General features: G+C 47.9%; 1 protein-coding gene across 2 annotated transcripts; it reads right to left on the minus strand.

Moving 5' to 3' along the window:
* Positions 1 to 8,166: 8,166 nt before the first annotated feature.
* On the minus strand, positions 8,167 to 109,797 carry RCAN2 (regulator of calcineurin 2). Of its 2 annotated transcripts, none has more exons than XM_060257683.1 (4): positions 109,576 to 109,797; positions 22,253 to 22,426; positions 21,154 to 21,330; positions 8,167 to 8,346 (listed from the first exon to the last, which is right to left on the minus strand). In XM_060257683.1, the coding sequence occupies exons 1-4, from the start codon at positions 109,795 to 109,797 to the stop codon at positions 8,197 to 8,199; spliced, it is 723 nt and encodes a 240-aa protein (XP_060113666.1). In that variant the 3' UTR covers positions 8,167 to 8,196. The 2 variants fall into 2 exon arrangements, with proteins under 2 accessions (XP_060113666.1, XP_060113672.1); XM_060257689.1 differs by lacking the exon at positions 109,576 to 109,797 and adding an exon at positions 67,835 to 67,925.
* Between the last annotated feature and the right edge of the window lie 7,625 nt (positions 109,798 to 117,422).

The following is a 117,422-nucleotide window of genomic DNA, read 5'->3' on the forward strand; positions in this document are numbered from 1 at the left end:
TTTCAAGGACAACTCCTGTGATAGCTGCGGCTAACCCAAGGCCATTCCAGCAGCTGTAAGTGGAGGAGTGGGGAATCAAAGCCGGTTCTCCCAGATCAGAGTCCTCACACTTAACCACTACACCAAACTGGCTTTACCATTTTGTTCCTCCCATTTCCCACCTGTTCACCCCTCAAGCCCACCATGTTTATGGGACCATATGAACCAGGTTTCATCTACAGAACTGAAGATGCAAAACTGCGAGAACACACCCTTCTTGGAGTGGCTCGTCTGTTATTCTGCTTCCATGTCAAAAGGTCTACTGAGAACATCTGGGCAAAGCACGCCAGATGCTTAAAAAGCACAATATAAATTCTAAGTAAGATAACACAGTGCTCTGGCAGATTAAGAAAAACCCTGTTGTTTGTCTTCACCTTCTATTGCAGTTATGGCTGCTACCCGCAGCGAGAGCTGGTGTCATGTATTGAGTAATATACAAATCTGAAAGTGCCTGGTTCAAATCTCACCTCCATCCAGGGGTCATTTTGGAGGAAAGAAGTGCCAGAGCTCATTAACACAACTCATTTGCATATGCCACACATCTCCTGACATCACCGGAAGGTGGCCTAAATGATATCAGCTCAGCATCTACCTTAAAACGCCTCTTGAATTAGAATCGTTATAATAAAATCTTATTCTCGTCATACTTTTAAATTTACTTTCTCCTATGTGGCCGCAGTGGCATGATGAAGTTTTCCATCCGTCTGCTTTAGATGTTTCGGTTATTTTCCCAATTTTTTGTAGGGGGGAAATATTAGAAAGTTTGCCTAAGTTCAGCAAAATTCTCACAGGGGTTTGAACAATGGAGCCCAGAAGCAATTATTTGAGGGGGGCGGGCATGAAAGAAAGAGCACAATAAAATTTAGAGGTTCTGGAGCTCTGCTCCTGGGAGCTCCTGCCCGAAATAAGGCCTGCCTCCATCACAAATTCGTTACCTGGGCTCAGCCTCAGCTCCTCACCTGCATAATGGGAATCATAATAATGACCTCCCTTATAGGGTTGGTGCAAAGATTTAGAGGAAGGACTCTGAATACTCTGGAGCAGGGGTGGCCAAACGTGCTTAACTTAAGAGCCACATAGAATAAATGTCAGATGTCTGAGAGCCACATGACATGGCCAACAGATGTTTGAGAGCTGCAAGACAGGGAGGGAGGAAAGCAAATAGGAGGGAGAGGTGGAAAGAAAGCAACTTTTAACTTTCAGCGCCTTCTCCAAGCTGCCAGCTAGCTTGGCTTGGAGAAGTGATTTAAAGAGACAAATACCTTCTCTAAGCTGGCCAACAGGGCAGTGGGGGCTTCAAGAGCCACACAATATGTGTGGAAGAGCCACATGTGGCTCCTGAGCCACAGTTTGGCCACCCCTGCTCTGGAGTGCTAGGCAAATGCCAAGGATTACTCATCTTCACTGGTGGCATTTTGCCCAGACTCCATAAGCACCAAGGAAACTCTCAGTAGTGATACTCTTATTTTCCTCGGCCTAGGGGCCAGCTTAAGGAATACCATCTACAGTAGAAAAGGAGACTCATGTACTGTGTCCATCATGTTGTTTTTGCTGTAGTTGTCTACGTCCCTTTTGTGTGCCTTAATTGCAGTGGCCCTTGGCCTTCTACAATAAACACTATGGCCGTTTTCACACTAGCGTTTGCTCCAGCGTAGCGCCCCATTTACCTCCGGATCTTCTCTTGGATTTCGCACATGTTGCTCCGGCGCTGCGCTTTGCTCCGGCGCTTCAGGGATTTTACGCCGGAGTATGTTTTTCAGCAAGTTGCCGGAGTTTCCGAAAACCTCCGGATCCACTCCGGATCCACTCAGCGGAGTTTCCTGTGCGAAATCCATCCACGCCGGATCGACTGCTTTGGGGGCGTCACCCTCTCCCTTTCCGTCCTCCCACCCCATCCACCCGCTTGGCCAATCATCAGCCTTTCGCGGCGCTTCCCCAAAGCGCCGGCACGGCCATTTTTTTTTAAAAACTTCACAGTTTTGCGTAATAGCGATATTTCGAAATTAACAAATAGAAAAAAAAAACCCTCCTGGAATAGCCTCAATTGGCACTTCAATTGGTTTCGTTAGATTTTTTTTTTATTATTGACTTTAGTTGCGTTATTCCGCTATTGCGTTATCTCGATAATGCGAAAACGACCATTGCTGGGGGGGGGGGGAATGTAGTGCCGGTGCGGGCCAAAGCGTCCATGTGTGTGTGTTTTAAGAAGGGAATGCCTCCCTCAGCTGTGCCACCAGGATTTCTGGACCTGCACAAAATCGCCATGTATAAAATGGGAAGTTGGAGTCCTGCATTCTTCTCCCTGGCTACATTCCGCTCGGTTAGAAAGTAGACGCGAGCGAGCTCCTCACACGCGCCACAGAAGGGGAAGGAGAGAATGGAGCGGGGGGGGGGGAGCTCTGGCAGCAGGAATCAGTCGGGTCCCCGTTGCAAGCGCCAGCCGGGGAGGGGAAAGAGAGCGGAGGAAATTTGGGGGGGGGGATCTAGTGCTTCAGAATTTGGGGGGGGGGGAATCTAGTGCTAGGATTCTCCACTGTGAATGCTTCCGTTAATACATAAAGGGCTGTGGAGGATTCTACAGCTGCAGCCAATCCATAAGCAGCAGCAGCACACGTGATGCGGTTTGTCCACGAAAAGAAGGGGAGGCAGCAGCTCGATGTTACGTTAGTACGTTAGTACGTCATTACGCAACCAGACTTGCGCTTAAAAAAAAAATGATTGACAGGGCATCGAACTCAAGCCGATGCCAGTGCGAAAACGATTTGAGCCGGGGCTTCAGGGGGGGGCGACTCCGCAAAGAGTCACTAATGGGAAAACGAGAAAAATGATCCAGAGATAATTGCGCCGCGGAAAAAGGGGAGCAAACGCTAAGTGCGAAAACGGCCTATGCTTAAGTGCTTAAGAGCACGACTGTCTTTCTTGTGGTTTCAGCCTTCCTTTCGGTTCAGTTGTCCTATAATGACAATTAGGTCAATTCAGAGCCTTTCTCTTTCCCTGTGGCCTAAATTCCAGTCCTAATCGGCTCAAATATCTTTTACCACCTTGACAGAATGAAGCACAAACTTTGCTGAATGTGAAAAGAGCATTGCCCGCGTACCTTATTTTGCTCGTCTCTTCATATATAACTTGTCTCCCCTGCACCCCGATAGTTTACCATAGCCACGCAATCCAACTTCTTGGATATGCGCGCAACCAGGGTAGTGGCAACTTGCATTAATAAGTTTTAAACTTTTGGCTGGGGTGGGGGAGAGACATATTTAAAGAGATATTAAACTTCATCCAGATAGATGTGTCAGGAAAGACAGGAGTTCACATCTCATCAGGAATGGTTTACATGTCGCCCGTTTGATCCAGATCTCCCTGTCAGCATGATGCTTAAGGACAGGGGTGGAGTTCTAGCAGGAGCTCCTTTGCACATTAGGCCACACGCCCCTGATGTAGCCAATCCTCCAAGAGCTAACAAAAAAGAGCCTTGTAAGCTCTTGGGGAATTGGCTACATCAGATGGGTTTGGCCTAACATACAAAGGAGTTCCTGCTAGAATTCCACCCTTGCTTAAGAAAACAGTGGGATAGTAATACCTTCGATATGGATTGTAGTCCCTCGCAAGGAATTATCATAGCATTTCATTTGATGCATGTTAGCTTGGACCAATTCACAACCGGCCACTTGTTTGAGGTCTCTCTTCAGCTCAAACCTGCAGTTGACACCTATAAGCCAGGTATAACATTACCGAGGGATAATGAAATATAACAACGTAAGATGCTCACGAGTAGTTCCCTATTCAGTCCACTGGAACGCTGCAGCGGGGTCATCTTTGGTTGATTCCGCACTCACCCTGCTCCGGGGCAGGCTTCCGTTTCTGTGCGGAACAAGCTAGCGATTTCGCACCAGTTGCTCCACGTCGCCATTTTGTGCAGGGCAAACCCGTGCAAAATGGCGGCACAGAGCAACTGGTGCGAAATCGCCAGCTCGCCCCGCACAGAAACGGAAGCCTGCCCCAGAGCAACTTGAGTGCAGAATCAGCCTTTGACTCACCAGATTTGGCCTGCAGCATCCCAGTTTCTTTAAATGCCATTTTCAAAATCCACAAAAAGCTAAAAGCAGGCCTAATCCATGGACAGAATCTTATCGCGCGCGCAGCATGATGACATCATCATGGGCCATTGTTTCTGGCGCTGAGGGGATGGGAGATTTCTTCCGACCACTCAGCGCCCAGAAACAATGGCAATTTCAGTTTTGGGCGCTCTCTGAGTTTGGAGAACGCCCAGAACTGAAAGCGCTGCGTTGTTTCTGGGCGCTGAGGGGGCTGGAAGAGTCGGTGTCCCAGGCAACTGCCGAATGTTGCCTAGTGGGCGCGCCGGTTCTGCTCTGAGGTGAGCCGAGGGAACTCTCCGATCACTAAATTGGCACCATCCGTTCCGCCGTTTAAAGAAAACAGCATTCTTTTGGTCCCCCACTTTCCTACCAGACACTACCTGGGGGTTTCTCAGTGAGAAATTAACGATTACCAAAATGGATTGTGAATCCCTTCCTTTGTTTCAGGGGCTGCCTTCCGTTTATTCCCGACACAACCGAACTCATCCAGTGCCCTTGAACTATAGTTGCCAGCTTTGGGTTGGGAAATTCAAGGAGATTTGGCCGGCGGGGGGGCGGGAGGGTGCACCCTGGGAAATGGTTTGCAGGCTAGATCATTCAGCTCCAAGCAAATATACACAAGAGGTGTAGGAATGTTGGCGTGTCTAATTGGTTTGATTGCTTGCTGGTAGGGTTGCCAAGTCCAATTAAAGAAAAATCTGGGGACTTTGGGGGCGGAGCCAGGAGACTTTGGGGGTGGAGCCAGGAGACACTGGGGGTGGAGCCAGGAACAAGGGTGTGACAAGCATAATTGAACTCCAAGGGAGTTCTGGCCATCACATTTAAAGGGGCAGCACACCTTTTCAAATGCCTTTCTTCCATAGGAAATAATTAAGGATAGGGGCACCATCTTTTGGGGCTCATAGAATTGGACCCTCTGGTCCAATCGTTTTGAAACTTGGGGGGTATTTTGGGGAGAGGCACTAGATGCTATACTAAAAATCTGGTGCCTCTACCTCAAAAAATAGCCCCCCCAGGGCCCCCAATACCCACGGATCAATTCCCTATTATTCCCTATGGGAATCATTCTCCATAGGGAATAATAGAGTGCCCAGTAGACATTTCCCTCCCCCCCCACACACTTTCTAAAGGGAGGGAGGGCTTCCATACCAGGGAATCCCCCTCCCTCTCTCACACACACACAAATACTTACTTGGTCTTCTTCCGGAGAACTGTGCCTGCTAAGAAAACGAAAGCAAAGAAGGGAGGGGCCGTTCTCCGAAGCCCTTCCTGTTTCCTCCTTCCTGCCCAGCCTTAAAGGGACAGGGATTTTACAAACTGCTCAGGAGCTCTACAACAGGAGCTCTATAGGTATGTTCTCCCCCCCCACCCCCTCCCCACCCCGCTTCTCAATTTTTGAAGACCGGGAGATTAAGCTGGGAACCCAGAAGTCTCCCGCTAAAGCGGGGGGATTGGGAACCCTACTTGCTGGGGTATAGGCAACGAAAGCAACTAGTCCCACAGTGGCCGAATCCTTCTAAAACAGGCCCTCCTGTTCTATCTCCTTCTAAGACTACATCAATTTATGTTAAATGGCCTAACCTGCTTGTTTTTGTATCTACTGTGAGCATAAGGATTCTGCAACATGTCTTAGAAATGGGGAAACGGTGGAACAAGAAGAAAAATGGAGATATTGCTGACGGGAAGTCTAGAACTGGGCCCTGCTGTTTTCATTCTGGTCCCAAAGAGTGAGGTCGATCCCACCATCCTCCAAGCCTCCCTCTACCCAAGGAGTGTCAAACATGTAGCCCGAGGGCCGTATCAGGCCCCCAGAGGACTCCTATCAGGCCCCAAAGCAGAGCTCACTTTGCCAGGCTCTCTCAATCACACAGTAGAGCTTCTGAGCCAAGCCTCTCTTCCTTCTATTGGCTGAGGCTCCTCCCCCTCCTGGTCACCTGGGAAAGGAAGGAAAGAGCCAGAGCTTCCTTTTCCCAGTTCCCTCAATCCCATGGGAGAAATACAAAGAAAGCATCTTTAAGACGAATGAGTGCTGGTGTTCTAAGCATGTTTTACGGTTTTCTTTTTAAAAAAATCTTTTAATTGTGTTTGTATGTGTCTTTTGTAAAGTTTATATCTCCGCTGCCTAATCTTAAATAGAAACACACCTGGCCCAGCCTGACAAGGTCTCATTTCTGTCAGATCTGGCCCTCATAACAAATGAGTTTGACACCCCTGCTCCACCCTAAGGAGTTTCCTTCTTACTCTTCTTCCAATGGAAGAGCTGTTTGAGTTGGACAAAGACTCCTTCGGCTGGAGAAAAGCTTCACACTTTGTCCCGGTCTTATTGCAAAGGGGCAGCCGTGTTAGTCCGGGGTAGCAACAGAAAACAAAAACCCAGCGGCACCTTAAAAGACTAACAGCATTTATTTCAGTGTGAGCTACGACCCACGAAAGCTGAAAAGACAGTGCTAGTCTTCAAGGTGTGTGCGTGGTGTCACAGCTGACTTACGCCAACACATAAGGTGGTCTTTCAAGGCAAGCGATTAAGCAGACGTAGCCTGGCACTGCTGTCCTCTGCAAAGTCTTCCTTGGGTCTCTCATCCAAGCACCAAAGCGGCTTAGTCTGCCTATATAGTCTACCATTCCACATACCAAAGGCTTTAAGATACCACTGGATTTTTGTCTTACTGTAAGATTATTGAGGCAAGAATTGTTGGAGACTCACATTTAGTTTGTCAACTTGCTCTTAATGTTATCAAAGACCAGCTCCTACACTGGTTTATATACCCGTAAGCTCCTTTCCCTTCTCTTGGCTCTGACATTAACGCTTGGGCCCTGTGTCTTTCCATTCCATGTTGTCTAAGCCAGGACCTTTTTTGTAGAAAAAGCCCAGGAGGGACTCATTTGCATATCAGGCCACCCCCTCAAGACATCACCATTGTTTCACACAGAGCTTTTTTGTGAAAACAAAAACCCCAGTAGGAACTCATTTGCATATTAAGCCACACACCCCATGACATCACCATTGTTTGACACAGGGCTTTTTTGTTTGAAAAAACCCAGTAGGAACTCATTTGCATATTAAGCCACACCCCATGACATCGCCATTGTTTCACACAGGGCGTTTTTGTAGGGGGGAAACCCAGTAAGAACTCATTTGCGTATTAAGCCACACTCCATGACATCACCATTGTTTCACGCACAGCTTATTTGTAGAAAAAGCCCAGTAGGAACTCATTTCCATATCAGGCCACACCTGCTGATGCCAAACCAGCCGGAACTGAGTTACTGTGCATTCCTGCTCAAAAAACCCTGGTCGCAGCTATTTTAAGTAAGCTGAAGCGATGGATGCTAGACCTAAAACAATGAAGAAAACAATAGGAATATAAAATCCTGAAGGATGGCCGGTTCAACAAGCCAAAGCATCTGCCATGGATTGTGTTCACCAGCGTAGCCAGTAACACTTTGGCAGACAGGCACAGGCAAGACTGAACCTCAGTGGGAAACATAAAGACTGTGCCATTTTTAAAACAGTGCAAGGTACGATCCAGTGGAGATCTACACACGTACTTAACTACTTCTATGGGATAGCAAAAGGGCTTTTTTTGTAGCAGGAGCTCCTTTGCATATTAGACCACACCCCCAATGTAGCCAGTCCTCCAAGAGCTTACAGTAGGCCCTGTACTAACAGCCCTGTAAACTCTTGGAGGATTGGCTACATCAGAGGGTGTGGCCTAATATGCAAAGGAGCTCCTGCTACAATAGAAGCCCTGTACCCCATTGAGGCCCCTCTCTTCCCCAAACTTCGCTTCCTCAGGCTCCACCCCCCCCCCCCCCCAATATCCAGGTATTTCCCAATCCAGAGCTGCCAACCCTAACCATGGCGGTGACAAAGAATATTTTTTCTAACTCCTTTCGCTAAGTTGGACCTTACAGCCGCAGGACAGAACACTCCGCTAAGCTCAGACAAGCCGCGACTTCCCTGGCAAGGACTTGCTCTTTCACAAAAAAACAAAGCCCATGGAAAAAAACATGACGGGACGAAAGCAGAGGGGAGAACAGAGGCTTCTGCGGGAGACCATTAGTTGGACACCGAAGGAGGCAGGCCTGGACGCCGAGTCTGAATAATTTTGGGCTTTGGCGAATTCTTTGGGTCTTCCTCTGAGTCGCTGTCGCAGATCTGCACCACGACGCTCGGGGTGGACTCTGTGCCTGCGTGCAACTCATATTTCTCACCTGCAAGAAAAGACAAGCGTTTAGAACAGGGGTGTCAAACATGCGGTTTGCGGGCCGAATTAGACCCTTGGCGGGCTCCTATCAGGCCCCTGAGCAACTGGCTGTCATCTGCTTCCTTCTCCCTCTCTCTTGCTTCCTTCTGCATAACAGCTTGCTTTGCCAGGCTTGCTCAATTGCACAGGAGCTACAGAGCAAAGCCTCTCTTTTCTCCATTGGCTGAGGCTCCTGCCTCGTAAAGGAATGGGGGGGAGGAGAGCTTGCTTTGCCAGGCTTGCTCAATTGCACAGGAGCTACAGAGCGAAACCTCTATTTTCTTCATTGGCTGAGGCTCCTCCCTTGGGGAGGAAGGGAGGAGGGAGAGCTTGCTTTGCCAGGCTCTCTCAATCACACAGCAGAGCTACTGAGCCAAGCCTCTCTTCCTTCTATTAGCTGAGACTCCTCCCCCTATCAGTACATTTTAGACACTTTTGGGCATCATCCACACATTTTGGGACTGTGTGCTATTGATGCACTCCAGGAATTAGTCACGACTGGATTGGGAAAACCTAGTTGTTCAGAGGCAATATCCAGCAATGTGTAGATGTGAAACTTGGTGCTGTGGTGCGAAATTGGTGTCAAAGAGACACACACACGGTCAGTGTGTGGGGGTAAGCCAAGTAGGTGGCCACCTAGGGCGCCACCTGGCCTAGGGTGCACCACTAGGCACCCCCTCTCCCCACATGCAGCTAATGTGCTCTTTGGAGCCTGCCTCCCCCAATGGAAAGCAGGTTTAATGAAGCGCAGACGCTGCCCAGCCGGTTTTGTGTTTCCTTGGCCTGTTTCAGACCCAGGAAACATGAAAGCGGATAGCACCTGTGCAGTGCATTCCTCAGATCCCGGCAGGGCTAAATTAACCAATTGTAAAAGCTGAAGAAGACCCAATTACAGTTTCCGAAACCTGGCTCCTGTTGAAGTTGCCTGCTGCCACTCAGCCTTCCTACTCTGCTTTAATAGAGCCATGGGGTGGCAGCCATAGCTCAGTGGCAGAGCATCTTTCTTGCATGCACGAGGTCTTGTCCCTGGCACCTCAAACTAAAAAGATCAAGTAGAAATGGTCATGTGAAGGTCTCATCCCTGGCACCTCCAGCTTAAAGGATCAAGTAGTACTCTCACAATTTTTATTGCTTAATCTTACTTTAAAAAAAAAAAAATTCAAATAAAAACCTGTAAATTAAAAGTGTAAATAATTTCAAGTTTCTTCATTTCTTCTACAATTCTCTGTTTAAAAAAAAAAACAAATCGGGGGGGGCACACTAGCTGTCAGCTCACCTAGGGCACCAAAAACCCTAGCATCAGCCTTCAATACAGCTCCCTGCTCATGAAGACTGGCCTGTCCAGAGGTGTGCAAGTTACCTTATTTTAACTTTGTTTGCATTATTTATTTGTTTATTCATTCGATTTTTAGCCCGCCCTTCCCCTAGAACAGGCTCAGGGCGGGTTACATCATAAAAACAGTCAACAGTAAAAACAGTAAAGGAAAAAGATCCCCTGTGCAAGCACCAGTCATTTATGACTCTGGGGTGATGTTGCTTTCACAACATTTTCACGGCAGACTTTTTACGGGGTAGTTTCCCCAGTCATCTACACCCCCCCACCCCCCGCAGCAAGCTGGGGACTCATTTTACCGACCTCGGAAGGATGGAAGGCTGAGTCAACCTCGAGCCGGCTACCTGAAAACCCAGCTTCCGCCGAGGATTGAACTCAGGTCATGAGCAGAGCTTAGGACTGCAGTACTGCAGCTTTAACACTGCGCCAAAAGACCAATTTAAAAAAATATAAAATCAAAGATTACAAAGACTAAGATGGCAGAATTCTGTCTCACAGATGTGACCTATTGTCCAGGTCCAGCAGATCTTGTAGTGCTGGGATGGAAGGAGGGATGGAATGAGGGGGGGAGGCCGGCAACAAGCGACGCCCACTGCCTGGCTAAAGAGCTCTGTTTTACAGGCCCTGTGGAATTGAACCAGATCCCGCAGGGCCCGGATCTCCATTTATGATGGAATATGCAAGGTCTGTAGTGCAGCCTTGTGAAGAAGATCTGAAGATCACCCTACAGGGTGACAGGTGAAGGGTTTGGTCGTTAGCATAGCTAGATTAGCTAGATTAGCTAGATAGCTAGATCTAGCATAGCTAGATTAGCTAGAATTGCCCACAATTTCAAATTATGGAACTAAGTTGGAGCCCAGTCGCACCAACAATGTTTTCTTCACAATGTAAGCTTCTGTGTGCTAGAAGAACACTTCATCAGACAATGGGATGGGATGGGAGGGGATGGAAAGCAGTCTTACGCATAGAGGAAGTGGGCAGTTAATTAGTATGCAAAATAGTGGAAATCTTTTTAGCAGATTAAGAGAATCACAAGTTGGAGGTCTGGTGATTGCTAGTTTGTGTTGACTGGGCAGAAGCAACAGCAAAGGCAATAAACGTTGGGATAGGAGAATGATGTCTATGTCATAAGGTATCCTAAGTGTGAAGTTAACGAGGCAGTGGGTTTCTCAACTCAAACTGGAAACCGAGCACCTTGTGCCAATTTCCTGTTTCCCTCTCTAGTCTCCTTCCTGCACTCGGGTTCCAAAAGCCTGTCCTGAAGTTATTTAATGCAACTTACTAGAGCCAGTAGCATTATCTGACTTCTGTGGAAACAAAAAGCTTTAGAAGAGCGTTTGCTCCGGCTAGGTGTTTCACTGTCCTGTCTGCAGTTACTGAAAGTAGGTAAAATAAAATCCCCTACTCAGAAACACCATGTTGTCTGGTCCTTTTAAAAGCCAGGGATTGAACCTGGGGTCTTCTTACAAGGAAAGCAGAGACTCTTCCATTAAGCCACAACCCTGAATAAATAATTCTTGCACCCACAACAGAACGAAGAATCAAGGCTGCCTTTCATACGCTACGCATGGCTTTCTATACAAAGTCTCCGCGCAAAGAAAAAGGAAAGGTCCGAAGCGATTCTCAGCCTGGAAGGTAATGGAACAACTTGATTTTGCATACTCGCAGACAAGAGCTATACATCTGATTTTATCCTAGAAGAAATATTTTTTATCACAGCGGCTACAATGCAAATGGACAATTTCACAATTCTGTTTTGAGGGTTCTTCTCTGAGCTGGAAGCTGTCAAGCACTAATGGCCTGGCTGACAGGATAACATGTAAAGGGGGAAATCACTGCTTGGCCGAATGGCGCGGAGAAATTATAAGGGTCTGCTTTGCTTATTTTCCCTGCAGGCTCCAGTTAATTTTGCAGCTACGGGCTGACGTCAGTGCTGTCAACCAGCTCCCGGGTCCACGTTGGTTATTGTCATCTACATGCAGCTCCGCTGCAATACACAGAGAGAGAGAGAGACAGAGACAGAGACAGAGATGCTGAGAGAGCCTTTTCCGCCCATTTTGGACATAAGAGAAGCCATGTTGGATCAGGCCAATGGCCCATCCAGTCCAACACTCTGTGTCACATAAGAACATAAGAGAAGTCATGTTGGATCAGGCCAGTGGCCCATCCAGTCCAAAACTCTATGTCACATAAGAACATAAGAGAAGCCATGTTGGATCAGGCCAATGGCCCATCCAGTCCAACACTCTGTGTCACATAAGAACATAAGAGAAGCCATGTTGGATCAGGCCAGTGGCCCATCCAGTCCAACACTCTGTGTCACATAAGAACATAAGAGAAGCCATGTTGGATCAGGCCAGTGGCCCATCCAGTCCAACACTCTATGTCACATAAGAACATAAGAGAAGTCATGTTGGATCAGGCCAGTGGCCCATCCAGTCCAACACTCTGTGTCATAAGAACATAAGAGAAGCCATGTTGGATCAGGCCAATGGCCTATCCAGTCCAACACTCTGTGTCACATAAGAACATAAGAGAAGTCATGTTGGATCAGGCCAGTGGCCCATCCAGTCCAACACTCTGTGTCACATAAGAACATAAGAGAAGCCATGTTGGATCAGGCCAATGGCCCATCCAGTCCAACACTCTGTGTCACATAAGAACATAAAAGAAGCCATGTTGGATCAGGCCAATGGCCCATCCAGTCCAACACTCTGTGTCACATAAGAACATAAGAGAAGCCATGTTGGATCAGGCCAATGGCCCATCCAGTCCAACACTCTATGTCACATAAGAGAAGCCATGTTGGATCAGGCCAATGGCCCATCCAGTCCAACACTCTATGTTACACAGTGGCCAAAAGAACCAGGTCCCATTAGAGATCCATCAGTGGGGCCAGGACACTAGAAGCCCTCCCACTGTTCCCTCCCTCACCCCAAGCACCAAGAATACAGAGCATCACTCCCCCAGAGAGTTCCAACAATACACTGTGGCTAGTAGCCACCGATGGACCTCTGCTCCATATGTTTCTCCAATTCCCTCTTGAAGCTGTCTATGCTTGTAGCCGCCACTAACTCCTGTGGCAGTGAATTCCACGTGTTAATCACCCTTTGGGTGAAGAAGTACTTCCTTTTATCCGTTCTAACCCGACTGCTCAGCAATTTCATCGAGTGCCCACAAGTTCTTGTACTGTGAGAAAGGGAGAAAAGTACTTTTTTCTCTACCTTCTCTATCCTAGTGGTCCCCAACCTTTTTGGCCCCGGGGACCGGCCCCAGGGCCGGCCTGCTGACCATGGCCCCAGGGCCGGTAGGGTGGGAGCACCCAATTCGGCCTCCCCCTCGTGGCGTTTCCTCCTCCCTCCTTCACCGCCGCCATCCATGCAGCCTCACCACTTCCTCCTCTTGTTTTCCTCCCTCATCACCACCATGTGCAGCCTCCCCCTCCCGCCGTTTTCCTCCTTCCTCCGCTGCTAGTGCAGCCTCATCGCCTGCCCCCTCCATTTTCCTCCTACCTCCTTCACCACCACCATCGGCGCAGCCTCATCACCTCCACCTCCCCCCATTTTCACCATTTTAAGGTTGGGGAAGGGGCCTTCCCTTCCCCGGTCTTAAAATGGTGAAAACAGGGAAAGAGGAGGTGCCATTGGGGGGCGGTACTGGTCCCCAGCCCAGGGTTTGGGGACCTCTGCTCTATCCCATGAATAATCTTGTAAACCTCTATCATGTCACCCCTCAGTCGACGTTTCTCCAAGCTCAAGAGCCCCAAGCTCTTTAACCTTTCTTCATAGGGAAAGGGTTCCAACCCTTGAATCATTCTAGTTGCCCTTTTCTGGACTTTCCCCAAGGCTCATTGTCAAAAGACACCTGATTTTGATAGTCATATATGAACATATGAAGCTGCCTTCTACTGAATCAGCCCCTCAGTCCATCAAAGTCAGTATTGTCTTCTCAGACTGGCAGAGGCTCTCCAGGGTCTCAAGCTGAGGTTTTTCACGCCTACTTGCCTGGATCCTTTTTAGTTGGCGATGCCGGGGATTGAACCTGGGACCTTCTGCTTGCCAAGCAGATGCTCTACCACTGAGCCACCATCCCTCCCATATATATATATATGAACATATGAAGCTGCCTTCTACTGAATCAGACCCTGGGTCCATCAAAGTCAGTCTTGTCTACTCAGACTGGCAGAGGCTCTCCAGGGTCTCAAGCTGAGGTTTTTCACACCTATTTGCCTGGACCCTTTTTAGTTGGAGATGCCGGGGATTGAACCTGGGACCTTCTGCTTGCCAAGCAGATGCTCTACCACTGAGCCACCGTCCCTCCCATATATATATATGAACATATGAAACTGCCTTCTACTGAATCAGCCCCTCGGTCCATCAAAGTCAGTCTTGTCTACTCAGACTGGCAGAGGCTCTCCAGGGTCTCAAGCTGAGGTTTTTCACGCCTACTTGCCTGGACCCTTTTTAGTTGGAGATGCCGGGGATTGAACCTGGGACCTTCTGCTTCCCAAGCAGATGCTCTACCACTGAGCCACCGTCCCTCCCCTGAGATAATCTGCTTTCCGCTTGAAATGCGGCTGTGGTCCAGGCTGATCTGATCTTGGAAGCTAAGGAAGGTCAGCCCTGGTTAGTCCTTGGTGGGAAACCACCAAAGAAGCCCAGAGTTGCCACACAAAGGCAGACAATGGCAAACCACCTCTGACCGATTCCCCACTAGTCTTACCTCGCTCACCTTCCTCTTATCCGCGGGGCTTCCGTCGGATTTCACACTATCTGCCCCAGCGCTGCAACTAGCTTCACCTTTCTCGTGCAGGGAAAGAGAAAGAGGTTTTCAGAGGATCTCGTTTGCCGCGCGAAAGAGCCGGAGCAAGTTGCAGCCCCCGGGTAGATAGTGTGAAATCCGACAGAAGCCCCGCAGAGAAGAGGAGAGTGAGAGAAGAGGTAAGGCTAGTGGGAAATCAGTCTTTGGGTGTTTTTACACTGACCGTTTGTGACTCTATCACCGCATTGGAAACTCACCTTTTACATTACCTAACGTTCTCACAACGGTTTTGCATCGTTGCTGCCCGAAGCATCTGCATTCGTTTCGGTGAGACGAGTTTCGGCGCTGCCGCTGCAACGTTTTTCTCGACACTAGTTGTGATCCGGTCTTTTCTCTACAGGCGTTTCAAACTTGTATTGTAGAAGTTGCCATGCGTTTTAAAAGACTCCTCCAAAAGCCACCACAAGGGGCAGTAATTTGCATGAGAACTGACAGCACTTGACATTTTTGCATATCATTGCTTGCCTCATCTTGTAATTTAAATTTGTATTGTTCTTGCAATGTTGGCATGATTTCCAAGCAATTGTATACATTTAACTAAGCACTGGTATTCCGGCTGCCCTCTGATCAGAGACACCCCCCCCCCCCCCCCAAAATTGAAATGCTTTCAGCAGGAAATATAGAAGTTTGGCTACGCAAAATGAGCAAAGCAAATCTACCAATGTAAAAGGAAAATAATTAAAGCGGAACAGTGGCAGGCGATTTGAAGACTCTAAAACTCTGGATCAAACTGAATGTAAAAACACCCTTAGAGTCTTCAAATCGCCTGCCACTGTTCCGCTTTAATTATTTTCTTTTTACATTTAAGCGTTTCAATTTGGGGGGGGTGTCTCTGATCAGATGGCAGCCGGAATACCAGTGCTTAGTTAAATGTATACGATTGCTTGGAAACTGTGTCAACACTGCAAAAACAATACGAATTTAAATGACTAGATGAGGCAAGCAGTGATATGTAAAAATGTAAAGTGCTGTTGGTTCTCATGCAGATTACTGCACCTCGTGGCTTTCGGAGGAGTCTTTTAAAATGCATGAAAACTTCTACAATACAAGTTTGAAACGCCTGTAGAGAAATGACCGGATCAAAACTAATGTCAAGAAAAACGTTGCAGCAGCAGCTCCGAAACTCATCTCACCGAAACAAATGTAGATGCTTCAGGCAGCAATGATGCAAAACAGTTGTGAGAACGCTGGGTAATATAAAAGGTGAGTTTCCAATGTGGTGATAGAGTCACAAACTGTCAGTGTAAAAACACCCCATGATGCACTTGTTACTGTTTTGCTCTCAATGGACAGTTTTTAGGTCCTATTGAATATATCTTATCCTATTGAAATATCAACTGCCATTGGAGCCACGGGCAATTTCTCATTTGTTAGCAGACACTGAACCTGAAATAACTGTCTCAGGAGCAAAGCACTCAGCAATCATAATCTCACTGAAATGTTAATAATAATTTCTAACTAGTTAACCAAGGAGAGACCCACCGCAATTTAAAATCTATAAGACTTCCGGTTCTCACTCCTTAATGGCGAATTTCAACTAGTAAGGTTTTACCATTTATCAGTTTTGCAAAGTTTTATTTTTTTATCCCCTATTATAAAGTTAGTTCAGCCAGCTCTGAATCAACCAAGAACACTTTATTGCAAGAACAGTCACAAACAGCACAGGCTCTTCACTCATTACACACACTCAGTTGACCCCCTAGCAAGCAACAGTTGCTCCTACTAGCTCACTCCAGACTCCTTTATTTGCATCTCTTTGTTAAAAGTTGTTATGTGCCTAGCATCGTGACGGGCCACTTCTTCCAGGCTTCAGGATCCTGATTTGCAAGGAGTGCCTGTCTCAAGCTCAGGCAACCATAACCCAGTGTGATGCAGACAACAGCCCCTGAAAGCGGTCCTGTTCACTGGGAGCAGGTCTCAGGAGAAAGCGTAGGCTGCCCCAGCTCATGTTCCATGTATGTTCAGAAGCATAAAATGTGAAAAACAGCCAGTGCTGAGGAGAGGACATTAATACTTGTAATGGCTGGCAGTCATAAAACACGCACAGTCATAAAACACGCACAGGCATAAAACACACATTCTTACAAGGTGTAACACAGCACTTTTTTGCTGTTTTCGAAAAGAATCTGGAAATTGTGCAACAGCCATTGCAATGCGGTTGCAGGGCAGCGCAACAGGCTCTCAAGGACAATCTCCTCTTATCCGATGAAGCGCCAACCTGGCCACAAGACCGTTTCCTGGGGCCTGAAAAATCAGCAAGCCAGGCACAACAGCGGTATTTCTGCCGCCCGGTCACAGCTGTGAATCATGATCAAGCATTTCCTGGGCTTGGAGCCATTTCTTCCGCTAATGGACTTTCCCCTTTCATGGAGAGCGTTCCACCGAGAACGTAGGTCACTTTGTTCTTTGGGGGAGGGGGTGGGAGAGAAAAAGATCTTTTGTAACCATTGGAGATGGGAACACAGCATAGAACCCATAACCGGACATGAATTCTGAAAGGGTAGAACCACTGTAGGCTCTGTACAGCCTAATGAATCCTGGGACACCATTTCAGATTCAGTTACAGGGCTTTCTTTGTAGCGGGAACTCCTTTGCATATTAGGCCACACATCCCTGATACAGCCAATCCTCCAAGAGCTTACAGGGTCTACTGTAAGCTCCAGGAGGATTGGCTGCATCAAGGGGGTGTGGCCTAATATGCAAAGGAGCTCCAGGAGGATTGGCTGCATCAAGGGGGTGTGGCCTAATATGCAAAGGAACTCCTGCTAGAATTGCACCCCTGATTAAGAGCCCTGTAAGCTCTTGGAGGATTGGCTACATCGGGGGGGGGGCGGGGTGTGTGGCTTAATATGCAAAGGAGTTCCTGCTACAAAAAAAGCCCTGGAAGCTAAGAATGTCGGCCCCTGTTAGTCCAGTAACGCCTTAGAGACAAACAGGCTTTCCAGGGTATGAGCTTTCGAGAGTAAAGAATTCCCTTTGTCACTTTGACTTTCAAAAGCTCATAGGCTGAAAAGTCTTGTTGGTCTCTAAGGTGCTACTGGACTCTCACCAAATTGTTGTTGGAGGAGGGGCTGTGGACTCATTGGCAGAGCATCTTCTTGGCATGCAGAAAGCCCCAGGTTCGATCCTAGCATCTCCAGTTAAGAGGAACATGCAGTGGGTGATGGGACCCTGGAGAGCCGCTGATGGTCTGAGTAGACAATGCTGACTTTGATGGACAAGGGCAGGGGAGGGACGGTGGCTCAGTGGTAGAGCATCTGCTTGGGAAGCAGAAGGTCCCAGGTTCAATCCCCGGCATCTCCAAAAAGGGTCCAGGCAAATAGGTGTGAAAAACCTCAGCTTGAGACCCTGGAGAGCCGCTGCCAGTCTGAGAAGACAATACTGACTTTGATGGACCCAGGGTCTGATTCAGTATAAGGCAGCTTCATATGTTCATATATGCTTAATACCAGAGCCACATAGAATAAACACCAGATGTTTGAGAGCTGGGAGGGAGGGAGGAAGGAAGGAAGGAAGGAAGGAAGGAAGGAAGGAAGGAAGGAAGGAAGGGAGGAAGGGAGGAAGGAAGGGAGGAAGGGAGGAAGGGAGGAAGGGAGGAAGGGAGGAAGGGAGGAAGGAAGGAAGGAAGGAAGGAAGGAAGGAAGGAAGGAAGGAAGGAAGGAAGGAAGGAAGGAAGGAAGGAAGGAAGGAAGGAAGGAAAATGGATGGGGAGGGAGGGATGGAAAGAAAGAAAATTCAACTTTAAATGCATTCTCCGAGCTGCGAACTGGCTTGGCTTGGAGAAGTGATTTAAAGAGACAGATGTTTTCTCCAAGCTGGCCGACAGGGTGACAGAGGCTTCAAGAGCCACACACCACGGGTGAAAGAGCCACACGTGGCTTCTGAGCCACAGTCTGGCCACCCCTGGCCAAGAGTCTTGATTCAATATAAGGCAGCTTCATCTGTTTGACTGCAGACCAACGCAGCTACCTGCTGAAACCCACATACTTTTTGTAGGGCTCAGTGGATTTATTCAAGAGGCTGTGATTTATTTGTGGATTTATTTCTGAGGCTGTGCCACAAGTACACACCTTGCAAAAATAAATTCCAAAACATTAGCAGCCGGAGCGGGGGGGAAGGGGAGGAGAAAGAGGCAATAATTATAGCTCCAGTTTATGAAATGTAAATGAATGCACTGCGTAAAACAGGCATTTACCAGCTCCGGGAGGGACATTTGAAAGGACGTGATGGGAAAACAGCCTTTCTGCCCTTGTTCTGGAAATAAAAACGCGAAGGAGAGCAGGCTTGCGCCGTTCAGCTGCAGCTCATTTGAAAACTGTCATCTGCACTTAACTAAAATTGATCTCACCCATGTATGCTAAAAATAGCACTTGGGCGGGGGGGAGGAGCGGGGAGGCGGAAAAGCTCCTCCCAACGATGCCTTGCTGTCCTATCTCTGCCCGCCGGCTCCTCCAAAGGAGGGAGAACACGACCTTTGTGAAACGCTTTCCCAGAGAGCAGAATAACTAAGAACGTTTCACGTTTCAGCAGCTCCAAAGCAGGAATGGGTTTATGAGCCAGATAACGGGTCTAAATGTCTCCTTCTGTAATGCCGCAGCAGCAGTGCTTATATGTGTGTGTGTGTGTTTGGGGGGGGGGGCATTTATGCAGCACTGGCAGTCAAGAAGAAGAAGAAGAAGACTGCATTTTTATACCCCGCCCTTCTCTCTGAATCAGAGACTGAGACCAATTTCCCACTAGACCTTTAACACTGGTTTAACCCTGTCCCCAAGCTGACATTTTACACTAGAATCAGAAAAACCTATGACTCCGTAACTCTCTGATTTTAGCGTATAATGTCAGCTTTGGGACTGGGCTAAACCAGGATTAAAAGTCTAGTGCGAAACTGGTCTCAGAGCGGCTAACAATCTCCTTTATAACCTTCCGCCATAGTGATTGTTTCGCAGGATTACCCTCCCGAAATTTCAGACTTAATTATTTTGCAACTAGAACACTGTATTATTTCCAGGGCTTCTTTTGGAGAAAAAGCTCAGCAGGAGCTCATTTGCATATTAGGCCACACACCCCCGACACCACCATTGCTTAACACAGGACTTTTTGGAGAAAAAGCCCAGCAGGAACTCATTTGCATATGAGGGCACACCCTGATACCAAGCCAGCCGGAACTATGTTCCTGCTAAGAAAAAGCCCTGTATATTTCACATCTGCACAAGATACAATTGCTTAAAAAATCTGGGAACAGGGAAGGGAAGGAATTGGCAGTACTCTATAAAAGCTGCTAAGACAAGGGGGGGAAAATGCCACGTAAATGATCTATTTATTCATTTAACTTATTCAGAACATTTATTAGCTGCCTTTTTTCCTTATGGAGCTTAAGTCGGCTTACGACATAGATAAAACACATAAAATACATTAGAATGCAAAATCACAACTCGGGATGGCTGGTAGACATAACCAAGCACAGTCCTAAATCAAACCAGCTTTCAACTGCTTCTTAAGGATCAAAAGTGAGGGAGCCAGGCACATCTCCCAGGGGAGAGAGTTCCATCATCATGGGCCCACCACTGCAAAGGCCCTCTCTCGTGTACCCACCAACAGCCAATAAGTTTGTCCAGGGGTTGTTTTGTAGAAAAACAGGTGGCGGAGCTCATTAGCATAACTCACTAGCATATGCTGCCCCCTCCCCCAGCCAAAAGCAACCCGATGCAAGAAAAGAGAGCTCCAGGTGAGTGAGGTCTGCTTGGGATGGCTAGAGATCCAGCCAGCCCAAGCAGGCCTCACTTGCCTGGGGCTCTCCTGAGCCGTCCTCCCCACATCAAAAGGTCAGCCAGCCACCTGCCACCCCAAATCACATCAGAAGTGGAGAAAGGGTGGCGTGGGCTTCTCCAGGGGTTAATGAAGGCTGCTGGGGGTGTGGCAAAGCTCCTGGTGGCTGGCTGGCTGCCCGCTCTCCTAATCCAGGGAGAGCCAGTTTGGTGTAGTGGTTAAGTGTGCACAGGACTTTTTTGTAGAAAAGCCCAGCATACACTCATTTGCCTATTAGGCCACACCCTCTGACACCAAGTCAGCCAGAACTGTGTTCCTGTGCGTTCCTGCTCAAAAAAAAGCCCTGAGTGTGTGGACTCCTATCTGGGAGAACCGGGTTTGATTCCCCACTCCTCCACTTGCAGCTGCTGGAATGGCCTTGGGTCAGCCATAGCTCTCGCAGGAGTTGTCCTTGAAAGGGGAGTTGCTGTGAGAGCTCTCTCACCCACCTCACAGGGTGTCTGTGGGGGAGGAAGATAAAGGAGATTGTGAGCCACTCTGAGACTCGGAGTGGAGGGCGGGATATAAATCCAATATCCTCTTCTTCTTCTTCTTATGCAGCTGCACTTACTATTCAATGGACAAGGTAGGTGGGGGGGAGGAGGGGGAACCCTCAGAAAGGTTCAGGAGCTCTGCTCCTGTGAGCTCCTGCTGAATCTGAGGCATGAGTTTGTCCAAGAATGTCACCTCAAGATCCACACTATGTGACTGAAGGGAAGAATTGGGGGGGGGGGGGGGTTAATACACAGAACCAATCCAGGACAAATCCCTTTGAAAGGCATGCTTTTCAAAGCTACAAGCAATCATGCACCTCACCTGGCCCCAGTTTTGAAACGGCACAAAGGAGGTCGTAGTTGATGACCGGCGTCGCATCGCTGACCGGCTGCCAGCCGACGGGAGGGGAGGCAGGAGGCGAGATGAGAAACTGTTTTGCCGGCTGGGGGGGCGCCAAATGCCGCTTGTCCCCGTCGGTCTCGGAGGCCTGGACCTTTTTAGAAGAATGAGAAAACCCAATTTGGGAAACTTGTTTCAACGAAGAGAAGACCCGAAGTGCTAAAGGCAGAGTATCTATTTGCAAATAAATATCAGGAAGGACAAATCTGTCATGTACATGATTGCATCTATATGGGGGCGACCAAACTTGCTTAACGTAAGAGTCACCCAGAATAATAAACGTCAGATGTTTGAGAGCTGCAAGATATGAATGTCAGATGTTTGAGAGAAGGGAGAGAGGGAGGGAGGAAGGGAGGAAATAGATGGGGAGAGAGAGGTGGAAAGAAAGCAACTTCAACTTTAAATGCATTATCCAAGCCACCAGCTGGATTGGCTTGGAGAAGTGATGTAAAGAGAAAAAGGCCTTCTCCAAGCAGGCCGATGGGATGGTGGGGGGCTTCAAGAGCCACACAATAGGTGTGAAAGGGCCACGTGCGGCTCCGAGCTGCGATGTGGTCACCCCTATCATATACTGCTGGGTCACACCCACTGCAGCTCACAAGTGTGTTCCATTTAGCACAGGGCCCAGGGCCGAAGTTTATATCTCTGCTACCTGATCTTAAATAGGTACACACATGGCCTGGCCTGACAAGATCTCATTTATGTCAGATCCGGCCCTCATAACAAAATGAGTTTGGCACCCCTGAGTTAAAGCATCACCCCACACTGGCTTCCTCTTCAGGTTGGCTTTTCTGAACATAAACACACCCAAAGGGAAGAAGAGGTGGGGGGGAAGATGTTTCAGGGCTTGATAGAAAAATAAGAAGTTTCCATCATGTCCTGAAACAACTCTACCCCGTGCTCTAAATTTCTGCTTTGTGTTGTGATGTTCTGGCCAGTCCTAATTATATGCTGCTTTGGGGGTACCCCCTCCCTGGAAGGTCCAACCGTTTTTCTCAAAGTAAAAACATTCTTACCTGCGCAAAGTACAGTTTTAACTTCTTCCCCCGAAACTGCGTTTCGTGAAGTTCTATTCTGGCTCGAGCAGCTGATTTGGGGTTGCCGAAGTTTATCCGTACCCGCCGGAAACTCTTAAAGAGCTGAAACGTCACGCAGTCGTCATAAGCGCGGAATAAGCCCTCAAATTTGTCCTGCAAACATAAAATGATTCTGGTCACCTTTGAAGCCTGTGCCGTTTTTGTCCAAGATGAGTTCCTGCCCTTTTCTTTGTGGAGTTAAAAGGGGAGATATGGAGCCTGCAGTGGCACAGTATTAAAAATGAATGGGTAGAAATATGGCACAGAAAAGGCACTGAGTTTGATTCCACTTTCACCGTTTTGGGTGCTAGGATTGCTGTACCACACAGAACAGATGCTGTTCTAATATGGATTGTGTGCAACAAGTAGCAAATTGAGACCACACTGGTGTTTGCTATCTACAAAAATGATGCCCGGCCCTTTACTCTAAAACAGGGGTGGCCAACGGTAGCTCTCCAGATGTTTTTGGCCTACAACTCCCATCAGCCCCAGCCATTGACCATGCTGGCTGGGGCTGATGGGAGTTGTAGGCAAAAAAACATCTGGAGAGCTGCTGTTGGCCACCCCTGCTCTAAAAGACCATGGAACTCAGTTGTGCATTCCCAAGAACACCAGTAAGATGTAGGCTGATTCAGAACACAAGAGGACAGCCCAACCCTGTTGTTGTATATAAGTGCCTAGATGTCCTTTTTTAAAAGATGACAATCGACGTTTTTGAAGACTGTCCTCAGAAATTTCCAGGTTCTGATTCTCTCCAGTAAAAACAGCTCCAGTGGCTGTGGAATTTTGTTTCCTGAGCTGCCAAAGGGCACCTAGAGCTACCTCCAGCTGGAAGAACATCCGTGCCTTGACCCGTCAAACTTCTTCCAGCTAGTCACTAATCCTCAGGAAAAGCCTGGTAGAGTGAGAATACCACAGGAGGTGGCGGCGACTGCAAGCATAGCCAGCTTCACGAGGGGACTGGATCAACATACGGAGCAGAGGTCCATCAGTGGCTATTAGCCACAGCGTATTGTTAGAACTCTCTGTCTGGGGCTCTGTATTCTTGGTGCTTGGTGGGGTGGCAACAGTGGGAGGGCTTCTAGTGTCCTGGTCCCGCTGGTGGACTTCCTGATGGCACCTGGGTTTTTTGGCCACTGTGTGACACAGCGTTTAGCTGGATGGGCCATTGGCCTGATCCAACATGGCTTCTCTTGTGTTCTTAGCGAGGATAACTTCACCAGCTGTTTCTGCTGTTGACTGAAACCAAGGCATAGAAGTAGCTAATAACACTTAAAGGTTGTTTTATAGATAATTCCACAGCTGAGGTAGGTGTTGTTTTTTTAAATAGATGGCGGTGTTGTTCCATACAGAAATCTAAACACCAAAACCAAGAAGTGCTTTTTATAAAGATCAACTAAATTACATGAAATGAGCGTTCTGGTTTTAACTTACTTTAATGACGCGTTTATGTGCTGGTTTTAATGGCTTTTAAAATGAGATTGTAATGGCATATTTTAATTCACTAGCTGCCTTGATGGCCACTGAGAGGGCAGAAAGGAGTAGTAAAAATCTTGTTAATAATAATTCCTCTTCCTCAGCATTGTCTGTGGACCGCTTTGCTGAATTCAGTTTTACTAGGCATCTTTGCTGTTAAAGTAAGTCAAATCTTTTTTTAATCATACTTCGTAATCTGCTTCCCGAGTGACTAGTGCTTATTCATATTCGCAGGGCTTTTTTCATATTAGGCCACACCCTGAGTCCGCTTTCGGAGAGGGTGGGATAGAAATTTAAAGTAATAAATAGAAAAGGCCCACCAGGAACTCATTTGCATATTAGGCCGCACCCACCATAGTTTCACATAGGGTTTTTGTAGAAAAAGCCCAGCAGGAATTCATTTGCATATTAGGCCACACCCCTGACATCACCATTGTTTCACACAGTGTTTTTTTTTTTAGAAATAGCCCAGCAGGAACTCATATATTAGGCCACACCCTCTGACATCACCATTGTCTCACACAGGTTTTTTGTAGAAAAAGCCCAGCAGGAACTCATTTGCATATTAGGTCACACACCCTGACACCAAGCAGCCGGAACCGCATTCCTTTTTTTAAAAAAAAATATAACAAGCTTTATTTTGGTTTAGAATATCCCAAAAACAGTTTTACATAAAGTATCAATTCAGGAAGACAAGTATACATAAAAGAATAAGCAAAAAACCATCAGTACATTTACTGTGGGTATTTTAAGGTTACAAATCTTAAAGTTGCTATTTTCAATGCTTAAAATTAGAAGTATAGCATCTTACTATATATCATTCTCCTTGGAAGAATATCTAGATCAGACAGATAGCTTACTATAGGGCACCAAACAGCAATGAAAAAAATTTCATAGTTTTCTGTTATAGCGGTTTGTGATTGTACAGAAATCTTTGACATAACAAAATATTCCCAAATACGTTGTTGCCATTCCAGAATTGCTGGTGGGGATTTGTTTATCTGGTGTGCAGCTAATGTGGTACGTGCCGCTGAAATTAGAATATGTATTCTTTCGGTATTAACTTTATCTCTTGTAGGGTCTCTCCACTGCCCGAGAAGGAAGACTTCAGGTTGTAAAGGTGAGTGAGTATCTGTAATGATAGCTATGTTATTGATTGTTTCCAATAAGTTTGTATGTGTTTGCACGACCACCAGGAATGAAAATAGTCACCCTTTTCTCCGCATTGTTTTATACAGTTTGGACTTATCTCCCTGTTGATATGGTGACGCACATTAGAGGGTAAGTACCATCTCATAATCAATTTCTAAGACTGTAGTCTAACCCGGAAGGCTTTTAGAAATGTATGACGGGGAAGACCAGATATCTTTCCAGTCTCTGGCAGTAAAGTTTCTGTTGCAGTCCAATTGCCATTGAAGTTGATATTTCAATGGGGGTTTCTGCCCTACGTTAGTTAAGGCATTATATAGTCTAGATATAAGTTTGGAGTCTTTGGTAGGTAAATCATGCAGAACTTTTTCAAATTCTGTTAAGGGTCTGAATAAGGCTTTCTGTATTTGGGCTGTTGAAAAAAAAACCTTCTTATTTGAAAGTAGTCAAGCCAAGACATTTCATAACTAATTTTTTGTTCCAGTTTGCCCTTCTCCAATAGTTTCCCTTTATGAAAGAAATCTACTATTTGGGTGAGCCCTGGATTATAACTCAAAGTCAGTATCTCTGCAGTATCTTTGGGGGGACCATTCCTGGTTCATATATGAGGATAGGAGTGAAAGATTTGGGGCAAAGTTCTCCCTATATTTATTCCAGATCTTTGGGGCCGTATGCAAATAAATGTGTTTGGCTTTTTTTTTTGTATTACAGGCTTTCCTATTCCATAAAAAGTCCAATAAGTTTAAAGGTGCAGTAGCTTGTTGTTTCATCTGAACTCATGGTAGGTCTGGTGAAATTAAGGCTTTTAATAGAGAGGCTAGATTAGCTGCCTCATAGTTAAGAGGGAGACTGGGTACACCTAGGCGTTGGATGTTGTTCTGATAAGAGTTCTATGGTTGATGTGTAGGGTTCCCAAATCCCCCGCTAGGCCTGGAGACTCCCGATTTGGAGCCTCCTCCCCCCGCTGGCCATAAAAGGGAAAGCGGGGGGAGGGGAGGGGGGAGAACGGCAGCCCTTCCCACCCAGCCCCGATCGCAGCAGCCAGAGCTCTTCCGTTTTCTCAGGCTGCTTCCCGCCCCCAGTCAGCTGGCCGGTGAAGGGAGGGGAGCCCAGCCACGCCCCCAAAGGACCATGTGCCTTTGCACCCCCGGAGGTGAGTGAGTTCTGTCCCCTGCATCAGATTTCCCAGAAACGGGGGGGGGGGAGGGGGAGGGGGGGGAGAGGGATATGTCTTCTCATAGGGTATAATGGGGAATTGATCTGGAGGTTTCGGGGGCTCTGGGGGAGCTGTTTTTTGAGGTAGAGGCACCAAATTTTCAATATAGTATCTAGTGCCTCTCCCCAAAGTATCCCCCAAATTTCAAAACGATTGGACCAGGGGGTCTAATTCTATGAGCCCCAAAAGAAGGTGCCCTTATCCTTCATTATTTCCTATGGAAGGAAGACATTTAAAAAGGTGTGCTGTCCCTTTAAATGTGATGGCCAGTACTCTCTTGGAGTTCGGTTATGCTTGTCACACTCTTGTTCCTGGCTCCGCCCCAATGTCTCCTGGCTCCACCCCCAAAGTCCCCAGATATTTCTTGAATTGGACTTGGCAACCCTATTGATGTGTGGTCTCTTTTTGGTCCATAAGAATTGGGTAAGTTCTTTTTTGCCATGCTTCTGTATATTTCCTAGGAATTTCAAGCGGTATGGTTCGAAATAGGTAGAGATATTTTGGGAGAATGAAATGTTTTGTGAGCTCAAACCTATCAGTCCATGTAAGTGCCATGGCATTCCAATTTTTTTATAGAGTTCCTGATTTTCTTCTATAGGGTTAAAAAGTTTACATTAAATAGCTGTGTGAAGTCTGCCGGGACAGTCACTCCTAGGTACTTCCATTTTTTCGATATCCAATTGTAGGGGAAAGATTTTTTGATAGTGCATATTTTTGATTTAGGCAAGTTAATTGGGTAGATACCCGATTTAGTTTGGCTAAAAGATAGTCCCGAGATCACGCTGAACTATTGTAATACAGATTGTGTCTCAGTTAAGGAATCTGTTGGGTCAGTTAAGCAAATGACAATGTCGTCGGCACATAACATAATTTTATGTGTAATTTAAGAACATAAGAACATAAGAGAAGCCATGTTGGATCAGGCCAACGGCCCATCAAGTCCAACACTCTGTGTCACACAGTGGCAAAAATGTTATATACACACATACACTGTGGCTAATAGCCACTGATGGACCTCTGCTCCATATTTTTATCTAAACCCCTCTTGAAGGTGGCTATGCTTGTGGCCGCCACCGCCTCCTGTGGCAGTGAATTCCACATGTTAATCACCCTTCCGGTGAAGAAGTACTTCCTTTTATCCGTTTTAACCTGTCTGCTCAGCAATTTCATCGAATGCCCACGAGTTCTTGTATTGTGAGAAAGGGAGAAAAGTACTTCTTTCTCTACTTTCTCCATTCCATGCATTATCTTGTAAACCTCTATCATGTCACCCCGCAGTTGACGTTTCTCCAAGCTAAAGAGTCCCAAGCGTTTCAACCTTTCTTCATAGGGAAAGTGCTCCAGCCCTTTAATCATTCTAGTTGCCCTTCTCTGCACCTTCTCTAATGCTATAATATCCTTTTTGAGGTGCGGCGACCAGAACTGTTCTATAGTTATTCCATGAATCGACGGGTTTATACAAATCACCTCAGCCAAAGGCTCGATGGCTACAGCAAAGGGAACCGGGGACAGCCGTGGTATTGATTCTGATGAATAGCCATTAATCAGTAGTTTGGCCGATGGGTTATTGTATAAAGCATGGATAGCATTTTTAAATTTAGTGCCAAACCCCATATTATTTATTACCATTTTCAGATATGGGACCTCTACATTATCAAATGCATTGGTGGCATCTAAAGAAATAAGCAGGACCTCCTGATGGTTATTTATTTATTTATTATTTATTTATTACTTTAAATTTCTATCCCGCCCTCTCCGCAAGCGGACTCAGGGCAGATAACAACATTCATTTTTACAGATTAAAACCAATGGAAGATAATTACAATTTAAAATTTTTAAAAACATTTCATTTCTTGGTGCTGTATCACTACAATATAATATAAACGGTGATCACATAGTACTCTATAATGATGCAGGGTGGCAGCTCTCTCCTGGTTAGATCTCAAAGGCCTGTCAAAACAGTTCGGTCTTACAGGCCCTGTGGAAAGTAGAGAGATCCTGCAGGGCCCTTATGGCCTCCGGGAGAGCATTCCACAGTTCTGGTGCTGCCACTGAGAAGGCCCTAGCTCGCGTCAGCTGCAACCTAGCCTCCTTTGGTCCAGGGATGGACAATAGATTTTTTGTCCCTGAATGCAGTATTGCAATGAGCTATAAGTTTTAAAAGCCGCCGTGTATTGTCAGCAATATTTCTCATATATAAAGCCAGTTTGGTCTGGCTTTATATAGTCCGGGAGAATGGTTTTTAGCCTGTTAGCCAATATCTTAGTGAAAATTTTGTTATCAACATTCAGCAATGATATCGGTCTATAGGAGGTGGGGTCTTGGCGATCTTTATTCAGTTTTGGGATTGTTATGATGTTCGCTTCTGACCAGGTTTGAGGCCTGGAACCAGATTCTAAAATGTGGTTACATAAGGTTGTCAAGGGGCCAGCCAGTTCAGTTTTAAAAATTTTATAGTATTCAGGGGGAAGGCCGTCTCGGCCAGGTGCAGTGTTAGGTATTAGTTGTTGTATAGTTTCAATTACCTCTGAAGCTGTGATAGCCTTCTCCGTCAGTTGTTTGTGAGAGTCAATCAGCCGGGGCAGCAAGCCCTTTATTGGGAAAAATCCCTGCATTTTAGAAAAGTCAGGCCCTGTAGTGGTATCTAATTTGGTGAAAAAATCAGCCACGACTTTAACAATGTTTTGCGTTTCTACCTGTTTCGAACCATAAGCGTCCCTAAGTGAGTCGATATGAGATGCTTGCCTCTTTTGTTTTACCCGCCACGCCAAAAATTTTATCGCTCCAGGCGATCTTTTCCAATATCTTTGCTTAACATACATCAGTGGTTTATGGATTGCTTCAGTCTCCCTATCCTGTAAAATTTTCCGTTCTGCTTCTGATTTCTTATATATGCATGGGCTGCCAGTTGCTTTGTGTAAAGATTCTAATTTTTTTTTTTTTTTTTCTCCTGTGTTTCAATTATTAATTGTCATCTTTCTTGTTTAGGTGGATTGTGCAAGAAGAAACAATGCCTCTGATTACTGCCTTAGAGGCTTCCCAAATTGTATTTATTGGGACCTCCTGTGTATCATTTTCTTTAATGTAATTTTGTATGCCTAAGGCAATCTGGTCTTTTATAGCCTCATCCAATAATTTTTTTTTCTCAAAATTCCATCCCCGTGTTGTGTTTGGTTTTGTGAATGGTTTCAGAGCACATAAAATTGGTGTATGGTCTGACCATACTTTTATGCCAATTTGTACATCCAGTAAATATTGCATTAAAGCTTGAGATAAGAGAACATAATCAATACGGGTATAAACATCATGTCTTGCTGAATAAAATGTATAATCTCTTTCATCTGGGTGTGAGTGATGCCATGCATTGTATAGCCCCAAACTCTCTAATACGGAGGCTAGACCTGTGTCTGTATTATTAAATTTTCTGCAGTATGGCTGCACATGGGTTCTGTCTAAGAACTTATCAGAAATAAAATTAAAGTCTCCGCCAAGGATTACGTTCTCGGACTGCATAGATTGTAATTGTTGCAAAGACTGTTTCAAAAAGTCGAATTGATTCAAATTTGGGGCACGTTGCCAATGTTAAGAGGAGCCCGTCTAAGCTGCCTTTTACAAACAAAAACCTGCCTTGAGGATCGATTAAAGAGTCTCGGACTTCAAACGTGAGGTGTTTGGCTATTAAGATGGCGACCCCTCTTGATTTTGAATTTCCAGGAGCTATAAGTTGCATTGGAAACCAGGAGGAGTTTAACACTTTGGATTTTAGATGAGTCTCCTGGAGAAACAAAATATCTGGTTTGTCCTTCATTATTTGCTTTAATATGCACTTTTGTTTGATTTTGTTCCTCAAACCGTGCACGTTGTATGTCATAATTTTAAGTGAGTTCATCATGTAAACTAAGTGATGATTCAAGATTGATCACTTACTTCCAAAGCTAGTTAAATTCACTAAATAAAATACCTTACTCGTAGTTCTATATCAACTTTGTAAACTTCAACTTCCAAATATCTATCTATTTTCTATTATTTATCCTAATATCCTGATATCCTATTTTACTCTAATCTACAAATATATCTATACCTAATCTAACAGGCGAAATTAAACATAGAAAAAACACAATTCCTAATACTATATTGGAGATTCGAAAAGGAGAACATAACACCCCCCCGCCCCTTTATACTCATATAACATATTTTCAGGTGTTGGATCCAGCAATTTTCATATTCTTCTTTCAGGAGTCTGCATCAGGTGAAAAGAATCAGAGTTTAAGTCTTTAAGTCCAGGACTGGAATTTTGCTCTGCTTCAAGTGGATAACATTATTCTAAATAACTGGCAATCTGTTAAGGCTTCAATGTCCAAATTATCTCATTATTTCGCTTATAAAAGCTGCCAAAACTATAATAGCCCAGAATTGGATATCTAATCTTAATTTGTCTACAGATAATTGGATCCTTAAAATTTGGGATTTCATCACGATTTGGGATTCATCACCCAGAAGCAACATCATCACGCTGGGACATGCCGCACTGCCGACGCTCTAGGATTCATGGATTTTAAAACTCTATGGTACCATAGAGTTTTACTGTGAACCGTAAAGCGTCCACAGGATGACGTGCCCAGTGCAATGACATCACTTCCAAGTGACATCATCGCACTGTGCGTGCAAAGTGCTCACAAGAGAAGAGTCCCCCACCAGAGCAGCAGAGGGACTTGGCAACCCTATACACACCCTTCCCCCTCATGACTACAGCCTCTTCCCAGCTCTTTTTTTCTTTTCCAGAGAGAACCCACTTCCCTCTCTAGCTAGCCCTTTATTGTTTCCGCTAGGGTTCCCAATCCCCCCGCTTTAGCGGGAGACTTCTGGGTTCCCAGCTTAATCTCCCGGTCTTCAAAAATTGAGAAGCGGGGGGGTGGGGGTGGGGGGGTGGAGGGGGGGAGAACATACCTATAGAGCTCCTGTTGTAGAGCTCCTGAGCAGTTTGTAAAATCCCTGTCCCTTTAAGGCTGGGCAGGAAGGAGGAAACAGGAAGGGCTTCGGAGAACGGCCCCTCCCTTCTTTGCTTTCGTTTTCTCAGCAGGCAGTTCTCCGGAAGAAGACCAAGTAAGTATTTGTGTGTGTGTGAGAGAGGGAGGGGGATTTCCTGGTATGGAGGCCCTCCCTCCCTTTAGAAAGTGTGTGGCGGGGAGGGAAATGTCTACTGGGCACTCTATAATAGGGTCCTTTTCTTATATTTTCACCACTTCCTGAGAGAACCAGACAGACTGATATCAATCCCTGGTAGGGGGTGAGTCAACGGACTACCTGGGAGAGTCGGGGTGCCAAGGGAACGCCTCTAACGCCGGTTTGAAACGCTGAGTCTGAAACGCTGAAACGCCGAGTCTAGCCGGGGTGAGATCTGCTCCGGCTCCAGCCCGACCGTAACCATAGTCGAGGCAGCGTGCGGTGTTTGATAAACCAACTGCGGCGGCGGTCCGGGCGTTGGACTGGAGGTGGAATTGGCACTGACGCCGAGGCTGACGCTGTGCCCGGCGGCCGCGAGGCACGCCCCAACGCCGAACGCCCCAACATCGAACGCCGAACAACTGAGTTGGACTGGGGGCGGTGCCTGCCAGCTGGAAATTGCGGCGGCGGCGGAGTGGACTACGGCCCGACCGACCGGGACAGCGATACGAACGCCCGGGCCGAGCGTGGAATTGACGCCGCGGTCCGGCAGTCGACGGAGGCCGGAGCCGCTGGTTTGCGTTGGAAGAGGGCTGAGACTAGAGCCGAGGGTGGAATCAGCGACGCGGTCAACTGATGCAGGTGAACTGGGTGGTCTGCGACGGGATGTATAGGCTGAATGGGGCCAACTACGAACTGGTCGCCCCTATAGACAAAGCGGGAGGGGACCCCATTGCGTGGCGAGGGGAGTACGTGGGGGGTTTTTACTCACTGCGGACCCACCAGCCTATGCAGGAAACATCGGGTAGTCCCCTTACCACAAGATCTGGTATTCAGAGCCTACGACCAACAAAACCACCCAGGACATCTATAGAACATCTAAAGAACATCTATATAACAACTCTGCTGCTAAAGTTTTAGACTGGAACTCTGGCGTTGCATTGCACTTTAGCCCACATTGGCCTGCCATTGCACTTTAACCTACATTGACTGCTAAACATCTTTGCAGCAATACCCACAGTACTCTGTTGCTACCTCACTATCTTTATGAGAGGATTTTGCACTGCACTTTACAACTGCACCTCGTAACCTACTGATAAATTGGATTGTTATTAATTGACACATTAGAGTAATTTATTGTATATTTGGATTGAGTTGTATGAATTTCTTAGCTGGACCGAATTGTATGAATTTTTAGCTGGTTAATTTAAAATAGTGGGAGGGATTAAATTAATTTGCTACAGGAGTCAATTTACCAAATATATATAAGAAACTGAGGGAGGGAAGATTCTCAAATTCGTGGGTCAATTAGATTATCAGGACCTAGTGGGTCGAGCTAGTGGAATATCCTTGATTCCAATCTGATAGTGGTGAACTTAGCAGTTGCCACCAGCGAGAGATGGCAGGCTCAGGGATCCCAGTGCTCCTGGGGAGGGGGAGATACAGCGGTGGGAGCAGATATTATAAGGGAAGAGGACAGAGACAAGACAGTGCTCGGTCCTCTTCCAGTCTGCGTCCCATCCCAAGGGAGACAGGTAGCAGGGCCAGACGGAATAACCCACCTCCGTCATTGGTGTTGTGCAACGCCAGGTCCATTAATAATAAGACCTCAATTCTTCGAGAATTTCTTCTCGAACAAAATATGGACCTGGCTTGCGTGACTGAAACCTGGACCCGGGAGGGTGAGACAGTGGCCCTCGCGCAAACAACTCCTCCAGGTTACTCAGTCCTACATCAATCACGGACTAGTGGGCGGGGGGGAGGGGTGGCATTGTTTGTACGGGAGGCTTACTCCTTCAGGGCACTCCCGGCCCCAAAGATTGAAGGTATTGAGTGTGCCGGCCTGGCGTGGGAGGCTGGAGAGGGGTTGGCAGTCTGGCTGGTGTACCGTACGCCTAACGCACCAGCCAGCGCCTTACCATCCCTACTGGAGGCGGCGACGGGCTGGGCGTTGGAGCACCCAAGGTTGATAATCCTGGGTGACTTCAACGTCCATGCTGATGACCCGTCCTCCAGTCAGGCGATGGACCTAGTGTCTTCCATGGCGACACTGGGACTCTCTCAACTTGTTGTAACCCCCACTCACCAGGCTGGTCACATGTTAGACCTGATCTTTGCGGCCGGGGTTGTTGTGAGCGATATAACCGCCAAGGCGGTGCCATGGTCGGATCACTTTGCCCTCAAGGCCCGTGTAGACTTGCCTCCCCAAACCTGTTTAGGCGAGGAGCCTATTATGGCTCGCCCGCGGAGCCAGATGGACCCGGAACGGTTCCAAATGGCTCTGCGGGATCCCTGGCCCTCTGGCACCTCTCTCGATGGCCTGGTTGAGTCCTGGAATAATCGGCTCTCCAGAGCCATCGAGGAGATTGCACCTCGGCGCCCTCTGCGGCCTCGGACTAAGCCGGCTCCGTGGTATACCCCGGAACTGCGCCGGCTGAAGCAAGGCCTTAGACGGCTAGAGAGGCAATGGCGGCGTACCCGCGACGAAGCGACTAGAACATCTTATAGGAAGTTTATGAAGACCTATGAGATGGCAATCAAGGCCACAAAGAAAACATACTTTGCGACCAAGATTGCATCTGCAAATTCGCGCCCAGCTCAATTGTTTAGAATAATTCGGAACCTTACTTCACTGCCACAGGGCAACCCAAAAGCTAAGGAATTGGAGATAGGCTGCGAGGCTTTTGCGAAGTTTTTTGCAGATAAGGTCCAATCGCTCCGCCACGACTGCCCCGCCAATTTAGACGCAGTAAGTGAACTTGAGGCCCAATGCGTGTCTTCGGATGTAACCTTGGACTGCTTCGACCCGCTCAGCTTGGAGGAAGTTGACAGAATTCTTGGCACTGCACGATCCACAACTTGTGATCTGGACCCATGTCCCTCCTGGTTAATTAAGGCCTGCCAGGAGGAATTGAAATGTCCTATACGGGACATTATAAATCGATCTCTTTCGGAGGGTGTTTTCCCAACATCCCTGAAAGAGGCAGTGGTCCGCCCTCTCTTGAAAAAAGCTACATCAGACCCGGCCGTATTGGCACATTACCGGCCGGTCTCAAATTTGCCCTTTTTGGGCAAAATTATAGAGAGGGCTGTGGCGTTGCAGTTACAGGATTTTCTGGAAGACGCTTCCACCTTGGACCCATGCCAGTCCGGCTTTCGCCCGGGCCATGGGACGGAAACAGTCTTGGTCGCCCTCATAGATGACCTCCGGCGGCAACTGGATCGGGGCGGCTCGGCGGTATTGCTGCTGCTCGACCTGTCGGCGGCGCTCGACATGGTCGACCACCGGCTGCTGACCCGCCGCCTCGCCGACGCAGGAATTCGGGGGCTAGCCTTACAATGGCTCTCCTCCTTCCTTGAAAATCGGGGACAAAGGGTGGCAATTGGGGGGAAGCTGTCTCAGAGACACCCGCTTCATTGTGGGGTGCCTCAGGGGGCAGTTCTCTCCCCGACATTGTTTAACATCTTTATGCGCCCCCTTGCCCAGCTTGCCCGGAGGTATGGGCTTGGTTGTCATCAGTACGCTGATGATACCCAGCTCTATCTATTGATGGAAGGCCGGACTGGTGATGTCCCTACAAATTTGGACCGGGCGTTACAGGCCGTGGCTGACTGGCTCAGGCTGAGCGGGCTGAAGTTGAATCCAACGAAGACTGAGGTCCTTTGCGTGGGTCGGGACGGACCGGGGGGGGAGATTACTCTGCCAGCTTTTGACGGTGCGCCACTGACACCAGTGCGCAAGGTCAAGAGCCTGGGGGTACTACTGGAATCCTCGCTATCGATGGAGGCCCAGATAGCTACCACCTCAAGATCCGCCTTCTTCTATCTTAAGAGGGCGAGGCAGTTGGCTCCCTTCCTGGAACGCGACGACCTAGCAACTGTGATCCACGCAACGGTCACCTCAAGACTAGACTACTGCAATGCCCTCTACATGGGGCTGCCCTTGTGCCGAACGCGAAGACTTCAGGTAGTGCAGAACGCAGCGGCCAGGCTGTTGATGGGACTACCTAGGTGGGAACATGTGCGGCCGGTGCTGCGGGATCTGCATTGGCTACCGGTCGTCTACCGCGTTCGGTATAAGGTGCTGGTTATTACCTTTAAAGCCCTATATGGCCGAGGACCTGCCTACCTCAGGGACCGCCTCTCCCCATATATCCCCAGGAGAGCGTTAAGATCTAGCTCCCAAAACCTCCTACAAATCCCTGGGCCAAGAGAGGCTAGAATGAAGATAACTCGGGAGCAAGCCTTCTCATTAGTGGCCCCGCGCTGGTGGAATCAACTCCCAGAGGGGGTGCGAGCCCTGCGGGACCTGAACCAGTTCCGCAGGGCTTGCAAAACCTCTCTTTTCCAACTCGCATTTGAATTAGGACCAGACTAACTTGATAAAATCATTCTACTCTAGCCATCTTATGTTGTAACTGAAGCTGTTAATATGTAATTGTGACACCAGAAATTATAGCACCTATTTTTATGTATTTTAATCTATATATGTAATTGTATTGTACTTATAATGTTTATCTGCTTTTAATTGAATCATGACGTAGTCATGTCTGTGAGCCGCCCTGAGCCCGCCTTTTGGTGGGGGAGGGCGGGATATAAAAATAAAATTTATTATTATTATTATTATTATTATTCCCTATGGATAATGATTCCCATAGGGAATAATAGGGAATTGATCCGTGGGTATTGGGGGCCCTGGGGGGGCTATTTTTTGAGGTAGAGGCACCAGATTTTTAGTATAGCATCTAGTGCCTCTCCCCAAAATACCCCCCAAGTTTCAAAACGATTGGACCAGAGGGTCCAATTCTATGAGCCCCAAAAGATGGTGCCCCTATCCTTAATTATTTCCTATGGAAGAAAGGCATTTGAAAAGGTGTGCTGCCCCTTTAAATGTGATGGCCAGAACTCCCTTGGAGTTCAATTATGCTTGCCACACCCTTGTTCCTGGCTCCACCCCCAGTGTCTCCTGGCTCCACCCCCAAAGTCTCCTGGCTCCGCCCCCAAAGTCCCCAGATTTTTCTTTAATTGGACTTGGCAACCCTAGTTTCCGCCCAGGTCCCACCTCCCTCTGGGCAAGTTTTCCCTTCAAAGCTGCTGCCTACCCAATCAGAAGGACAGAAGGGATCCTGGGAAATTTAGGCCCTGTCGCTAATATGATACAGGCTTCCCTGGAGCCTATAGGCCTCACTGGGCCTTGGATCATGACGGGGTGAAAGGAGAAACTGCAGGGGCAATGGGGGCCATGAGGAGTCAAAAAGGGGCAGAGGAAATTGAGAACTGGGAACAGCAGGGGTGGGTGGGTGAGAAGGCAGGTCGGAAGTGTAGAGGGGGGGAAGAATGAATGGGAAGCAGGGAGGGAAACTGGAAACTAAACAAGGGGAGGAGGTGGGGAGGGAAAGAAATCCCCTCTTTCCCAAATCCTCTTGGAGTAATCTAAATTGAACATGGGTAACTCTGCCACCATATGCCGTATTGTTGCCAGCCTCCAGGAAGGGTCTGGAGACCTGCTTTCACAACTGATCTCCAGCTGGCAGAGATCTTCTCGCCTGGAGACAATGGCTGCTTGGAAGGCAGGACTCTGTGACATTGTACCCTGCTGAGGCCCCCTCCTTCCTCAAAAGCCTGCCCTCTCCCACACACCCCCTCCCCGCAAAGTCTCCAGGTATTTTCCAACTCAGACCTGGCAATAGGCTTCTCAAGCTCCTGCTGGGTGAGGGGTTCCCCCAGTTTTGGGGCCCACAACCCACAGGCGTGGAGCAGGCCGCTGGGGGAATCCCTGCCCCCAAAGAGCCCTGTCATGTGCAGCGCTGTGCGGCACAATGACATCAGCCGGAAGTGACGTATCGCCCTGGGGAACGTAGCGCGGGGACAATCTAGGACGGGGTGGCCAAACTTGCTTAATGTAAGAGCCACATAGAATACACAGCAGATGCTTGAGAGCCACAAAAATGAACATCAGATGTTTGAGAGCCTCGAAACAAGGAAGGAAGGAAGGAAGGAAGGAAGGAAGGAAGGAAGGAAGGAAGGAAGGAAGGAAGGAAGGAAGGAAGGAAGGAAGGAAGGAAGGAGACAGACTGCAAATTTATACCTCGGCTTACAATTTCCTATATTTTCTCCCTCCACAACAGACACCCTGTGAGGTGGGTGGGGCTGAGAGGGCTCTCACAGCAGCTGCCCTTTCAAGGACAACTCCTGTGATAGCTATGGCTGACCCCAGACCATTCCAGCAGCTGTAAGTGGAGGAGTGGGGAATCAAACCCGGAAGAAAGGAAGGAAGGAAGCAAGGAAGGAAGGTAGATAGATAGGGGAGCTGGAAAGAAAGCAACTTTAACTTGAATTGCTTTCTCTAAGCCACTATCTGAGACATGATTTAAAGCGAGAAATGCCTTTTCCAAGCCAGCTGACAAGATGGCGGGGGCTTTGTGAGCCATACAATATATATCTCCCAAGCTGCAGTTTGGCCATCACTGCCCTAGGAATTCAGGTGAAATGCTATGGTTTCATGCAGGGACGCTCTAGCAATTTGGGGGGAAACTCTATGGTGCCATAGAGCTGGTGGGGACTTGGCAACCCTACCTGGCAATCCTATGCCACAAAGACAGAACCACTTCCAATTGCAGATACAAATCTAACAGACACCTCCCTGCCCCCCACAGAACTACTTCCTTTAGGGGGACTGTGACCCTTTACAGAACAGACTGATTTTCATCCTAACACCGTCAGCCCACAACTACTCGGTCTTATATGAATGAAGTGTCAGTTTCTTGGGCTTCGTCCAGCTAGTGGCTCTTTCCGAGCTTTCATTCAGAATGTCTGCTCCTTTGCCTGATTCTCATGAGAAACAGAAATGTTTTCGTTGCACCGAGGGCATTTCATGCCCAACTTCTGGACATCTAGCGATTTCACACAGATGCTGACAAGCGTAAGGAACAGGATGGGACCCAGAGAGACGTCATGCGGCCAAGCAGCTGTGCCCTTGAGATACCTTCTGGAACAGATTCACCATCTCACCCAAGAATAATGTGTTATACAAATGAACTTGTTCCCAAAAGAAAAGAGAAGTCGTCTAGATCCCCCTACCCAGGGCTTTCTTTGTAGCAGGAGCTCCTTTGCATATTAGGCCACACATCCCTGGTGTAGCCAATCCTCCAAGAGCTTACAGGGCTCTTAGTACAGGGCCTCCTGTAAGCTCCAGGAGGATTGGCTACATCCAGGGCTCAGATTCAGCAGGAGCTCACAGGAGCACAGCTCCTGAACCTTTCTGACAGCCTCCCTCCTCCTCCCAACCTACCTACTTTGCCCATTGAATAGTAGGTGCAGCTGCATAACAATCCCTGGATTAGGAGAGTGGGCAGCCAGCCGGCCACTAGAGGTTTTGCCACGTCCCCAGCACCCCTCATTAACCCCTGGAGAAGCCCACGCCACCCTTTTTCCACTTCTTATTTTGGGCAGTGGGTGGCTTGCTGGCCGTTTGACCCACACATAAATTTCTTGCCAGCCCAACCAGGCTTCGGTCACCCGGGGCTCTCCTTTCTTGCATTGGGTTGCTTTTAGCTGGGGGGGGAGCACGATATGCTAATGAGTTATGCTAATGAACTCCGCCAGGGCTTTTTTTTAAAGCAGGAACTCCTTTGCCTGATGTAGCCAATCTTCCAAGAGCTTACAGGGCTCTTAGTACAGGGCCTACTGTCAGCTCCAGGTGGATTGGCTACATCAGGGGGTGTGGCCTAATATGCAAAGGAGTCCCTGCTACAAAAAAAGGCCTTGCTCCTACCTCTGCAAGCACCTGCACACTTTACTGATTCCACCATTGCTCGCACTATGCACTCTAGAATTGCATCTACTGACCCAGAATTCTAACAAGGCTGCAATCTTAAAGACATTTCTTTCCCTAGGAATAAGACCCACCAAGTAACATGGGACTTACTTCAGAGCAGGCCAGCTATGGGTTGCTCCTGAAGGGAGCAGACCTAACATTCAAAACCCTTTTCTGGTTGCTCTAAGGCGGGCCTTCGTACTAGGAATAGGGGGGGCCCAACTCAGACAGTATGTTTTGTAGTTCTGTTAAAGACTGGTACACACATCACTCTGCACACAACTCACCAGGGAGAGAGAAAAAAATCCAAAATTACGGAGCAGCCCAATACTCCTATTTTAATCTCCCCTAAAACTAAAAGCAATTAAAACAATAACCACGATTATGCCTTCTAGCAGTAGAACGGGGACGGACGGTAGCTCAGTGGTAGAGCATCTGCTTGGTAAGCAAAAGGTCCCAGGTTCAATCCCTGGCATCTCCAAAAAAGAGTCCAGGCAAATGGGTGTGAAAAATCTCAGCTTGAGACCCTGGAGAGCCGCTGCCAGTCTGAGAAGACAAGACTGACGTTGATGGACCGAGGGTCTGATTCAGTACAAGGCAGCTTCATATGTTCATATGTTCAATAAAGCAAGAGTCTAGTACAGCGGTGGCTAAACTGCGGCTTGAGAGCCACATGTGGCTCTTTCACACATATTGTGTGGCTCCCAAGGTCCCAACTGCCTTGCTGGCCAGCTTGGAGAAGGCATTTCTCTCTTAAATCACATCTCCAAGCCAAGCCAGCCAGCGCCTAATTGAATGCATTTAAAGTTGCTTTCTTTCCACCACTCTCTCCCTCCCCCCATCTACTTGCCTCCCTCCCTCACTGTCTTGCAGCTCTCATACATTCATGTCTTGTGGCTCTCAAACATCTGACTTTTATTCTATGTGGCTCTTACATTAAGCAAGTTTGGCCACCCCTGGTCTAAAAAAGTAAAGGTAGTCCCCTGTGCAAGCACCAGTCGTTTTTGACTCCGGGGTGAGGTTGCTTTCACGACGTTTTCATGGCAGACTTTTCATGGTTTGCCATTGCCTTCCCCAGGGTGGTTTGCCATTGCCTTCCCCAGTCATCTACGCTTTCCCCCCAGCAAGCTGGGTCCTCATTTTACCGACCTCAGATAGCTTATTAGGTCCTTAGTAGGATACTACTGCAGACTAGAGATAAAAATGCTTGCAAAAACAAACCAAACAAACCACCAGGGTCTGGAGCGGTTCGCAATGAACCATGAAGCGGCCCAGTTCATGCACAAATTGTGGTTCGGTTGGTGCCCAGGTCTAACTTCATCTTTCCCAAACTCGCTACCTGCTGAGCTGCAATCACATGACAGGAAGCAGGTGTGTCAGAGTCATAACCTTTCCACTGAGGCCAAGATGGTGGATGACAGAAGAGAACACAGGGACCCCAGAAACAGTAACGGAGCACCAGGAGGTGTGTTGTAGGGAGGAAAACACGAAAGTTCAGGGCAAGGGAAACATCTAGGGTTGCCAATCCCCAGGTGGGGGCAGGGGATCCCCCGGTTTTGAGACCCTCCCCCCGCTTTAGGGTAGTCAGAAAGCGGGGGGAGGGGAGGGAAATGTCTGCTGGGAACTCTATTATTCCCTATGGAGATTTATTCCCATAGAAAATCATGGAGAATTGATCCGCGGGTATCTGTGGCTCTGGGGGGGGGGGCTGTTTTTTGGGGTAGAGGCACCAAATTTTCCGTATATCATCTAGTGCCTCTCCCCAAAATACCCCCCAAGTTTCAGAAAGATTGGACCAGGGGGTCCAATTCTATGAGCCCCCCAAAAAGGTGCCCCTATCCTTCATTATTTCCTATGAAAGGAAGGAATTGAAAAGTTGTGCCGTCCCTTTAAATGTGATGGCCAGAACTCCCTTTGGAGTTCATTTATGCTTGTCACACCCTTGTTCCTGGCTCCGCCCCTAATGTCTCCTGGCTCCACCCCCAAAGTCCCCAGATATTTCTTGAATTGGACTTGGCAATCCTAGAAACATCCTCTCCACTGAGCGAGACATGTCCTTGCTTCGAATGCATGCGTTAGCAGCAGGCGGTTCCCGAACAACAACAGAAAATGACAGCTCTACAGGGGATATTCCATAGCAGGAGTGGCCAAACTTGCTTAACATAACTTGCTTAACGTAACAACCACATAGAATAAATGTCAGATGTTTGAGAGATGCGAGACACACAAAACCCCAAAGAAACCCAACCATTTAAATCAGCAGAGAAATACTTACATCCTGGTACAACTAGGGTTGCCAAGCTCCAGGTGAGACCAGGAGATCATTACAATTGATCTCCAAGCAACAGAGGCCAGTTCCTCTGGAGAAAATGGCTGCTTTGGAGGGGGGCTCTATGGCATTGTTCCTGGCTGAAGCCCCCACCAAAGCCTACCATTCTCCAAGCTCCAGCCTTCACTTCTGCAGGTATTTTTTGGCCCTGGCCCCAACCTGGTGGAATCAGCTCCCCATAGCAGGGGTGTCAAACTCATTTGTTATGAGGGCCGGATCTGACATAAATGAGACCTTGTCAGGCTGGGTCACGTCAGGCCGGGCCGTGTGTGTTCCTATTTAAGATTAGGGAGCAGAGATATAAACTTTATAAAGGACACAGAAATCAAAGATTTCAGGTTTTCACGGCTGGCATCATCGTTAGGGTTTGTAGAATCTTTTGGGCTCAAGTGCCGTGTTCTACTGGAGAAAGTTTTTCTTCCAGACGTTTCGTTATGATTTAGTATATTGAGATAAATAAGTTCAGGATGTGCTAACAAGGTCCTGAAGGAAAGCTAGAAGACCGAATTATAAATAGGGATATAGAGATGTTATTAGATTTTATGTAAGAAAAACTTTCTCCAGTAGAACACGGCACTTGAGCCCGAAAGATTCTACGAACCCTAACGACACAGAGAAACACGATTAAGGATTTTTTTTTAAAAAAAAAATTAAAATAAAACATGCTTAGAACATTAGCACTCATTGGTCTTAAAGGTTCTTTCTTTGTATTTCTCCCATGGGATCCAGGGAACTGGGCAAAGGAAGCTCTGGCTCTTTCTTTCCTTCCCCAGGGGACCAGGAGGGGGAGGATCATCAGCCAATAGAAAGAAGAGAGGCTTGGCTCGGTAGCTCTGCTGTGTGATTGAGCAAGCCTAGCAAAACAAGCTGTGATGCAGAAGGAAGCAAGGGAGAGGGAGATAGAAGCAGATGACAACCAGTTGCTCGGGGGCCTGATAGGAGCCCTCTGGGGGCCTGATTTGGCCCCCCAGGCAGCATGTTCAACACCCCTGCCCTATAGAGATTCAGGCCCTTCCGGATTTGTTACCATTCCGGAGGGCCCGCAAAATGGAGCCGTTCTGCCAGGCCTATGGTTGAGGCAAGTGGACGTCCTCATCCTATTATACCATCTAGCTGGCCTCCCAGCCATGACTGAGGTCACTACTGTTGACATCTTTTAGGGAAACTTAAGGCTGCCCATGATAATTACGCCCCATGTGCTCCAACCATCCATGCTGTCTTAAACAATTAAATTTTAATTTATTGGCTTAATCGTTTTTAACTATTCTGATGTTTTATTGTTGATTTTATGTTTAAGCTTGTTGGAATCCGCCCTGAGCCCTTATGGGAAAGGGCAGGCTATAAATGTACAAAATAAACAAATAAATAAATATCTTCCCACCCAGAACTGGCAGGGACTCCTGCCTAGTGCTCAGCAGTGAATGTTTTCAGACAAAAAGTTAGGTGGGGGACTCCTAATTTGGTGCCCCCCCACCAAGAGCCAGAAATGCCTAATTTGCCTAGGGGAACAGCCGACCCTGACTGGACTCAAAGGTTGTTCTACCACTTCAGCCCAACACGGCAGCCCACCTAGGGTTGCCAAGTCCAATTTAAGAAATATCTGGGGACTTTGGGGGTGGAGCCAGGAGACTTTGGGGGCGGAGCCAAGATCAAGGCTGTGACAAGAACTCCAAGGGAGTTCTGGCCCTCACATTTAAAGGGACGGCACACCTTTTCATTTCCTTCCTTCCATAGGAAATCATGAAGGATAGGGGCACCTTCTTTTGGGGCTCATAGAATTGGACCCCCTGGTCCAATCTTTTTGAAACTTGGGGGGTATCTTGGGGAGAGGCACTAGATGCTATACTGAAAATTTGGTGCCTCTACCCTGAAAAACAGCCCCCCCCCAGAGCCCCAGATACCCGCGGATCAATTCTCCATGATTTTCTATGGGAATAAATCTCTATAGGGAATAACAGAGTTCCCAGCAGACATTTCCCCCCCCTCCCCCCCCCCGCTTTCTGACAACCCTGAAACGGGGGGAGGGCCTCCAAACCGGGGGATCCCCTGCCCCCACCTGGGGATTGGCAACCCTAAGCCCACCTGAATCAAAAAGACAAGAGTCACTGAAAAAAGGCAATCATGCTAGGCAAAGTTGAAGGCAGCGGGAAAATTTGTCTCCTAAACATTCGGGATGATTTTAGACTCCCTGAATTAAAGGAGGAGTTGATTTCTTCGTTGCTCAATGCGGCTACGTATGCTGTTGCATTACACTGGAGACAGAATTCAATTCCTTCATTGGCGGCCTGGTTAAGCAAATGCTGGGCGTATTTTGTTTTGGACAAAATTACACATAATTTAGAAGGGAGACATACCTCACATCGAAGGTCAACTATTTCAGCTAAGGGGTCCTCTTTTCTGGATGATTTTTCTTGTGGGAATTTTGGTTCAACAGCAGATAATATACTGGTCTGGCATTAAATTGTTCATTTGGATGTTTATTGGGGACTAGCTGGCTTTGTTGGACTAGCTGACTTTGCTGCGGGGTGATATGATAGAGGTTTACAAGATTATGCATGGGATAGAGAAGGTAGAGAAAGAAGGACTTTCCTCCCTTTCTCACAATATGAAATTGCTGAGCAGTAGGGTTAGAACGGATAAAAGGAAGTACTTCTTCACCCAAAGGGTGATTAACGTGTCAAATTCACTACCACAGGAGGTAGGTGGTGGCTACAAGCATAGACAGCTTCGAGAGGGGATAGGATAAGCATGGGGAGCAGAGGTCCCTCAGTGGCTATTAGCCACAGCGTATTGTTGGAACTCTCTGTCTGGGGCAAGTGATGCTCTGTATTCTTGGTGCTGGGGGGGGACCCAGTGGAAGGGCTTCTAGCCCCACTTGTGGACCTCCTGATGGCACTTGGGTTATTTTTGTGTGTGTGTGGCCACTGTGTGACGCAGAGTGTTGGACTGGATGGGCCACTGGCCTGATCCAACATGGCTTCTGTTATGTTCTTATGTGACACAGAGTGTTGGACTGGATGGGCCATTGGCCTGATCCAACATGGCTTCTCTTCTGTTCTTATGACACAGAGTGTTGGACTGGATGGGCCACTGGCCTGATCCAACATGGCTTCTCTTATGTGACACAGAGTGTTGGACTGGATGGGCCACTGGCCTGATCCAACATGGCTTCTCTTATGTTCTTATGTTCATAATTTTGATTATTATTTTAACTATGATCCTGAATGTTAATCTGTTTATTGAAATAAACTTGTTTTTATTTTTTAAAAAAGAAAGAAAAGAAAAAAGAGGACAACCCAACACAAGAGGGATTGAATCGATAAAGGAAGCCACAGCCCCCTGGCTACAAGACCTGAGCAAGGCTGTTAATGACAGACGGTTTTGGAGGTCATTAATAACTAGGGTCATCGTATGCTGGAAACAACTTGATGACACTTACTGCAAAGGCATCACACATTGAGTTGTGCATCACTCATTACTGTAATGTAACAATTACTCAACACACATACAAAAAAAAATTAAGTGTACATTGTGCACGGGTTGCACGTACGTTCACTGTAAATTGTCTCCTGATTAATGTCTGAATGTTGTATTTTGTTTATTTTAATTCAGGGGTGTCAAGCATGCAGCCTGGGCTCTGAATCAGGCCCTCGGAGGGCTCCTATCAGGTCCCCAATCAACTGGCTGTCATCTGCTTCCTTCTCCCTCTCTCTTGCTTCCTTCTGCATCACAGCTTGCTTTGCCAGGCTTGCTCAATCACACAGGCGCTACAGAGCAAAACCTCTATTTTCTCCATTGGCTGAGGCTCCTCCCTTGGGGAGGAAGGGGGAAGGAAGAGCTTGCTTTGCCAGGCTCTCTCAATTGCACAGCAGAGCTACTGAGCAAAGCCTCTCTTCCTTCTATTGGCTAAGACTCCTCCCCTCCTGGTCCCCTGAGGAAGGAAGGAGAGTCAGAGCTTCCTTTGGCCAGTTCCCTGGATCCCATGGGAGAAATACAAAGAAAGCACCTTTAAGACCAACGAGTGCTAATGTTTTAAGCATGTTTTAATTGTGTTTGTCTGTGTCCTTTATAAAGTTTGCATCTCTGCTACCTAATCTCAAATAGGTACGCACACAGCATGGCCCGACACGGCTCAGCCCAACAAAGTCTCATTTATGTCAAATCTGGCCCTCGTAACAAATGAATTCAACACCCCTGTTTTAATTATATTCTAGACTACATATTGCAATCCGCTCTGAGACCCACAATCATGGGAGGGAAACGGAATAGAAATAATAGGAAATAAAATAAATCAAACTTGCAAGCAGGATAAAGAAGAAGAAGATATTTGGATTTATATCCCGCCCTCCACTCCGAAGAGTCTCAGAGCGGCTCACAATATCCTTTCCCTTCCTCCCCCACAACAGACACCCTGTGAGGTAGATGAAGATATTGGATTTATATCCCGCCCTCCACTCCGAAGAGTCTCAGAGCGGCTCACAATCTCCTTTCCCTTCCTCCCCCACAACAGACACCCTGTGAGGTGGGTGGGGCTGAGAGGGCTCTCACAGCAGCTGCCCTTTCAAGGACAACCTCTGCCAGAGCTATGGGTGACCCAAGGCCATGCCAGCAGGTGCAAGTGGAGGAATGGGGAATCAAACCCGGTTCTCCCAGATAAAAGTCTGCACACTTAACCATTACACCAAACTGGCTCTCCAGTTTAAGGATAGTCACCTTTGGAATTCTGTAAGGCAGAAGTGCTGGGGGAGGAATCAAGCCAGAGTTGAAAACTGCTCCATCTTTGAAACTTGAGTCCTCAGTCAATACAGCTGACAAAGGCATAGCAGAGGTCCCAGATCAACAATAGATCCCTTTCAATGTTCAGAACAGGTTTACACTGCAGCGCAGCAAATGGTGGGTTTCCCCCTCACAAAATGGCGGCACATAGCAACTGGTGCGCACAGAAGCGGAAGCCTGCCCCGGAGCAAGGTGAGTGTGGAATCAGCCTAGCTGTTTTTACCCCCTTCCAAACTAAATTTTGCAACTAGCAAGTGAAAATTAACCAGATTCTATCCATCTAATGAACAGGGGGGTTGGATCCCTCGGGTCTGCTCCATTAATACAGGTGCTTTTCTCCAGTGGAACAAAACTTCACGAAACCTGCACAAAACACTCATCAGAAAGATCGGAGTGTCTTGCGACAGAAAAAAGCTCCTTCCGCAAGAGGAAAAGGCCTCCATGGAATCCAGCTCAGTAATATTTTTTTGGGCAGTCAAATTAACATCCTTTGCATATTAGGCCACACACCCCTGATGTAGCCAAACCTCCTGGAGCTTACAGTAGGCCCTGCACTAAGAGCCCTGCAAGCTGCAGGAGGATTGGCTACATCAGGGGGGTGTGCCCTAATATGAAAGGAGCTCCTGCTAAAAAAAAAATAAAAGCCTTGATTCTCTATCCTAAGAGTCTCAAGGAAAGGAAAGGTCCCCTGTGCAAGCACCAGTTGTTTCTGACTCTGGGATGACGTTGATTTCACAACGTTTTCATGGCAGACTTTTTATGGGGTGGTTTGCCATTGCCTTCCCCAGTCATCTACACTTTCCCCCCAGCAAGCTGGGTACTCATTTTACCGACCTCGGAAGGATGGAAGGCTGAGTCAACCTCGAGCCGGCCACTTGAACCAGCTTCCGCCGGGATCAAACTCAGGTCATGAGCAGAGCTTAGGACTGCAGTACAGCAGCTTTGCCAATCTGCGCCATGGGGCTCTTAAAGAATCTCAAAGCAGCTTACAATTGCCTTCCCCTTCCCCTTTGTGAGGCAGGTGGGGCTGAGAGAGCTCTGAGAGAACTGTGACTGACCCAAGGTCACCCAGCTGGCTGCACGTGGAGGAGGAGTGGGGAATGAAACCCAGTTCTCCTGCTTAGAGCCTGCTGCTCTTAACCACTACACCACGCTGGAAGAGAAGGAAATGGGCATAATGAAAACCACCAATGGGAATCATGCCGCCCATAGGCACCACAGTGGAAATCATTAGACAACTGACAAGAATATGGCTCCCGTACCTATGCACATTTGACGGGATCCACAAAAGAAGAATTGCAGATTTATACCCTGCCCTTTTCTCTAAATCAGAGATTCAAAATGGCTTACAATCTCCTGTATCTTCTCCCCCACAACAGACACCCTGTGAGGTGGATGTCAAGCATGCTATTTCTAATTATTGGATTACTATGTCTCCTTTATTCAATCTTCCCCCGTCTCCTCCATTTCTCTCCCTCTGAAAGTAGTTGCTTCTCTCCCCCCCCCCTTACCTAGCAACTCTCAATGATTCAGGATATGCAAGTAACCTTGTAATTGTAAAGCGAAATGCCTCTCCCCCCGGGTTCCCATCCACAAGCCTTATCAGCAAGCTGGGAATGTGTGAGAACCAGGAGATGTTACTATTACATAGTGATCAAATGGATAGTTGATAGTACCCTTTGAACCCTCAATGTAATTTGCGTCCTTATGTTATGCTTTCATCTACAACTCTGCCTTTGAAGAAGCCTTTAAGACTCTATGCTATGGGAAACTCTGTATCACTTCCAAGGTTTCAGTCTTTGAAGCAAGTATTAGAATATCAATAAAACAAGTCTTTGATTCAAATAACAAAAATTTCGAAACAGTGATGCTTGACAGTGGGTGGGGCTGAGAGGGCACTCACAGCAGCTGACCTTTCAAGGACAACTTCTATAAGAGCTATGGCTGACCCAAGGCCATTCCAGCAGCTGCAAGTGAAGGAGTGGGGACTCAAACCCGGTTCTCCCAGATAAGAGAGCTATGGCTGACCCAAGGCCATTCCAGCAGCTGTAAGTGAAGGAGTGGGGACTCAAACCCCATTCTCCCAGATAAGAGAGCTATGGCTGACCCAAGGCCATTCCAGCAGCCGCAAGTGAAAGAGTGGGGAATCAAACTCGGTTCTCCCAGATAAGACAGCTATGGCTGACCCAAGGCCATTCCAGCAGCTGCGAGTGGGGACTCAAACCCCGTTCTCCCAGATAAGAGAGCTATGGCTGATCCAAGGCCATTCCAGCAGCCGCAAGTGAAAGAGTGGGGAATCAAACTCGGTTCTCCCAGATAAGACAGCTCTGGCTGACCCAAGGCCATTCCAGCAGCTGCGAGTGGGGACTCAAACCCCGTTCTCCCAGATAAGAGAGCTATGGCTGATCCAAGGCCATTCCAGCAGCCGCAAGTGAAAGAGTGGGGAATCAAACTCGGTTCTCCCAGATAAGACAGCTATGGCTGACCCAAGGCCATTCCAGCAGCTGCGAGTGGGGACTCAAACCCCGTTCTCCCAGATAAGAGAGCTATGGCTGATCCAAGGCCATTCCAGCAGCTGCAAGTGGAGGAGTGGGGAATCAAACCCCGTTCTCCCAGATAAGAGAGCTATGGCTGACACAAGGCCATTCCAGCAGCTGCAAGTGGAGAAGTGGGGAATCAAACCCCGTTCTCCCAGATAAGAGAGCTATGGCTGACTCAAGGCCATTCCGGCAGCTGCAAGTGGAGGAGTGGGGAATCAAACCCGGTTCTCCCAGATAAGAGAGCTATGGCTGACACAAGGCCATTCCAGCAGCTGCAAGTGGAGAAGTGGGGAATCAAACCCCGTTCTCCCAGATAAGAGAGCTATGGCTGACTCAAGGCCATTCCGGCAGCTGCAAGTGGAGGAGTGGGGAATCAAACCCCATTCTCCCAGATAAGACATCTATGGCTGACCGAAGGCCATTCCAGCAGCTGCAAGTGGAGGAGTGGAGAATCAAACCCGGTTCTCTCAGATAAGAGAGCTACGGCTGACCCAAGGCCATTCCAGCAGCTGCAAGTGGAGGAGTGGAGAATCAAACCCAGTTCTCCCAGATAAGAGAGCTATGGCTGACCCAAGGTTCCAGCAGCTGCAAGTGGAGGAGTTGGGAATCAAACCCCGTTCTCCCAGATAAGAGAGCTATGGCTGACCCAAGGCCATTCCAGCAGGTGCAAGTGGAGGAGTGGGGAATCAAACCCTGTTCTCCCAGATAAGAGTCTGCACACCTAACCACTGCACCAAACTGGCTATGAGAATGAAAGTAGCCATAGCTGCATCCTCCATAGCATCAGGTCACCATGACATTCGGATATTGGCCATGAATCTCTCTTATACAGTGATGCAGAGACAGAAATGTCGTTTTGTTCGGCTAGCGCTGCAGGATTTCTGATCTTTGCAGATTTTTCCAGAGCCACAAGATACACAGTGCAGGTGCAGCGTTGCAGAGGATGTGGAAAACCAGTGACCCGTCCCTTACAAAAGACCTTCAGAAGGCGCAAAGCAAAACTGAAGCGGCAGACACAAAAGGCAAAGGCAGCTTTGGGACACCAGGCTTAACAGTGGTGGGTGGAACAGCTGTGAGGCAGGGTAGTCCTCCTCCGCTGGGAGACAGCGGACCCCCAAGAAGGTACTAGAAATCCCCTCTGCAGCTTGAGGGCGAACGTCAGGTAAGCACAGACCTGGTAATGTATAAATATTCCAGCATTGCAACAGAAATGTTGGTAGGAGCCTCGTGGCGCAGAGCGGTAAAGCAGCAGTACTGTGGTCTGAACTCTGTGTTCACGGCCTGAGTTCGATCCCAGCAGAAGCTGGTTCAGGTAGCCAGCTCCAGGTTGACTCAGCCTTCCATCCTTCCGCGGTCGATAAAATGAGCTAGGGGGAAAGCGTAGATGACTGGGGAAGGCAATGGCAAACCGTCCTGTAACAAAAAGTCCGCCGTGAAAACGTTGTGATGCGACGTCACCCCAGAGTCAGAAATGACCGATGCTTGCACAGGGGATTACCTTTACCTTTACAATACAAATGTCAGGTTTTCGGACCTGGACAATTTCCAGGGGTAGCTCCATTGGTCTCCAGCAGAACAGGCAGATTTGAGTTCCATTGCAGCTCAGAAACCAGCAGGATTTTTTTTTTTGTAGCAGGAGCTCCTTTGCGTATTAGGCCACACATCCCTGATGTAGCCTATGCTTCTGGAGCTTACAGTAGGCCCGGTAAGAAGAGCCCTGAAAGCTCTTAGAGGATTGGCTACATCAGGGGGTGTGGCCTAATACCATGGGTGGAATTCTAGCAGGAGTTCCTTTGCCTATTAAGCCACACACCCTGATGTAGCCAATCCTCCTGGAGCTTACAAAAAAGAACCTTGTAAGCTCTTAGAGGATTGGCTACATCAGGGGTGTGTGGCCTAATATGCAAAAGAGTTCCTGCAATTGAAAAAAGCCCTGGAGGCCAGTAAGATACTTTGTACTATAAGCTTTCAAGGGTCAAATCTCTCTTAGTCAAACACCTGACAAAGGATATCTATTAGCGCACACCCGTCCCCAAGCATTGTCTCTTACCCACATGCAGTTCACTGAGTGACCACCAGGGGTCCCATCTGAGTCACCAGAATTTATTCCACAAATCTGTGCTCTAAGCGTTCTTCACCCATAGGAACACTCAGCGATGTCCAATGGAAAAGGAAGAAAAAAAGTTTATTGCAAGAGACGGAGAGCAGAGATAAGGCAAAGCCCGCATACCAAGCTGCTCTACCCCCTTTCAGGATGGGCAGTACTTTATACAGCCTTGATGATACGTTGCCACATGTTGGCATATACACATACTAACTGGCAGCCACATCCTACATAATTTCTTTGTGAGAGCCAACCACACGCTACTGATACATCTTGCCAGGCTGGCATCAGTTAATTGGTCTGGATTTATGTTGCAGAAAGAAATTCTACTTCGCATGCACCTTGACCCTAGTTTGGGCTCTAAGACCCATTTCTCACTAGCCTTATGCCGCTGTCACGCTCTTCGTCTCCGTGGAGCTTCCATCGGATTTCACACTATCTGCCCCGGGGCTACAACTAGCTTCACCTTTTTCGCGCAGCAAACAGAAACCGGTTTTTAGAGGATCTTGTTTGCCGCACAAAAGAGGCAGAGCAAGTTGCAGCCCCAGGGCAGATAGTGTGAAATCCGACCGAAGTCCCGCGGAGAAGTGGAGAGTGAGAGCGGCATAAGGCTAGTGGGGAAATCGGTCTAAGAATCCCCTACTTCTATTGTTACTTAGGAACACAGCAGAGATTCAGTAAGGCATCTTTTTGTTAAAGATAAGACGGGAATGTTGGTAAATCTTCTGTCTTTTCCTCTTCCCCGTCAGGCCTAGCTGTGTGTTAACCCTTAAGGAGGTTACTTAAGCATGCTGGTGGCCTTTCCAGCTAAAGCTGTGTCCACAGCCTTCAAAAGCTCATAACGCAAAGATCTTGTTGGTCCCTGGGATACTACTGGACTTGAATCTAGCTGACCTTGCTAGTAAATGCTAGTGTTGGAAACTGGAACAAGCACGGTAGCAGTTGGTCGACAGCGAGCCAACGGTATCTTCATGACTCCATGAAGAGCTCTCCCCTACACCCTGCTGCAATTTCACCAGGCCAGGAAAAAGATGGATTTCTTTGCAGACTGGTTTGCAGTTTTACGATAAAAGTGGATTTGCAACCTACAACAAGGATCTAACACACCTGAGCCCTTGAACAAATTCTGAGTCCAGGGTGTCACGGGCTGGGGCCAGGTCAGGCGAAGTCCATGGGCAGTCCAAGGTCTGTAGCTGGTAAGCAAAGAGGGTCCAAGGTGCCAAAACCGAATCACAGTCCAGGTATCGCAGGTCAGAGGTTCAGAAGCCGAAGTCAGGGAGTCCAGAAGCCAAAGTCAAAAGCCGAAGTGGATGCTAGGACGTCAGGTAAGTGACTAGTTGCTTCCACAAAGCCTCCTCCCAAAGCCCACAGCTATATAGCCCTCTGCTGTCTGTTGCCCATTTGGGCTAATTGCTGGCTCAGAGAGGCAGCCAGGATCCTGCTGAGACTCAAGCATCCTCACTCCTAGAAGGGCGAGAAACCTTTCAAAACTCAGGGCTCAGGGAGCGTCCTGCTCGTGAGCGTGCCGCCCTCCTCCGATCCCTGAGGTCCTGACGCAGGCGGTCACGCACACGAGCCACCTGAAAGGGTGAGGCAGGGGGGCTTGGATCTTCTCCAGCAGGAGGCAGGGGCACTGGTGCAGGTGGCAGGGGCACAGTTTCTTCTGCAGGCTCGGCTTCTTCTGCAGGGTCCCCAGTACCCATGACACTATCCCCCCCCAGGGCCCCCCTCCGTCGAGGGGCCTGGGAGGTCAGGGTGGTCATTGTGGAACCGTTGTACCAAGTACATGTACCGGGGCATGAAGATTGTCCACGGGCTCCCAAGACCAGTCTTCTGGGCTGTATCCCTCCCAGTCCACAAGGTACTGGAGGCCTCCACGATGGTACCGGGAGTCCAGGATCTGGTGCACCTCATATTCTTCTTCGTCATCCACCACCACTGGTGGCGGCAGCGGGGAAGGAGGCCGAGCTGGGTCAGGGGGTGCAGCCGGAACAAGGAGGGAGCGATGAAACACAGGGTGACTGCGGAGGTGGGGTGGCAACTGGAGCCTGAAGGCGATGGGGTTTATTTGTTCCATGACGGGGTAGGGTCCGATGAACTGCGCATTTAGCTTGTGAGACCGACCAGGCCGGCGCAGGTAGCGAGTTGAGAGCCACACATGATCCCCCAGCTGCACTGGAGGGCCTTCTTGCCTCTTCCGGTCTGCAGCCAGTTTATATGCCTCCTTGGCCCGCTGTAGCTGCTCTCGGAGCAAGTCTTGGCTGGCGCGGAGTTCTTGCAGGTAGGCATCGACGGCGGGGACATTCGTGGGTGGCAGGATCGCCGGGAAGAACCGAGGGTGGTACCCATAGGTTGCAGCAAACGGGGTCATTTGGGTGGAGGAATGGACCGCGTTGTTGTATGCAAACTCTGCTAGGGGCAACAGAATGGTCCAGTCATGCTGCTGGTAACAGATGTAACAGCGGAGATATTGCTCTAGCATGGCATTGGTACGCTCTGTCTGACCATCTGTCTGTGGGTGGTAGGCTGAGGACAGGTGCACTCGAGTACCCAGGCTGGAATGGAGGGCTTGCCAGAATCGAGAGGAAAACTGGGGGCCCCGATCTGAGATCAGGTGGGCTGGGAGTTCGTGCAGACGAAAGATGTGTTGCAGGTAGAGCTGGGCCATCTCTTGAGCTGTGGGAAGTTTCGGGCATGGAATGAAGTGGGCCATCTTGGTAAATAGGTCGACGACCACCAAGATACAAGTCTGACCCTTGGATCGCGGAAGTTCTGTGATGAAGTCCATTGAGATGGTATCCCAGGGTCCTGAGGATGTGGGCAAGGGCTGTAACAACCCTGAGGGTTTGGCTGGGATGTCTTTGGCCCGTCGGCAGACGTCACAGGAGCTGACATAACGGGCAACATCGGAGCGAACTCGCGGCCACCAGAATTCCCGTGTCAGCAAGTTGGTGGTCTCATGCTGTCCAAAGTGCCCGGCGGCTAACGAGTCGTGGGTCAGGCGTAGCACTTCTGCCCGCAAGGGCCCGGGCGGCACATAGAGTCGTTTGCGGTGTAGCAAGAGGCCGCCTCGAGTCGTGAACTCGCCTGTTGAGTCATCTTGGAGTGCCTGAAGGTGTGGCTGGTCCCAGGGATCATTGGCCTGGCTAGCACGAATGTCCTCCACGAGTGCTGGTGAAGTGGAGGTGGCTGCAAACACTGAGGGCGGCAGGATGGGAGCAGCAGGCACAGTCTCAGTTGAAGCAGGGGCGTATTCCGGTTTCTGCAAGAGCCCGTCTGCTTTCCGGTTCTGGGTATGGGGGATGCAGGAGACCCGGAAGTCGAAGTGGGAGAAGAATAGGGACCACCGGATCTGGCACTGGTTGAGATGGTGGGTGGTCTGGAGGTGCTCCAAGTTCCAGTGGTTGGTGAGCACTTGAACAGGGTGGCGAGCCCCTTCGAGGTAATGTCTCCAAACATCAAAAGCCGCCTTGATCACGAGCAACTCCCTCTCCCAGATGGTATAGTTCCTCTCTGCAGCAGTGAGCTGACGCGAGTAATAGGCACAGGGCTGGAGTGGCTGGGACGGCTCCTCGCGCTGGGACAGCACTGCTCCCAGGGCCACGTTGGAGGCATCAGCTTCCACCGTAAAGGGAAGCTGGGGGTCGGGGTATCTCAGGAGTGGCCCAGTGGCAAAGCGGGTCTTCAGGGTGGAGAAGGCGTTATCGGCCTCTGGGGACCAGCGGAAGGGTTCTTTGGGGCGGAGTAGTTGAGTCAGGGGTGTGGTCAGGGATGCATAGGCTGGGATGAATTGCCGATAGTAGTTGGCAAAACCAAGGAACCGCTGCAGGTCTTTGCGAGTCTGAGGAGCCTGCCAGGTCAGGACCGCTTCCACTTTTCTCGGGTCCATGAGGATTCCCTGCAGTGACACAATGTGACCAAGGAACTCGACGGAGCGCAGGTCAAAGTCGCACTTCTCCAGCTTGGCATAGAGGCCATGGGCTCGTAGATGCTGCAGGACCTGGCGGACGTGCTCGGCGTGCTGGGCAGGATTGCGGGAGTAACTCAGGATGTCATCCAGGTATATGATCGCGAAGCAGTCTAGCAGGTCCTGGAATACGTCATTCATAAACCTCTGGAAGACAGCGGGGGCGTTGGTCAATCCGAAGGGCATCACCAGGTGCTCGTACTGCCCGTATCGGGTCCCAAACGCGGTCTTCCACTTGTCTCCGGGCCGTATGCGCACCAAATTGTACGCTCCACGGAGGTCCAGCTTGGTGTAGATTTGGGCCCCCTTTAAGCGATCCAAGAGTTCAGGGATCAGTGGTAGAGGGTACCGGTCGCGGATGGTGATCTTGTTCAGGGCCCGGTAGTCATTGCACAGCCAGAGCTCCCCACTTTTCTTCTTCATGAAGAGGACTGGGGCAGACAGGGGAGAGGTTGAGGGTCGGATGAATCTGCGTTTCAGGTTCTTGTCCAGGAAGTCTCGCAGAGCTGCCAACTCAGGCTCCGACATTGGGTACAGACACCCCACCAGGAGTGGTTCCCCAGGTACCAAATCAATGGCACAGTCATAGGGCCGGTGAGGGGGAAGCTGATCAGCTCCTGTCTCTTCAAAGACATCGGCGAAATCCGCATACTTCTGAGGGAGCTGAGGACCACCACTCGGGATGCCAGCAGCTAGAGTGGTGGGAGGAGTCAGATGGGGGCATGGGTCTCGGAAGCGTAGTTCCTGCTGGGCCCAGTCCACGATGGGGTTGTGCAGCTTCAGCCAGGAAAGGCCTAAAATCAGCGGGAAGCGAGGCATGCGGGCGACATCAAACTGCAGCTGTTCTTAGTGCTGCTGGACGTGGAAGGTGATGGGACAGGTCTCCTGGGTGACGGGCCCCGAACGGAGGAGGCGCCCGTCAATAGCCTCCACCAGCGTCGGAATCTCTTTTGTCTGCACTGGGATCTAGTGCTGCTTTACAAAGGCGGCGTGGACCGCTCCCGAGTCCAGCATGGCATACACGAACAGCCAGCGTCCATCGGGCAGACGGAGTTTGACTGGTAGCAGGAACGGGCCCAGGGTATCAGCCTGCTGTTTGGAGGACCCAGCTAGTCGCCCCAGGCTGGAGGGTCCACTTACGCCTGGGGCTGCCCTTTTGGCGGCAGTGGCAACAAAGGTCCGGGTATCCGACGCTTAGCAGGGCAGCCAGAGGCATAGTGGCCTGCCGTGCCGCAGTAGAGGCACAGATTCTGCGTGCGGCATCTGGCCTTTTCTTCTGGAGTCAGGCGGGGTCGAGCAGCTCCAAGCTGCATAGGCTCACCCCCGTCTCTGGTACTAGCTGGGGATGGGAGAGGAGCCAAGTGGCACGGCGCAGGGAGCTGGCGCCCTCTGGTCTTGGCTTGGCGGCGACTTTCCAGGCGGCCATCGATGCGGAGGCAGAGGGTGATAAGTTCTTGGAGCGTGGGTGGCTGCTCCACCCTGGCCAGTTCGTCCAGGACTTCCTCTGCCAACCCCTCGGTAAACTGGTCCATCTGGGCAGCCTCATTCCACGCCAAGTCTTGGGCCAGGAGCTTGAATTCGGTGGCATACTGAGCCACCGAGGATTTGCCTTGTTTCAGGGCCCTGATTTTCCGGTTGGCTATGGCTGCTTGGACTGGGTTTGAGAAGGCAGAAGACAGGTGGGCCTCATACCCCTGGTAATCAGTCAGTAGGGGAGAGGACCCAATCAGTAGGGGTGTGGCCCACTTGGCCGCCTGCCCCTTTAACAGACTAATAATAAAACACACCTTTGGGGAAGTCCCGTGCTCTTAGTTCGAAGTACAGCCGACACTGCGCTAGGAAAGCAGGAAATTCTTCCACGGCACCCCAAATCTGTCAGGTGGGGGAACTGGGCACTTGGCTGGAGCACTGGCCGCAGGTTGTTGCTGCAAGTGCACTACTGCCTGTGTCAGCTGCTGTACCTGGGCTTGGAGGGCAGCCAGTAGTCCTGCGGTTCCACTTGCTTCAGCATCCATCCTGTGGAATGGGTGTTTGTGGGGGTGGAAGCAATCTGTCACGGGCTGGGGCCAGGTCTGGCGAATTCCAGGGGCAGTCCAAGGTCTGTAGCTGGTAAGCAAGGAGGGTCCAAGGCGCCAAAACCGAATCACAGTCCAGGTATCGCAGGTCAGAGTTTCAGAAGCCGTAGTCAGGGGGTCCAGAAGTCAAAGCCAAAGTCAGGGGGTCCAGAAGCCAAAGTTGAAAGCCAAAGTGGATGCTAGGACGTCAGGTAAGTGACTAGTTGCTTCCACAAAGCCTCCTCCCAAAGCCCACAGCTATATAGCTCTCTGCTGTCTGTTGCCCATTTGGGCTAATTGCTGGCTCAGAGAGGCAGCCAGGATCCTGCTGAGACTCAAGCACCCTCACTCCTAGAAGGGCCAGAATCCTTTCAAAACTCAGGGCTCAGGGAGCGTCTTGCTCGTGAGCGTGCCGCCCTCCTCCGATCCCTGAGGTCCTGGCGAAGGCGGTCACGCACACGAGCCACCTGAGAGGGCGAGGCAGGGGGGGCTTGGATCTTCTCCAGCAGGAGGCAGGGGCACTGGTGCAGGTGGCAGGGGCACAGTTTCTTCTGCAGGCTCAGCTTCTTCTGCAGGGTCCCCAGTACCCATGACACAGGGGCACCTTTACGAAAATTTATTCAAGGTATGAGATTTTGCCTCCACACTTCTTCATATATATTTAAATGGAAGTTAACACTTCATTCGCATACATACACACAGAGACGCACACACGTCCTTTAGATAATAAAAGCCCTAACGTGGTGGTAAATCTGAGGGTTTTCATTGGTTGGATGTGGGATTGGCAGGATTGGCTCAAATTCTGTCTCTGGCGTGCCACTGGCCATGGGGCTCAGGTAGACAGACAGACAGATAGATAGATAGATGATAGATAGATTGATGATAGATATACGTAGATGATAGATAGATAGATAGAGATAGATAGATAGATAGATAGATAGATAGATAGATAGATAGATAGATAGATAGATAGATAGATAGATAGATAGATAGATAGATGAGAGAGAGAGAGAGAGAGAGAGAGAGATAGAGAGAGAGATAGATAGATAGATAGATAGATAGATAGATAGATAGATAGATAGATAGATAGATAGATAGATGATAGATAGATAGATAGATAGATAGATAGATGATAGATAGATAGATGATAGATAGATAGATAGATAGATAGATAGAGATAGATAGATAGATAGATAGATAGATAGATAGATAGAGATAGATAGATAGATAGATAGATAGATAGATAGATAGATAGATGAGAGAGAGAGAGAGAGAGAGAGAGAGAGATAGATAGATAGATAGATAGATAGATAGATAGATAGATAGATAGATAGATAGATGATAGATAGATGATAGATAGATGATAGATAGATAGATAGAGATAGATAGATAGATAGATAGATAGATAGATAGATAGATAGATAGATAGATAGATGATAGATAGATGATAGATAGATAGATAGAGATAGATAGATAGATAGATAGATAGATAGATAGATAGATAGATAGATAGATGATAGATAGATAGATAGATGATAGATAGATAGATAGATAGATAGATAGATAGAGAGAGAGAGAGAGAGAGAGAGAGAGAGAGAGAGAGAGAGAGAGAGATGATAGATAGATAAGATAGATAGATGCCTCTACACAGGTGAACAGCAAATTTGCATACAGCTTAATGAAGAAGTTTTTACATTTGCAAAGACTAAACAGCAGTAACAAGCTAAGTTTACACCTGAGCCCTCGTTTCACAGACCAGAAAAGACTGATCAAAGTTTTCATATTTGCAGCTTCCTTCAGTCCAGGGCGGTCGGGGGGGGGTGTGTGTGTCTCCTTCCCCTCCCACCCAAATCGGTCCCCTCTCCGCCCTGCACTTCCTCCCCAAAGCCAGCGGAAGCCAGTCCTTTCGCCATCTACCAATTACTTTCTAGGCACGCGGATGAATGGTTCTCTCGTGCCTCTCAGTATTCCTTCTAATAATAGATGTCTGGGAATCACAGACCCCTGGCACTGAAGCTGCACGAGGCTATGTTTCATCCCCAGCTATTTTCAACAGGGTCACTGTCTCTTCGACACACTCGCAATAATGCAAAAATACGCCAAAAGAGTCATAGGACGGAAAACAGGACTGCCTTAAACATCCAGTCGCCAGTTTTAGCTTTACTAGAATAAGCCAGGTCTTTGCTTGAGCAGGGACGCACAGGAATGCAGTTCCGGCTGGCTTGGTGTCAGGAGGTGTGGCCTAATATGCGAATGAGTTCCTGCTGGGCTTTTTCTACCGAAAAAAAAAGCCCTGGAATGAGCTATGAATAGGAATTAAATTCTATCCTCTGCCAAGGCCGCAGGAGCAGTTTGGCCTGGGGGGGAACCAAATCCATCTTCCGCAGGCTCTTTTTCTAGCAGGAGCTCCTCTGCATATTAGGCCATGCCCCCTGATGTAGCCAATCCTCCTGGAGCTTACAGTAGATCCTGTATTAAGAGCCCTCTAAGCTCTTGGAGGATTGGCTACATCAGGGGGGCGTGGCCTAATATGCAGAGGACCTCCTGCTGGAAAAGCACCGAGTTCCGCCTGATGTAGCCAATCCTCCAAGAGCTTATGGGGCTCTTCTTACAGCCTGTATGCTCCAGGAAGATTGGCTGCATCAGGGCGGGGTGTGTGGTCTAATATGCAAAGGAGTTCCTGATACAAAAAAACCCTCTGAGTCAGCACCCAAATACATTTATAACAAAATAAACATTCCGTAACATGCAGTTCAGCTGTTAGATGCACCAACGGGCAGCAGTTCTTTAAGCGTGCTCCCGCTGTCCCATCCAACATCTTCTATTTCTTTGGAAAAGTCTGGAAAGGTTCCTGGGTTTGATTAAGAAGCTAGGTGAAGCTGCCTAATACTCAGGGCTGGTCCTAGACCAGAGGTGTTGAACTCATGTCTTATGAGGACTGGATCTGACATAAATGAGATTGTGCCGGGCCAGGCTGGGCCGTGTCGGGCCGGGCCATGTGTTTACCTATTTAAGATTAAGTAGCAGAGATATAAACTTGGTAAAGGACACAGACAAACAGAGCTAAAGGGTTTTTTTTAACTTAAAACATGTGTAAAACATTAGCAATTGTTGGTCTTAAAGGTGCTTTCTTTGTATTTCTCCCATGGGATCCAGGGAACTGGGCAAAGGAAGCTCTGGCTCTTTCCTTCCTTCCCCAGGGGACCAGGAGGGGGTGGAGCCTCAACCAATGGAGAAAACTGAGGCTTTGCTCTGTAGCTCCGGTGTGATTGAGCAAACCTTGCAAAGCAAGCTGAGATGCAGAAGGAAGCAAGAGAGAGGGAGAAGGAAACAGACAAGAGTCAGTTGCTCGGGGGCCTGATTCGGCCCCAGGGTCGCATGCTTGACACCCCCCCCAAACTGATTACATCACCAAGCCACATGGGGACATCCAATCTGGTGCCCCCAGAAGGCCGGCGCCCTAGGCGATTACCTAGTGGTAGGGCCGACCCTGCTAATACTGAATACTTCGGGTCCATCATCAGAAACCACAGCCATAGCCAGGATTTAAAATTTGGTGGGGCGCATAGCAAGGAATTTTGTTGGGGGGAGGGACGCCCGAGGTGAGCACAGTTGCAAGGAGAGGTTGCAACGCTTGCTGTCCCTCCTCCCCACGCATAATGAGTCAAGCCCAGGACCCCGGGATTGTTTCATAGAAAAAGAGGTGCCAAAGCTCATTAGCACAATTCGTTAGCATAACTGATTTGGACGGGCCACACGTCCCTGACACCACCAGCGGGTGTACTCCATTATATCAGCTCTGCATCTTCCTTAAATGCTTCTTGAATTAGAACGGTCGTCATAAAACCTTCCTACCATCCAATGTTCCCTCTAAGTCCTATGAGCAAAAATTCTACTTTGTGAGCAACTGGCCTTAAAGTTGTGAGCTACTACACAAATTATTGTGCTCTGGGGCCATTTTTCCTGAGCTAAGGCAAAAATGCGTGAGCCAGAGGCTAAAAAAATCTGTGAGCTAGCTCACGCTAACTCAGCTTAGAGGGAACACTGCTCCCCATCATACTTTTAAAATGACTTTCTGTGAGCTACTACACAAATTATTGTGCTCTGGGGCCATTTTTCCTGAGCTAAGACAAAAATGCGTGAGCCAGAGGCTAAAAAAATCTGTGAGCTAGCTCACGCTAACTCAGCTTAGAGGGAACACTGCTCCCCATCATACTTCTAAAATGACTTTCTCCTATGTGACCACAGTGGCACGATGAAGATTTCCATCTGTCTGCTTTATACACTTTGGTTCTTTTCCCGTTTTTTGGTTGGTTTTTTTTGGTGGGGGAAAATATTAGAAAGTTTGTGAAATATTAGAGTTCGGCAAAATTTTCATGGGGTTTGAACAATGGAGCCCAGAAACAAGTATTTTTTTTAGGGTGGGGGGAGTTTAAGGGTGTTTTTACATTGACAGTTTGTGACTATCACCGCATTGGAAACTCACCTTTTACATTACTTAACGTTCTCACAACTGTTTTGCATTGTTGCTGCCCGAAGCATCTACATTTGATTCGGTGAGATGAGTTTCGGAGCTGCTGCTGCAACGTTTTTCTCCACACTAGTTTTGATCTGGTCTTTTTTCTACAGACGTTTCAAACTTGTATTGTAGAAGTTTTCATGCGTTTTAAAAGACTCCTCCAAAAGCCACCACAAGGGGCAGTAATTTGCATGAGGACTGACAGCACTTGAATTTTTTACGTATCATTGCTTGCCTCATCTAGTCATTTAAATTTGTATTGTTTTTGCAGTGCTGACACGATTTCCAAGCAATCATATACATTTAACTAAGCGCTGGTATTCCGGCTGCCCTCTGATCAGAGACACCGCCTCCCCTCCCCAAATTGAAACGCTTAAATGTAAAAGGAAAATAATTAAAGCGGAACAGCGGCAGGCGATTTGAAGACTCTAAAACTCTGGATCAAACTGAATGTAAAAACACCCTGAGAAAGAAAGAGCGCAATAAACTTTAGAGGTTCCGGAGTTCCGCTCCTGTGATCTCCTGCCCATAACGAGGCCTGTGAAGAGCTCCTCTCGCCCCCCACCTTCCCAGGTTCCGCTTCCTACTACGGAAAGGAGAGGAGGAATGACCCCCGCAATCACGGGACCCAGCACAGCCGTGCACAGCAGGGACCAGGGCCTAGAACAGGTCCCCGAAGAGGCCCAGGTCAGGCCAATGGCGAGCGGTGTGGATGCAGCTGGTGACCCCACGGTGAGTCCTCGTCCTCCTTCTGGCCAGCCAAGTGCCAAGGCAGGCCTTTCCTGAAGCAGGGGAGGTGTGCGCGGGGGGGCAGCTTGGTGTAGTGGTTAAGTGCGCGGACTCTTATCTGGGAGAACCAGGTTTGATTCCCCACTCCTCCACCTGCAGCTGCTGGAACGGCCGTGGGTCAGCTGTAGCTCTCCCAGAGCTGTCTTTGAAAGCGCAGCTTCTGGGAGAGCTCTCTCAGCCCCATCTACCTCACAGGGTGTCTGTTGGGGGGGGGGAGGAAAGAAAAAGAGATTGTGAGCCGCTCTGGGATTCAGAGTGAAGGGCGGGTATAAATCCAATATCATCACCATCACCTTACGAGGCCGTGCCAGCCCAGGAGGCCGCACGCAGCCTGGGAGGCCCTGTATCTGAGGTTGGCTGGAAATATGTGCAGCACTGCTGCGGGAGACGCACGCCGTGACGCCCAGGGGAGCCACACCAAGCCACGAGAGCCACCAGCCGGGGAGGAGGAGCTGCCCAGCGGTCCATGGGAGACTGGATGACGGGGGACTGTGTTTCGTGGGGGCAGGAATGTTCCATTGAAGGTTAATAAAAAGGGCCAGAGCCATGCTGGGAATGATTAGGAAGGGGACTGAAAACAAATCAGCCCGTATCCTAATAAAAAAGGTAAAGGTAGTCCCCTGTGTAAGCACCAGTCGTTTTCGACTCTGGGGTGATGTTGCTTTCACAACGTTTTCAAGGCAGACTTTTTACGGGGTGGTTTGCCATTGCCTTCCCCAGTCCTCTACACCTTCCCCCCAGCAAGCTGGGGACTCATTTGACCGACCTCAGAAGGATGGAAGGCTGAGTCAACCTTGAGCCAGCAACCTGAACCCAGCTTCCGCCAGAATCGAACTCAGGTCGTGAGCAGAGAGTTTGGACTGCAGTACTGCAGCTTTACCACTCTGTGCCACGGGCTCTTAAATCGAGGGTGCGGCCTCATTTGGAATACTGTGTACAATTCTGGTCACCGCATCGCAAAAAGGATATTATAGCATTGGGAAAAGTGCAGAAAAGGGCAACTAGAATGATTAAAGGGTCGGAACGCTTTCCCTATGAAGAAAAGTGAAAACGCTTGGGGCTCTTTAGCTTGGAGAAACGTTGACTGCGGGGTGACATGATAGAGGTTGACAAGATTATGCATGGGACAGAGATGTAGAGAAAGAAGTCCTTTTCTCCCTTTCTCACAATACTAGAACTCGTGGGCATTCAATGAAATTGCTGAGCAGTCAGGTTAGAAGGAATAAAAGGAAGTCCTTCTTCACCCAAAGGGTGATTAACATGTGGAATTCACTGCCACAGGAGGTGGTGGCGGCTACAAGCATAGACAGCTTCAAGAGGGGAATGGATAAGCATATGGAGGCAGAGGTCCATCAGTGGCTGTTAGCCACAGTGTATTGTTGGAACTTGGTCACTGGGAACAGTGTATTGTTGGAACTTGTTGGAACACAGTGTATTGTTGGTCCAGGGCAATGATGCTCTGTATTCTTGTGTTTGGGGGCGGGGCACAGTGGGAGGGCTTCAAGTGTCTTGGCCCCACTGGTGGACCTCCTGATGGCACCTGGGTTTTTTTGGCCACTGTGCGACACAGAGTGTTAGACTGGATGGGCCACTGGCCTGACCCAACATGGCTTCTCTTATGTTCTTATGTGACACAGAGTGTTGGACTGGTGGGCCATTGGCCTGATCCAACATGGCTTCTCTTATGTTCTTATGTGACACAGAGTGTTGGACTGGTGGGCCATTGGCCTGATCCAACATGGCTTCTCTTATGTTCTTATGTGACACAGAGTGTTGGACTGGATGGGCCACTGGCCTGATCCAACATGGCTTCTCTTATGTTCTTATGTGACACAGAGTGTTGGACTGGATGGGCCACTGGCGTGATCCAACATGGCTTCTCTTATGTTCTTATGTGACACAGAGTGTTGGACTGGTGGGCCATTGGCCTGATCCAACATGGCTTCTCTTATGTGACACAGAGTGTTGGACTGGATGGGCCATTGGCCTGACCCAACATGGCTTCTCTTATGTTCTTATGTGACACAGAGTGTTGGACTGGTGGGCCACTGGCCTGATCCAATATGGCTTCCCTTATGTTCTTATGTGACACAGATTGTTGGACTGGATGGGCCACTGGCCTGATCCAACATGGCTTCTCTTATGTTCTTATGTGACACAGAGTGTTGGACTGGATGGGCCACTGGCCTGATCCAACATGGCTTCACTTATGTTCTTATGTGACACAGAGTGTTGGACTGGTGGGTCATTGGCCTGATCCAACATGGCTTCTCTTATGTTCTTATGTGACACAGAGTGTTGGACTGGTGGGCCATTGGCCTGATCCAACATGGCTTCTCTTATGTGACACAGAGTGTTGGACTGGATGGGCCACTGGCCTGATCCAACATGGCTTCTCTTATGTTCTTATATGACACAGAATGTTGGACTGGATGGGCCACTGGCCTGATCCAACATGGGTTCTCTAATGTTCTTAATAGGTGGGACCGGGACCCCAGGAGCTTCCTTTTCTGCTATTTTTGGGGTTTTGTGTGCATGTGTATGTGCACCTGGAAGTCATGGTGACTTCTGGTAACTGACCCCTTGCTGGCCGCATGGAGGATATTCTGGGAGGTGGTTGAATAAAGCCTGCCCTCGCCTCCCGACTGCTGGTATTCCAAGGAGGTCTCCCATCCAAGCACTTGCTAGAGAAGAACCTGGAAGTCAAGTTGACCTCTGGTGACTGACCCCTACTGGGGGCCTTGAGGATATTCAGAGGTGGCTGAAGAAAGCCTGCCCCTCCCCTCCTGACTGCTGGTATTCCAAGGAGGTCTCCCATCCAAGTACTTGCTAGAGTCGACCCTGCCTAGCTTCTGAGATTTGATGAGATCGGGCTTGCCTGGACTATCCAGGGCAGGGCAGGGTACGAGCTTCTGAGAGTCAAATGTCCCTTTGTCGGATACGACCAAGGGACTTGTGTCTCTTGAAAGCTTCCACCTCAAAAATCTGGTTGGTCTCTAAGCCGCTACTGGACTTAAGTCTAGCTCAGAGGAGACCAAACTGTCACTCAGGAGCCACATATGGCTCTTTCACACATATTGTGTGGCTCTCATAGCCCCCACCATCCCACTGGCCAGCTTGGAGAAGGCATTTAAAGTCTCTTTAAGGCACTTATCCAAGCCAAGCCAACTGGCGGCTTGGAGAATGCATTTAAATCTAAAGTTGCTTTCTCTCCATCTCTCTCTTCCCCCTCCCCCATCTTCCTTCCTTCCTTCCTTCCTCCTTTCCTCCCTCCCTCCTTCCTTCCTTCCTTCCCTCCTTTCTTTCCTCCCTCCCTCCCTCCTTCCTCCCTCCCTCCTTCCTTCCCTCCCTCCTTCCCTCCCTCCTTCCTTCCCTCCTTCCTTCCTCCTTTCCTCCCTCCCTCCTTCCTTCCCTCCTTTCTTTCCTCCCTCCCTCCCTCCTTCCTCCCTCCTTCCTCCCTCCCTCCTTCCTTCCTTCCCTCCCTCCTTCCTTCCTACCGTCCTTCCCTCCTTTCTTTCCTCCCTCCCTCCTTCCTCCCTCCTCCCTCCCTCCTTCCTTCCCTCCTTCCCTCCCTCCTTCCTTCCCTCCTTCCCTCCCTCCCTCCCTCCCTTCCTTCCTTCCTTCCTTCCTTCCTTCCTTCCTTCCTTCCTTCCTTCCTTCCCTCCTTCCTTCCCTCCCTCCCTCCTTCCTTCCCTCCCCTCAACCATCTGACGTTCATGTCCTGCAGCTCTCAAACATCTGATGTTTAGTCTATGTTGCTCTTCTGTTAAGCAAGTTTGGCCACCCCCGGTCTATTTCTGTTGCAGAGCAGCTTGACTATCCTGTACACAACCCTACAATGGTATTGCAAACACAGTGAAATGGTCGCAACCACTGACATCACACCGTTTCCTCCTTTCTTTTACAAAGAGAAGGAGATCAATCTGAGAACAATCCACTGAAATAACCCACTGCCTTCGGACCGGCCCCTTTCTTCTTACTAACCTATTCAAAGCCAGATCTGCAAACAGCCACGCCTCCCCCAAATGCAAGGGGCTTCCCCCTTGAAGCCAGTGCCAGATGAGGGCTCCAGGTGCTGGGGAGGGGTGTTCGCTGTTGGTGGGGTGGATTCACAGGATTTGTTGCCAAGTCTGGCCTTAGCTAAGAGACAGGTGGAAATACGGAGCACGGCCTACCAATGTTCCCTCGAAGCCGCAGAGTCTTGTGAGCAAAAATTCTACTTTGTGAGCTACTGGCGTTAAAGTCGTGAGCTACTGCGTAAGTTATTGTGCTCTGGGGCCATCCTTCCTGAGCGAAGACAAAAATGTGCGAGCTGGCAGCTAAAAATCTGTGAGCTAGCTCACGTTAACTCAGCTTAGAGGGAACACTGCTGCCTACTCAATTTCCTCCTACTAACCTGTGGGCACAGGCGCTAACAACACCTCTAACTGGAACACCCTGCCAAAGAACACCCTGCCAAAGAAATGCCAAAGGACGGACCCATGAAATCACCTGCCTGTGGTTCTAAAAGGCCTGAAGCTGTTCTTGGAACTGATTAAGTGATTTAAGAACTAGACTTATTACACTTCAGACTCCCTTCTGCTGGGAATCCAGAGGATGCAACATCTGGAATAAAGACTTCCTCCTCTCAGCGTCGGTTGCTTTTCGTTTCGCCTTCTCTGACAGCTCCAAAAGCGAAATGACAAAGCGCCCATCGATTCCACTTTACGGATCTCCTTAATTTAAACAGAAGTCTTCCCCCCCTGCCTTCTACGAACACATTTAAAGTTCCTCTTTAAAAACTCCACCGAGCAGCAGAACTAAACAGAGGGAAGCGTCTTTTATTTCGAGACATAGTTGCCCAGTGTAAAGACAAACCACAACGACAACATCAGCACTGAGAGACACTAACAACCCAGCCTTTGAATCTTCTACACAAAGAGTTGCGCTGAAGTTAAGCATTTGGGTGATCTCTCCCCCTTTAGTTTGCAGTGCGATTCGCACTGCGGCTTCACTAAAGCCACGCTGCATCGAAACACTTGCGTGTGGCGAGAGAACGCACAAAAATCTAAGGAGAATCTGCAAAGAAAACACAAAAAAACGGCTTTCCGTTTTTAACATTTCTGGATCGCTTCCAACCTTACTACCAAGCACGCCTACAGGAAACATACATCATTTCATTCATGCTTTACAACCCGTTGGAAAGAGCACGGAGATCTGGGTAACCAACCGGCTTCCCGTTCAGACGCAAGCTTTCTTCCCTCACAAGGACAATTTCAAAGCTATCCTTTAAGCTCATGCAACCGCGCAAGATCCTTCAGATAAGGGACTCGTGCGATGCTCCCTCTAAGCTGCAGAGTCTTGTGAGCACAAATTCTACTTTGCGAGCTACTGGCATTAAAGTTGTGAGCTACTGGCATTAAAGCTCTGAGCTGCTACATAAATGAGTGTGCTCTGGGGTCAATTCTTCTGAGCTAAGGCAAAAATGTGTGAGCCGGAGGCTAAAAATCCTGTGAGCTAGCTCACGCTAACTCAGCTTAGAGGGAACACTGCTCAAGCGTCGTCCTTGCCACTGTTACAATATCCCGGCCTCATCCGCTTTGACAACGCGACGTCAGCTACCAAAGGGGAACGGGGGCGCATACCTTAACATCTTGGCTGGTGAAAACCTCGACGTCCACGACACAAGCCACCAGAGCTGAGACATCACAGTCCATGGCCCTTGCTGGCATTCCCCCCCTGACTCAATCGAAGAGGTGAAGATTGTCTCAAGGGGTAGGGGGTTCTGAGGAAACCTCCACACGGCAGCTGCTGCTTTAAGTCTCCCAAACCCGCCTTCAGCGCTGAAAACAACTGCATTAAAAAGAGAGAGGCAGAGACGCGAGAGATGCTGACAGAGATGCTGACACAGGCCAGTTCTTCTTCCACGTTGTTTCCTGCTTCACGGCCACCAGTCAAAGAAGCGCAGAGAATAGCCACCGAGCTCTTCTGTCCTCACAAAGCGATGACATCACCACGGAGCCCGGCAGGAGCGAAATCTCTCTCCCCACCACCCTGCACACACGCACACACCCCGCCAGCCTCCTTATCTCCAAGCGGCGTAAACTGAACATCACGATGGGCCGCAGCTGGGGGGGAAAAACGGCACTCAATCCATTTAGGCAGCCGACTGAATCATCGTCGCCCGCTGCCGTTTGCCTGTGTTGGCAAAACGTCGGAGGGGAAGGTTACACCCACCTCTCCTGACAACGAAAACAGCATTCTGGCGCAGGGATTCATCCTGCTTTCGAGATTCCACACACACAGAGACATGGAGCGCAGCGTAAAGGGCTGGCGAATCTCTGTTCCGCACTGCAGTGATGAAGCAATAAATAGTATTGATATTCTTCAGGAAGAGTGAAGGGCTTCTCTCACCCCTACTTTTCCTGGCGGGACTCCTGGTGCTTTTAACAGCTTCGTGAAATTCAACAGGCGAAGAGGTTCTCTCCTCCTGTGCAAACATCTACCTGTCACATGAAGGCACGGGAGTTCTGCCAGAAGAAGAAATAAAAAGGTAAAAGGTGAAGAAGAAGGCGACTGCAGATTTATACTCCACCCTTCTCTCTGAATCAGATTCAGAGCGGCTTACAATCTCCCATATCTTCTCCCCCCACAACGGACACCTTGTAAGGTGGGAGTGCTCTCACAGCAGCTACCCTTTCAAGGACAACCTCTGCCAGAGCTATGGCTGACCCAAGGCCATTCCAGCAGGTGCAAGCGGAGGAGCGGGGAATCAAACCCGGTTCTCCCAGGTGAGAGTCTGCATACTTACCTGGGAGAACCAGGTTTGATTCCCCACTCCTCCACTTGCACTTGCTGGAATGGCCTTGGGTCAGCCATAGCTCTGGCAGAGATTGTCCCCTGAGCAAGCATCGAGTTGTTACCGACCCATGGGGTGAAGTCACATCAGGACGTTTTCATGGCAGATTTTTTTGGTTTGCCACTGCCTTCCCCAATCATCTACGCTTTACCCCCAGCAAGCTGTGTGCTCATTGTACCAGCCTTGAAAGGATGGAAGGCTGAGTCAACCTTGAGCCAGTTCGGTGTAGTGGTGAAGCGCACGGACTCTTATCTGGGAGAACTGGGTTTGATTCCCCACTCCTCCACCTGCAGTTGCTGGAATGGCCTTGGGACAGTCATAGCTCTTGAAAGGGAGAGCTCTCTCCGCCCCACCCACCTCACAGAGTGTTTGTTGTGGGGGAGGAAGATAAAAGAGATTGTAAGCCGCTCTGAGACTGATTCAGAGAGGAGGGCGGGGTATAAATCTACAGTCTTCTTCTTCTTGAGCCAGCTACCTGAACCCAGCTTCCACCGGGGTCGAACTCAGGGCGTGAACAGAGCTTGGACTGCAGTACTGCAGCTTACCTCTCTGTGCCACGGGGCTCCCAGAAGAAGAAATAAAGGTGGTGAAACCTGACCCTAACCTGAGTCATGATATAAGGAGTAGGGGACTGGCACTGGGGAGGGAGCTCAGTTTGTTCTGATGAGCCGGTTCCATGGACTGGCACTCATATGCAAAGACCCTTTGCGGTCCTTCTGGGAGACTGGAAGGAATGTGGTCCAATCAGCCTGCACAACCTTCCCCATAAGACATCGTCAAGGTTACCACCTACAGCAAAAAACCCCCACAAAACAGAGACAGTGACTCACGCCAGTTAAGTCAATGCTTCTGCAATTCAGCATTGCACGGGGAGATAACTGAGAACACTGCAGTTTCGCCGGGTCGCAGAACGGTGCAACTTTATAAGTTAACAATTTGTCTGTCTCAGATAACCAGTGCTGGATTAAACCCTGTGGAGGCCCTTAGGCAGACAACATTTCAAGGGCCCCCTCACAAATTATCTCAGAATCAGAGCACCCACCCCGCCACCCGTGGACTCCACTGCAGCCTGCGGGTACTTTCTCAAAAGCCCCTTTGACAAAGCTGCGGGGGAGAGGCAGAGAGAGGCAGACTTGGCAATGACGCCAGCACCAACTGCACTGGGCAAGTTGGGCAAAGAATGGCAATGTTGCTGGCTGCGCGTGCAGGCTGGGAGGGCTGCAAGCAGGGGGGAAATCAGGGGTGGGGGAAGCTGGCCCGGGGCCCCTAAAGGCATGGGGGCCCATAGCCAGGTGCCCACTTGGCCTAATTGTTAATCCGGCCCTGCCGGTAACACATCAGCAAAGGCCAGTCCGTCAGCTGCGTGCACGGTTACTCCTTTCCTCAAAGTACCCTCACCACAGCCCTATGAGTTAGGTGACTGATCAAAGCCGCCGAGCATTACACCGCCCTTCAGTTTGCAAGAATAGATTATAAGGATTGTGTATAACACATAATAGATAATACAATAATGATAGAGGCCGGCGGTGCTAGGGCCTTTTAAAGTAACAGAAAACCCCAAGGGGCCAAAAAAAAAACAAACCCGTCTCCAAATGAAAAGATATAAGTCCAAACTTGGAAACAGTCCAACTGAAATTCACAAGGTGGGTGCTCTTGAGGAGTGTAGCTTCAGCGCAGCCGCTTCCTTGAAAAGACGTCTCTCTACATTTTTATGACGTTTCATTTCTTTCTTCAGTTTGACGGCTTAATTATTTAGGAACCCCGTTCTACATTCTCTAATCACAGCATTAAGCTTCTCATTTCAGTGTGAACATTGGGCTCTTTAGTGAGTTAGGTGAGGCTGAGAAGAGTGACTGACCCAAAGTCACCCAGCAGGCTTCAATGGCAGAGTGGGGATCTGAGCCCAAACCTCCCACATCCTGGTCTACAGGCTGGTCTTAAGTGATTCTGGGTAAATGTCCAGGGCAGGGTCAAGACACTACCCTCTGCCTTCTCTTCCACCAGGGGGCTGCAATGGGTGAGAGCCAGTTTGGTGTACTGGTTAAGTGTGCAGACTCTTGTTGGGATATTCGTTTAAAAATTCAGAGGTGTGGAGTGGCAATAAATGGAGACGAGGCTTAAGCTTATCAAAAGAAATAAAGTTTACTAGAAAACCATCACGAAAAGGTACTTGGGATAAAAAGAAACATACAGTAACTTCGCTTACTAGCATGGCTAACTACGTCTGATCTCTACATGGCTACGATTTATTACTCTTTGTCTGGTAGTTCTTGTTCCCAGAGAATAGCAGACAGGAAAAGGAGCAATTCAGCTTTGGGTACAACATCAAAGCTTTTCACACCTAGTGTGCTTTCTGACCAATACATTGTTTACATGGGGCTTAGAAGACTTGGTACCGAATTGGGTTTAGGCTACAATACATCATTTCCTCTTTCAGGTAAACACAAGTTAACTCTATAATGACTGGAATGCAAATAACTTGTATTCCAACAACTCTTATCTGGGAGAACCGGGTCTGATTCTCCACTCCTCCACTTGCACCTGCTGGAATGGCCTTGGGTCAGGCATAGCAATTGCAGGAGTTGTCCTTGAAAGGGCAGCTGCTGTGAGAGCCCTCTCAGTCCCACCCACCTCACAGGGTGTCTGTTGTAGGGGGAGAAGATATAGGAGATTGTAAGCCACTCTGAGTCTCTGTTTCAGGGAGAAGGGGGGGGTATAAATCTGCAGTCTTCTTCTTCTTCCAAGGCTGGTGGGTGCTGCCACTGCCTCTGGAAACTGGCTACTCAATTCCCAGACAGTATAAGTACGAGTGCCGGAAGCTGCAGGACCCTGCTGTTCATAAAGGAGAGGTGATGCAAGAGAGCGAGGTTGCAGTTGACTGGGGCCCGCAGCCAGTGTGGAGTCCAGCGTCGACTCCCCTGGTTGGCCAATGGCTGAGAACGCCTCTGCTGATTTGATACACTAACTCAGGGGTGTCAAACATGTGGCCCAGGGGCCGAAATAGGCCTCCGGAGGGCTTCCATCAGGCCCCCGAGCAACTGGCTGTCATCTGCTTCCTTCTCCCTCTCTCTTGCTTCCTCCTGCATCACAGCTTGCTTTGCCAGGCTTGCTCAATCACACAGGAACTACAGAGCAAAGCCTCTGTTTTCTCCATTTTACCCCTTTTACCAGCCTGTTCCCTCTAAGCTGAGTTAGTGTGCGCTAGCTCACAGTTTTTAGCCTCTGGCTCACCCATTTTTGTCTCAGCTCAGGAAAAAATGACCCCAGGGCAAACTGATTTATGCAGTAGCTCACCTCTTTATTGCCAGTAGCTCACAAACTAGAATTTTTGCTCACAAGACTCCGCAGCTTAGAGGGAGTATTCTCTGGCGACAGGTTTCTCTAGGTGGAAACCAAAAGCCAGCCGCAAGCCTTACTGGGCTCCAGACCTGCTCTCTTTCCTGGAGCATAGAAGAAGGTGCCACATTGGGGAACAGAGCCCAGAAGAGCCATATCAAAGATCCACATGTACACTGTTCTATCCAGCTACTTCATGGAGCAGTCCTTCGCTGGTCTCCACAGCACCAATGATTTCTACTTTAACTTGTCAAATAAATTCCTGGAGGGGGGGAATATACCCTTCCTCACAAGAAATACACTTCTGTGCCTTTTTGGCTGATTACAGACCAGCACTTTGGGCCGACTCAGAGACGCCTCTGAAGTCAGCCCAAAAAATCCCTCCACACACAAACATCTGCCGGGCATTTCCATCCCATCCCACACTCACTTCGTCCTTCCAGCCGCTCCACCCAGCTCAAAAAGCTACCACTTTGAAAGTGGTAGCAAATATATGAGCCAGCCATCAGTCGCTGGATTGCCGTCTGGACGGGGAAGGGCGCATGTGAGGCAAATGGGCAGTCTGGAGCTATCAAGCCGCCCCAAGCTGTTCTGGTTTTTTTTAAATTAAACCAATCAGAGTTACCCCCCCCCCCCCCCCGGGGAAAACAAAGGAATTCAGCTTCCTAGTCACCTTCCCGTGTGGCAGTGCCCAGCCACCTCACAGACAGGATGCCGGCAGCATGCGGATGAGCGTGGGGAGGCTCCGGGACGGCTCTTTTGGGGCCATCCTGTTTTGGGATGCCTCCCTGCTGCCACAAAATGCCCGTCTGTTCTCAGCCTCCCAGTACCTTTCCGAGATCCAGCGACATAGCGACCGATTTCCCACTCACCATACACCGATCTCACGTTCTTCTTCTCAGAGGGGTTTCCTTTCGATTTCACACGATCTGCCCCAGGGCTGCAAGTAACGTCGGCGTTTTCGCGCAGCAAACAGAAACTGGTTTTAGAGGTTTCTGTTTGCTACACAAAAACGCCAGCATTACTTGCAGCCCCAGGGCAGATAGTGTGAAATCAGGAAGAAACCCCACTGAGAAGAGGAACGTGAAAGTGGCATAAGGTGAGTGGGAAATTGGCCAGTATTTCAAATGTGACCACACCACCTGCCTTAGCCATTCCGACCATCTTGTTTTCAACCCCATTCCTCACAAACCCTAATTTTAATATTTTCTCCTTTGTGCTGTTTTCCTTATATCATATGCCCTCCTGGAGGTATCCGACATCTTGTGGGAAAAAAAGATACAAAGCCCCTTTCCCCTAACAAGCCAAATAGCGGTGTCAGATGGTCGCCTGAGGTAAAAAGAAAATGGTCTTTGAGAGGGACAGTTATACCCTTCTTACCAACCTGTCTGGCTCAAAGTTGAGTGCCTTCTGAGAATGTGATTTATGAAACAACAGTTCACGGTCCGTTCTGCATTTCACTTGTTTCAGCCCTATGTTTCTGGCTCTATGAAAGCAAGTTTTTAACACTCTTCCCTTCACTTTTTATTCCCCAGCAAAACCACCAGGAAGCACACAGCACTATTTACTCAGACTAAGCGGCTGCTGCATAATATTCATTAAACAAAGATGTTAATTCATGTGGTGATATGGTCTTTTCACAGGACTGCATACAATGTTCCCTCTAAGTTGAGTTAGTGTGAGCTAGCTCACAGTTTTTTAGCCTCTGGCTCACACTGGCTCTCAAACTGGCTCTCTAGGTGGCTGCGAGAGCCAGTTTAGTGTAGTGGTTAAGTGATTCCCATTCCTTCACTTGCAGCTGCTAGAATGGCCTTGGGTCAGCCATAGCTCTCACAGGAGTCGTCCTTGAAAGGGCAGCTTCTGTGAGAGCTCTCTCAGCCCCATCCACCTCACAGGGTGTCTGCTGTCGGGGAGGAAGATAAAGAAAATTGTGAGCCACTCTGAGATTCTGAGATAAGGAGTGGAGGGTAGGATATAAATCCAATGTCGTCTTCTTTTTTTAGCACAGGAAAAATGGCCCCAAAACAAAGTAATTTATGCAGTAGTTCACAATTTTATTGCCAGTAGCTCACAAAGTAAAAATTTTGCTCACAAGACTTCACAGCTTAGAGGAAACACTGACTGAATAGCTTTCGAACCAAACCTATTACCATTCCCACCCCCACCCCCAAAGAAATAGTATAAAAGTACAAGGCCAGGATAAATTAGTCACTAAATGAAGTCCTCTGTGAACAGATGTAGTTCTGCTTCTGGTCTATTATCAAAACATCCATTAAAGTGATTTAAAAGAAAAGAAGAGCCTCAGTTATAGTTAAAATTCAGTCCTATTCGCGATGCTGCTGGTGGTAGTTGTGGAAAGGGGCATTGAGCTGATTTACGGCAACCCCGCTTTACAAGACAAGAGACTTTTAAGACATGGTTTGCCACGGCCTGTCTCTGTGTGGCCACCCTCAACCTCCTCGGAGGTTAACCATGCAAATACTGACCAAGACTGATCAGTATGTATTGCAAGGAAGGTTTCTTCGCTAGCCTATCTACCAAAGATGCTGTATATGCTCAGAAAAGGATGCTGAAACTGTCACTCACATTACATAGATCATTACAAGTGGGCAGCCGTGTTGGTCTGAAGCAGTAGAACAAAGTAGGAGTCAAGTGGCACCTTTAAGAGGTGGCGAGGCTGCATGGGGGGGAGGAGGGAGGAGGAAGCGGTAAGGCTGCGGGGGGGGGGGGCAGGAAGGGAGGAGAAAAATGGGGGAGGAAAACAGGAGGGAGGAGGCGCCGTGGGGGTGGGGGGAGGCCGAATTGTTTCCCCCCACCTTGCCTGCTCTGGGCCGCGGTCAGTGGGCTGGCTCCGGAGCTGGTCCCTGGGGCCAAAAAGGTTGGGGACCACTGCCTTAGCCTAGCAACTGCCAGCCTGCGTCTAAAGGTCAAGGTAGTCCTCTGTGCAAGCACCAGTCGTTTCTAGGGTTGCCAAGTCCAATTCAAGAAATATCTGGGGACTTTGGCGGTGGAGCTAGGAGTAGGGGTCCCAAATCCCCCGCTAGGCCTGGAGACCCCCGATTTGGAGCCTCCTCCTCCCGCTGGCCATAAAAGGGAAAGCGGGGGGGGGGGGAAGGGCTGCTTCCCGCCCCCAGTCAGCTGGCCGGTGAAGGGAGGGGAGCCCAGCCACGCCCCCAAAGGACCATGTGCCTTTGCACCTCCAGAGGTGAGTGAGTTCTGTCTCCTGCATCAGATTTCCCAGAAAGGGGGGGGGGGGCGGGGGGGAGGGGGGTGGAGAGGGAAACGTCTTCTCATAGGGTATAATGGGGAATTGATCTGGAGGTTTCGGGGGCTCTGGGGGAGCTGTTTTTTGAGGTAGAGGCACCAAATTTTCAATATAGTATCTAGTGCCTCTCCCCAAAGTATCCCCCAAATTTCAAAACGATTGGACCAGGGGGTCCAATTCTATGAGCCCCAAAAGAAGGTGCCCTTATCCTTCATTATTTCCTATGGAAGGAAGACATTTTAAAAGGTGTGCTGTCCCTTTAAATGTGATGGCCAGAACTCTCTTGGAGTTCAATTATGCTTGTCACACTCTTGTTCCTGGCTCCGCCCCAATGTCTCCTGGCTCCACCCCCAAAGTCTCCTGGCTCCACCCCCAAAGTCCCCAGATATTTCTTGAATTGGACTTGGCAACCCTAGCCAGGAGACACTGGGGTGGAGCCAGGAACAAGGGTGTGACAAGCATAATTGAACTCCAAGGGAGTTCTGGCCATCACATTTAAAGGGACAGCACATCTTTTTAAATGCCCTCCTTCCATAGGAAATAATGAAGGATAGGGTTACCTTCTTTTGGGGCTCATAAAATTGGACCCCCTCGTCCAATCATTTCAAAACTTGGGGGGTATTTTGGGGAGAGGCACTAGATGTTATACTGAAAATTTGGTGCCTCTACCTCAAAAAACAGCCCCCCCCCCAGAGCCCCCGATACCTGCGGATCAATTCCCTATTATTCCCTACGGGAATCATTCTCCATAGGGAATAATAGATGGGGGTGGGGCTTCCCCCCGCTGGCCAGCTGGCTGGAAACAGGGGGAAGCCTGTAAAACCAGGGGATCCCCCGCTGGGACCTGGGGATTGGGAAGCCTAGTCGTTTCCGACTCTGGGGTGACGTTGCTTTCACAGCGTTTTCACGGCAGACTTTTTACGGGGTGGGTAGCCCAAGCCTGTGTCTACTGGGCTAAAAAAACCCCACAGTAATAAATGCCAGTATAGCAGATTTATTACTGTTTTTGGTTTTTTAGCCCAGTGGACACAGGCTGGCAGTCTCTAAGCCCGGGCTTGTGATTCTTTTAATCTGCTAAGGGACATGTCCATGATTCTGCATGCTGATTCACCGCCCATTTTCTCTATATTTAGGACTGCTTGCCATTCCAGTCTACTGTCTGATGAAGTGTGCTTAGAGCACACGAAGGCTTACATTCTGAATAAAACTTTGTTGGTCTTAAAGGCGCTACCTGACTCCGCTTTATTCTTTTACACTGTGAGCTCTATTCCAGAGAGAGACATCAGTTAAAATTTCCATTACTCTCTAAATTTAAACTTCTGGATAATCATCTGCAGAAGTTGTGCTACTGAAATACTTCTTGGAAGATACTAAGAAGTCTGTAACTCAGGCAGTAGCAAAATATTGGGCTTTTTAGCCATAAATAAGCGGAAGTTTTTAACAAAGTAGAGATGGTTAATAATGCCATTTTTTAAGTTTAACGTTGGTGGAATTTGAATATGAGAACGTTTTTATGTAGTCAAAATTGTGGTCTGTGACTATGAGATTCTGTATATTGTTAATGTTGGTCAATTGACCGTAATAAATTGGAATTCGGCCAAGACTGATCCTGATTACTTTCTGAGATCTGACGAGATTGGGCTATCCAGGCTAGCGAAGAGTAACTCAGATTTCACAGTAAATAGGCAGCAGCGACAAATTCAACAACTTTCAGCAAATCAATCTTTGCTGGCTCTGACTTTGACTCCATCTTGAATTTCACTGAATTGCAAACTGAACAAATCAGTTTCTCTCTCTCTCTCACACACACTCTCTCTCCTGTCTTCGTTCTTCAAAAATAACCCTGAACTTCTCTTTGAGAAATACTTGATACTTAGGTTTCCGGATTTACAATAGGTTATATACACAAGGCTTTTTTTTTCCCTGGGGGGAAAAAAGTGGAACAGAGTTCCAAAACCTCTTTTGGAAACAAAATTTTCACAAAATATTTAAAAAATTAATGAGAAGCATCCATGTGTTTCTCCTTCATTTTCTTCTTGAGAGTTGACACTCGTTTTTCCAGGGGAAAAAAGCCCTGGTTAAACAGATTCCACCCCCATCTCACTCCCAAAAGCTTTGTCAAATGTAAACTAATTCTCTGAAATGTGTGAGAATTGACCTCAGGATTTACTTGTGCTTGCAAAACCCTTACCTTAAATTGTCTTTGAGCTTTTGGAAAAGAAGCCATAAAGCAGAGTTTTTTAAAAGTTCAGCTTTCTTGTGGATCAAGGGATTTCTGCCATGAGGGACAACGCCTACCTTTGAATTGACGGAGCAAAACATCCCAACCTAAAGGTCTGAGAATCTTAGAAGAGGCCGCGTAGATTGCTGTCTTCTCATGCCGGACAGTTCTGCAACTGCATTTTAAGAGCGCAAAGGTTTTGTTTCAGCTATACTTGCAAAACTGTTCTGTGGTAATCAGGGGTGGAATTCTAGCAGGAGCTCCTTTGCATATTAGGCCACACACCCCTGATGTAGCCAATCCTCCAGAGCTTACAAGGCTCTTTTTTGTAAGCTCTTGGGGGATTGGCTACATCAGGGGGTGTGGCCTAATATGCAAAGGAGCTCCTGCTAAAATTCCACCCCTGGTGGTAATTAATAGTCTACTACTGGGATTTAGGTTCCCGTTTGGAGCCTGCATCATTGCAGGAGAACAGACCTTTAATCTGAGTCAGAAGTGTCAAGATTCCCAACCTTGTAGATGTTGGAAGTGAAGTACCTGGTGCTGTCAGCCTCAGACTCCACAAGGGGCTATAGAAAGTCAGGCAGGTCAAGACCTGGGCATCTCTTCCTTTCTACTGCTTTGAGGCTATGAGGCTGCAGATTGCTCCTTTCAGGGAATCTTCTGTCCTTCTATGGAAAACCATAACACTGCTGCTGAACCCTAGGGTGGTGTGATGCCACTGACATCACATCCTTCAGACAACAGTGGTCTTTTTCCCTTTAATTTTCCCACCCACTGGTCTACCTATTTCTGCCCCTAGCATAGGGCTGCCAATCCGCAGGTGGGACAAATAATGGAAGTTAAACAACTACTGTGATGAATAACAAAATTTATTATAACCATTTAAAAACCTTCATATATTTTTAATGCTCTGCATTTAAAATTTTGCATAGTTCGTGTTGTAATAAAGGTCCAATTTAAATATCCATTCATGTATTTTAATGCTTCATATTATAAATTCTTCATACTTCATGTTGTAACAGAGATCCAATATTGACATTCCCATATTGCAAAAAAAAGTCTACGAGCACCCGGATATAGGCCCATTTCATCAGTAGACTTCCTCAGGAGTAATGCCTTTCTATGTTTTTTCAGGTTTAACAGCCACTAGTACCAACCAAATGTTCATATTCTTCTTATCACATCTTTTCTCTCATTCTGGAATAAACCAAAATAATGATAGCAAAAAGCTATCAAATGTTCATATTCTTATCACATCTTTTCTCTCATTCTGGAATAAACCAAAATAATGATAGCAAAAAGCTATCAAATGTTCATATTCTTCTTATCACATCTTTTCTCTCATTCTGGAATAAACCAAAATAATGATAGCAAAAAGCTATCAAATGTTCATATTCTTCTTATCACATCTTTTCTCTCATTCTGGAATAAACCAAAATAATGATAGCAAAAGATAGAACAAAGCTATCAAATGTTCATATTCTTCTTATCACATCTTTTCTCTCATTCTGGAATAAACCAAAATAATGATAGCAAAAAGCTATCAAATGTTCATATTCTTCTTATCACATCTTTTCTCTCACTCTGGAATAAACCAAAATAATGATAGCAAAAGATAGAACAAAGCTATCATATGTTCATATTCTTCTTATCACATCTTTTCTCTCATTCTGGAATAAACCAAAATAACGAAAGCAAAAGATAGCACAAAGCTGAATGGAACTAAAAATTCTAAAGTTTTTATTTCAGTAAAAAACTTACCACTCCAAGACACTTAAGTGTGTATATTTGTCATATAGGAGCTAGAGCCAGTTCAAACTGATTAATTTAACCAGATGCTCAAGCCTTCTGGGTTTTGCTGGCCAATAGCCCTCTATGAATATATTCAGCCAGCTGTTCTTTAGATGGCCATTATTTTCTTTATAATTAATTTTAATATCGAGCAAGCCCTTCTTTATGCAGCAATTTTATCTCAGAACACTTACGTGCATGATTTTAACCAGGCCAGTACTGTGCCTATCCTGAAACCAAAACCTCTTAGAATTTACTGGCAATTGCCCTACACAAGAGACTGAAATTTAAGGGCCAATTCTAATAACACCATGCAGCTGTGTGTTACCTGTAAGATTCTTAAAGGTATAACATTGAAAAAAAGGCTTCTAGATTTACAACAGTTTCTTCTAGGCTGAAACCCCATAACCAACTGGAACACTCACTACAAAGTTACAAATATGTTATATACATGAATTCATAGATAATTACAATATTGTGCATCTACTCTATGTAAAATCCCCAATAGAGGCAATGTAACAATGTCTGAAAAAACATAGAAAGGCATTACTCCTGAGGAAGTCTACTGATTAAATGGGCCTATATCCGGGTGCTCGTAGACTTTTTTTGCAATATGGGAATGTCAATATTGGACCTCTGTTACAACATGAAGTATTCAAAATTTATAATACGAAGTATTAAAATACATGAATGGATATTTAAATTGGACCTTTATTACAACATGAACTATGCAAAATTTTAAATGCGAAGCATTTAAATATATGAAGATTTTTAAATGCTTATAATAAATTTTGTTATTCATTACAGCAGTTGTTTAACTTCCATCGTTTGTCCCATTTACTGTGATCCCTTTTTCTAGTTACAAATCCCCAGGTGGGGGCAGGGGATCCCCCGGTTTGGAGGCCCTCCTTCCACTTCAGGGTCGTCAGAAAGCGGGGGTAGGGGGAGGGAAATGTCTGCTGGGTATTCCATTATTCCCTATGGAGACCGATTCCCATAGAATATAATGGAAAGTTGATTCATGGTTATCTGGGACTCGGGGGGGGGGGGCTGTTTTGGGGGCAGAGGCACCAAATTAGCAACATAGTATCTGGTGTCTCTCTTAAAAAAAAACCCCAATTGGACCAGGAGGTCCAATTCTATGAGATTTCAGAACAAGATGTCCCTATCATTCCAAATTGAGGGAAGGCATTTAAAGGAGCCTGGTCCCTTTAAATGTGATGGCCAGAACTCCCTTTGGAGTTCAGTCCTGCTCGTCACACCCTTGCTCCTGGCTCCGCCCCCAAAGTCCCCAGATATTTCTTGAGTCAGACTTGGCTACTCTACCCTAGCAGTTAGGCCCTTCACAAGTTGTGCCAACTCAGGGAATTAAGCGGTAGCATGAGAGAAAGTTTCCTGCCCACCCAGGCTGTAGAGATACACTTGAGCCATTTATGCACCACAGTAATATGTGCATGTGTGTGTTGCATTAAATGAACATAGGACAGTCATGGCTTTCCAACACAAGAGCCAGTATTACTGCCCAGATTCTGGCTCAGGCTAACTAGCCAGGATTCAGCAGTTTTGCATCGTTGCGTGAACCTGAGGAGCCCATTTTTTAACCAGATAAATGGCTTTAATTGAAGCTGGGCTTGTTTTCAGTTTTTCAAAGCTTCCTGCACCTTTGCTAATGCATTTTATTCCACTGTTGGCACCGGTTCTGCCTCTGGCTGCTCACGATAAGGTAATAATTCCATTTTGGGTACTCCATCATTTTCAGCAAAACAACACATTCCGCAAAGGTTACTAGTTTTTTTGTAAGCTGAGGGTTTTAGGAATTTTTATTCTAAAACGCACACAACTTCTAACAGCTACCTTGTCTGCTTGGCATCGTGACGGAGCAGGGTTATTTATTTATTTATTAAGAAAAGGTCTAGCAGGAACTCATTTGCATATTAGGTCACACCCCCCTGAAATCACCATTGTTCCATACAGGGCGTTTGTAGAAAAACCCACAAAGAACTCACTTGCATATTAGGCCACACCCTCTGCTTCTAAACCAGCCAGAACTGTGCTCCTGCGCTGGTCTTCTGGGGGTGCCAAACTGGGGCCCCCATTATGTCCACAACCAAGTCACATTCGGGGGGCCTAATTTGGCACCCCCAGAAGGCCAGCACCCTAGGCAATCGCCTAGCTTGCCTAGAAGCAGCAGGGCTTCCCACGCTGGTCTGTCCTGGAGACTTATTAAAGAGCATGTAACATCTGTTAAGGAATAAATTTCGTTCAGATGCATTTGGGAAACATTTATCACTTTTCTTTGCCTTGTAATCTTCAGCTCGTAAAAGGTTTTTTTTTGGGGGGAGGGGGTTTCTTTTTGACTTTCTCTATATTGAATGCAGTCCTCTAATAAAACCTTGCTGGGGGGGGAGCTTTGTACACCCCAGATTCGGTGGCTAATCATAGGCAGTTCCTCCTTGCAATAAAAGGGGATTTGAGTCCCCTGTGCAAGCACCAGTCGCTTCCAACCCTGGGGTGACATTTTCATGGCAGACTTTTTACGGGGTGGTTTGCCATTACCTTCCCCAGTCATCTACACTTTCCCCCCAGCAAGCTGGGGACTCATTTTAACAACCTCAGAAGGACGGAAGGCTGAGACAACCTGGAGCCGGCTACCTGAACCCATCTTCTGCAGGGATCCAACTCAGGTTCTGAACAGAGCTTGGACTAGTTGTTTTCTGCTGCCCCAGAAGGTTGTACCAGAACCAGCAGATTGAAATTAAATCAAAAGAGTCTCCGGCTAAACATTAGGAAGAACTTCCTGATAGTTAAAGCAGTTCCTCAGTGGAACAGGCTAACTTGGGAGGTGGTGGGCTTCCTTTCTCTGGAGGTTTTTAAACAGAGACCAGATGGCCATCTGACAGCAATGCTGATTCTGTGAACTTAAGGAGATCACGAGAAAGAGGGCAGGAAGGATTGCATCAGTGCTTGGTTCTCGTGGCTTTTTCTTACCCAGCCAGGGAAATGTTGTTTGCTACTTTGAGTTCGGGCAGCAATTTTAATCCAGGCCAGTTTGGCCACAGATCCTGGAGGGATTCCCCCCACCCCAATCTTCTGGGTGTGGAGCAGGCTTCACTGGGGACGTGGTGGTGGTGGGGACGTATTTGTGAATTTCCTGCATTGTGCAGGGGGTTGGACTAAATGACCCTGGAGGTTCCTTCCAACTCTGTAATTCTATGATTGGCTTCTATGATTACATACTGCAGCTTGCCACTCTGTGCCACCTTCAAAAGCCAGTGGGTGGTGGGGGTACGAGAAGGGCAGGTGGAGGTCAAGAGGGCAGGAAGAAAGGAAGCAGAAAGGGGGTGAGGGAGTGTGGGGCAGCCTGCAGCCCAAGAAAAGGGGATCTGTGGCTGACCCTCCCACCCCAAGGCACCTGTTATGTATTGTACTGGGGTCTTGTTGCCTGAACTTGAGACAGGCACTCCTTGCAAACCAGGATCCTGAAGCCTGGAAGTAATGGCCAATCAGGATGCTAGACATGTAACAACTTGTAAAGAAGAGATGCAAATGAAAGATTCTGGAGTGAGCCAACAGGAGCAACTGTTGCCTGCTAGGGGAGCATGGTTAACCATGACCAGAGTGTATATAACGAGTGAAGAGCCTGTGCTGTTTGTGACTGTTTCTTCTTGCAATAAAGTGTTCTTGGTTGATTCAGAGCTGGCTGAGCTCACTTTATAATAGCACCCCCAGTGTCCCTAACAACAAACCTAGAGATCTGCCCTTGGCCCTGAATCTTCAAGCTCAAGCAGTTTGGGTTTCAGTGACTGCTTAGCTAACGCAAAGCAGAATTCAATACAACTGCAGTGCACTTCTTCCGATTTCCTCTTTTCTTAGGTGTCAGCATTTGAGCTGCTGGAACTTTAGCTTTGTCTGGCTGCTTCTTTAGCAAGGATCCAACTGGCAACGCCAGAGCTTTAAAGTTGTTTTTTTTTCAGTCACACAGTCAAGTCTGACTCTTTGCAGCCCCATGGACCAAGTCACGCCAGGCCCTCCTGTCTTCCACCATCCTCCGAAGTCTGCTCAAATCCGTGTTTGTTACATCAGTAACACTGTCCAGCCATCTCATCTTTTGCCATCCCCTTCTTCTTTTGCCTTCTGTCTTTCCCAGCATCAGGGTCTTCTCCAGTGAGTGCTCCCTTCTCATTGGGTGGCCAAAGTATTTCAGCTTCAGCATCTGACCTTCCAGGGAACAGTCTGGGTTGATTTCCCTTAGGACTGACTGATTGGATCTCTTTGCAGTCCAAGGGACTCTCAAGAGTCTTCTCCAGCACCACATCTCAAAAGCATCTATTCTTCTGCACTCGGCCTTCCTTATGGTCCAGCTCTCACAGCCATACATTACTATTGGAAATACCATTGCTTTGACTATACGGACTTTTGTTGGCAGGCTGATGTCTCTACTTTTTATCATACTGCCCAGGTTTACCACAGCTTTAAGGAGTGGCTGACAAAAGCAAGTAATATCAGCGGAAACAACGCTGAACAGGCAGGGTGTACTCAGACTTTTAGATCAGAAGAAGACAGCCTTCTCCAGCAAAAAGATTTCAGAGGAGGACTCCAGCATCAAGCTGCTGAATTAGAATTCATCAAGTATTTGAATCAAGAATTCATCAAGTATAGTCAACATTCAGAATCGAAAGAGAGCCAGTTCACTGTAGCGGTTAAGTGTGCTCCTTCACTTGCAGCTGCCGGAAGGGCCTTGGGTTAGCCATAGCTCTTGCAGAGTTGTCTTTGAAAAGGCAGCTTCTGGGAGAGCTCTCTCAGTCCCACCTACCTCACAGGGTGTCTGTTGTGGGGGAAGAAGATAAAGGAGATTATGAGCCACTCTGAGACTCTGATTCAGAGAGAAGGGCAGGATATACCTAAATCTACAGCCTTCTTCTTAAATGTGTACTAATAGAACTGTTCACTCAGTTAGTTACAACATTGTTATGAAATACATATAATTTGTATATCTAATACTACATATAATTTTCCTGCATTATTCTGCATTTGTTTTTTTGTAGTTTCTTACCTTATTTTCTGTAATATGATCAGACAGATTATGTTTTACTTTATGCTTTCTTTAGTTGCAATAAAATATATTTTGGCAAAGAATTCATTAAGAATTCGACTCAAGGTCTTAACAAGGACCTGGAATTCTTCAGTCATTAAAGGTGTTAATTTGCTACGCTGTTACTGCCGCCCCATACATTTCTCCATTACAGCTGAAGTTCCCATAACGGCATCTTTAATTCATTCATTTCATGGTGTTTTGCCCTGCAGCTTACATCTTTCTTCAGAACCTCATCTATAAAGGTCTGCTTAGTGAAGACCCATAGCATGAATCCAACAAGCGGGCTTTCGGCCTATGAATGCTTCTACTAGAAGAAAAAACTGTTTGTCCTTCAGGTGCCACTACTTATTATTTCTGCTTCACAAATAAGGAACAAGTTCTTTTTATAGGCGCCAGGTGGCGTAGAGTGGTAAACTGCAGTACTGCAATCCAAGCTGGAAACCTGAGTTCAATCTCGGCGGAAGCTGGGTTTAGATAGCCGGCTCAAGGTTGACTCAGCCTTCCATCCTTCCGAGGTCAGTAGAATAAGTGCCCAGCTTGCTGGGGGGAAAGCGCAGATGACTGAGGAAGGCAATGGCAAACCACCCCGTAACGAAGCCTGCCAAGAAAATGTCATGAAGCGATGTCACCCCTTGAATTGGTAATGACTGGGTGCCTGGAAAGGGGGCTACCTTTACCTTAATGTTTCCATAGAAGCAGCAAAGGAAGGGGCCGCCAACAATGGTCACATCCCCCTGAGATCATTAGAAGTGATCTGTCCGGTATGTTGAGCAAGGGAGGAATTCTAGCAGGAGCTCCTTTGCATATTAGACCACACACCCCTAATGTAGCCAATCCTCCGAGAGCTTACAAAAAAGAGCCTTGTAAGCTCTTGGAGGATTGGCTACATCGGGGGGGTGTGTGGCCTAATATGCAAAGAGCTCCTGTTAGAATTCCACCTCCGGTGTTGAGGATGATTTTGTGAATTAGGGTCGCCAACTCCAGGTTTGGAAATTCCTGGAGATTAGGGGGTGGTGTCTGAGAAGGGTGGGGTTTCAAGAGGAAAAGGACATCAGCAGGGCCACACTCCAAAGCGGCTGTTCTCTCCAAGGAAACTGGCCTCTTGTTGTCTGGAGGTCAGCTGGAATTCTCTGAGATCAGTGATATTTAGGCCAATATTAGGCCACACCCCTCTGATGTAGCCAATCCTCCAAGAGCTTACACGGCTCTTCATCCAGGGCCTACTGTAAGCTCCAGGAGGACTGGCTACATCAGGGGTGTGTGGCTTAATATGCAAAGGAGTTCCTTCTACAAAAAAATAGCCCTGGAGACCACCAAGTCCAGCAGATGGTTGGCAACACTCTATTTGTGACAGACCTCTGCAAATTTAATTTTCCTGAGATCAGAAGAGCTGCATATGAAGCAAAGAAGCAAACCACCACAAAAAGAGGGGAAGAGAAACTAAACCAACCAAGCAAAAACCTCCAAAGGAGGTTTAGAATACTAGCAAAGGGCCAAAAGTTATAAACATCAATAGTTATAGACAACACACACATTTATTACCAGGGCTTTTTTTATAGCAGGAACTTCTTTGCATATTAGGCCACACCCTCCTGATGTAGCCAATCCTCCAAGAGCTTATCGTAGGCCCTGTAAGAAGAGCCCTGTAAGTGGTTGGAGGACTGGCTACTTCAGGAGGATGTGGCCTAATATGCAAAGGAGTTCCTGGTATATAAAAAAGCCCTGTTTATTACAAAAACACATAAAAACCTTTTTGGAACTCAAATGAAGGCTATGAAGGAGATTTATTCCCATAGAAAATCATGGAGAATTAATCCGTGGTTATCTGGGGCTCTAGGGGGGGCTGTTTTTTGGTGTAGAGGCACCAAATTTTCAGTATAGCATCTAGTGCCTCTCCCCAAAATTCCCCTCAAGTTTCAAAAAGATTGGACCAGGGGGTCCAATTCTATGAGCCCCAAAAGAAGGTGCCCCTATCCTTCATTATTTCCTATGGAAGGAAGGAATTGAAAAAGTGTGCCATCCCTTTAAATGTGATGGCCAGAACTCCCTTTGGAGCTCAATTATGCTTGTCACAGCCTTGATCTTGGCTCCACCCCCAAAGTCTCCTGACTCCACCCCCAAAGTCCCCAGATATTTCTTGAATTGGACTTGGCAACCCTAGCCTGCAGAGACCATCTTCAGAGGGCAAATTGTGCAAATTGCAACATACAACCAAGTCCCTATTGTAAATCAATCATCAATTAACATGGGACCCAAAACGGAATGTTCCAATCAGGAAACGAATGACACAATTTTATGGAAGGCCAGAAATCCATCTAGCCTAGGGTTGCCAATCCCCTGGCAGGGGCAGGGGATCGCCTGGTTTGGAGGCCCTCACCCCGCTTCAGGGTCATCAGAAAGCAGGGGAGGGAAATGTCTGCTGGGCACTCCATTGTTCCCTATGAAAATTGATTCCCATAGGATATAATGGAGAACTGATCCGCAGGTATCTGGGGCTGGGGAGGGCTGGTTTTTTTAGGTAGAAACACCAAATTTTCAGCATTGCATCCTGTGCCTCTCCTCAAAACACCCTCCAAGTTTCAAAAGGATTGGGGATCCAATTCTATGAGTCCCAGGAGAAGGTGCCGCTATCCTTCATTATTTCCAGTGGAGGCAAGGCATTTAAAAGGTGCATGGTCCCTTTCAGTGTGATGGCCACAACTCCCTTTGGAGTTCAATTATGCTTGTCACTACCTTGTTCTTGGCTCAACCCCAATGCCTCCTGGCTCCACCCCCAAAGTCCCCAGATATTTCTTGAATTGGACTTGGCAACCCTAATCTGGCTTTACATCAGCAGCCATTACATATGTAGGAAATAGTAACATAGCAGATATGCAGGGGTGGAATTCTAACAGGACCTCCTTTGCCTATTAGGCCACACACCCGATGTAGCCAATCCTCCAAGAGCTTACAAAAAACAGCCTTGTAAGCTCGTAGAGGATTGGCTACATTAGGGGTGTGTGGCCTAATATGCAAAGGAGCTTCTGTTAGAATTCCACCCCTGCAAATATGTACCTCCCAGTTTAGGTCCGAAGAGTAAAATCTCCTTATCAGGGTCAGTGTAACATCTGTAGGTATAAATCAACTTTATATTTGCTTGAGAAGTCATCCAAGTGTCCACAGTTTCAGAGAGCCAGTTTGGTGTAGTGGTTAAGTGTGCGGGAACTGGGTTTGATTCCCCACTCCTCCACTTGCACCTGCTAGCATGGCCTTGGGTCAGCCATAGCTCTGGCAGAGGTTGTCCTTGAAAGGGCAGCTGCTGTGAGAGCCCTCTCGAGCCCCACCCACCTCACCGGGTGTCTGTTGTGGGGGAGGAAGGTAAAGGAGATTGTGAGCCGCTCTGAGACTCTTCGGAGTGGAGGGCGGGATATAAATCCAATATCATCTTCTTCTTCTTCTTCTTCTTCTTCTTCTTCTTCTTCTTCTTCTTCTTCTTCTTCTTCTTCTTCAAGAGAAGCTACACAACCAAATTACAACGATCCGTCAAGAGAAACTGAACATCTTTCTCTCCATTTTGCAGATCAGGGGGCAAAGAAATTTACCCCCCAAAAGTCAGTATAGAATACTGCAATCCCAAGAACAAATCTTACAAAATGACACAACAGCAACCATCAGCCTTTCCGCACCAATTTGAGCAGGCTGCTGACTTAATCAAGAAATCATTTGCACGCTGGGACGTCTCTTCTGTGCTCCGCTGCAATGCAGCGTTCTAAGGATATTCCCTGCTGTTCAAAATGTTCTAATGCACCAGACAAGTTAAACCAGATGAACTCCTACTATTGGAGAATGTAGGAGCTTACACTGTGACCAACATGACTATGGGTAAATTTACGTTATTTCCTTACGGTGACTTGGTCTTTATTTACCCTTTTTTAAAATTTATTTATATACTGCCTTCCCCCCCAAATTGTGGGTTCCAATTCCACAAGTTCCAATGTTCCCTCTCAGCTGTGAAGTCTTGTGAGCAAGAATTCTTCTTTGTGAGCTACTGGCATTAAAGTTGCGACTGACTGCATAAATGAGTTTGGTCAGGGGCCATTTTTCCTGAGCTGAGACAAAAATGTGTGAGCTGGAGGCTAAAAAATCATGAGCTAGCTCACACTAACTCAGCTTAGAGGGAACACTGGTCACAACACGGTGAAGACAATTAAAACCAGTTATATAATACTAACTTTCTCCCCAGTGGGACACCAAAGCAGCTTGCATCTTTCTTCGTTTTTTATCCACACAACAACCCCCTGAGGTAGGTTAGGCTGAATGTGTGTCTGGCCCAAGGTCTTCCACCAAGCTTCCACGGCAGAACAGGGATTTGAACCTGGGCCTTCCAAAATCTAGTCCTGGACTCTAACCGCTGTGCCACATTGACTGAGAAGACTGTTTCCCAGCGCTTTTTTGGTAGGAAAAAGTCCAGCAGGAACTCATTTGCATATTAGGCCACACCTCTCGACACCAAGCCAGCCGGAACTGCGTTCCTGTGCGTTCCTGCTCAAAAAAAAAAAAAAAACCTGCTGTTTCCAACAGTACAGAGAAAACAAGACCCATTAGGATTCTTCTGAGCAAGCCCAAACATCAGCACTCGGTCTTAAAGGTGCTGTCTTTGTATTTCTCCCATGGGATCCAGGGAACTGGGCAAAGGAAGCTCTGGCTCTTTCCTTCCCTCCCCAGGGGACCAGGAGGAGGAGGAGCCTCAGCCAGTAGAAGAAAGAGAGGCTTGGCTCAGTAGCTCTGCTGTGTGTTTGAGAGAGCCGGGCAAAGCAAGCTCTCCTTCCCCCCATTCCTTTACAAGGGAGGAGCCTCAGCCAATGGAGAAAATAGAGGCTTTGCTCTGTAGCTCCTATGTGATTGACCAAGCCTGGAAAAGCGAGCTGTGATGCAGCAGAAGGAAGCAAGAGAGAGGGAGAAGGAAGCAGAAACAGCCAGTTGCTCGGGGGCTGATAAGAGCCCTCCGGGGGCCTGATTCATCCCCTGGACCAAATGTTTGACATCCCTGACCTATACACTTTCCACAACAACAATTATCATTAAGGCACTGCGTGTAGTATAGCCAGGAGATCCTAAGACTGTCTGGAAGCTGCAAGTTCTAGCTGTTTTTGCATTATACACCAGTAGGTGGCGAGCTAGACTTGTTTTGAGGGCTGAGGGAGTTCTGAGAGAATGGCTGGCATCTTGTGGAGGAGGAATGGAGAATCAAGCCCAGATTAGAGTCTCCCTCTCTTATCCACGACACCAAGCTGGATCTCCATGCTTTCGGTATAGGTTGAAGGAAGTTTACAAACTCTGTTAAACTGAGCAGCTAGATACAGGCCACAGAACTTTTACACACATAGGCAGGAATAACTCTGCATAGGATTATTCGCTTAATAAAATGATACAATCACGTCAGAAATGCTTAAGTGACAGCAGCATATTTTACTTCTTTTTTTTTTTAAAAGGACTCACCCCAAACATTGATTTCAATGGGAGAGCCAATGTAGCGTAGTGTTTAGAAGTGTCCAGGGCTTTTTTTGTAGCAGGAGCTCCTTTGCATATTAGGCCACACGCCCCTGATGTAGCCAATCCTCCAAGAGCTTACAGGGCTCTTCTTACAGGGCCTACTGTAAACTCCAGGAGGACTGGCTACATCAGGGGTGTGTGGCCTAATATGCAAAGGAGTTCCTGCTGCAAAAAAAAAAAAGCCCTGGGAGTGTCAAGACCAGTATCTGGCAGACTCGGATTCAAATTCCGACTCATGTCATGGAAGCCTGCCAGTCTTGGTCAGTTGAGCTCTCTCAGACTCACCTACCTCACAGAGTTGTTGCGAGGAGAAAATGGAGGAGAATGATGTAAGTTGTTTTACATTCCCACTGGGGAGAGAGGCCCAGTACAAATGAACCTAGGGCTAATATAAATTATCTGACATATATAAAATTTATTAAAGAACTGAGGGGAAAAGTTCACTTCTATGACAGTGTGATCCCACCTTGTGCCACTTGCAGTTTTGAGAACAGCAGCAAACCAAGTTCAGAAAACATTGCACTGAAACAATGATTAAATATATACAGCAATCATAACAATTCATCCCTGTTTCATTTAGAGACTTGGGGTCTCAGTGCTGACTCCTGTTGACCAGGCTTTTCTTGAGGGATGTTTCTTGAGGAATGTTTCAAAGTGTTTCTATAACATATGGAGTTCATGGAAACAGTACCAGATAATGAGATATATATTATTATTATTATTATTATTTATTAAAGAGCTGAGGGAAAAGTTCACATCTATGACAGTGTGATCCCACCTTGTGCCACTTGCAGTTTTGAGAACAGCAGCAAACCAAGTTCAGAAACAAATAACTACACGAGGACCACACTAGACCAGGAAACCTGTATCTCCAAACGGGGCCAGAAAAAGGACCATTAGAGCAGACCGCATGATTGAAAACCCCTCCCTCACTGAAACCAAAGACATTTCCTATCCTTTATCAAAACTTCCTGCCTGGATTCAGCCCCGCTCCACAACCTAGCATCATCCATCTTGTCTAGGGGAATTAGACTTTGGGCCTTTCAGTTATTTGGGCCACGACTCAAGGCTGAACCTAGTTAAGGCCAGGCCGCGAGGGAGAACAAAGCAGAAAGCGTGAAGGGCGTGAAGAGTAAAACAGAATCAGTTGCTAGTAAACACAGCCACACTATCTCCTCTGGGAACACAGCCTGGCAAAGAGCTTCGTCTCTCAAACCCTGCAAGGCCAGCTTAAGGTAAAAACCATGCAAAATCACGGCATCCAACCATGCTCCAACTGAACTCTGGCGCTGTGAAAAGCTCTGCCAAATGCCTCAGTATATAGCAAACAATGAGTGGCTGGATAGAACATTCCACAGAGAGCAATCCAGAGCCCTTCTTTGGCGCCAGTTTGGTGTAGTGCAGGGTGGCCAAACTTGCTTAATGTAAGAGCCACATAAAAACACCAGATCTTTAAGAGCCACAAGACATGAACATCAGAGGAAGGAAGGAAGGAAGGAAGGAAGGAAGGAAGGAAGGAAGGAAGGAAGGAAGGAAGGAAGGAAGGAAGGAAGGAAGGAAGGAAGGAAGGAAGGAAGGAAGGAAAATATATGTGGAGGGGGAGAGAGAGGTGGAAAGAAAGCAACTATAAATGCCTTCTCCAAGCCATCCAACTGGACATTGGGGGCTTCAAGAATCACACAATATATGTGAAAGAGTCACATGTGGTTCCCGAGCCACAGTTTGGCCACCCCTGGCGTAGTGGTTAAGAGCAATGGACTCTGATCTGGGATAACCGGGTTTGATTCCCCCATTCCTCCTCCACATGAAGCCAGCTGGGTGACTTGGGTCAGCCACAAGTTCTCTCAGAGCTGTTCTCTCAAGAGCAGTTCTCTCAGTGCTCTCTCAGCGCCACCTGCCTCACAGGGTGGTTGTGGGGAGAGGAAGTGAAGGAGACTGTAAGCTGCTCTGAGACTCCATGTGCAAGCAGGGTATAAATCCAATCCCTCCTCCTTTTCTGGCTAGATTTCACACGGCCTACCCTTGTCTGCCTCCAGCTGAGAACACTTTCCTCCAGTGGAGAGGGCCAAGACAAAGCCCAAGGGGAGACAGCTGAGGAGGATGGAGCCCAACTCAGGACACGCAGGGCCATTCACAATGCCAAAATTGTTCACTCTATACCTCAAAATGTTGCTGCCTCAAGCAACTAACTAGGGACTGGTGCAGTCAGCCAACCCTGCTAAGGGGCACTGTAGAAATCACTTGGAATAAATTATTTGCCCAGTAGGGTTGAGTTTCACATGAAAGTTATTCATATCCTGTGTTGATTTCCCCTAAAAATGCCCCTGCAAAAGCAGAGCCTGGAGACAAAATAGGCACAAGTGTTATTTGGGTAGTCAAAATCAACTATATACATAGTTGAAACATGGGTGAAACCTGGCTGGCAGTACCATCTGTGAAAAGGATTGGGGGGGGGGGGGTTCCTAAGCTTAATTTGAGCCAGCTGTGTGAGTCAGCAGCAAAAAAAGCTAATGTAATTTTAGGTTGCCTTAGCAGACATGTACTGTGTACTTTAACAGAAGTGTAGCAAATACATATGGGATATAAACTACAGCAAAGAAGGTTTTGTTTAATGTTGAAGAACTTCATGACAGTTTGGTATAGTGGTAAAGTATGTGGACTCTCATCTAGGAGAACCAGGTTCGATTCCCCACTCTTCCACATGCAACTGCTGGAGTGACCTTAAAAAGGTAAAGGTTGTCCCCCGTGCAAGCACCAGTCGTTTCCGACTCTGGGGTGACATCGCATCACAATGTTTTCACGGCAGACTTTTTGACGGGGTGGTTTGCCATTGCCTTGCCCAGAGTGACCTTGGGTCAGTCATAATTCTCTCAGAGCTGTTCTGCTTAAGAGCAGTTATCAAAAGAGCTCTCTCAGCTCCACCTACCACACAGGGTGTCTGTTGTGGGGAAGGGAAAGGAGATTGCAAGCCACTCTGAGACTCCTTTGGATAGTGAAGAGCAGAGTTCCCTCTAAGCTGAGTTAGTGTGAGCTAGATCACAATTTTTTGGCCTCCGGCTCACACATTTTTGTCTCAGCTCAGGAAAAATGGCTCTAGAGCAAACTAATTTATGCAGTAGCTCACAACTTTGTCAGTAGCTCACAAAGTAGAATTTTTGCTCACAATACTCCACAGCTTAGAGGGAACATTGGTGAAGAGTGGGGTATAAATTTAATCTCTTCTCCTCCTCTTTGTTTTTAAGTATCAACTGGATATCTACTTGTTGGAGATATTATCGCTACAGTTCCGGCATAGGCAGGGGGCTGAACTAAAGGACCTCAGAGGTCCCTTCCGACTCTGAGGTTAAATAAAATAAAACAGAAGAACGTAAGAAATGCAGCTCTGGATAAAGGCAAAGAAAGGGAAAGGAATGCACACAGCAAGTGCCCTGTGTGTGTGGATCAAAGGGTTACATTTGTGGAAAAGAAAGGCCAGAAAGAATGTTTCCATAGCAGAGGGACAAAATATTTCCAAATAATAATAATAATAACAACAACAACAGAGAGGGAGGACTCCCACCAAGTTCTGGGAAGAATGTTAATCTCTCCATCGTCAAATGAGCTCCGCTGAAGCTAAGGGCTGGAGGAACAGGGTTCTAGTGCAAATAAGTCCTCCTTTCGCCCACTTGGTCCGCAGCCAGTCTTCAGTCTCCCACCCGCACCAGGTTAAATGAGCACTTAAGCCTTCTGCAGGCTGGATAAAAATAAACCCAAATAATGAGCCTTTTAGATCTAAACAGAGTAAGCCCAGCTTGTAAACATGTCCAGATAAGTACCTCGGTCCCATATTATTCTGCTTTCCTCTTGTCCAGGGCTTCTTCTTTTTTTAGCAGGAACACAGTTCCAGCTGGCTTGGTGCCAGAGGTTGTGGCCTAATATGCAAATGAGTTCCTGCTGGGCTTTTTCTACCAAAAAACCAGTTTGGAAAACAATGGTGATGTTGGGGTGTGTGGCCTAATATGCAAATGAGTTCCTGCTAGGCTTCTTCTTCATAAAAAGCTGTGTTCTTGTTCCTCAGTGTCTTGATATTTTGTGGAGCTGCTCTGCGTATGCGTTCACACCTGCAGTAATTATGGTGTGTGTGGGTGTCTGGGGGGGGGGGTGTTCATGAATATTGGCTTAATTTCTTAATACAACATATATTGCACATGTCTACCTTCAGCAAGTTCACGAACGCAGCTAAAAGACCGAAAACATACATAGGCACACATCTTAAAAGCCATTAAACCCAAACAAAAATGCATCAAACACAAAAAACCATGTGAAAATACATGTACAATACAATCAAATAGACATCCACGGTGGTGTAAAGTGTTGTCAAGTCACAGCTGACTTATGAAGACCATGTAGAGTAGGGTTAGCCAAACTTGCTTATATGTAAGAGCCACATAGAATAAATGTCAGATGTTTGAGAGCCACAAGACAGGAAGGAAGGAAGGAAGGAAGGAAGGAAGGAAGGAAGGAAGGAAGGAAGGAAGGAAGGAAGGAAGGAAGGAAGGAAGGAAGGAAGGAAGGAAGGAAGGAAGGAAGGAAGGAAGGAAGGAAGGAAGGAAGGAAGATAGATGGGGAGGGAAGGGGGGGGGAGAGACAGGTGGATAGAAAGCAACTTTAAATGCATTCTCCAAGCTGCCAGGTAGCTTGGCTTGGAGAAGTGATTTAAAAAGACAAATGCCTTCTCCAAGCCAGCCAACAGGGCAGTGGGGGCTTCAAGAGCTACACTATACATGTGAAAGAGCCACATGTGGCTCCTGAGCCGCAGTTTGGCCACCTCTGGCCGAAATATTACCATGACACATTACAGGATGCAAAATTACATAGCAGAATCCTACTTACAGCAAACTGTACATTGCGGCAGAGAGCGCAGTCCTCAATAATTTATCCAAGTAACTCTGAATCATCTGCAGCGCAAGCGTATTGCCTGCGTAGAAAAGCCCTCTTGAATCATTCAGTTCTGCATCGTTTGCAGAAAGCCATGAGCGTGGGAACCTTCGCGACCTCCTCAGGCACACCATTCCAGTAGGTGAGGGCTATAACGGAGAAGACACGGGGATGGGCAGTTGTTGATTTTGCCCATTTGTAGGTTGGCGCCCCTAGAAGGCCCTCCCCAGATAAGCAAGTCGGGTTGGCAGGTCCAGTTCAAGAAATATCTGGGGATTTTGGGGGTGGAGCCAGGAGACATTGGAGGTGGAGCCAGGTGTGACAAGCACAATTGAGCTCCAAAGGGAGTTCTGGCCATCACATTTAAAGGGACAGCACACCTTTTAAATGCCTTCCCTCCATTGGAAACAATGAAGGGCAGGGGCACATTTTGGGGGGGCACAGAATTGGACCCCCTGGTCCAATCTTTTTGAAAGTCGGAGGGTCTTTCGAGGAAAGGTACCAGATGCTACGCTGAACATTTGGTGCCTCTACCTCAAAGAACAGCCCCAGAGTCCCAGATACCCGTGGATCAATTTTCCATTATACCCTGTGGCACTGTTTCCCATTTGCAGGGTCGGGACCCAGTACCAGGCCATGGAAGCCTCACTACCGGGTCACAAGAAAAGCCAAAGCTAGCCCCGATCCCAGCAACACATGATCTTTAACAGCAATTTCCCAGTGTTTCAGTCAAGGAAAAGTATGAAAAATAGCTGTCAAAAGATTTTCTTGAAACCAAGCAAGCTTAGTTGTAGCTTGAGGCAGGGTTCCAGTAGTAGCAGCTGAAGAAAGGGCTTACTAAATGTGTCAGCATATTTTTAGCTAAAGCAGCTGCCAGGGCCCAGTGTGGGTGGTACACAGTGCTGGCATTCCTGCTGGCAATGGCAACAGCACTCCCAACTGCATACACTGGCCAGTGCTGTTGAGGAAGGGGTGTGTAGGTGGTGCAGGCAATTGAACATGGGCATTAGGAGTGCTTGCAAGCTGGAGAAGAACACACAAACAGATAGGTGCATGGAGGTGTGAGGGTGGGAAGAGAGGACCCTGGGATAGGGTTGCCAAGTCCAATTCAAGAAATATCTGGGGACTTTGGGGGTGGAGCCAGGAGACTTTGGGGGTGGAGCCAGGAACAAGGGTGTGACAAGCATAATTGAATTCCAAGGGAGTTCTGGCCATCACATTTAAAGGGACAGCACACCTTTTTAAATGTCTTCCTTCCATAGGAAATAATGAAGGATAGGGGCACCTTCTTTTGGGGCTCACAGAATTGGACCCCCTGGTCCAATCGTTTTGAAACTTGGGAGGTACTTTGGGGAGAGGCACTAGATACTATACTGAAAATTTGGTGCCTCTACCTCAAAAAACAGCTCCCCCAGTTCCCCTGAAACCTCCAGATCAATTCCCCATTATACCCTATGAAAATCGATCTCTACATAGGGAATATTAAAGTGCTCAGCAGACGTTCCTCCCCCCCACCCCTTTTCTGGCGACTCTGAAGTGAGGGACTGGCCTCTCTACTCACGAGTTGCAGGCAACTTCTTCCAAGTAACACAGACACCCCATCCCAAGAGGAAGCCTTTCCAATCGGAGACTGGAACCTCAGGAGTGGAAAAAAAAATCACATGCTGCCTTTGGGGGCGGGGCTTCCCCCTGCCGGCCAGCTGACTGGGGGCGGAAGGAGACAGGGAAAGCGGAAGAACCCCCGCTGGGACCTGGGGATTGGCAAGCCTACCCTGGGAATGTATGAAAAAGTTGCAGACCAACCACTTTCCACCCCCATTTTGGCTCAGCATGAGTTTCAAAGAGATTTTTCTGAAAAAGAAGTTACTTCAGAAGAAGAGGCAGGTTTGGGGGAGTGCCCTGGAAGCGACATCACGGGAAAAGGTGGAGTTTTGGTTTTGGTGTTTTGGTTCAGTGTGCCCTGGAAGTGACATCACTTGGCCCTTGACCTGGAAGTGACACCACAGGAAATGACATTACTCCTGTCTCCCGGCTCCACCCCCGAAGTCTCCTGGCTCTGCCCCCAAATTGTAGTGGGCCACGAAGCAGAAGTGTAAAAATAACCAGGCCACGGGAAAGAAAAGTTTGGGAAACCCTGCCCTATGGGAATCGGTCTCCATAGGGAATACAGTGCCAAGCAGACATTTCCATCCCACACCCCACTTTCTGATGACCCTGAAGTGGGGGGAGGGCCTTCAAACTGGGGGATCCCCTGCCCCCATCTGGGGACTGGCAACCCTATGAGAAAGGTTGTTGTGGAGGAGACAATAGGGGGAGAGATGGCTTTGCAGATATGGAACAAGTTATGGGATCATCCAGCGGCCCCATTAATTTTGCTCAGAGGAAATTAATTTTACTTGACAAATGAAGATGCCCATGGAAACAAGACATATAAATGCAAATTACCAAAGAGGAAGAAGAAGACTGCAGATTTATACCGCACCCTTCTCTCTGAATCAGAGACTCAGAGCAGCTTACAATCTCCTATATCTTCTCCCCCAAAAACAGACAGCCTGTGAGGTGGGTGGGGCTGAGAGAGCTCTCCCAGAAGCTGCCCTTTCAAGGACAACCTCTGCCAGAGCTATGGCTGACCCAAGGCCGTTCCAGCAGGTGCAAGGGGAGGAGTGGAGAATCAAACTCCGTTCTCCCAGATAAGAGAGCTGTGGCTGACCCAAGGCCATTCTAGCAGCTGCAAGTGGAGGAATGGGGAACCAAACCCGCTTCTCCCAGATAAGAGAGCTATGGCTGACCCAAGGCCATTCCAGCAGCTGCAAGTGGAAGAATGGGGAACCAAACCCGCTTCTCCCAGATAAGAGAGCTATGGCTGACCCAAGGCCATTCCAGCAGCTGCAAGTGGAGGAATGGGGAACCAAACCCGCTTCTCCCAGATAAGAGAGCTATGGCTGACCCAAGGCCATTCCAGCAGGTGCAAGTGGAGGAGTGGGGAATCAAACCCCGTTCTCCCAGATAAGAGAGCTGTGGCTGACCCAAGGCCATTCTAGCAGCTGCAAGTGGAGGAATGGGGAACCAAACCCGCTTCTCCCAGATAAGAGAGCTATGGCTGACCCAAGGCCATTCCAGCAGGTGCAAGTGGAGGAGTGGGGAATCAAATCCGGTTCTCCCAAATAAGAGTCCGCACACTTAATCACTGCACCAAACTGGCTCTCCTACACCAAACCGGAAAAAAAGACAGACCAAAAGAAAATACATCAATACTAAAAAAAAAGGAAGTGTGGATCAAAGGCCATTGAGAAGACAAAAGACTGAGATTTCTGTCCAGACAAATTGCACAGAAGCATGTACTTCTTGAACAGAACACAAGCTTCAGAAGGAGCACTCTGACATCACAGAACACTGTGTAGAGTATGTCACCTTCCAGTGCAGTTTCTATAGCAGGCTGTGATTTTTAAAAAGCCACATGACTGGACTTCCAATAGTTACTCAACGAAGAGTGACATCTTGTGGGTAAATTCTGGAATTCCTTCCTCTTTGCCCCTACTGGATTAGGTTTTTAAAGGGAAGCAAAGCCATTATTTCATTCAGGAAGCCCACAAGTCATGGGCTGGCTTCTGGTGAACAAATAAACATGAGTCTAAACAAGGTATCACTTGCAAATGGTGCCTCGCAAAGGCCAGTCAGGTGTAGTGGTTAAGGTGCACGGACTCTTATCTGGGAGAACTGGGTTGGGTTCCCACTCTTCCACTTGCACCTGCTGGGATGGCCCTGGATCAGCCATAGCTCTTGTAGGAGTTGTCCTTGAAAGGCAGCTTCTGTGAGAGTCCTCTCCAGCCCCACCCACCTCACAGGTGTCTCTTTGTGGGGAGGAAGATAAAGAGATTGTGAGCCGCTCTGAATCTCTGAAATTCGGAGTGGAGGGCGGGATATAAATTCAATGTCTTCTTCTTCTTCTTAAGAGGGGTCTGACTGACAACAAGCGTAGAGAAGCTTTTAATTTGCAAGTCAGAAAATTATCTATAGCATTTTTACGGCTCTTTGCAGGGGGTAGATAAATAATAATGGGAGGGGGGAAAAAATCTCTGGAGTTCTACAGAATCAGGCATAACAAGATTCTCTAACCAATCTGGGAGAGAGGCCACCCACTGTGCGTGTGATGTGCCATCAAGCTCTTCAGACTTAATGGCGAGCTGATGAGTCAGTGACTTCCAAAACAGCCTTGCTCAGGCCTTCCAAACTGAAGGCCCTGGAGGTCATTTAGGCTAGAGCAGGGGAGACCAAGCTTGCTTAGTGCAAGAGACACAAAGAATAGAGGAAGGAAGGAAGGAAGGAAGGAAGGAAGGAAGGAAGAAGGAAGGAAGGAAGGAAGGAAGGAAGGAAGGAAGGAAGGAAGGAAGGAAGGAAGAGGAAGGAAGGAAGGAAGGAAGGGACGGAGGGAGGAGGGAGGAGGGAGGGAGGCCACCCACTGGTCGTGTGATGTGCCATCAAGCTCTTCGGACTTAATTGCGAGCTGATGAGTCAGTGACTTCCAAAACAGCCTTGCTCAGGCCTTCCAAACTGAAGGTCCTGGAGGTCATTTTAGGCTAAAGCAGGGGAGACCAAGCTTGCTTAGTGCAAGAGACACAAAGAATAGAGGAAGGAAGGAAGGAAGGAAGGAAGGAAGGAAGGAAGGAAGAAGGAAGAGAAGGAAGGAAGGAAGGAAGGAAAGGAAGGAAGGAAGGAAGGAAGGAAGGAAGGAAGGAAGGAAGGAAGGAAGGAAGGAAGGAAGGTGAAGGGGGAAGAAAAGGAAAGAAGAAGAAAAAACAGATGGGGGGAAGGAGAAGTCGAAAGTAAGCACCTACTTTAAATGCATTCTCCAAGCTGCCGACTGACTTGGAGAAGTGATTTAAAGAGACAAATGGCCACCCGATGGGGGCAGTGAGGGCTTTGAAAGCCACACAGTACGTGTGAGAGAGCCACATGTGGCTCCCGAGCCGCAGTTTGGCCACCTCCGGGCTAGGATTTAAAAATAAAGTTTTATCTGTTGTACAAAGACCCCCTTTCCGGCAAACATCACCATACACAGGATGGTGCCAGAAATCTTAAAACCAGTCACTCAGCTGTTCTTAAATACAAGCATGGTAAAGAAAAAAAGCCAGGATGCTCTTTTGGAATACACACCCCACACTGCTGCCCAGAGACCAGGCAGAATTGCTGTAGCCCAAGACGCACGAGTCTCTCAAGAGGCTGGATCTGATAACACTATCACCAGAAGAGAGGCAGCAGCAACCTTAAAAAGGCTGGAGACCAACCTCAAACGAAGGCCCTGGGCAAGCGTACCAGGAAGGTGGGAACCGGGGGCCGGCGTGCCAACCGAGCCTCAGAGCGGTGACCTCGTCTTCGCCGGGGTGACTTTCTATGGAATCCAGGCCTCAGAGCTATTCTTAGAGCCACAAAAGCCTGCTGCCTCCTAAAATAATCGTGATTCAGCACCTACGGGATTCAGTGATGCAATGTGGCCAGAGAGGTTCACGCTTGCAGCTGCTTTTGAAAACAAAAACAAAAGCAACCTGCCATTTACACCAGCCAATGTCCTCCAGCCCTCCTCCCTCACTGGAGCCAAGAAGCGTCACAGCCTCCCAACAGCACTGGCTCCGGGTTAGCAGCTCTGTTTAGACGAGGGGTGGCCAAACTTGCTTAATGTAAGAGCCACACAGAATGTCAGATGTCTAAAGAACCACAAGACAAGAACATCAGATGTTTGAGAGCCATAAGGAAGGAAGGAAGGAAGGAAGGAAGGAAGGAAGGAAGGAAGGAAGGAAGGAAGGAAGGAAGGAAGGAAGGAAGGAAGGAAGGAAGGGAAGGAAGGAAGGAAGGAGGAGGGAGGAGTGAGGGAAGGAAGGAGGAAAAGAGAAGGAAAGAAGGAAGGAAGGAAGGAAGGGAGGGAGAGAGGGAGGGAGGGAGGGGGGAAGGGAGGGAAGGAAGGGAAGGAGGAGGGAGGGAGTGAGGGAAGGAAGGAGGAAAAAGAGGAAGGAAAGAAGGAAGGAAGGAAGGAAGGAAGGAAGGAAGGAAGAAGAAGGAAGGAAGGAAGGAAGGGAGGGAGGGAGGGAGGGAAGGAGGGAGGGAGGGAGGGAAGGAGGAAAAGAGGAAGGAAGAAAGAAGGAAGGAAGGAAGGAAGGAAGGAAGGAAGGAAGGAAGGAAGGAAGGAAGGAAGGAAGGAAGGAAGGAAGGAAGGAAGGAAGGAACTTTATCTTTAAATGCATTCTCCAAGCCATCAGCCAAACTGAGCCACAGTTTAGCCACCCCTGGTTTTAGACCAAGGGTGGGCAAACCTGTGGCTCAGGAGCTACATATGGATCTTTCACACACACCTGTGTGGCTCTCAAAGCCCCACCACCCAATCCAAATACCATCCAATTAAATTAAATTAGCTATCTTGGAAAAGGCATTTGTCTTTTTAAATCACTCCTTCAAGCCAAACCAACCAGTGGTTTGGAGAATGCACTTTCTTTCCATCTCTCCTTCCTCCCCTTCTCCACTCATCTATTTGCCTTGCCTGCCAGCCTGTCTTGCAGCTCTCAAACATGGGGCGTTCATGTCTTGTGGCTCTCAAACATCTGATGCTTATTCTATGTGGCCCTTATGTTAAAGCAAGTTTGGCCACCCCTAGTTTAGAGAAGATCAAATCAGTCAGTCCTAAGGGAAAACAACCCAGACTGTTCCCTGGAAGGTCAGAAGCTGAAGCTGAAGCTCAAATACTTTGGCCACCCAAGGAGAAGGGAGCACTCCCTGGAGAAGATCCTGATGCTGGGAAAGACAGAAGGCAAAAGAAGAAGGGGACGGCAAAAGTTGAGATGGCTGAACAGTGTTACTGATGTAACAAACACAGATTTGAGCAGACTTCAGAGGATGGTGGAAGACAGGAGGGCCTGGCGTGACTTTGCCCATGGGGTCACAAAGAGTCAGATTCGACTATGTGACTGAACAGCAACAACAAAGTTTAGACCTACGGTTGTCAATCCTCAGGCAGGGACTAGAGATCTGGATTCATAGCTGATCTCCAAAGCTACAGAGGTCACTTCCTCTGGAGAAAATGGCTACTTTGGAAGGAGATGCCTTCCAACTCCCACCAATACATTTCCTCAGCCCACCAAGTGTTTTTAGAAAGTGGGGTGGAATCAATAAAACAGTTCAGCCTCACCGGCAATAAAGCCAATGCAGCCTGGGATCCATTAAAATCAGCAGCTCACAAAAGGAACAATTAAAAAAAACCCTTAAAAGTGAGTCCTATGAAAAACCACTAGGTGGGATACAGAAGAAGAAGAAGATATTGGATTTATATCCCGCCCTCCACTCCGAAGAGTCTCAGAGCAGCTCACAATCTCCTTTACCTTCCTCCCCCACAACAAACACCCTGGTGAGGTGGGTGGGGCTGGAGAGGGTTCTCACAGCAGCTGCCCTTTCAAGGACAACCTCTGCCAGGGCTATGGCTGACCCAAGACCATTCCAGCAGGTGCAAGTGGAGGAGTGGGGAATCAAACCCGGTTCTCCCAGATAAGAGTCCGCACACTTAACCACTACACCAAACACTTAACCACACTTAACCACTACACCAGAACATTAACAGATTAAAAATGTCCGTTTATCTGAGGTAACAGAAATGTTTTGAACCCAATGCCAAACTGACAGCTATTTATTTCTCCATCTTTCTTGGAATACCTCCAGGCAGCTGAGACACAATTTTCAAAAGAGAAGAGTCATAAATCAACAATATTTCCACCTCACCTTTCAGACAATATTTCCACTCACCTTCTGCCCTGACAAGGACCACCAAAGCGGCTAATGAATTACAACCTAGTAAAACCACATTTTAAAAACCATTAAAAGCAACCAACCCAAAAAACCCCAACACATCATTATGTGCTTGAAGCTCTCCATTTAAACAAAGAAAACACACACACACACAAAAGCCACAGGATTTTATGTACTCTTAACTTCCGCTGGATCTCACGCCTTTAAACGGACGCAGAGCGCAATAAAAATCACACATAAATGCTTTAATGGGCTGCCGTGAAACACAAGCCTGGTCTCAGCAAGGGAAGGACTACTATAGAAAATCAGGTATTATTTTTGGACTCTTGAACATCCACAGAAAGCCTACACAGAAGGAGGACTCAACGGTTCCCTATTCCTCTGCTCACACCTACAGTGCTTCCCTCATGGTGAAGAAATTCTATAGGGCTGGGTTCTGTTAAAAAGATATACACATGCGAGGGACGAGTTTCCCCCCTCTTATCAGCCCTCCAAAATCCTTTCTCACCTTACTCCCGGAAGTGGGGTGATCTCCAGCATCCTGATGAGATGACATCTTTTCTGGGAAACCCGGAAGTGATGTGATTGTGGCAGCAGCGTTCTAGCATTCAGTTAAAGGTAAAAGGTAAAGTAGTCCCCTGTGCAAGCACCAATTCGTTTCTGACTCTGGGTGGACGTTGCTTTCACAATGTTTTCACGGCAGACTTTTTATGGGGTGGTTTGCCCTTGCCTTCCCCAGTCATCTACACTTTCCCCCCAGTTAAAACTCTATGGCTAAACCATGGAGTTCTGGCTGCATGCTAGGGGTGGCCAAACTTGCTTAAAGTAAAGAGCAACATAGAATAAATGTCAGATGTTTGCGAGCCGCAAGACATGAATGTCAGATGTTTGAGAGCCACAAGACAGGAAGGAAGGAAGAAGGAAGGAAGGAAGGAAGGAAGGAAAGGAAGGAAGGAAGGGAGGAAGGGAGGGAGGGAGGGAGGGAGGGGAGGGAGGGAGGAGGGAGGGAGGGAGGGAGGAAAATAGATGGGGGAGGGAGGAGGCAGGGAGAGATGGAAATAAAGCAACTTTAATTGCATTATCCCCAGCCACCAGTTTGCTTGGCTTGGAGAAGTGATTTAAAGAGAGAAACGCCTTCTCCAAGTCATCTGGCGGGGTGGCGGGGGCTTCAAGAGCCACACAATATGTGTGAAAGAGCACATGTAGCTCCCGAGCCACAGTTTTGGCCACCTCTGTGCTAGAGCGTCACCATAAGTGACGTCTTCATAGTGGAGCTCTAGCATTCAGTTAATATTCTATGGTTAAACCAATAAAGCTTGGACCAAAATACTAGAGTGTCACAAGCAGTGCAGTGACATCATTTCCCTAGCGAAGCCCTTCTGCCCCGACAAGTGAACTTCCTGCTGGTGCCTGCCTCATCCTGGCACCCCTACTCCCCTGCCCCCCAGGAAAACATTACAGGGGGAGCATTCAGGGCTGCCTCAACAGCAGGGAAAGTTGTGCTTCCATGTACAGAATTCAGGCACCATCCAACCCACTGTGTTCTCTCAGCCGTGTATGTGTTAAAAACGGAATTTGTTTGTGGGTCATAAAAAGGCCCGTACATTTTGGCATGCTTCATGCAAAGTGAGAAGCCACAGCTTGTCATTATGGGGAATCATATGCTACCCCCCTCCCCCACGATACATAGCCAGAAAATGAAACGCTTTCATAGCAACCCTAGTTCATTGGCTCACATGAATGACACTTTATGGTTTGTCCTCTGAATAGGATTCCAAAGCATGGCTTAAGTCAGAGAGAACTGGTTTAAGAACTGCACACACACACACACACACACACACACAGAGTACAAGACAATAAACAGTATCTTGAGGTGCAGTTATGGTAGGGAGCAGGGCTTTTTTTTGGTAGCAGGAACTCCTTTGCATATTAGGCTACATCCCTTGATGTAGTCAGTCCTCCTGGAGCTTACAGGGCTCTTAGTGCAAGAAATATCCCAAACTGTCATACACAGAATGTCAGGGCTTTTTTTGTAGCAGGACCTCCTTTGCATATTAGGCCACACACCCCTGATGTAGCCAGTCCCCCAAGAGCTTACAGGGCTCTTAGTACAGGGCCTCCTGTAAGCTTCAAGAGGACTGGATCCATCAAGGGGGCATAACCTAATACGCAAAGGAGTTCCTGCTACAAAAAAAGCCCTGAATTCCATGCTTTGTATTGCACCCATGTTAATTTCTGGTCCTAAGCAAATATTTTGCTTCGAATCACTGAATTCGTATATAACATGATGAAGCTATTTTGGGACAAAACAGGGAGGACAAAAAAATAGAGAGAACAAGCAGTAGTCTTGGAGAAGAAATACTCCTTTCCCTGGAAAAATCTTCCTTTCTTTTCTTTCCGCTTCCACCTTAACCACCGGGACTGTCATTCTAGTATCTACACCGCCTCTTATTCCAGAACTAAGCACAGTACAGTAGCTAAGAGCATCTGACTTAGGGCCTACAAGATCTGGGTTCAAATCCCCACCCTGCCATAGGTGACCTTGGGCCATCGTTATCTCTCACTGTAGCCCCCCCCCAGGGGTGTTGCGAGCAGGGGTCGCTTTGTAGAAAAATAGGTGGTGGAGCTCATCCAGGGATTGTTATGCAGCTGCACCTACTCTTCAGTGGACAAGTTGGGGAGGAGAAGGGGGAACCCTCAGAAAGAAGAATGATTACCGGTAATTATGATTGATGATGATGATATTGGATTTATATCCCGCCCCCCACTCCAAATCTCAGAGTCTCAGAATGGCTCACAATCTCCTTTATCTTCCTCCCTCACAACAGACACCCTGTGAGGTGGGTGGGGCTGAAAAGGCTCTCAGAGCAGCTGCCCTTTCAAGGACAACCTCTGCGAGAGCTATGGCTGACCCAAGGCCATTCCAGCAGCTGCAAGTGGAGGAGTGGGGAATCAAACCTGGTTCTCCCAGAATAAAGTCCACACACTTAACCACTACACCAAACTGGCTCAAAAGGTTCAGGAGCTGCGCGCCTATGAGCTCCTGCTGAATCCGAGGCCTGGTTGTGAGCATAAGCTGCAGAAGAAAACCACATATGTCACTCTGAACATCTTGGAAGAGGAAGAATGCAACAAAAAAGGAACAGATAAAACTGTTATTAAATTATTAATTTAAGTAACTGTTATAAATTATCATTATCATAGGCCCAGAAAAGCATGCAGTATTGTCCAAATAACCACCAAAACTTCCAAAAGCCACATGTGTGATAAGCAAATGATTAAAATAAAAGCTATGGATACGCATTGGGGTTTTAAAGGCTTTTATGCCTTCACGTTTCACTGCACTCCTTATTACAGCCAAACCCAGCAGCAGTTAAAAATTCCGGCCTGCTAGCTGGAATCAACTTCTTCTGACGAAATTCATGTGTTCCTGTCCCGCAGCAGTGGCTAATAATAGCAAGGATTATGAAAAGCAAATCAGTTAGGAGGGCGGCGGAGTTTGTTCTCGGGGAAGCAGCTAAATTGCAAATCAGTCCAGTTTGGTGCAATGTATGCGCTTCCGTAATAAGCCCGTCTGCTAATTCGATCTCAGCTAAAGAAGCTGCAGCAGCAGAAAAGGATCTGCTTACCTACAAACAGGATGTTTAAACCTAAAGAGACAGCCACTTTGGTGTAGTGGTTAAGCGTGCAAACTTTATGCTGGGAGATCCGGGTTTGATTCCCCACTCCTCCACTTGCAGCCGCTGGAATGGCCTTGGGTCAGCTATAGCTCTCACAGAGCTGTCCTTGAAAGGGCGGCTTCTGGGAGAGCTCTCTCATCCCCATCCACCTCACAGGGTGTTTGTTGTGGTGGAGGAAGGTAAAAGAGACTGTGAGCGGCTCTGAGACTCTGAGATTCAGAGTGAAGGGCAGGATATAAATCCAACAGGGCTTTTTTTGAGCAGGAACGCATAGGAACACAGTTCCAGCTGGCTTGGTGTCAGGGGTGTGGCCCAATATGCAAATGAGTTCCTGCTGGGCTTTTTCTACAGAAAAAGACCTGAAATCCAATATCATCTTCTTCTACTATATTTTTTCCAGCATGGACACTCCCTGGAGAGCAACTTGGCATACTCTCCAGAGCATCTGGTATCCTAGGTCGGGCTGAGAAAATACGTTTAAGAAAGAGCGGATGTCTTGAGGGAGAGCTGCTTACACAAGCGCCATCTCCCTGGACGGAGCCAGTCGGTAGATAAGCACCGATATAATCCTGTCTCTTGAGGAAATGTCAGTGACCGAGGATTTTATACACCAAAGAAGAATGTCGAGCGGGGCCAGTGCGTGGGAGTAGGCCAAGTAGGCGGTCACTTAGAGTGCCACTTGGCCTGGGGCGCCACGAGGCGCCCCTTCTCCCCACACCCTGTTGCCGTCCTGACTTTGCTGAGGTCTCCCGAGGCTCAGGAGGCCTCAGCAAAGTCGGGGGGCGTGGCAGAGGCGCGCTCTAAGCGTGCCCGCTGCCCTTCCGGACTTTGCCGGGGTCCCCCAGGGTCATAGTGATGTCATCAAAGTGCGCCCATGAAAAGAACCTGGAGGGGGCGGAGTAGCAGAGTTCGGCCTAGGGACGCAGGCACCCCTAGCGCCGGGCCTGATGTTAAGGGTACTCAGGACAAAAACTGGCTTCCATGTCCCATCCCCCTTTGTGTGATGAAGCCTACCGAAATCCAGGTTGGCTGTGAAACTCTGAGCGATCTTGGGTCAGCCATTTCCTCTCCGCCTAGCCTACAACACGTTGTTGTGAGGACAACATTGAGGGAGAAAGAACTGCACGAACCACACACTCTGATGTCACCATTATCTCACATAGGGCTTTTTTTTGGTAGAAAAAGCCCAGCAGGAACTCATTTGCATATTAGGCCACATCCCCTCGTGCCAAGCCAGCCAGAACTGTGTTCCTGCTAAAAAAAAATACATGGATGGGATGGTTTTCCTCCAGGCCTGTTGGCAACCCCATTTCATGCAAGACCAGTGTCTCTCAAGGAACCAAAAATGTCTAGCATGCAAGGAATTTTCTCCAAATAAAAAGAACACAAAGATGAGGGCGAGCAGAACCAAAACAGAGAATCCACGGACAGTTCTCGCAGATCGGAAAGAGAGTTGTCTTCACACAGAAATATATCAGCAGCATTAATGCAGGTACCTGTGGAATGGTCATAAACCACAGGCTGTTAAGCAAAACTCTGCAAAAAGTGAGGGGCATATTTTTAATTGTAGAAGCATTTCGAATGATGCGAGTTTGTAGCAGGTGGATTCAGTGCTCAGTAGATCTGGAGCAAAGCTGAATGGAGAAAGGGCCTTTCTTTCGCTCTCTTTTCCCCATCTTTTCCCTGCCATTCTTTCTTTCTCTCTCTCTCTCATTCTGTTTCTCAGTCTTCCTTCCTTCCTGCTACCTATGCATTCATTACCTCCTTCCCAAATATTTTTTCTAGGGCCCGTTGTATTTCTTCCCACAACGGGTTTTACGGCTAGTATATTTATAAGCAGTATACGCAAGAAATAAGATACATAATCAGTACTAACAAAGGTGAGACTCCTACGTTTCATGCAGGGATTGGGGGGGAAGTACAGTCCATTAGCAAGAGAGTTCCATTTCAAAAAGTTTGAGAACCACTGTTTGTTTTAGATGGCTCCACTTCCCCCCTGGGCGTGGTCTGGGGCTCTGTGATATACTGCTTGGCATGAAGGAGGTCCCAGGTTCAATCCCTAGCATCACCAGTTAAAAGGATCTGGCAGTAGGCAATGTGAAAAACCTCAGTCTGAGACCCTGGGGAGCTGCTGCTAGTCTGAGTTAGTCTGACTTTGATGGACTGGGGTCTGATCCAGTATAAGGCTCCTTCCTATGTAACTTCCAACATGAAAGATAAACGTTAATCATGAACAAGAAATGTTAATTGTATAGATGCAGCATATGACACAATACCCAATTACCAGGGCTTTTTTGTAGCAAGAACTACTTTGCGTATTAGGCCACACACCCCTGATGTAGCCAATCCTCCAAGAGCTTACAGTAGGCCCTGTAAGAAGAGTACTGTAAGCTCTTGGAGGATTGGCTACTTCAGGAGGGTGTGGCCTAATATGCAAAGAAGTTCCTGCTAAAAAAAAGCCCTGCCAATTACATTCACTTACAGATGCTCAAACAACCCACCGAACCAACCCTCAAAGCAGAGAGATAAATTATGACATCACAGTTGCTTCAGATTTAAATGGCAGTTTTCAAATGTTTTGAGTGCGTCACGTATTTTCTCCATTGGCTGAGGCTCCTCCCTCTCCTGGTCCTTTGTGCAGTTCCCTGGACCCCATGGGAGAAATACAATGAAAGCACCTTTAAGACCGAGCGCTAATGTTTTAAGCATATTTTATCTTAGAAAAAAAAAATCTTTAATTGTGTTTGCCTGTGTCCTTTATAAGGTTTGTATTTCTATCTAATCTTAAATAGGTACACACATGGCCAGGCCTGAGAGTGCCTCATTTATGTCAGATTCAGCCCTCTTAAAAAATGAGTTCGGCGCCCCTGATCTACAGATATGTGTGAAGAGGTCACCCTACCTTACTGTCCTCCTTTTCAAACACAGACTGGTGAACATTGCAGGCAAACAGGGAGTTGGGAAGGTCATTGAAATCGGTTATTTCCTGGAAATCTTCTACAAAACATTTCCTGGCGTCCTCTTCTTGGTCTACAGAGTCCAGTAAGAAAAGTCCTGCGTCGTCTGGGAAACGGTTCCAGTGGGTTAGCCCTCTCATTCCAAAGAAATAGGATTCCTCCCTCATTCCTGTTGGAATGAACAAAATGGGAAAGATATCAAGACAGGGAATTCAAAAAATACACACCGCTGAAGTAACTTCTGATTTCAGGTAGCCGGCTCAAAGTTGACTCAGCCTTCCATCCTTCCAAGGTGGGTAAAATGAGTCCCCAGCTTGCTGGGGGGAAAGTGTAGATGACCGGGGAAGGCAATGGCAAACCACCCCGTAAAAAGTCTGCCATGAAAACGTTGTGAAAGCAACGTCATCCCAGAGTCGGAAACAACTGGTGCTTGCACAGGGGACTACCTTTACCTTTTTACCTTGCATACGGAAAAAAAACTAAGATACATGTGCTAAGGCACTACAGGGAGCAGCAGTTTGCATTTCTGGCACTGTCTGTCTCTTTTTGTTGTGAAAAGCTGAAGCATTTATACTTCTGAAAAGGTAAAGATAATCCCCCATGCAAGCACCGAGTAATTACCAACCCACGAGGGTGACGTTGCATCATGACGTTTTCTTGGCATGCTTTTTACAGGGTGGCTTGCCATTGCCTTCCCCAGTCATCTACACTTTACCCCCAGCAAGATGGGGACTCATTTTACCAATCTCAGAAAGATGGAAGGCTGAGTCAACCTTGAGCCGGCTACCTGAACCCAGCTTCCACTGGGATTGAACTCAGGTTGTGAGCAGAGCTTGGACTGCAGTACTGCAGCTTTACCACTCTACGCCATAGGACTCTTCTCATTTACACTTCTGCATCTCATAAATACACCAAATGTTACAATGGTCTATGCTAGTTAAGTTATAAATTATGCACTTAATATATGAAATAACTTCAGGTCTGATAAGAAAGTAAGCATATTGAAAATATTTCCTGCAAACTTTTCCCTTGCAGTTTCAACTTTTCCAGCAATTTTCCATCTCTAGTACTGGGGGCTCAGTCCCTGTAAGCCCCACCTCCAGTTCCCTTGACTCCTGGAACATTTTCCATCCTTCGCATGTTATAATACTAGCCTTTGCAAGTCTACACTGGATGGTCACACTAAAACCCTCAAGATAGACTGTTTATTCAGATTTTTTTTAAAAAAACAAAAACAAAATGCCAATTGGCAGAAATCCCAGTCCTCATTCTTTCCACTGAAATTCTGCCTATGTTAATTTTAGCACAAACTTCTAAGACTCTGGGAAGCTCTTAACTCTAAACTGTACAAATTTGTAATAATGAGACAGCCAAAGAAGAGAATCCTACGATCAGCGCTAGTTCTAGTGGTTTAAGAACCTACCTTTATGTGTGAAGTCGAGTTGTCCCTTTCCCCAGCAATTTGCATTTATATTATTGCATAACTCAAACAGAAATACACAGGGCTTTTTTTTTTTTGAGCAGGAACGCACAGGAACGCAGTTCCGGCTGGCTTGGTGTCATGGGGTGTGGCCTACTATGCAAATGAATTCCTGCTGGACTTTTGCTACCAAAAAAGCCCTGGAAATACATCTAAACCAGGCTCCAGAACCTGAATGCATGGATACACACAGCTATTTACCAAGTGGAGACTGTCCGCAGTGAGTATTGGTAGCGAAGTCCCCGTAAAAAGAAGCTCTTGGAGGATTGGCTTACAGGGGTGGCCAAACTTGCTTAATATAAGAGCCACATAGAATAAACATCACATGTTTGAGAGCCGCAAAGCATGAACATTGGATGTTTGAGAGAGGGAGGGAGGGAGGGAGGGAGGGAGGGAGGGAGGAAGGAAGGAAGGAAGGAAGGAAGGAAGGAAGGAAGGAAGGAAGGAAGGAAGGAAGGAAGGAAGGAAGGAAGGAAGGAAGGAAGGAAGGAAGGAAGGAAGGAAGGAAAATAGATGAGAAGGAGGGAGAGGTGGGAAGAAAGCAACGCTAACTTTAAATCCATTCTCCAAAGCCACCGGTTGGCTTGGAGAAGTGATCTAAAGAGAGCAATGCCTTCTCCAAGCCTGTCAACGGGGGGTTGAGAGCCACACAATAAGCATGAAAGAGCCACATGTGGCTTCCAAGCCACAGTCTGGTCACTCCTGATTGGCTACATCCGGGATGCATGGCCTAATATGCAAAGGAGCTCTTGCTACAAAAGAAGCCCTAAGGGGTGAGTTCTGTAGAAGCCCTAGAGTTATGAGGAGAAGCTTTGGCTACTGTGTTGGATCCAGGGTTTCACAAAAAAGAAAGGGATGATCCAGCAAACCCCAGGCTCTTCTGGAAGAAGCTGTTATCCTGGTATCCCCAAACCATGGTGTCCACTGACACTATTGCTGGCACATGACAAGTTCAGCGCAGTCAGGTGGAGCTTTGCCTAGAAGGGTGTCTGATGGGCCACTGGAGATTTCACCGGCCGTGCAGATTTTTAAAAGTTGCTTCGCGGGAGGCAGCGACCACAGCACAAGAATGTGACTGAAGGTGTATGCACGAAACCTGCAATACTGAAGAGTTACTATTAGAGTTACGCATGGCCTCTCTCCCTAATATCCTGTCAGGGCTGGATCTAGGGGGGGCAGAGGGGGGGTTGCCCTGGGTGCTGGCGTAGGAGGCCGCCAAATTGGGTATGCAGCCCATTGTATTCTATGGGATCCTGAAACAAAATGGCCCATAAGAGGGCACCATTTTTTTATTTTGGCCCCCCCTCAACAAACATGTAGATCTGTTCCTGTATCCTGTGGTTGGCTCCCTGCAAAACAGCTTCTAGGATTGGTTTGCTGGATCACGGCAGCACTGCGTGCTCCTAGACCAGGAGTGGCCAAACTGTGGCTTGGGAGCCACATGTGGCTCTTTCACGCATGTTGTGTAACTCTTGAATCCCCCACCACCTCGCCAGCCAAGCAGCTTGGAGAATGCATTTAAAATTAAAGTTGCTTTATTTCCACCTCTTCTTCCCCCATCTGTTTGCCTGCCTGCCTTCCTTTTCTCAAACACCTGACGTTCACGTCTCGCAGTTCTCGGACATCTGACATTTATTCTACGTGGTTCTTACGTTGAGCAAGTTTGGCCGCTCCTGTTCCAGGCAATCTATTAAATCAGATGTGACAGTGAGCGACTCCAAAGTTTGTTAAAAGGCAAAACTGCCTAGTCCAATGCCCCTCAACTTATTTAGAAAGGTGACGTCTAAGCCTTGTCAATAGGTGTCTTTACCGCTGTTGCAATCGATACAGACACCAGATAAAAACTTGCCACAAATACCTGGTCGGATACAATATAGGAAATTTTAACTGACAAAACAGTCGCACAAGTTAAACCCAAAGTTCCTTTGAGGTAAAGAACTATACAGGAAAATGGATGTCTTTTTTTGGCATTTGCTATCTTTAACCGGAGGTATGGTATGTGCCCCAAAAAACTGAGATCCACACATACGTAGATGGGGTAGCCACGTCGGTCTGAAGCAAAAGTCCAGTGATACCTTTAAGACTAACAAAAGTTTAATTCTGGGCATAAGCAGCTTGGTCATAAAGGTGCCACTGGACTTTAGGGGAGGGACGGTGGCTCAGTGGTAGAGCATATGCTTGGTAAGCAGAAGGTCCCAGGTTCAATCCCTGGCATCTCCAAAAAAGGGTCCAGGCAAATAGGTGTGAAAAACCTCAGCTTGAGACCCTGGAGAGCCGCTGCCAGTTAGGGGAGGGACAGTGGCTCAGTGGTAGAGCATCTGCATGGGAAGCAGAAGGTCCCAGGTTCAATCCCTGGCATCTCAAAAAAAGGGTCCAGGCAAATAGGTGTGAAAAACCTCAGCTTGAGACCCTGGAGAGCCGCTGCCAGTTAGGGGAGGGATGGTGGCTCAGTGGTAGAGCATCTGCATGGGAAGCAGAAGGTCCCAGGTTCAATCCCTGGCATCTCCAAAAAAAAGGGTCCAGGCAAATAGGTGTGAAAAACCTCAGCTTGAGACCCTGGAGAGCCGCTGCCAGTCTGAGAAGACAATACTGACTTTGATGGACCCAGGGTCTGATTCAGTAGAAGGCAGCTTCATATGTTCATATGTAAACTTTGTTCTATAGATACATCTTAACAGCAACAGCCTCTTGGTTTTTATAAAAGTGATGTCTCACACTATAACCAGGGCCTTTCTTTGTAGAAAAAGCCTGGCAGGAATTCATCTGCATATTAGGCCACACCCCCTAGTGTCACCATTGTTCCGCACTCCATTGTTCCACACAGCAGGGACTCATTTGCATATTAGGCCACACTCCCTAGTGTCACCATTGTCCCGCGCGCCGTTGTTCCATGCGGCAGGAACTCATTTGCATATTAGGCCACACCCCCTAGTGCCACTGTTGTTCCACACGGCAGGAACTCATTCGCATATTAGGCCACACCCCCAGACACCAAGCCAGCCGGAACTGTGTTCCTGTGCGCTAGCCCTGACTGTAACACGGTGATGCAAATAGCACAATGGTCGTCAACTTGTTCTTCATCTCATGCTGTAAATGTGACTCCCTGTATTTTTAAACCGAAGGCTGCAAATATCTTTTATTAACCTGGACTGAAATTTTTAAAATAATTTTTTAAAGTCAAGGGGAAAAAGCCTATTCCCCATGTTCTAAGAGGCGAACCTGTTGAAAGGTAAATTAGTTGGATGGAAAAACTTCCGAGAAAGTAACGCCCTCTTTTTGACCCAGGCTTATGTAACATAAGAGAGCCGTGTGGCGCAGAGTGTTAAAGCTGCAGTACTGCAGCCCTAAGCTCTGCTCACGACCTGAGTTTGATCCCAGCAGAAGCTGGGTTCAGGTAGCCAGCTCAAGGTTGACTCAGCCTTCCATCCTTCTGTGGTTGATAAAATGAGTCCCCAGCTTGCTGGGGGGAAAGTGCAAATGACTGGGGAAGCCAATGGCAAACCACCCCGTAAAAAGTCTGCCGTGAAAACATTGTGAAAGTAACGTCACCCTTGAGTCGGAAACGACTGGTGCTTGCACAGGGGACTACCTTTACCTTTTATATATATATATATAATAGAGTGACTGACAGACATTCTCACATTTTGACACATTACTGTTTTATTGCTTTCTTGTACTCATGCTACCCAGATCAAAGGTTTGCTCAATTTGTTAATTTTACTATTCAGTCACTGGATCTTAAATTTGTACCATTTTGCATTCTAAACCACTACTTACCAGCTACATGTAGCTCTGCCCACTGTACCAGATTCTTCATCTGAGCACACAAAAGCTTACGTTCTGAATAAACTTAGTTGGTCTTAATGGTACACTTCATTCATTCATTCACATTTTATTTGTATCCCGCCCTCCCCGACCAAGCGGCTCCCCGCCCTCCCCGACCACTTGACTCCTACTTTGTTAACCTGATACAGTGATTGGAAAAGTTCACAAACTAAAGGTCAGACAAGTCTTTGCTGGTTCCAAGCAATATTCCCTCTAAGCTTCAAAGTCTTGTGAGCAAAAATTCTACTTTGTGAGCGACTGGCATTAAAGCTGTGAGCTCCTGCATAAATTAGTGTGCTATGGTGTCATCCTTCCAGAGCGAAAGCAAAAATGTGTGAGCTGGCAGCTAAAAATCTGTGAGCTAGCTCAGGCCAACTCAGCTTAGAGGGAACACTGGTTCCAAGCTGCCCCTTAACAAAGGATTAGTAAACCTCCCCTTTTTGCTAAGGTGCACTTGGCCACCGACTCACACAGGGACGCGACACACGCCCGGAGTTGCGGACTTCCAGACGTGCCCACTAAGGTTGTGCCCGGGAAGCAGCTCCACGCACAAGAGACGCAGCGCATGAACCAGTGTCCCCCACATCACGTTCGAATAATGGAGAAGGGTGTGTGGGGGGGGTGGGGGGGGAGAGACTCGCATCCCAAGCAGGAGGTATCGTGACCCAGTCCACGCTTCTCACCTGAGCATTCCATTCTCACGTGCTCTCTGGAAAAACAAGAAAGAAGAAGAGAGAGAAGAGAAAAGAGAGAGGTGAGAGAGAGAGAGAGAGAGAGAAAGAGAGAGAAAGAGAAAGAAAGAAAGAAAGAAAGAAAGAAAGAAAGAAAGAAAGAAAGAAAGAAAGAAAGAAAGAAAGAAAGAAAGAAAGAAAGAAAGAAAGAAAGAAAGAAAGAAAGAAAGACAAGAAAACGAGCAAGCAAACGAGCAAGAAAGAAAAGAAGAGAGAGGAAAGCAAGAGAGAGCAAGACAGAGAGAAAGAAAGAAAGACAAGAAAACGAGCAAGCAAACGAGCAAGAAAGAAAAGAAGAGAAAGAGAGGAAAGCAAGAGAGAGCAAGACAGAGAAAGAAAGAAAAAAAGAAAGAAAGAAAGACAAGAAAGACAAGAAAACGAGCAAGCAAACGAGCAAGAAAGAAAAGAAGAGAAAGAGAGGAAAGCAAGAGAGAGCAAGACAGAGAAAGAAAGAAAGAAAGAAAGAAAGAAAGAAAGAAAGAAAGAAAGAAAGAAAGAAAGAAAGAAAGAAAGAAAGAAAGAAAGAGCAAACGAGCAAGAAAGAAGAGAAAAAGAGAGAGGAAAGCAAGAGAGAGAAAGACAGCAAGAGACAGAAAGAAAGAAGAGAAAAAGAGAGAAGGAAGCAAGAGAGAGAGAGCAAGACAGCAAGCAAGAAAGAACCCAGCTGCACGCTCTTGCGAGGGGGGCGCGCTCAATTCACCCCCAGCCGAGCACGGCGACTGTGGTCTCTGGGGCTCAGGCTGGGGGGAGAGAGAGAACCGAGCAGCAAAGGGGGGTTGTGGGCGCCGCCCGCCTTACCTGCCGGCCCTCGCCTCCTCCTCCTCCTCCTCCTCCTGCCGCCACTGCCCGAGAGCGCCCCCAGCCCGGCCCTCCTCCCGCCTGCAGAGAAGCGCTTCCCGGGCCGTGCCAAAGACGCTCGCCTGCTCGCCTGGGGGGGTGTGGCGCGGAGAGGGCGGGGCGCCGCTCAGCCAATGGCCCGCGAAGCACCGCCCGGCCCGACTGCGCCCCCGCCAATCGCCTGCAGGGGTAGCCCGGCTCGCCTGGACTGGGGTCTGTATTCCAATCTCGTTCTTTGCTCCTTTCGGGCTTCGCGCCTGGCGCGCTTCTGCGATTCTTTCCCCCTGCAGCGCCGTGCGCAAGCTACCGAGCTCTCATAAGATTGGGCTAAGCTGGGACGATTCCAAAGTGGCCTTTTAGTGCCTCCTAAAAAATGCCTTCCCTTCCCTAGGAAAGCCATGCCCACAAAGAGAGAGCCGCAACCAAATAAGGCTCTACCTTAAGGGGAGGACTAGCCAGGACATGGCATCTAGGGTTGCCAGCCTCCAGGTGGGGTCTGGAGATCTGCTTTTAGAACTGATCTCCAGCCAGCAGAGATCAGCTCCTCTGGAGAAAATAGCTGCTTTGAAAGGTGGACTCAATGGCATTGTACCATGCTGAGGCCCCTCCGCTCCCCAAACCCCACCTTCTCCCAGTTGTTGTTGTTCAGGCGCACAGTCCAGTCTGACTCTGCGACCGCATGGACAAAGTCACGCCAGGACCTTCCGTTTTCCACCTTCCTCTGAAGTCTGCTCAAATTTGTGTTTGTTACATCAGTAACGCCGTCTAGCCATCTCATCTTTTGCCGTCGCCTTCTTTTGCCTTCTGTCTTTCCCAGCATCAGGATCTTCTCCAGGGAGTGCTCCCTTCTCATTTGGTGGCCAAAGTATTTGAGCTTCAGCTTCAGCATCTGACCTTCCAGGGAACAGTCTGGGTTGAT

Source organism: Heteronotia binoei, chromosome 1 (assembly GCF_032191835.1).
Source record: "Heteronotia binoei isolate CCM8104 ecotype False Entrance Well chromosome 1, APGP_CSIRO_Hbin_v1, whole genome shotgun sequence".
NCBI lineage: Eukaryota > Metazoa > Chordata > Lepidosauria > Squamata > Gekkonidae > Heteronotia > Heteronotia binoei.

What these genes read in the sequence shown, in the direction of transcription:
- RCAN2 (XM_060257683.1), bottom strand. Translation starts at nt 109,797, where the DNA reads ATGAGGGAGGAATCCTATTTCTTTGGAATGAGAGGGCTAACCCACTGG. An exon ending in TTGAAAAGGAGGACAGTAAG is followed by an intron (nt 22,427 to 109,575) that starts GTAGGGTGACCT and finishes TTATGTTTGCAG; the next exon opens with GACAAATTTGAGGGCTTATT. An exon ending in CAAAACTGGGGCCAGGTGAG is followed by an intron (nt 8,347 to 21,153) that starts GTGCATGATTGC and finishes CTTGCAGGTGAG; the next exon opens with AAATATGAGTTGCACGCAGG.